The sequence below is a fragment of the Pangasianodon hypophthalmus genome, chromosome 25, assembly GCF_027358585.1.
Source record: "Pangasianodon hypophthalmus isolate fPanHyp1 chromosome 25, fPanHyp1.pri, whole genome shotgun sequence".
NCBI lineage: Eukaryota > Metazoa > Chordata > Actinopteri > Siluriformes > Pangasiidae > Pangasianodon > Pangasianodon hypophthalmus.
This window is the reverse complement of record NC_069734.1, coordinates 7,408,073-7,552,251: the sequence shown is the minus strand read 5'-3', so window position 1 is coordinate 7,552,251 and position 144,179 is coordinate 7,408,073. Positions and strand designations below refer to the sequence as shown.

The 144,179-nt window shown below is 39.5% G+C and overlaps 3 protein-coding genes and 1 long non-coding RNA gene across 8 annotated transcripts in view; 3 read left to right on the top strand and 1 right to left on the bottom strand.

The window, feature by feature from the left end:
- pias1a (protein inhibitor of activated STAT, 1a) overlaps nt 1-23,892 on the top strand; it is a 54,892-nt gene extending 31,000 nt beyond the window's left edge. For both annotated transcript variants that reach the window (XM_026937659.3, XM_053229426.1), the window contains 12 exons: nt 5,460-5,544; nt 6,283-6,330; nt 6,434-6,524; nt 6,705-6,839; nt 12,467-12,572; nt 15,683-15,756; nt 16,184-16,344; nt 16,768-16,898; nt 18,644-18,827; nt 19,216-19,355; nt 20,038-20,078; nt 20,185-23,892. In XM_026937659.3, the coding sequence (XP_026793460.1) occupies nt 5,460-5,544; nt 6,283-6,330; nt 6,434-6,524; nt 6,705-6,839; nt 12,467-12,572; nt 15,683-15,756; nt 16,184-16,344; nt 16,768-16,898; nt 18,644-18,827; nt 19,216-19,355; nt 20,038-20,078; nt 20,185-20,451 (1,463 nt within the window). In that variant the 3' untranslated portion in view covers nt 20,452-23,892. The remainder of the gene's footprint in view (nt 1-5,459; nt 5,545-6,282; nt 6,331-6,433; nt 6,525-6,704; nt 6,840-12,466; nt 12,573-15,682; nt 15,757-16,183; nt 16,345-16,767; nt 16,899-18,643; nt 18,828-19,215; nt 19,356-20,037; nt 20,079-20,184) is intronic.
- Nucleotides 23,893-26,945: 3,053 nt separating this feature from the next.
- On the top strand, nt 26,946-30,139 carry rxfp3.3a1 (relaxin family peptide receptor 3.3a1). The gene has a single exon (XM_026937693.3). The coding sequence runs from the start codon at nt 27,033-27,035 to the stop codon at nt 28,032-28,034; it is 1,002 nt and encodes a 333-aa protein (XP_026793494.1). The 5' UTR covers nt 26,946-27,032; the 3' UTR covers nt 28,035-30,139.
- A 7,868-nt stretch (nt 30,140-38,007) lies between these two features.
- On the top strand, nt 38,008-93,488 carry uacab (uveal autoantigen with coiled-coil domains and ankyrin repeats b). Of its 4 annotated transcripts, none has more exons than XM_026937558.3 (19): nt 38,008-38,260; nt 70,861-70,991; nt 74,730-74,818; nt 75,135-75,199; nt 78,084-78,141; nt 78,442-78,512; nt 79,421-79,527; nt 80,321-80,499; nt 81,951-81,988; nt 83,089-83,142; nt 83,258-83,365; nt 85,001-85,033; nt 85,161-85,247; nt 85,366-85,396; nt 85,525-85,574; nt 85,796-88,483; nt 88,663-88,815; nt 90,175-90,240; nt 90,826-93,488. In XM_026937558.3, the coding sequence occupies exons 1-19, from the start codon at nt 38,213-38,215 to the stop codon at nt 90,895-90,897; spliced, it is 4,128 nt and encodes a 1,375-aa protein (XP_026793359.3). In that variant the 5' UTR covers nt 38,008-38,212; the 3' UTR covers nt 90,898-93,488. The 4 variants fall into 4 exon arrangements, with proteins under 4 accessions (XP_026793359.3, XP_053085377.1, XP_026793360.3 ...); XM_053229402.1 differs by lacking the exon at nt 38,008-38,260 and adding an exon at nt 69,685-70,107; XM_026937559.3 differs by lacking the exon at nt 38,008-38,260 and adding an exon at nt 69,686-70,255.
- On the bottom strand, nt 63,042-69,379 carry LOC117596066 (uncharacterized). Its single transcript, XR_008300972.1, has 3 exons — nt 69,258-69,379; nt 65,883-65,955; nt 63,042-65,388 (listed from the first exon to the last, which is right to left on the bottom strand). It is a non-coding gene; the product is annotated as an uncharacterized LOC117596066 (long non-coding RNA).
- Nucleotides 93,489-144,179: the final 50,691 nt, after the last annotated feature.

The window sequence follows — 144,179 nt, the reverse complement described above, 5'->3', positions numbered from 1 at the left end:
GTGAAGGAGGTGTGTCCTCTGTACCTGTCAGTCTCAGTGAAGGAGGTGTGTCCTCTGTACCTGTCAGTCTCAGTGAAGGAGGTGCGTCCTCTGTATCTGTCAGTCTCAGTGAAGGAGGCGTGTCCTCTGTGCCTGAATCACATACATCTCACCTCTACATTCCTTATTGAATCAATGCTGTTTGAACTTAGATGCAAGAAGTTTAGATACAGCATCAACAAAAAAATATCTCAGATACACAACATGAAAGCAGTATTTTCACTGTGATAAATGATTTCATGTAGGGGTCTGTGTGTTATTAAAAGTGAAACTGTATAACTCATTGCATTCTAGATTAATGTTCCTTTTATTACAGAAAGATTTACAAACACACAGTCAGTCAGTCGCCTTGAACAATTTTCAGAAGTTGGTGTGTCTTGGGTTGGTTAACTACTAGATGTTCTTCATCACAGCCTACTCACACATGCACACACTGTGCCAAATAAACTACTGCTTTACTCTGCGCACACACACACACACACTGCTAAAACACACACACAGCAGCCTCTTATCAACCCAGCCACACATAATCTCTTTTCACATAAAAATAGTGATTAACTCTTACATCACAGGCTGAAATGTACCATGCCATCAACACACTGAACTCTGCAGCTAGAACACAACACACACACACACACAAAATTAAAAAGCCTCACAAACTGCTTATTTCCGCTGTTTGTACTGAATGCATTGAAATGATGCTCCGGACAACATGCAGTTCTGTGGTGAAGAAACACACACAGCAGCACAGAGCTAGGGGTTTTCATTGCTTTATATAGTTAATGATATGATGATAATGAGCTGAAATAAAGGCGAGTTTGTTGCTACCAGAGAACTGACACACACGTTATGAAGAGAAGAGACAAATGTGAGATGAGATAAAGAGGTACTTTTGTTCCTTTCAGACTCAGACTGAAACACATGCGGCCTTCGCTTCAACTCTGCATCCCATTGTAATAACACATCAGATGGCAGAGACGACATGGCTATTTTTAACTCCAGCTCAGGCAGAGAGAGACATAGTGCTCTCTCTCTCTCTCTCTCTCTCTCTCTCTCTCTCTGTGTTCCTCTTTGTTTTTCATCTGTATTTTCCATTTCTTCCAGTTTTGTTTTCATTCTTGTTCTTTCTTCTTTTCTCTTTCTCCCTCTAGTCTCTCCCTCTATATCCATCTGTATTTCTCTACTCATTTCTTCTTCCTCTCGCACTTCCTGTCTTCCCCTTTTCTCACTTCTCTGTTTCTCTCCTTCACATCTCTCCTTCCTCTCCCAACCCCTTTCTTACTCTCTCCCCCTCTATTCATTCTCCTCTCTTTTCATTTCTTTTCTTGTTCAGCCTCACGTCTGTCCCTTTCTTTTGCTGTTTTGCTCGTCTGTCACTTTTCTCTCTGTCATTTTCTGTCTGCCTACTTTTATCACCTGCCATATCTACTTTCTCTCTTTCAGTTTCTTGCTTACTCTGTCTCTCCCACTCTTTCTCACTCAATTCTGTTCAGCGCAGTTGAGTGTAAGAGCTTTATTGGCACGACTGTCTAACATATTATTGGAGAAAAGTTTGTAAACACCAATAACAGAATATAATTACAATAAGTACCAAAAATAATATCAGCAGGAATAACACTAACATTAGGAATTGGAGATAGGAATGATGTGAATGTCACTCGCTGTCTCTCAAGTGGTGGAATATTGCTACAGCAAGTGTTGATCTGTCTCTCTCTCTCTTTCTGTCTGTCTCTCTCCCACTCGCTCCCCCCCCCCCTCCTCCCTCCCTCCCTCCTTGAGAGAATGCACATCAGTGTAATTATGTGCTGTCGAGCCTCTTCTGCAGGTTCATTAATTGCACCCGTGACATATGACAAAGGGGCTACATAGAATGACAGGGAGGAGGGAGTAGGAGTGGGAAACATACTGTGCACACGTGTGTGTGGGCAAATGTATGTGTGTGTATGTGCACCTATTTTGCCCTTTCATTAGTAGGCCTTGGTGAATATGCGAATAGACAGTAATTGCCATCATAACAACACTTGGGAGACATGTAAGCTCTCTGTCTCTCTCTTTCTTCGTTACATACACATAGAAGTAAGATTTGTCAGTACCTTTCACTTTTGTCAAAAATGAGTTTTTTTTTTTTTTTTTTTTTGTGTGTGTCAAAAATTTTGTGTGAAAATATCAGGAGAGAGAGAGAGAGAGAGAGAGAGAGAGTGTGTGTGTCTATTATTTGGTATGCTGTGCACTGAAGCAGGTAAAGTACTGGTTTGTGTGTGTGTGTGTGTGTGTGTGAGTGAGAGAGAGAGAGATGAGATGGAGAGAGTAGCAGTTGCAGTAGATCTGTTTTTTTTTTAGACTGCTCTTGTCTACAGCAGCTTAGTGTGCACTGGAGGATTTAGTGTTAAACCAGCTCAGCTCTATGGTTATGTGGTTTATTTGTCACATAAACACAGAGCAGGGGTGTGTGTATCTGTGTGTGTGTGTGCACATGCATGCTCACATGTGCATTAGGTTACAGGTAGTAACTCTTCACGTTGGTCATTCTAACACTGATTTGTGTGTTTGGTTAGGGGCTGACTGTGTGTTGCCCTCCAGTGAAAGATACTGTGGTCACATGATCAGATTTCCAGGAAAGCTCAGCAGAGTTAGGAGAAAACAATCTGTCTGTCTGTCTGTCTTTCTGTCTATCTATCTCTATCTCTCTATCTCGCTCTCTCTGTCTCTGGGTTTGTCATTCTCATTTTCCTCACACGCACAGTTTCTCTCTCTATCGCCCTCCCATGCTCTTTTAACCAGTTGCACTCTCTCTTGTTCTTCCGTCTTTTCATCATCACATCTTTATTTCATCTCTCCTCCCCTCACCCATTCCTTTCTCACTCACTCACTCTTGTTCTCTTGCTTTCTCATATTCTCGTATTCATTTACAATTCAATTCAGATTAAGGTCATCGGCACGATAAAAGATATAGCCCCAGCTGAGATTATAAAGCTTGTTAATAATAAAGAACAGTAAGATAAAATTGGTAAAACTGTAAGAAAAAGACAACAAAAACAGAATAAATGGCAGCAACAAAAATATTTGTAATTCTAGCTATTACGGCTATGGCAGCTCCAGCAAAATTTGCATATTCTTTGATCATCTTGCATTGAATAAAGATTTAAAGTTTGATCATGATCAGACTAGATTGTATGGCATTAGTTAAGGAGATATGCAGCAAAACATAAAACCCTGTACTATAGGGCCACCAACAGTTCAGTCACGATCCATATGACTGTGTAGCGTCAGTGAGTGTAGGTGAATGTCAGTTGAGTGTCTACGAGTGTTACTGGAGTGTAAGGTTGTCAGTGAGTGTCAGAGTACCTGTGGAGTGTTGGGGTGTCAGTGGGGTGTCAGGTGTCAGTGGGTTGTCATTGGGCTGTCAGTGAGTGTCAGATGTGTCTGCTAGTGTTATTGAAGTGTAAGGGTGTCAGTGAGTGTTGGAGTGCCTGTGGAGTGTTGGGGTGTCAGTGGGGTGTCACTGAGTGTCTGTGAGAGTTAGTGAAGTTTAAGGGTGTCAGTGGGGGTCACTGAGTGTCTTTGAGTGTTGGTGAGGTGTTAGGGTGTCATTAAGGTGTTAGGTTTATAGTGAGTGTCACTGAGTGTGTGCGAGTGTTGATGAGGCGTTAGGGCGTTAGTGAGGTGTCAATGAGTGTCTTTGAGTGTTGGTGAGGTGTTAGGGTGTTACTGAGGTGTCCGTGTGTCAGTGAGTGAGATTGAATGCAAGTTTCGCTGAGTTTTAGTGAGTGGTATTGAGGTATCAGAGTGTCGGCAAGGCGTCAGCGTATTGTTTAGTATGGGTGAGTGAGTGTCGGTGAGCATTAGTGAAGGTTAATGTATACTATATGGACACCTGATAGTCATACCCTTATGTGATTCTTCCCCAAACTGTTACTACAAAGCTGGGAGCATACATTTGTTTAGAATGTCTTTGTATGGTGTAGCATTACAATTTCCCTTCACTGGACCTAAGGGGCCCAAACATGTTCCAGCATGACAATGCCCCTGTGCACAAAATGAGGTCCATGAAGACATGGTTTGCCAAGGTTGGAGTGGAAGAACTCAAGTGGCCTGCGCAGAGCCCTGACCTCACCTCCACTGAACACCTTGGGGATGCCAACTGTGCACCATTTGGAATGCCAGCTGCGCACCAGGCCTTCTTGCCTGACATCAGTGTCCACAAACCTTTGGTCATATAACTTAGTGTGTGTTGGTGTGTGACTGCACTTGAATAATGGCACAGCAGCTCAGTGAGGGAACTGTTTTCTTTGCTCAACGTCTGGCATTGCAGAGCTTTACAATGATACAAGCGTTGGTTGCTGTTTTTTAGCTGCTTCCAGAATTTGCTTGCCCTTTTTGTAGCTGCATGATTAATGGTTCACAACCTAATTTTTGCCCTGCATGCATTGTTTGTTGCATTTGTAAGCAACTTTAGGATGTATTAACAGAACATGCATTTTTTTTGGATGATTGTTCCGTTTGCCAAATTCTTCTTGGTAAGCAGACCTTACATAATAGTCATAGATCATAATAGTAAAGAGTAATTGGATTATTTCATTTAATAATTTTATCCAGACTCTAATAACAAGAATGTGCTGGCTTACGGCATGGAATACTCAGTGTGAAAGTTCTTGCTCTTCCATATTCTTCTGCACTCTCACTTTTGTCAATTCTGAGACATACTTTTGCTGAAGCTTATATGAATAATTAATCTCCAGTTCAAAGTAGGGCATGGAAAGATGACTCAGTATGGTTGTTCATAGAGTCCTTCAATATTGGCTTCTTTTTGATTCACACTTAGAATATTTAAACGTACAATATTTCTTCTCAAGTGAGCAGATGGAAAGTGATGGCTGTGTTTATACAAGAAAGGACTGGAACACTCCTACACCAATGCTTTTTAAATATGTCACAGTACAGAGCTTTTATTAATTATAGTTTAATAAGCATTTCAAGAGACAATAACAAATCCCAGACATGCGCAGCATTTGTCAGAGCTCTTCTGTTTGTTCTTTTCATCCTCAAACCAGTCTGATTCATAATGGACTTTGGCATGAGTTTTTCTGGAAGTGTATGTGCATACCTTTAAAGAGATTGTCTTTCCAGTATTGTTGTAAAGCATAGTTTTGGTTAGAAATGGGAAACATTTTAGTATATGGGATCAGTGGATTAGGTATTATATTATATTACAATGAACAGAGAATGTATCCGATACTAGATCTGTATTGTTCGCTGATGTTTATGATAAAGAAAATCAGCTGTTGCGAATAAAGCCAGTAGAACAATCCTTGTGCCACATATTTTTTTATGCACTCTTTTTCTTTTTACTGTTTCTTTATTTGATTTTAAAATGATTTCACTCAGATGATGATGTATCTCTGTCTCTTTCTCCTTCTCAGCTTCAGACAGCAGTCAGCGCTTTCAGGAAACGTGTTTTGCTTTTGCATTAACACCACAGCAAGTCCAGCAGATCAGCAGCTCTATGTAAGTTGCACATTAAAGCATAATTGTAATGGCTCGCTATGGTGAACACAGGTTTGTCTGAACATAAATGTGCTAAACTGGCTATAATGGTGCTTATCCTGTACTTTAAAAGTTGTATTTTTGTTAAATTGATTGCAGTATTTACATTTCTTTCTGTGAATGCATGGCCTCTGTTTTAAGGGTGATACAAACCAGAAATGCAACTACTAGAATTCTGACCGATTTACTTGCATTAATAAAATCAGTGTGCTCAGTGTAAATATGCGAATAGACAGTGTCAGTTTGAACTAACACTTAATTTCTCATAGCCTCCTGAGACCCAAACTATAATGTTGTGTGCTTTGTAATTTCATCTCATTGTTTTGGTTTAGTAGCTGACCACTGCGGAAATTAATCTTGAAAAAGGAGAAAATTTGGGAAAAGAGTAATACATAACTGCCTTCATACGAGGATCTTACGAGGATGTATACAAAGTGAATTGACAGAGAGAGTTGGGAGAATTTGTCATGTCCTCAGTGGGGTTTCAGGAATATACATAAAGCACTTGAAATTTTCTTGTATTGATCTATCAGATTTGGGAATTGTGGAATTGTGTAGCTAGTAGTTTAACATAAGCTTTTTTCAGTGATATTTTTTGTATAAGTCACATAACACTCCTCAGCAGACAGTCCTTATCTATTAATTCTGCTGGAATTGGAATATTACTAATAAAGATATTTTTGGGGTTTTGTTTTCAAGGGACATCTCGGGGACCAAATGTGACTTCACGGTACAAGTACAGTTAAGGTAAGTAACCTGCATTGTTTATATCAGGGACCTGATACAGAAGAATTTCAAGCAGTTGTAAGTTTTAGTGTCAAAAAAATTAATGAATGGCCTCTGTCCATAGGTTTTGCTTATCAGAAACCAGCTGTCCACAAGAAGACCACTTTCCTCCTAACCTCTGTGTAAAAGTCAATGGGAAACCATGCAACCTTCCGGTATGAAAAGAGAATAAAAATCCATGTAGTCACCAGTTAGGATGAGAAATAGATATATGACATTTATTAAATCAGATGAAATCAGTTAAGAAATAATTCTATGGTAAAAAAAATCATTTTACAGTGAAACAGTGTGTAGTTATGACACTCTTCATTCAGTCTTTGTGTGTTTGGCCTCAGGGGTACCTTCCTCCTACCAAAAATGGAGTTGAACCAAAGCGTCCCAGCAGACCCATCAACATTACCTCACTGGTCAGACTGTCCACCACTGTCCCCAACACCATTGTGGTGTCCTGGACATCAGAGATTGGGAGGGTAAGTCTTTAAATAAATTTAATTAGAGACTGTGCACTGTTCTGTAGAGACAGAGCGTTAGAGACTGTGCACTGTTCTGTAGAGACAGAGCGTTAGAGACTGTGCACTGTTCTGTAGAGACAGAGCGTTAGAGACTTTGCACTGTTCTGTAGAGACAGAGCGTTAGAGACTGCACTGTTCTGTAGAGACAGAGCGTTAGAGACTGTGCACTGTTCTGTAGAGACAGTGTGTTAGAGACTGTGCACTGTTCTGTAGAGACAGAGCGTTAGAGACTGTGCACTGTTCTGTAGAGACAGAGCGTTAGAGACTGTGCACTGTTCTGTAGAGACAGAGCGTTAGAGACTTTGCACTGTTCTGTAGAGACAGAGCGTTAGAGACTGCACTGTTCTGTAGAGACAGAGCGTTAGAGACTGTGCACTGTTCTGTAGAGACAGTGTGTTAGAGACTGTGCACTGTTCTGTAGAGACAGAGCGTTAGAGACTTTGCACTGTTCTGTAGAGACAGAGAGTTAGAGACTGTGCACTGTTCTGTAGAGACAGAGAGTTAGAGACTGTGCACTGTTCTGTAGAGACAGTGTGTTAGAGACTGTGCACTGTTCTGTAGAGACAGTGTGTTAGAGACTGTGCACTGTTCTGTAGAGACAGAGCGTTAGAGACTTTGCACTGTTCTGTAGAGACAGCGTGTTAGAGACTGTGCACTGTTCTGTAGAGACAGCGTGTTAGAGACTGTGCACTGTTCTGTAGAGACAGCGTGTTAGAGACTGTGCACTCTTCTGTAGTGACAGCGTGTTAGAGACTGTGCACTGTTCTGTAGAGACAGAGCGTTAGAGACTGTGCACTGTTCTGTAGAGACAGTGTGTTAGAGACTGTGCACTGTTCTGTAGAGACAGCGTGTTAGAGACTGTGCACTGTTCTGTAGAGACAGCGTGTTAGAGACTGTGCACTGTTCTGTAGAGACAGAGCGTTAGAGACTGTGCACTGTTCTGTAGAGACAGTGTGTTAGAGACTGTGCACTGTTCTGTAGAGACAGTGTGTTAGAGACTGTGCACTGTCCTGTAGAGACAGTGTGTTAGAGACTGTGCACTGTTCTGTAGAGACAGTGCGTTAGAGACTGTGCACTGTCCTGTAGAGACAGCGTGTTAGAGACTGTGCACTGTCCTGTAGAGACAGCGTGTTAGAGACTGTGCACTGTTCTTTAGAGACAGCGCGTTAGAGACTGTGCACTGTTCTGTAGAGACAGCGTGTTAGAGACTGTGCACTGTTCTGTAGAGACAGTGCGTTAGAGACTGTGCACTGTTCTGTAAAGACAGTGTGTTAGAGACTGTGCACTGTTCTGTAGAGACAGCGTGTTAGAGACTGTGCACTGTTCTGTAGAGACAGAGCGTTAGAGACTGTGCACTGTTCTGTAGAGACAGAGAGTTAGAGACTGTGCACTGTTCTGTAGAGACAGTGTGTTAGAGACTGTGCACTGTTCTGTAGAGACAGAGCGTTAGAGACTGTGCACTGTTCTGTAGAGACAGTGCGTTAGAGACTGTGCACTGTTCTGTAGAGACAGAGCGTTAGAGACTGTGCACTGTTCTGTAGAGACAGTGTGTTAGAGACTGTGCACTGTTCTGTAGAGACAGTGTGTTAGAGACTGTGCACTGTTCTGTAGAGACAGTGTGTTAGAGACTGTGCACTGTTCTGTAGAGACAGAGCGTTAGAGACTGTGCACTGTTCTGTAGAGACAGTGCGTTAGAGACTGTGCACTGTTCTGTAAAGACAGTGCGTTAGAGACTGTGCACTGTTCTGTAGAGACAGCGTGTTAGAGACTGTGCACTGTTCTGTAGAGACAGAGCGTTAGAGACTGTGCACTGTTCTGTAGAGACAGAGCGTTAGAGACTGTGCACTGTCCTGTAGAGACAGCGTGTTAGAGACTGTGCACTGTCCTGTAGAGACAGAGCGTTAGAGACTGTGCACTGTTCTGTAGAGACAGAGCGTTAGAGACTGTGCACTGTTCTGTAGAGACAGTGTGTTAGAGACTGTGCACTGTTCTGTAGAGACAGAGCGTTAGAGACTGTGCACTGTTCTGTAGAGACAGAGCGTTAGAGACTGTGCACTGTTCTGTAGAGACAGTGTGTTAGAGACTGTGCACTGTTCTGTAGAGACAGTGTGTTAGAGACTGTGCACTGTTCTGTAGAGACAGGGCGTTAGAGACTGTGCACTGTTCTGTAGAGACAGGGCGTTAGAGACTGTGCACTGTTCTGTAGAGACAGGGCGTTAGAGACTGTGCACTGTTCTGTAGAGACAGTGTGTTAGAGACTGTGCACTGTTCTGTAGAGACAGAGCGTTAGAGACTGTGCACTGTTCTGTAGAGACAGTGTGTTAGAGACTGTGCACTGTTCTGTAGAGACAGAGCGTTAGAGACTGTGCACTGTTCTGTAGAGACAGTGTGTTAGAGACTGTGCACTGTCCTGTAGAGACAGTGTGTTAGAGACTGTGCACTGTTCTGTAGAGACAGTGCGTTAGAGACTGTGCACTGTCCTGTAGAGACAGCGTGTTAGAGACTGTGCACTGTCCTGTAGAGACAGCGTGTTAGAGACTGTGCACTGTTCTTTAGAGACAGCGCGTTAGAGACTGTGCACTGTTCTGTAGAGACAGCGTGTTAGAGACTGTGCACTGTTCTGTAGAGACAGAGCGTTAGAGACTGTGCACTGTTCTGTAGAGACAGAGAGTTAGAGACTGTGCACTGTTCTGTAGAGACAGTGTGTTAGAGACTGTGCACTGTTCTGTAGAGACAGTGTGTTAGAGACTGTGCACTGTTCTGTAGAGACAGTGTGTTAGAGACTGTGCACTGTTCTGTAGAGACAGTGTGTTAGAGACTGTGCACTGTTCTGTAGAGACAGCGTGTTAGAGACTGTGCACTGTTCTGTAGAGACAGAGCGTTAGAGACTGTGCACTGTTCTGTAGAGACAGAGCGTTAGAGACTGTGCACTGTTCTGTAGAGACAGTGCGTTAGAGACTGTGCACTGTTCTGTAAAGACAGAGCGTTAGAGACTGTGCACTGTTCTGTAGAGACAGTGTGTTAGAGACTGTGCACTGTTCTGTAGAGACAGTGTGTTAGAGACTGTGCACTGTTCTGTAGAGACAGTGTGTTAGAGACTGTGCACTGTTCTGTAGAGACAGTGTGTTAGAGACTGTGCACTGTTCTGTAGAGACAGGGCGTTAGAGACTGTGCACTGTTCTGTAGAGACAGGGCGTTAGAGACTGTGCACTGTTCTGTAGAGACAGGGCGTTAGAGACTGTGCACTGTTCTGTAGAGACAGTGTGTTAGAGACTGTGCACTGTTCTGTAGAGACAGAGTGTTAGAGACTGTGCACTGTTCTGTAGAGACAGTGTGTTAGAGACTGTGCACTGTTCTGTAGAGACAGAGCGTTAGAGACTGTGCACTGTTCTGTAGAGACAGTGCGTTAGAGACTGTGCACTGTTCTGTAGAGACAGTGCGTTAGAGACTGTGCACTGTTCTGTAGAGACAGTGTGTTAGAGACTGTGCACTGTCCTGTAGAGACAGTGCGTTAGAGACTGTGCACTGTTCTGTAGAGACAGTGCGTTAGAGACTGTGCACTGTCCTGTAGAGACAGCGCGTTAGAGACTGTGCACTGTCCTGTAGAGACAGCGTGTTAGAGACTGTGCACTGTTCTGTAGAGACAGCGCGTTAGAGACTGTGCACTGTTCTGTAGAGACAGTGCGTTAGAGACTGTGCACTGTTCTGTAGAGACAGCGTGTTAGAGACTGTGCACTGTTCTGTAGAGACAGAGCGTTAGAGACTGTGCACTGTTCTGTAGAGACAGAGAGTTAGAGACTGTGCACTGTTCTGTAGAGACAGAGCGTTAGAGACTGTGCACTGTTCTGTAGAGACACTGAGAGTCTCTGTCTCTTACACTGTGCCTGGTGCAGGGTAAGTGTCTTGTAACCGCCTGTCTTGCAGCTGACATCATGTTCCTTAAATCTTTGCTAAGTGTAGTGAATTTCTTTTAGTTTTTTTTGCATTTTTTAAATCCCTATTGCACATTTCAGCATATTGCCACTATTCTGTTTTGCATTTAGATAATAAGACAGTGGCACAGGTGATGTTGGTTTGGCTCTGTACTCTAGCACATTATGTGAAATGAAGCAGTGACTGATTTTAAAGGCATGTATGGCCATGGTGCACTTATTTCAGAGACTAAAAGGTACTGGACTAACAGCTCTGAGGTTTGTATGCATGAGAGAGGACAAAAAATCTGTTAGTTGATTTGAGATGTAAAATGGTGCACCAAGAGTGAAGTGCTGTTTCATAAAATGAATTATTTAGCCCTTTTTCAGCAGCTAGGAAACAGCGTCTGTCTTTCTCTGTTCTTATAAAAAAAAGATCAGTTAGTTTCAGCACCACATTGCTGCGGAGCGAAACAAAGAATCGGTGGCTTTAGAAGCTGGGGTGGTGTTATTTTGTTGCCATGTAAAAAAAAATACATTTCCAAGACCACTATGTAAAAAAATGCATTTCATTATAGCCCCCAAAACAAAGGGGAACTAAAATAGCTCCATTACAGTTCTGGATGATGTCTGTGGCTTATAGACTTTAGGAAGGATGTTGTCCAATACAAAGGATGTGCAACCAGTTACTAAACATAACGTGTGTATTTAAGATTGGAATTTGTCCCCGCAATGGGTTAAAAAAACGCTGTGATTCTTATATTATACACTAAATGTTGATTTGAATCTTGCACTCTGTCTTGTCATTGTTCATTTCAAATACAAAGTGCTGTTGAGTAGCTTACAGACTGCACTGCAGATAAATTTCGTATCCACGTGCTGCATAGTTTTGTCATATACTGCCTCAGCCCAGCACACAGGCATAGAAATTTTTGTCTTCAAGTCATAACACGAAGACCAATTTCATCTGTAATGAATTCATTATTTGGCCCAGTATCAATAAATGCAAATGAAATTGAGAAAGTCCTCACGATTAGTCTTACTGCTTAGATTAGATATCTGCATTTCACACAGCTTCTCATCTGCTCCCTCATCGACCTGCTCGAACTCAAAGCATGACTGCGTTTTTGTAGAGAAGATACCCTTATCAGTGATGTTTATTACAGCATGTGTCTGAGCATGCATGTGACATTCCTTTAGTGTGAAATAATTCCTCAGATTTTTTTTTTCTCTTTAGCGTAAAGAGAATGTGAGACAAATTGTGTCCAAAATACCCCACTTTGACCTGTAGTGCCCTATATATGGTGTTAAAACAATTAGCTCATGCAGTAGTGTTTTGTATATCAGATAAGCAGGCATTTTGCATTTTTGATTTGGTGTCTTGTGAATTATGACTGTTGTGGTCATGGCCTTGCTGGTTACAAGATGACTGTAGCTGCTAAATTAGAGGCTTGTATAGATGATAGAAAAGAGAAATCTTCTCACTAGTCAGAACTCTGCACTGCTCATTGATAATATATAAAGGATGTACACAGAATTTTATTGTTTCAGTCCAGCACAGATCCCACCAAATGGCTTTATTCTGTATGTTTAAGGTTATGGACTGCTTTAACCATCATAATTAACACTGTGGGGACTTGGTCTTACATTTATAGTGCTGTGTGTGTTTCACAGAGTTACTCCATGGCTGTTTATCTGGTGAAGCAGCAGTCATCTACAGCGTTGTTACAGAGACTCCGTGCCAAGGGCATCAGAAACCCAGACCACTCCAGAGCACTCAGTAAGAAAACTCAGCCTTTACTCAACATGAATTAGAGAAGCAGTGCCCAAAGTCAGCCCTAGGGCATCTTCCATAGTTTGATGATTTTTGTGCTTCAAACCGGGTAATTAACTGGAAGGTGTAATCTGGTGTCTTTGAGCAGGAAAATCAATAAACTTTGCTGCATTGTGGCCCCTAATTACTGGGCAATGCTTCACTATAGCTAAAGCATTGCTGAATCAAGCAGTCAATACATATAAACAGGCCATCAGGCAGTGGCGTAACTGGCAGTGACACTCGTACCAGGACCTGTGGCCCCCTGATGTCTTCACTGGACCCCTTATATTTATTCATAAGTGAATTTAAACCTTTGACCACACCTAGCTATGAAGACAGCTTACAACTAAAAATGTTATCTATCAACCACTAGCCTACAACGACCTTCCAGAAAGAGCCATGACAGCTATTTATTTCTGACTTTTTTCCATGATGCAGACAAATCAGACAAATTCTTCAAAAAGTGTAAATTCTAAAAACTTAGATTGAAATGACACATTAACATCCTAGTGATGCTACAGCAATCTAAACTGCTCCAGCCATTGAACAAAAACCTGTTTGTTTAAAATTGTTCATGTGATGAATCTGGTCTTCGAATGAATGGTCTCATATATGAATGGAATATATCAATGTTGTCAACAAATAGTATATATTGGGGTGCATAAGGAACAAAACACGACAGGCATGCTGAGATAGAAATACAATTAACAACAACTGTTTATAACAGAATGGCATGTCGTGCTTTTTACCGGATTGCTGTTACTTTTAAAGCTGACGAAGTCTGTTAAACAAGTTAGGTCCTGTTAACACTTACGTTACAGCAGCTGTTTCCAGTCATTCCCTTACCAGCCTCTTTTTTTTCCCTTTGTTGAAGTTTATAAGATACAAAATGCATTTTAGCATGCAACTGCAAAGTCCTCTGTGTTGGAAACCTTAAAGTGACTGCTTTACCTCTTGACTGTTACAAAGTTGCTGGAGACTAAACATATCCTTACAAAAAAGTACCTTATCAATGATTATACATTATTATACATTATTATTATACATATTTCTTTGTTAAATAACACATTTTTTAAATTTGTAAAAATCTGTTTGGCTGTGTTTTTTTGTGGAGCATTCGCCGTACAAGTCCCTGTGAATTAGCAGTTACCGTGGAAACAATAATGTGCGATATAACAAGCACATTAATATAAAGCTGTGATTTGCCATTGCACTACCATCAGAGCTGTAACGTTACAGAAAATTAGTCAACACCTTCTGACCAATCATATTCAAGAATTCAGTGGCACTGTGATATAAATTTTCTTATGACATATCTGAAGTAAATTTATCAGCATTTACCCTGATTATGGTCTGCGTAAACAATTTGAACAGATTTGATATTTATCTTTGAAATGCTCAAATGGCCACATATTGAATGCAGCAGCCTATAAACCGTCCGAGCTGCCTTGTTAGTGCTAAAAGAATGCTTCTGTAATTGCCGCAGCAGGTTGTAAATCCTATACTAATTGCACCTGGGCTCTGGGTAGTTGTACACAATAGCATGCTCTTCTAATTTATTACCATGCGGCCATGAGACTCTGATAAATGATGTGTTAGCGAGATTCTGCTGTTGTAGCTGAGGATAGAAGTGTACGCTCAAGTATGGTCAACCCTGTCTAGCTCAAACTCTCATCTTGTCATTTATGTGCTTTTGGATATTGCTGACATTCAATTTTCATCACCCTTTTCATTTTGTTCTGAATCTATACTTACAGTCCTAAGTAGAATTATATACATTGTAGTGATAAGCACAAACGATCATTTTGAAACATTTCCTTTACCGAGAAACAAACGGTACAGAGGCAAACATGCCTAAATTCTTCTCCATGGTAATCACACATACACTGCAGATGGAAGAGATAAAGATTAGGCAAAAAAAAAAATCCCACTGGTACATTCTTTTAAACTGTTGCCTCCTAGGCATGGGCATTTCTTTTCAATTTTTATTCGAATAACCTTCAAAATCTTTAAACTGCCACACGCAAACACGAAACATGCATGACACAAAACATTAAGGCTTTATTCACTATGGTCCACTCAGTGGCACTGTACTATTCTATACTATAGTACTTTAAAGACGCCGTACATTCCACTTTAAACTTAGTTTCACAACACCCTCACGAGGCAGCGAGATAACTTACAGAATGCTTAGCTAGCTAAAAGGTTAGTTGGTTGCATACAGATGATGAACAAAAAAATTGTTTCACTCTTTCTCTCTCTCTCCTTCCAACTCTTTAGTTGGTTGGAATGAGAGAAAGAAAGAGGGAGGTGAGGTGGTTGGGTTGTCCTGCTTTGGATTTTATGCCTTGCAGCTGTAATTGAAGCTTAATCAAACCCAAATTTGACCTCGTTTGCCCCTTACCTTACAAAGCTTAAACTCGTACTGAGATGAACCACTGTACGAGATGGAACAAGAAGCATCTTAGTTTGTATAGGCATGAAGGAAAACACTTTTTGCAGCACTGAGTCCTTTATACATTAACTGTGACACTGGTCTTAAATTCAGTTTTCATAAATCTGAATCTGGAAAAATAAACTTTCAGGTTTGTAGTGCATGTGAACACATGCTAAGAAAATGGAAAAACACTCATAACCTGCAGGCACACACCTCATTACGGAGGCACAATTTTCCATACCTGGACTAGTCAAGCAACTTTTTTCATTGCTAAGTAGTAATACTCAAATGTGCCTAATTTAATGTTAAACTTTTTAAGAATCTCGAATATTCAAGAACATGGACTCAATGGACTCCCTATCTACTGGGCAGTCTTTTGAGTCTGGCTCCTCTTAAAGGTTTCTTCCATATGTCATTTCGGGAAATTCTTCCCTTGCCACTGTCTCCTCTGGTTGCTCATTAGGGATCTAAATCTCCATCTGTATTTCTTTAAAATTGCTTTAAAAATGTCTACTGTTAAAAGCACCATGCAAATAAAATTGAATTGAATATAATCCTTAATAACCACTTAGTTTTTTGCCACTGTTACATATATATCTTATTCTGATTCTTTTTCTTATACTTCTTTATTCTGCAGTCAAAGAAAAGCTAACAGCAGATCCTGACAGTGAAATTGCTACTACCAGTTTGCGGGTGTCGTTACTCTGCCCGGTAAGCGCGTGCACACACACACACTCATAAACACTGTGTTACACACCCTTCTAATAAGTACTTTACAAGTCCAGGCTTGCAGCATTATAGCCCAGAACTTTATCAGGCCTGCGGGTTTAAATTTCACACTGCTGTTTTGAAAAGCCTGGTTTGCCTTTAATTCAAAATAACATGCTGTTTGAAAATGTGAATAACTGAGCTCAGTAAACAATGTTCTATTCAGGCGAAACGTCTCGCATTAATCTTCATCTTTAATCACATCGATACTTCCCGATAGGGGTGTGTGTTTTGAGTGGAACTGATGTTTCCCTAGTAAAGTTTGTCTGCAAACGTGTGTGTGTGTGTGTGTGTATGTGTATGCATGCATGCACATCTTTATCTTTTTCCATGTGGGATGTGTGTTTTACGTCTATGTCTGTGTGTGCAGCTGGGGAAGATGCGGCTAATGATCCCGTGCAGATCATTGACGTGTACCCACCTGCAGTGCTTCGACGCCACACTCTACATCCAAATGAACGAGAAGAAGCCCACCTGGGTGTGTCCCGTCTGTGACAAGAAAGCACCATACGAACACCTTATCATCGACGGGTTCGTCTACTCACAACACCAACTCATCCAAACATTAATTATCAAGAATACACAACAATACCAGTATACCTCCAAAACCATATTTCTAATCTAAATCGGTCTCAATTCATCCCTGATTTATTATTACTTTATTTATTATTATTACGCTTATTTATTTCGTCATTTCCAAGCAATGACATGAATAAAATGATCAATCATAACAGAGAGGTGGAAACAAACAGCGCATCTTTGCATTGCCTTTTTTTTAATCTCTTTTATTATTTGTTTCTTCTGTGTAGATTATTTGTCACATTATATTAATTGTAATCCAGCAGTACGTTATTGACTACAACGGGAACAAAGTATAATAAACAGTCATAAAGCAAGAGTGGAAGAAATAGCAGCTTTTTATAACCTCTCTTAAATCTGTGTGTGTGTGTGTAGGTTGTTTATGGAGATCCTGAACAGCTGTGTAGACTGTGATGAGATTCAGTTTAAGGAAGATGGCAGTTGGGCCCCCATGAGGTCGAAAAAGGACGTGCAGGAGGTGTCTGCTTCATACAACGGTGTAGACGGTAACTTTGTCTTCTATTTCTGACATATTTATTATAGAATAATTGTGTACCCACAAATAAGACACAATAAATACAATAGTTAGTCTATTAGTCGAGTTAGTCTCAGAGAGAAAGGGGTTTGATAATAGAAGGTTATAATTAATGAATGAATTGCTTATAATTTTTTTCCCAATTCATTTTTGATTAATATCAGTTTTGATATATTACATTCCTTGATATTACTCTTGGCGGTGGAAGTTCAGCAGTTTGGGGTTCTCTGTTATTGACTGCGCGATTCAGCTGTAATTCCAGGACTTGAACTGATCAGCTCAGTGCTTGGATTGTGTTCAGCCTCACATCATCTGTTTCATAAACTCCATTATGTAAGAAGATATCAATTTTTGAAGCAGCATTAATTCATTTTCAGCATGCAGGTGAATTTGGAAGTGCACATTGTGCTTAAGGGTGCAGAAAGAAGGTTTGGTAGTTTTTCACTATTATTTAAAGGTATCTGTGTGAGGAATGTTAAGTTGCTGTTCAGAGATTCAGAGATTATCCAGTTTGAAAAAGGCTAAGAAATAAGTAAAATACTGTATTTGCTTCATTTATTTCAACATTGATATTTCACCACAAATAAATGACTTTTATCTCACCTTTTCCTGGATATACACTAAGCTGCCAATTCTGTACATCTGTCTGGTAGCTGAGTGTATATGGGGAAAAAAAATCACACACTGAGTTCCAGTTAAGTTGTTAGATGTGTATCCTAGCAGACAAATATTCACACCTGCTCATAGACGTAGTTTCTTTATTTTCACTATTTGCTGCTATTTGAGAATGACAACAAGACATTAACACTATGAAATAACACACATAAATTCATGCGCTAACTAAGAAATGTGTTCAAGAAATCAAAATTATTTAATTTTTAAAGCTATAGAAATAAATGTATACATGGGCAGTAACATTCACTATTTATATTTGTCTTAGAAGCAAATTTCAACCATAAGCCTTTAAGACAATGAAAATATATATTCATGGTGGTGTGTCTCTGATAAACTGGAAACTCACTGTGCATTTTAGTTTCGTCTCTATTTTAGCGCCTCTTTTTTTGTTTCCTCTCTTGTTAGTATGCTTTTGGTCTTTTTTTCAGAGCTGAATTAGTTTAGCCACCTTCAGAGAATATTGTACTACCATGGGTTATATTAGCTTTTGTCAGTTTCATTTTTTTTAAATTATCTGCCTCCTTTCTGTAATTCACCATGGTTAGGAATGTTAAAAGGAAATGAGCTTCAAGAATATGAGAATGTCAGCTCTGCTGAAATTAATTTAAAACTTTTTCTAATTACAGTTAAGGCTGTCTAACATTATAAATTGCCTGTCAGGGAACATGAAATAAGTTAGTCATCCACTGAAGCGCAAAAACATTTTCATTAAATATCACTTTCATTAAAGACCAATATTGGCTCAAACGTCTAAGAGAGCTCCAGGAATGAATAACAGAAATGTGTGTGTGTGTGCGCGCGTGTGTGAGAGAGAGAGAGAGAGAGAGTAGGTTATAATCATGAGTTAACTAGGCTGCTGATGGGCCTCAGTTCTTGATTAATTGGGCTGTTTCACAGGGCAGTAGAATTATTTATGTGTATTTGCATTTACGACTGAAAAAGAAATGCTTTTTTTTTTCTTTGCTTGTTACTGTGTTTTTATTATTGCGGATATTGTTTGTCCTCTTGCTCATCCTTTATTTTGTGTACCCCCTTTGGCAGGCGGGTGTCAGCCATCAGCACCCGAGCAGAAATCCAGCTCCCACACGAACGGCAGCGGCAGTAAGAAAGTGGAGGTGATCGATCTGACTCTGGACAGCTCATCTGAGGATGAGGAGGAGGAAGAACCGCCTGTAAAGAGAAACTGCCCCTCCCTCTCACCGGCATCACCACAGATGAACAAGGGGTGAGTTTTTTTTACGTTTGCGTTGTGTGTGTAATTTTAATTGGTGTAATACAAATTAATGGGTTTTATGCAAATCATGCAGATGTGCTTCCTACAGTAATTTATTTTTTAATCTAAAGTCTAATCCAACTGCATTTTAATAAAACAGGGAAAAGTGCTATTAATGTGATAGAAAATGTATTAAATCTACATTTTACCAGAGTGTAACTGGTTTGGGTTTCTAGTTTCCATTCTTATTTTGCTGTCTCATTTTTATTTGTTTGCAATTAACTGTGTGTGTGTGTGTGTGTGTGTGTGTGTGTGTGTGTGTGTGTGTGTATGTATGTGTGCGTATGTATGTGTGTGTGTGTGTGTGTGTGTGTGTGTGTGTGCGCGCACGTGTGCGTAGAGTGTTGAATTTGTGTACTCAGGCATCTCCTGCAAGTCGAACTCCCAGCATGCCACAAATGGAGACCAGCTACATCCCCCCTCCTCCACCGCTCATACAGGACTACCGCCACTACTATCCTACACCCAACGATCTGTCAGGTATACACACACACACACACACACACACGTATGAATAAAATTGGTATGGAAGTACGAATATACTAGGCCTGTCAGAACAGATTTCAGTGTCTGTATGTTGTATGTTTATAATATTTACTCATTTAAAGATGCAAAAATGAAATAGTCACATAGTGTATGTCTATTAAAAACATTTTCTCCACTGGCATTTTCTCATTAAATATAAAGAAAAATGTAATGGCATAAGAAGATGATGTTACATGGAAGTAGTTAAAAAGCTCTTTAGAAACACTTATTTTTGGCTGAATGTCAAAATATGTTCAGGTTCTGCAGATCGTTATGTTGTGCTTCTATGTAGTGAGTATGTGTATATATATATATATATATATATATATATGTATATAGTGAATAGGAAGCCACTTGAGAGTCGGTCAAATTATGGTCTTGACAGTTTTCATCTTTCATGCTTTATGCAGTAAGCACATAGTGTAGCTACTGCTAATGGTCACTCTGTTTATGGAGGTATAAAATAATTTTTAAAAATTCATATTTGAATGCATTTGAATTGTAAATATTTAATGTAATACAAATTAAAAGCCCTAGCTATGTATAGCCATTGCTCTATAGCTATGTCCCATAATACTGTCAATTGCATACATTACAAATGAGAAGAATCACGGTTTGATCTTTCTGTTTTTAACAGATTTGAACTTTTTCTCATTTTTACAAGGAGAGAATCATCAGGTACGATTGATCATTTTTCAAAAGATTGAATTAAAAATATAAATACTTCTGTGCCAAAAAAAAAGGGTTTGCTTTTTTCTTCCTCTAATCTCTCTCTGTCTCTCAGCACTATAACATGGTGATGGCAGCGGCGGCAGCCTCGGCGTCTGAGGATCACGACCTCCTGCTGAACCGTTTCCTGCCGTACAGCTCCTCTCAGCTCTTCCTGGACGCTCCTGGCACTCCGGTGAGTAGCAGCGGCAGTGCTGTTCACGCCGCTCTGAACGTCAACCGCAGCAACAGCAACAGCTCCAGCAGCAGCAGCCTTCCCACAATCCCCCGCTCCGGCTCGGACATCTACAGCTCCATCCCTGATATCATCTCGCTAGACTGATCCACACCCTCACGCTCCAAACAGACTCCATACATTTGGTTTTGGGAGAAAACAAAAACACGAAAGAAACCAGAAAAAAAGAAAGTGAGGTGTTTATTTGTTTTTCCTAAACGATGAACGTTTGCTATGTACAGAGAACAAATATATTTTCAGTTTTACTTTTTGTATATATAAACTCAGAAGACTTTTTTTCCTATTATGCGAATAACTAAGGTTTGGTTTTCTTCCATGGAAAAAAAAGACTTTTTTATTTCATCACAAATTGTTGTGTTGTTGTCCCCTTGATTATACTGTTATAATATTTTATATCTTTATGGTCTTTTGCTACATTATATTTAGTGTCATTTCTGAATCCACGTCGAAGGCGTTACCCTCCCACACAGGGACATCGCAGCGTGCTTGCCCGTCCCTCGTCCACATGGACGTTCCAGATGGACAGAGACATGCATCTCTAGTGCTGGCAGTGTTTTTCAGCTCGCAGATGGTTTTATAATACTTTTAAATTATATGAAGTATGTGAACTGTTAAGCATTTCTTTATCTTCAGGAATCTGCTGTCTCCTGCCATTGCTTTTTCTCTTCTTCTTAATTATATTACACTTATTTATAATTAAGAGCAGACACATTTTGCTCTGATTGTACTGTCATCTTTGTAGAATTTGTGCTAAATCACTTTTTTATATTTCAGACCACTTTTTTTGCACAATGCCAAAAGCGATGCCACAGAAAATCATTCTCCTTTCTTTCTTTCTTTCTTCCTTTCTTTCTTTCTGTGACTCAAACTGTATTTCACTGTTTCTTCCGTTTGTGTGTTTTTTGTTTTGTTTTGTTTTTTTGAGGTGAGTACGGAAGTGTGTGTCAACCCGAAAGACTTCTAGTGGTTGGAAAATTTGCCGTCTGTGTTTTGATCTGATGCAGCATTTCTCTATGTTACACACACAGTTGTGTGTGTGTTTGAGTGTGTGTGCGCGTGTGTGAGTGAGAGTTTGACTCAGAACTGCTCCTATCCTTGTGAGAAGCTTTATATACAGCTTTATAATAAACAACTCTAGTACTTAGAGTTCTGCTCAGTACTCTAATTGATGCCTCCTCGCCACTTTGATCCTAGTCCTTCAGCTCGTGACCTGGGAATTGATCAAATTTCATAGAGATGAAATATATCCGATAGTAGGTTCTTGGATAGATTTCATCCCAGAGCACAGAAGCCTCCTACTCACCATAGTTAGGCTAAAATTGAGAAATCAATTTAACCTTTGTTGTTCAGAAATGTAGCTAGATAAGCTAGCTAATTAACCAGTACAGTCGGAAGATAGAAACAGCAACAGTGTTGTTATGGTTAAATTTTGTGCATCTTGTGAGCTGCTTTTCTCATATCAACAACAACAAGAAAAAAAAAACACCTAGCGTGAAAGCAGCCTACGCTGTGCTGGAATTTACACAAGACGTGCAGATGATGCAAGTCAGGTGACTGTGCAAGCATGGTGATCTACACCTGCAGTGTCGTATTTTATGTTAAATCGGTGTGTAATGATACTTTTTTGTTCATATGTAGACCTGTTACACCCAGTGGCAAGTGACAGCTGTGCAACAAGTCATCAGTAATGAATATTGCTTTAAAATGATGCTTTAGTGAGCAAAAATGTCTAATTTGGCAAACAAACAAACCATTTGACTTCTATGTCCTCGCATCTCTTCCTCTCATCCCTTTCCATTCTTTAGATAGAGGAGTTAAGAAAAGGAGAGGAAGAAGTTAGATAATAACCTACAAGATACAACGGAGCCTTTTTAAACACTAAAATGGCTCGATCTTAGCAGGTGAGAGAGAAAAGGTCTATTTCATAGACAGCCCCAGCATATGAGATGACGGCCTTGTGGCTTGAATGCGCATGACCTTTTACTCTACGGCTCAACACTTCCTGTGTTGGTAAAGAACAATATATTTATTTTAAGAGTTATTTAAATTAAGAAAGGTTGAAGATGAAGGTTTAAAGTACCTCATTTTGCTTGAGATCATTCGGGATATATAAAGCTGTGTGTGTGTGTGTGCGTGTGTGTGTGTGTGTGTGTGTGGGCTTGCACAGTGCTTGGTGTTGCTTGAGATCTTGTCCCAACACCTAATTGCATTTCTGGCTGAGATAATTATGATAGGCTTGTGTTCTCGATATTCAGCCTTCATAGTGTGACTGATCTTTTTCATAATGGTCCATATTTCCATCACCTGCTAAATGATTTCTCTACTTTTTAGTGCATAAATTATCTTCAGTATTTTCAGTTGTTTTATCATGCTGTAACCTCATGAAACAGTGTTTCATTCAGTTGATTGCTCAATATCGTAGACAACAAATACCTTTTGGCACTGATTATCTCTCTCTGTCACTCAGCTGCCTAATTTTAACAAAGATGGCATTGTATAGGAGAGAAGGTGTTCAGAACACGGTTTAACGTGTAATGTCATGACTGACCTACATTTTAATAGTCCCGATTGTTCCATTTATGTGGGAGAATTGATTCTCTTGTGTAAAACGCTGGATTAGCTCATACAAATATAAGCTTTATTATGTTACAGTCAAACTGACGATTGCAACCTCTTGTGCTTTCAACTCCTGCAGTTATGTTCTAGTTTTTCTTTGAATAACATGCTCTCTGACAGTGTTAAAGACTGAATGTCTGGTCATATTTGCTCAATAACTGTTGCTTTGGATCACGCCTCCACCATCAAACCAAAATAAGTCGATAATTTTTTTTTTTGGTCCCTTTTCAGTTCACAGTAAGTCAATAAATACATCAACAGCATCAACATGGTCACTCCATTTTGAACTGAATCTTTCAATCCATTTGAACTGAACTTTTCTGCTTCCTTTCTCTGCATGTATGGTTGATATTATTAATTACAAAGCGTATAAAAGCTGATTTGCTCGATAATACCAACAAAATCTCAACCTATTGTTCATCAACTTGATGTCAGTGTTTTGTAATGATTGACAAAGGGAAGTATTTTGTGTGTATGTGTGGGTGTGTGCGATTTTATTTGATGTAGGGGTAATTGTGTGAACAAGATTGATATGTATTTGTATTCTGGCCCTGGAACATCACATCAAAGCTATTTCTATATTTTTTCAAATGCAAAAAAAACTGTGCTATAAAGTAGACATTGTGTCTGAGTCAGATTTTATTTTATTTTATTATTTTTCATTTCATATAAGCTGACATCTGCGCTCACTGCCTTAAACTTCACTTCCTCTGTCTGTGGCATGTCCGATAAGAGAAACAGCTTTTTAAGGAGATGTGGAAGAAATATTGTATAGTAGAACAATGTCAGTTTGTATAAAGTACTAAGGGAAAAAATATTTATTACCTGCATTGGAAGAAATTGTTTACTTAATAAATGTTACCTGTTTATTTAGGGACGTTTAGATGTAATAAATACATTGAGTTAAACTTTTGAATGCCTTTTTTTCTTTATTTCAGATAAATTAAAAAAAGATATGACTGAATAAAAAAAGATATGACTGACTCATTAGCCTCATTAAACATAAAGCTACAGTGTATGAGCCTTTTTATTGATCATTCATCTACACTATTGGTTTGAGGCTGTAAAAAGTGGCCGTAGTTCTCGAATAAGCCTTGCCATTGAAGTAATGGCTTGTAATTCTTATAGGCCACTATTGTACCTTTAAAAGAGTTTTAAAAGAAACAATTCAGGTGAAATGTTCACTCTACTTTGACTCTGCTTTGTTATTGACAACCAATATTACAGTTTAATAGCCTTTTTTCTGAGACTATATATTTAGACAAGATAGATTTCCATTCATTTAACGGAATATTTTGAACTTTATACACAATAAAAGTAAACTATTCCTGAAAACTACACAGTGCAACAGAAACCATACCACGAAGGCCTGTTTCGTGCCCTCTGAGCAAATATTTGCACAAGGTTTACACCACAAAATATGAGCATCCAGTTCACTGGGGCCTCTCAATAGTTTGATAACTTCAAACTATGAAACTGTCAAGAGGCCTCAATGAATTAAATTGAAAAAATATTCACTGCTGTCCAGTTTAAACTAAGTGTCAATTCCCAAATGTTCCAAAATTTCCATTTTATTCTGTAATTGGCTTGTGGAATATCTGCTGATATAAAGAAGAAGAGATAAAGCTGTGGAGAGAACGATGGCAGACACGTATGATAAACCTGAGGCCTGGCTTGTTTTTGTGCATGGATTAATGAGTTAGTAACCTGTAGCACAGTGAATTAACCTGTTCATGCACATGAAAATATAATAGACTCTGAGGCTTCTGTACCATTCTCATTAAACTGTCAATGACAAGCAGTTCTCTATATACACTATATGACCAAAAGTTTGCGCACACGTGACCACTGCACCCATATATGCTTGTTGAACATCTTGTTCCACTCGATTTGCTCGCTTTGTACGTAAGGGCTTTGTCATGCTGGAACAGATTTGGTCCTCTTAGTTCTAGTGAAGGGAAATTCTAATGCTGCAGTATACAGAGACATCCTATACAATTCTGTGCTTCCAATTTTGTGGTAACAGTTTGGGGAAGAGCCACACATGGGTGTGATGGTCAGGTGTTCACGTACAGTACTTCTGGCCATATAGTGTATCTGCCCTTCCAGGCAAACGAGAGCACACAGGTATTTGACTTAATCCAGATATAATAATTCATTTGTCAGGTAGGTTCAAAGAATTGAATTAGACTGTGTGGAATTAGAACAATTAACAAATCAGGGTTACTTGGATACTGCATTCATTAAGTGTTGTATGAAGAACAGAACCCAGTGAGCCGATGCTAAATCATGTGATTTATAACTAAACTATGGTCTGAACAGAGCACAGCTGGACTCCCTGGTAGATTATTCTGGGGAAAAAATGTTTAATTCTTAGGACTCAGTTGCAAAGAGGTTCCTAGTAGTAAATGGTTTCTTTTCTGTGTGACCCTGTTGCTAATGCTAGTGTAACAGCAGGTGGCAGTAAACACCATGTTTTGTTTTGTGGCTCTCTGACTCCTAACATGAAATTCTTCCACAAGATTATTATGGCTGTAAAGATGAAAGTGTCTTTTTGTCTTTTTTAGAAAAAATAATGAAGTGCAGATTTTAGCTTTTGAGTCAACATCTCCATTCATTTAATTTATGCTCCATTTTGATTTTAATGTTCTTAGAAAAGTATTTCTAACCTGAGCAGCTCTTGAATATTTATTAGAATACACTGTTAATAGACAATTTCAACATTATTATTGGTAACTGTATAGTTAAGCATCCTTAGGCTTAAGGACAAGAATGGTGACAAGGCTGAAAACACCTTTAGACCAACTTGCAGTGAAAGTGTGAACTTTATAACACAAGAAGGAGAGATTACTAATTACAGATGCACGTGTAAGTATAAAATGTAAACTCAACACCATTTCACCAAAGAAACTGCAACAGTACTATAAAGAAAACTGTAGGCCAAAAGTAAAATCTTGGTAGTAAGTGTTATATTTTTTTAATCGACCTGTATTTTAACCAGTGTTTCAATTCTGACCAACTTTTTAAACACTTCTATTGATGGATGCTTTGGAAATCTTTTGAAATTTAGTTGCTTTGGTTTACAACACTTCTTGTGTCTTCACTCAGAGCCCTTTAGAAGAAACCAGAAAGGACACCAAAGAGCGAAAGATTCAATATATTTTTTTTAATGCTTCACAACGATACTAGTGGTGATTGAGTTTGGTACAGCTCAACAATCAACAATAAACTAAGCAATAAGTGCATGACAAGTGCAAGAAATGTGCATTAATTCTGAGTCAGCTGGTGCAAATTTAGCAGAACAGCATGCAAACAAATGAAATGACAAAAAAGATGTTGCTTAGCTGTATGCCTTTTATGTACACTGGGGATAACCCTAGATTGCTGCCCTAAAAAAGTCATTAGGACTAAGCTGGTCATCCCACTGTCCTGGCTACACCCCTGCAGCTGCCTCTTTACTCAGTGCCTCTGCAGTTTTCTGAGGAAGTGGAGAAGTTGGCCTTCTTGATGAGAGTGAAAACAACCAAAGGCCAAAGATATTTTAACGAACTACACTTTCCCAGGGCGATGGGGCATAAGGTATAAGGTATAAGGTACAAGCACAAGCCTATGGCTTACAGACTAATGACGTGGTAGTGATTCACAAAAGAATCGGAACCGATTCACAAACGAATCACAACTTTTATGAATAAAAAAGGCTCCTGCATTAAACTACTAGCCTCATACAAATGATGACTCTAGGTGTGTGGCAGACAAAATCACCTCGGGGACATAAGCCTTCAGACAGCCTTCAATATTTCCATAAGGCGCGTGCCTGAATGCGTTTTGGCACCGGGCAGTCAGCTGCTTCATGTCGTGAAGTTTACTGATGAGCTCCACTGATTCTGATGTAGACGTCCATCACCACTGACATCTACCAATCAGGGTGGTCGAGGGGCGGGGTTTTAAGATAACCCGCGCGGCACGGTACAGGCGCGCGCCATAAGCTTTACGCGCAGTTACGCATCACGTGCCCTGCCAAGCGCGCGCGCCTAGTCGTACATGCAGGTGCTATGGGGAACATCGAAGTGATAACGAACAGCGACGCGACAGAGGATTTGTTTCAGAGCGTCATAGCGAACAGATCCATAAGTTTTGGGAGTCTGGAGGACATCGACGTGTCTGCTGACGGCAGTCCGCTCCTGCGCTGCTTTATCTCCGTTACCTACGCGGTGGTGTGCGCCGCGGGGCTGGTGGGCAACCTGTTTGTGCTCGTGTTTATCCGGGCGAAACAAGCGCGCAGGAAATCTGAGACCAACGTCTTCGTGCTCCATCTGGCCGTGACGGATTTCCAGTTCGCGCTCACGCTGCCGTTCTGGGCTGCAGACGCGGCGCTGGACTTCAGCTGGCCGTTTGGAGACGTCATGTGCAAGCTCGTGCTTTCGGCCACGGTGATGAACATGTACGCAGGTGTGTTCTTTCTCACTGCCATGAGCGTCGCGCGCTACAGGTGCATGGCGTCCGCTCTGAAAGAGCGCGCCGGCGGGCGAGGCGCGCGCACCTCTGTCAGACTCGTAGCAGCCGTGTTGTGGCTGCTGGCCACCGCTGCCACCGCGCCCACGTCCATCTTCTCCACGGTTAACGAGGTGGCCGGAGAAAAGCTCTGCCTTTTACGCTTTCCGAACGGGCAGCGCTGGTTAGCCGTGTATCACCTGCAGAAAATCCTGCTCGCCTTTGTGATACCCATGGCCATCGTCTCCATCAGCTACCTGCTGCTGCTGAGGCTCGTGCGCCGCCGCAGCTTGAAGTCCAGAGCGCGCGTCACGCGCTCGGTCGCCGTGGTGGTCTTGTCCTTCTTCCTCTGCTGGATGCCCAATCACGCCGTGACGCTGTGGGGAGTCCTGGTGAAGCTGAACGCCGCGCGCTGGGACAAGGCCTACTACGTGGTGCACACCTACGTGTTCCCGCTCACGGTGTGCCTGGCTCACGCGAACAGCTGCTTAAACCCGGTTATTTACTGCCTCACGCGCAGGGAGTTCAGGCGGAAGCTGAGAGACTTTTTTCTCCGGGTTTGAACGCGCGCGCTCTGCTTGCGCTCCTCGTACGCACAAACGTCTGTTTCTGTCTCTAACCTACACGTGATCGTAGCTGTTGTTGCTTTCGGAGGCGCAGAACAAAAGAAAAAAGAAAAAAAAAGAAAACATCAGCAGATTCAAAAGAAACACGTGTTTTCCGCCAGCTGAGTGAACACGTTTTATTGTGCGTAATGATGTGTACAATGTTTATTGTTCTGAAAACACTCTGAAAGTAAGACAATCTCTCTCTCCTGTCGTCTCTGTGCAGTTACCAAGCCGTGTGTGTGTGTGTGTGTGTGTGTGTGCATACAGTGGGGTCCAAAAGTCTGACACTACATTGATTTTTTTTTATTTAAGAAAATGGAAATAAACATTATTTGGAAATAAACAGGCGATTTTAAAAATTTTAAATATTTTGAAACAAATGTTAATATATAAATATATAAATATTATATCAAATTAAATTTAATATATATTATTTATATATAGATATTATATATCTAAAAATATAAATATTAATATTCAATCTTCTGCACTATTCCTAGCTCCCTATTTTAAATGTATGTAAATGTGTGAGATTGAGCATGTACAAATGCTTTGTACAAAAGGTCAGATTTTCCTCATGCCTAATCTCTTCTACTGAAGCATGTGTTCAGATGACACTCTGTTTGATTTGATCCGAAATGGATCATAAGGTTTTGCACAAACTTGTGGAGTCCATGCAAGCTCGAGTGCTCAGTCATTACAGCAAAAAGAGGATGTACAAAATACGAAGAAACTCTGAAATTCATGTAAATATTTCAAAGAGTCTACTTTTCACTCAGGTTGGTGCCAGTACTATAATTTGTAATGAAAATTGTTGTGTTAAATTACAAAAGAATGCAAAATAGAAGTTTTTTTTCACATTTTTGGATGCATTCTCAGACTTTTGGACCCCAAAAGAAAAATCAAACCTTGAACAGAATTTAAACAAACAAACAAAAAAAATCAATCTAGTGACCTAAGGGTTTGTTCCTCTGATGGAACCAAAGTTATTAAAATTAATATTTAATATGTATTTACTTTTAATTAACTTTTCAAGCAAAGCTTTAAAGGTGCATCGGTGGTCATTACGGTCCGATTCAGTACCTTAAATTATTTTTAAACATATAAAGATACATACTAAAGTTACAAAAGATGTACCCTTGATGGCACACGGAAAACAAGGACAAGGAAAGCTACAGTTTGGTGCCTTTATTTCTGAGAATGTCAAGAAGCTAGACCCGGTAACCATCCAAAGAACCGCTGAGGAACTTCTTATCTTATTTTGAAAGAGAAGCTCAAGGAGAACGGGAGAACTTGGAAACCTGTGAAGACTGGACAATGTACTTTCTTGTTGCTGGAACAAACATAGTCACGAGAATGAGCCATGTCTAAAAATATAATCCTTTTAAACATCAAGCACATCTGTATTACACTGTATGGTTCAGTATGTGGTGTTTTATCTTTCGCTCAAATGAGCACTGTGGCAGAAATACCGAGAAATCAGAAGAGCCATTACGAGCAGTTCCATTACCTGCGCCATTCTTCTAGTCTATACATGTACATTTCTCAGTCACCTCTGTGCTATTCAAATAAATAAACCCCGAATCACGTGTGGGGTATAAACAGAAGTATATAAAAAGTGGACTATTATATAAGACAGCCTGTTAAACTTTATCAGGCTGTGCAGCTGATAATATTTTCAGTGACCATGGTGGATCGAATTGTGTTTCATTTACACTGCTAAGGACCAGAAGGTTGTGAATCTAAATAATAAAAAAAATCACAGTAACCCTTGACTATGTTATGATTGTATTCTGCCTTGTCTGCCTGAAGAACACACTCAGTGTATATTTTCCATCTCCTGTCTAAGGAAATTGGCATGTTTCACTGAATGCTATTTTACTGTGCGGTTGCACAGAAATTGACTATGGCATCTAATATAAAACCTGACATCAGAAAGAAACAAGTGTATAAATAAAAATCTAGTGACTGTTGCAAACAGACTGACAGGAAAAAATGTTGTTTTCCTCTGTTTGTTTTCTTTGTTCTCCCTAAAGATTGTAGCATTTCAGCTATAAATAAAGATGTCATGTCCTCTATTAGTTTCCTGCCTGCTGTTGGTCTCTCCCTGATCCTGCCTCACTCTGAGATCATCATCATTCATTCATCATCAGTAAGAGCTTTATATTGGTCACGTGGATCTGGAGCACTGGGTACGAGGGAGGGAGACACCTCGACTGGGACGCCAATCCATCAAAGGCACCAAGCTCACACACACACACACACACACACACATTCACACATTCATTCACACCTAGGGGCAACTTTGTACAGCCAGAGCACTTACTGGCATGATTTTTTTTTGAGAAAGAATAAGAGGAGAACGTGTGAATGAATCCACAGACAGTAACCCAAGCTCAGGCTTGAACCGAGGAGCGTTCTCATCTTCCTGCTGGGAAGCAGACACTGAGTCATAGCAGGCCATACAGAGGCTGTAAAAATATAGCTTGTTTATTTAGACAAAAACCATGGCCTTTGGTTTGAGTCATCATCAAAAAGTTTTAGTCTAGAGTTAAGTCTGAAATTACCACTGCTAGTACATCTGCTCATAAGGGCTGCTAATACAACAATTATATTCTCAGCTTTTTAGGATCTTTAGCTAACATATTGGAATGGTTTAAATACTTATTTATGATAATATACAATGGATATTAAACATTTCTCATTTGAAATAATGAAGAGTGGAGTCTTACGGGTAAGAGAGCAACGAAGAGGAAAAAAACCACCTCCGTCTTCCCTTCATTCATTAAACTTCAGGAAGCGCATCGTAAGCCTATTACAGGAACACTGTGCAAGACAGGAATACACCGTGGACGAGACACAAATCCATCACACCTCCATCTTCCTGTGCATTACGAGTCTCACAACTCCAGGGTCCTTAGTTCAATCCTGAGCTTGGTTTTATTGTCTGTGCATGTTCTTCCCATCTTCTTATGGATTTCCTTAGGGTTCTCTGGATTTGTTTGAGTTAGGGTTCATCTGGATTTAGTAAAGGTTCTCTGGATTAGTTTGACTGACTGGCTGCACTAGAATGCACTTAGGTGTAGGTGTGTGTGCATGGTGCCCTGTGATGAACTAGCATCTCATCTAGGGTGTATTCCCACCTCTTATCCAGTATTCCCAGGAGAGGATCTGGATCCACCACAATCCTGACCATGATAAAGCTATTACTGAAGAGGAATGAATGAATGAATGAATGAATGAATGAATGAAAGGCTCTTCCTAATGGCTCCCAAAATAACCTCAGTGTGCTCCTCATCTGCCTTCCTTAAACGATTTCTTCATGAGAGTGCCATTACTTGCGCAATCTTTTTTTTTAATATAAAGTGATATTTAATAACCATGCATCTGTTCATAAGTTTCTTTGCTGTAATGCAACACAATGTAGTATTCATGAGACTCAAATATTTCCCCTATATGCCAGCTATCAGCTTCTTCTTCATGTATGTATGTCAAGGATGAATACTAATTTGATGACATTTTCCCAAATGCAGCTTAAAATGATGCATAATTTAAAATTAGTCCACATGGCCTAAATAATTTAGAGCGAAGTTAGTGCAAAAGTTTTGGCACTCTATCAATCAGTACTTACCTTACCACCCTCTTAGGCAGAAATCACAGACTTCAAACGTAGCCCTCTTAATCCAACCCATCCTTCCTTTTTTTTCAGAATGCATCTTATTCAGTGCTAATCTTAACTCATCTTGTGTGCACTGTGTACTTAAGAGCAACTGGGAAGTGTGAAGTCTACTAAACTTCAAAAACGTCAATATTTTGTTTGTAATAGTTCATCTAAACTCTTTTCGTCTATATTTTTCCACTGATTGTGTGTTATCATCACTTCTAGAAAGAATCCAGTCTTTCTGATAACATTACAATACTTCCTATGTAATCACCATCCACCCGAACCCAGACCATAACAGATTCACACCCATTGCTTAACAGTTTCCAAGATCTTCCATTCTTCAAAATGCTTCTCATTTTTTTCACCAAACAATAGAGTTCTGAACAATAAAGAGTTCAGTTTTTAAACTGTCAGTGTCAGTGGACTGGTGCACTACTTCTATCATAACAGCTATCTTTGGTCTTCCCGATATTGTAATGACTTCAACAGTTTCCATAATATCCCTTGCTTAATGACATTACAGACAGTGAAAATTGCAAAAAGGAAGCAATGACATATCTTCTGATCTTCTTTTATAGCCTGTATCTACTTTGCAAAAGTTAATTTTGTTTGATCAAATTAATTATTAGTCAGCTGCTTAGATGTGGTTTGTGTTGCTGCGTTACATCTTCAGGGTCTCTGATTTGATCCTGAGCTGGGATTGCGGTCTGTGTGGAGTTTCATGTGTTCGCTTCATGTTCTTGTGGGTTTCCTCTGGGTTGTGTGGTTTCCTTCTGCCTCTCAGAGACATGCCAGTAGGTGGATTAGCTACACTAAATTTCCCTTAGGTGTGAATCTGGCATACTAGCATCTCATGCCAAGTTTTCCCAGGATAGGCTCCAGATCCTCTGGTTACTGAAGATGAATGAATGGATGAATTTTTAGAGGAGCCTCTGGCTATTGATTGGAAGCACAACCCCAAGACATGTTTGAACAGTCAGAGAACTTATTAAGCTTGGCAAGTGTCTTTACCATTGATTAGACTTGAGTTAAAGAAATGCTCCAGGGTTCAACTTAATTTCATCTATCTAAAGCTTATAGGTGATTACTCTAGGCATCATGCTAATCCCTGTAGTGAGAAACAAATCAATAAACTGTTTGCTCTAAACTCATTTATAATGGAAGCTTAATGACAGTTCTTGAACTCTGTCAATAAAATGCTTAAAATACATGACTATATAATACAAATTCACAATGACAGCCATTACACTCTAACAATAAATGTTTTAGGATCCTGCAGACGTAACAGAAGACTTACCAAAGTGGTTCTCATGTAATCTCATCCCATTTCCAGTAAAAATTAATTCTAGTTTCTTTCCTAAAGACTTCTGTCTGAAATCTCAGCTGACATGACCACAGTTAAGCATAAACACAAATGAAAAGGAAAGCACAACTTTTACAGATATATTGCTAAATATACAAACTTCCTTAAGACTTACACTATAAAAGGAGTTTGTCTTAGCTGTTAAATTCAATTCATATTGAAAATTAATACCAAAAAGCTCTATAACTCAATATGCTATAAGCGATATCTCACCACGCCTGTGTAAAAACTGGGCTTTATCTTTCATTTACTTTATTACAGATTTTGAGGATAATCAAAACGCTTGCGTGGATCTCAGGGCTTGTGACAAGATTATCTGATCCTCTCCATCACTTCTTAATCAAAATCTCACCATCCAAGTCTGAAACTTTTTATCCTGGTGACCATCCAAGACCTGTGATCATCCAACATTTTGTTGACCTTTAAACATTATGCATGATTTTAGGAAAACAAGTGAATGAGAGCTTTGCAAGATCATTTCTTGTGTGTGGGTTTCTTCTTCTTTTTTGTTAGGAATTTCTGTTTAATTTTTGATTTTGTGATACTGTCATTAAATGTCACCAAACGAATGTATGGTAGAGTCTTCCTCATACTGTAAAATGCTAAGAGGCTGACCCATGCATTTGATTTCACATCTGGACTACTGCATACACTTGTGTACTCTACTGCATGAAAAAAATGTTTCATCTATCACCCTTCATAAGAGGTCTTTGGTTTTTCACTCCGTGTGAGCCCTTAAAAGTTCACTGCAGAAAGCAACAGGGTTTTTCTGTTACAGATAGTCCAGAACCCGTAAGTACAGAAAAGTCTAGATAGCACTGGTGCCATAAAAAAATCACACTTTATATACTGTTTATTAATTTAGGAGCTATTTGGGGTGGAGACTTTAAACTGTATCTTGTCAAAGAGATCCATGGCTTAACGGTAAACAAAAAAACATGATTGGATTTTCACTCGTATCTTCACAGTTTATCAAAAATATTTTGTTGTTATTTTGTTTGGATTATAAACCAACACTCCTCAAAGGACTGAATTTTTATTTATTTACTGTTTGATTTTCAAGAACCCAACCCCCTTTTTTTCTCCCCAATTGATCACCTGTCAATTCCCACCCACCAGCCAGCTCTTCCCATTATACAACAGACACCGAGTGGGGATGATAAAGGCTAACACTTGCCTCCTCTGAGACACGTGAATCCAGCCATTTGCATCTTTTCGAACAGCTGCTGATGCTGCGTCACATGGCAGCTTGACACATTCAGAGGAAAGTGCTATCCGCCCTCTTCCACATACATATGCCATCACTCCCACCAAGACAGCACAGCCAGTTTTTCTCCCTTGACTCCTGGCTGCAAACAGGACCCTTTGACTTCTCATTACATTTAGTTATTCTATTCCAGCACCAATCAGAAATCTGGTTATTCAGCAACAGCTTTGTGTGAGTCACCCACAGTTGTAAACCATATGGTTTCTTCAAATTTCCATCTCAACAGTTGTAAGGCATTAGACTATACTATATATCCACAACATGCTGCACCTTGTTCAGAACACTGCAGTCAGATGAAATGAGACACCATCTGTTTTTGCATCTGTTTTTTTAAGCACATTCACAGAAAGCCAAACAGGCTGTGTTCCAAATAATGATGGCTAATTCAACATTCTAAGGATGAAGTATGAAATTCATATTTAATAGGCACCTACCATTACTGGTTTTCAAATTAACCTTTTTTATATAGTGTTATGTATAATATTATTAAATATATTTAATATATTTTATTAATTATTCCCACTCCTGTGTTCGGGAAATTGGCTCAGGATTTACCTGCACCAAGGATAAAGCGGTTACTGAAGCATAATGAATGAAAGAATATTTAATTAATTCACCTTTAATCCCTTTGAAATGATTCTTGATGATCCTTTCTTTATATTCTTTTACTTTTATACCTTACATATTTTTGGCTATATGCTGTTGTATTTACAGAGCATATGCACTTTTTTTTTTTTTTTTTTTTTTTACAAACTATATAACACCTTTAAGCTGTTTTTTTTAATGTAAAATTGTTGTAAAAATAAATGTATTCTTGTTTTTGTTCTTGTTCTTCTTCTTCTTATTGTTATCATCATCATCATCATCACACTGGCCCAGGACCTGGCATCAGGGGAATCGATTACAACTGTCTGTCAGGTTCCCATTAAAGTTATGATGTCATTTTAGTTATTTAAAATAAATGACACCCCTGGGACACATTTGAAAGATGTTGGCTATTAAACATCTGATACACTCTCAGGCAAAAATATGCTATAAATGCTTAATCTAATTAACAAGTAATGATATCATTGCTTCTCCAGCAATGGCTGAAATTAGACTAATTTTTCTAACATAGTGAAGGTCTATTTCTTATAGTATAGTCCATACGTAATTGTACAGTGAATGTTTTTGGTCTTTTGTCTCTGTACTCAAACACATGAGATTTGAAGATGAATATGTGTTTAAAGGGCAGAATGCAAGCTGTATAAGGTTATTTCAGTTGTACACTTGGTACACTCTCAGTAAAAAATGTTTAAGCTCTGGTTTTCAGTGGACAAAAAGCTGAAAACCAGAGCTGAAAACCATCAGTGGGATGGTGCTCTCAAGGCTTTTTCTTCTTTTCTTTAGATTTAAGGTAATGTGATGCAACTGGGCCTTAAGGACTACTTTTGTAGAGACCATCCAAGAGGACACATGAATATTACCCATAATGTCATCTTTTTACTGACTGTATTGAGAACATTTTACTAACAAATTGAGAACATTTAACTTCTGGTCTTAAAACTGCTTTAGGAATATTTTATGGATTGTTGTATGTCATTGAATTTTCCACTACGGCTAAGATGAAGCTTGCATGAAATCAAAATTAGAAATGGAGCCGGATGACGAGCACATAAGATAGAATAAAAGATAATAATGAAGACCAGTGAGGGGGTGATGGCACAGCTTACTCATCATGTACAGTAGATGAATATAAAATAAACTAAAGTACAGGCAAGATAGCAGAAATGAACCAGACAACATTGCTTCTCTTTACACAGTGAAAGGTTATGTGTATGTTCTACGACTGGGTTCAATAATCCATATAATGTCTCATATAATGAAAAATTATCATGCAATCATGCTTCACAAAAAGTTCACCTGAATATTCTGGTAAACCTTCATCCCATTTGTCCAACAGTCAAGCTACTTTTATGCTAATTTGTGAGACAACAGCTACAGGCTCAAACAACAAACAATTTTGTCAGCTGTTCATCCTTAAGGAGTCTTCAGTTGTTCTTTAGCTGTTGCTGAACATAACATCATAGTAAAGTTGACCGTCTCCAAGTCATTTAAAGTACAAACCAAAATACAGTAATCAAAATACTGTATTGACCACGTGAATTTTTGCTGCTAACTAGTATGTTACATGTTTACATTTACAGCATTTATTATTATATTGCAATATCTTTTTGCACTTTATTCCACTTTATTTTAGTCCTATGTAGGGCTTTGTAGTCTTATTTAGTTCTGCCTAGTCTCATGTAGTTTTGCGTTGTTTTATGTAGCACCAGGGTCCTGGAGGAGCGTATGGTTGAAATGACAATAAAGCCACTTGACTTGAAAAAGAAGCAACAAAATGTCACAATTCCACTAAAGTTTATTCAGTTTTTACAGAACCTACAGAGTGAGTATACACAGGATGTGTTTTGTCTATTTCTAGAAAAACTAAAAGTTTGCTTTGCTCGGGAGCTCTGCTAAGTGCTCTGCTACGCCTCACTGGACTGGGGGAAATCATTTAACCCCTCATTTGTTCTCAATAAAGCCAGAAGAGGGCAACAGATCTCCTGTGGGCATGTGAGCACCAGAAGCGTCTACTCATGCTGAGTGTGTGGAGTGTGTTTGGCTGCTATATGTTTGGGACTTGTCATGTTCTGAGAGCAAGACATAGCATATTGACCTGTAATTTCACTGGTGTTAACTGTAAGATGTCCCTTATTAAGATAAAAAAAAAAAAGAGTGCTGTAGAAAGTGTTAATGGGTGTGATTGAGAAAGTGAAAGTTCTTCATGTGGGATAATTGTAAAGCTTTTTCAGTTAAGTGAAAAAGCTTGCATTCTCCCATGATTTCTGAATGAAAAAATGTTCCTCTATTTTACAATTTACAATACAAATTACAAAAAAATGACAAAATGTTTTAAAGAACATGGTGTATAGTGCTGCAAGACAAGACATTTGAACTGATGACTGATATAATTTTTTACTATTAATATCTTAATTGTGTGTGTGATTGTGCCCTGGGATGGGTTGGCACCCTGTCCAGGGTGTCCCCTGCCTTGTGCCCTGGGTTCCTGGGATAGACTCCAGGCTCCCCATGACCGTGTGTAGGATAAGCGGTATGGAAAATGGATGGATCTTGTACACTGACCCTTTTTAATAAATGTAGGTACTTCTATTAAGTACATGTCTTGTCTCTAAATTGCATTTCTTTGTCTTCTTCATTTGTCCTAAGGGTATTCAGAGTTCCCCACACACCTGTAGCTGCCAGTTTCTCAGGTAAAGTGGAGATAGTCTACCGTTTGTTATTATTTTAATCAGTAACAGCTCCTTATAACGTAATAGTTTAGCATTTTGTTAGACTGATACACTGCTACATATCAGATTAGGCAGGAATTTGTGCTTTTTCACTGTGCTCTCCTCTAACAGCCTCGTGTGGAAACACATCGCCGTTTGAGTCAACAAGTCCCGCCCATTCCCAGGTACAGGTGACGTAATCAGAGGCAGGTTATAAAGCCACAACTCTACACTACACCGAAACAGACAAGGAAGTCCCGCCCTGACTTGTTTCTGATTGGCTACAGTTTGTCTGATTCCTCTCTCCCATTGGCTCAGCGATGTGCCCGTCGCGTTATTGGTCCTCGCGCTTAACGCGTCAGGTGAAAAATCCCAGTTTCTTGTTTGAAGCGGTTTTGGACTAAAGGAGCTGTGTGCCGTGAGAGCTGAGCTTATTCCTGAGTTTGACTGAAAGTTTGACTGAACTCTACACCGAGTTCTTTACCTGTAACTGAACTTTTATTCAGCCACAGAGACAGAGCGACCATGAAGAGCCTGAAGTACCGCCTGAAGAAGCACGAAGTCACTATCACAGTGAGTAAAAGTTGGGTGGGTTTGTGAAGTTTCCGTGTCCAGGCTGCTCTATATGATTAGGTGTGTGTGTGCGCGCGCGTGCGTGTGTGCGTGCGTGTGTGCGTGAGAGAGGTGGTTTCTTTGCTTTATAGCTGAGGTTTCAGCTCCAGCTGCAGGGACAGAGTGTTGGAGTTGAGGGTTTAGTTTAAGTGTTTGAGAATATTCTCTTAAACATCCGCCTTGTGGACATGATGAGCCCATTACACTGCTTATTATATTGATCATGTATTTATTCCACTGATCATGTATTTATTATTCTGCTCAGGTGTTTATTCCTCTGCTCAGGTGTTTATTCCTCTGATCAGGTGTTTATTATACTGCTCAGGTGTTTATTCTACTGATCATGTATTTATTATTTTGATCAGGTGTTTATTCCACTGATCCATGCCTTGTTGCTTTTGTTGCTTCTTCATTGTTTCAGCATGTTATAGCTTCACACTGTGTTTTAAAAATGACAAAAACAAACAGCAAAAACAACTGATTTCACAATAAATATTTTCCTGTTGTTTTGTCATATTCTTATAAACACTTTTGCATTGGAACTTTTTTAAACATTTATTTATTATACAAATAAGGCTTCAACTAATTAACCCTGCTGGAAAAAAAACAATAGAAACCATCACAGAAATTCTAATGGTTTCCACTCCAAATACCATTACAAACCATCAGCTAACCATTAAATCCATTACCATTACTCCATTACTGGTCCTTAATGGTATCCACTAGACATAACATGCCATCAACAGAAGGCAACAGATTACCAGTAGATACCCACAGGGAGCAGCAGAGTCTCCATTAAAACCAGTACAATTCCCATTATAACCATTAAAACCATTACAAATTCTATGAGGGTTTCTGCTGTTTTTTTTTTTTTTAAGCATGGAAATATCCATACTTTTGCATACTTAATTAAAACCAAAACTCTAGTCTTCAATAAACAAGCAAAAGACTTGAAAGAAAGAATAGTTAGTTGGAATATCAGTTCTCCATTGTTTAATAAAAAAAAAAAAAAAAGAAAGCAATATTATGAAAAAAAAAATTCTGCTGTTTGAGTGTGAAGTTTAATGTATATCCAACAATAATCAACATTTTAGTAATTTCTTCTATGCTTCTACTTAGGGACAGGAAAGAACCTGTAAAATTTCATGCATCCAGGTCAACTAGAAAGTGAGACATATCCAAAAATTTGAAAAATGATTGACGTGACAAATTGTCATTTCTACCTGTAGCGTCTTGTCTTAATTAACTGACTGTTTTTGGCCCTGAAACTTTCTTTCATCTTCCAGGCACTCATATTTCAAACGTTTTAACCAGCACTTGGTATTTTGTTGCGCTTTCATGATTCACAGTGAATCTCGCAGTGCAAAAGTTAGCATCCCCATAGAGTTTGAATGAAAACATACCTCTCTTTATGTTAAAAATGAAATGGTTGTATACAAAGACAAACAAAGACATCGATCCAAAACGTATGGCAAAATAATAAGCAAATAAATTTATTGTCCCAACCATTTCAGTTTCCACATATGATTTTAAGAAGGCAGTGTATGACATCAGTGAAGTGAAGTGAAGTGACTTGTGACCCATACTCGGAATTTGCGCTCTGCATTTAACCCATCCAAGTGCACACACACAGTAGTGAACACACATACACATCTGGCTGAGTTATAAGAAAAGAAAAGAATTGTGGGTGTATGATATTACAGCATATCTATGTCACAGAACTCTTGAGCTGATATCATTTTGGTATATTTTTTTAAATGATTCATATCTTGAAGCAGGGGGTAGCATTGCTACTTCACAGTTCCAGGCTCCTCAGTTATTTCTTGAGCTTGGATTACTGTCTGAGTTTCCCATGTTCTCCGTGTGTCTGTGCAGGTTTGCTCTGGGTCCTTCAGTGTCCTCCTCTGCCCAAAAGCATGCTGGTAGATGGATTGGACCTGAGGTGTGAATGTGTGTGTGCATGGTGCCCCTAGATTCCTGATGTTCTGCAACACTGACCAAGACAAACTTTTGTGTATATTAAAGATGAGTGAATGAATAACATCTTGACCCACTTATTGGGCGACTTGGCTACTTCTGGTAATTAAAAAAAAAAAATCTGTGAAACCTAAAAAAAATGAAACCCCTGCTAATATGTTGGTATAAAATGCATATCTTTATTTGCATGAAGATATTTGCATTCACCTGCAGCTGACTGTGAGAAGCTTGTTTACTGTCTGTTAGTTAAGCGGAAGAAGCACTTTGTTTAAAATTGTACAGGTTTTCCCAGGAATTCTGGCATGAAATTATTTACACAGAATGATAATGAAAATTACTTAACATGTATGAGGGAAACCAGTTCTTCCACTCCTGAGAGCACGGTTGGGGAATATGCCTATGCGAATGACACGGAAGAACAAGAGCAGTGTTTGAGACTCATACACAGCTCATGGCCGCGCAGGCTTGGTGCTTGTGCTCCTCTTCAATTTACATGTGAAAGAAAGCCGGAGCCGATCTTTGTGTTCGGGACAGAAGGCCACTTACTGAAAGGCCCTTTGTCGGGGTTGTGCTTTGAATGGGGGTGAAAAAGCTCTCCCAAGCCACAGAGAGCCACAGTGGTGTATAATGCCAGCTTTCTCACTCTTTCTCAACCTTCTGGGATTTACCCAGCATGCAGCACTTCTTCTTAAAAAGTGCTGTCTTGTGGTTTTGGAAGATGATTTCTCACCACAGTTGCTGGGAAATGGCAAATAAGCCATCATGTGTCCTGAATGCACACACAACTTAAACTACCTGTGAAAAGTTGATGTGTTTTGCAAAATTATACTTTGAACCCATGCTGGTGACAAAGCAGAGGAACCATTGGATAAGCAGCAGGCTGTACACAGAGTAATTTTGGATGCAGGTGTGTGTCTGTGTGATTGCTTTGTTGGTGGTGGCGAATTGTTGAGTGATTGTTGTTGAGCTGGAAAATATAATCTCCAGCTATGCTACATTACATCTGTATACAACAATCATTTCCCAAAAGCATTGTGTTGCTAATTCCTCTGCTGTAATGACACACTGCATGGGTTTAGCACATATTTTCAGTTACTTATTCTGCAGTTTACTAGTATTACATGACATGGAAAGTTCAAAGCTACAGCCAGTTCAGTACTATACCGTTCAATGCTTTCAGGTCCTTATTTAAATAAGCTAACACCGTAGCCCTGTCAGGGTGGGATTAGTCTCCCTGGGTGACGTCTCTCATAACTTTGGACCATGTTTCCTAACTCTCATGTCTAGATGACGATTAATTTAATATAGGAGGGATGAGTTTATTCCAGGTTGTTTTGTCTACAAACTTGGATGATTGCATCACATGTGGTATTACGATCATGTTTGTTTATGTGGCAGCGTCCAATGTTAGATGATTAAGGAACTTAATAATTAAGAAACTAACTGCTCATTGTTTTATTTCTCAGAAACTAAACATCGCATGATATCGTGGCGTATATGAATTATACCTGTATCTGACATTATAATAGCCCCTTTAATCAGTCTCTGGGATCGTGCTCTTCTGATTAGATTTCATTTTCTTTTTCTTTCTAATGGTCTCCCAAGGTCAGTAGTACTGAGACAGTTATACAACCCATACCAAGGACATTATTCGGACTCTTCCGAAGCATAGTAGTGGTGTGTTAGCTAGATCTATCATAGCGAGCCAGGCGAGCTATAAATGGGGTTTATGGCTGTATTTACTATATGAGAGTGACTAAAACTGATGTGTTGCTAGTGGAACTGTGCACTGTATGGATCACAAATACTGTTTACCAAATGTCACTTATTCTCTTTATACTGATACCTGCATTTTTACTGTTTCATAAAACCCCACAAAGGCTTCTTGGCTGATAAGCATCTAATACTGTATTAGGTGATTATACGACAATATGTTGTGGATGCAGTGATTGACTATTAAGGTTGGTGACCCATTTTATATAAAGGGTATGTTACTGAAGTTATAATTGTGAATAGTTGTAAGGTAAGGGATATTTCATAGTTAGCCTATAGAGACCCTTGAGTGAGACACGTCAATCTAACGTCAACCACACCTCCTGTTTGCAAAAAAGCATAGTGGGTGACTGTAGTGATTAACAGCAAGCCCGATTTTTTTATTTTTTTTTTATCTGAAATGTCTTAAAACCTTTTCTAGCAACAGAGGATGGTTGTGGTTACAGGCAATTGGGAGGGAAAAAGTCTGAGGGACTCCATCGTTGCAGTGCGCGTTTCATCTCAGATAAGAAACTATCATAGCAGTGAAGCTGGCTTGCTAACTAAGAATTTAAAAGGCTTAGAATTGAACAGGCTTAATATGCCTAGTTTATATTAGTTTAGCAAGCCTTTGCAGGTCTCCTGAAATCTACATCAATAAACTAGCTACATTTACATTTATGGCATTTGGCAGACGCTCTTATCCAGAGCGACTTACAATAGCTAATGTGTAACGCTTTTACTGAGGAGTTACCTATTATGGTCATGTTTAGCTAGCTAAATTTGTTCAGCTAACAGATGACTATGGTGTCTGATTGGACAGCATCTCGGCTGTAACTGTAAATCATTACATCTTGAATGTTCCCACAAACAACAAAGTTGTAAGCATCAAGTGACGTGTATGTCTTCGATTTTTTTTTTCTTTTTTTTTTTCTAGTATAAACCCTTAGTAAGTCTTAGTTTATCCGGATATAATCCGTAATAATAAGTGGATAACATTTTAACTAATGTCAGTCTGATTCCTATATAAAATTCTTGATAGATTCTTCAGTCAGATGAAGACCAAGTAGCGTCAGGTTGCTAGGCTGCTTAGGTCTTTCTACACCCAGGTTGCGCACGCATCTCTTTGTTTACAAGCACTAAAGGTGTCTATATGATGGAGAGCTTTTGTGTACTCAGTGAAACTCTCTTCAGTAAACCCCAACTGGCCTGTAAGAATAATATTTTGCTCAATGAAAGCTTAACTTGTTTGTTTTTTTTTTAATCTAAATTATTGAGGATACACAGTCCAGCGTATGGATTTGGACATGATCTTGCTCTGCATCTAGTTGCGGCTTTATGAGAAGGGATTTCCGAGTAGTGAGTTGTAATCCCTGGTGTTTATGGATTAGTGTATATTCAGCATTGTACTCATATCACGGAAGAGAGGCTACTGAGTAAACAACAGCTGCTCTAACTTTTTTCCTGTGTGTTGGATGTGCTGTATGAATCCATCATACTGTATGAGAGTGTTTCTTATTACGAAAAAAGGTCGTCTTTTGGTTCAAATCACGATTTTAGTTTGTGGTTTGCTGTTCGGGTGTTCTACAACAGCAGTTCTGAGAGCAGTGCCATCTGCAAGGCAGATTATAGGTGTATATTAATACTGTTGTTCTAATATACTATAGTTTCTACAGAAACCGATCATTCACAAGGACTTCTATGGGCGGATGCTCCACATAAGCTATGTCTAATAAACTGACTTAAAAATCATGTTCTTTAGCAAAGAAAAATAATTATTGTTGATATGGTGAAAGTTCTCTTTTTATGGAAGGAGTCTCCAGTGTCAGCGCTTTGTAACAGTCAGTAAGTTTTTGGCCACGGGAGAGTCTTCAGGACTGTTGATTTTCCACGTTCCAGTTTCTCTGTAACATGACAAGCTGCATTTTTTCCCCCTCATGGATAATAAACAACATTAAAATAACTATAAATGGTTAAAAAAAGCATGTTGTGGTGAATTAGCAATTATTGACAAATTGCTGTGGTATAAGAGGAATACAACACTTAGGAATGTGATGATATAGGAAAGTAATCAGCTTTGGGGTGGTAAGAGTAATGCCCCTTCACAGTGTGCTGCATTACACCATCCGAGGAATGGATTGATTATTTTTCAGTAACATCACACCCCGCCATGTTTTATTCCTTACACATTTAACTTATATCAAGCATGCATGAAGGTTTTCCATCATCAAAGTTTGAACAGTAGTAACTGAAGGAGACTGGATGTGTGTCTGCACATACAAGATCAGGTGTTTGTACATGAATCCTCCTGTACTTATGGATGGTGGGGACAGTCTGACACCCGCAGTGTCCAGAGCAGAAGAGGCTGCTATTGCTAAGACCCCTATCATTTAACACTACAGAACTGAACTAGGTTATTCCCTGAGCAGAATTTCCCTGTGCCCCAGTGAGTGCTGATTCAGCTTTCAGCAAGCACAGAACTTATTATGATAATATGATAATCTCTGAACCATCGCCAGGCCTTTTATTCATCTGTTTTTAAAACCGGCCCCTCAGTGTGATATGTAATATTTCAGCATTCCAATGTCAGATAGAGATTCAAGAGCGAGTTTTGAGTCCGAGCAGGTCTCCCGTGAGAGCAGTTGAGCTCAGAACATATTTCACATCATATCTGAGAGGCTTGCTTCAGTGTGATCAGTGACAGCTCAACAAAGTTATGTGTTTTTCAGTGAGTAAACCATAAAGTGTGATTTATGTAATGCTTGTCACTCTCCTGCCTTCCCAATCACATTGAGAAATCTGTACACAAGGACACTTACAAATCACTAACTGAATAGCCGTTAAGTATTTTTTACTGAGGTGTACATTTTTAATCCAGCTGTGAAACCACGACTTGGTCATTACATTATGTGAACTGAAACACAAACTGTGGGTTGAGAAAGAAAAGGCTCACAGGCTCATATATGCATTAGAAATTGCAGGGCCATTCTCATATTGTTTAAAGTCAAGTCAAGTCAAGTCAACTGGCTTTTATTATCATTTCAAACATATACAGCTGGTACAGTACACAGTGAAACAAAACAACGCTCCTCCAGGGCCATGGTGCTACATAAAGCAAAGCAAAACTACCTGAGACTACACAAAACTAACGAAAGACTACACAGACCTAAACAGGATTATCTAAAGTGCACGTGTGTAAACATGTGCAAACAGAGCAAGACAAGTACAAATGTCCTAAACAGGACAATAGGCACAGTAAGGGACAGTGCAGCGCTGACTAGTACACAGTTCTGGTGTGGCTAAAGTGGACAGAGTGCCATATGTAACAGTGCAGAAAAATATAACAATATAATATTAAAATGCTGTAAATGTAAACATAAAATACTTGGGTTAGGGTTTTAAAAATTAATGCCTTAAAGGAATATTATGTAATACTAACTTTTTATCCTAACATCTATCCACTACATATGTAACATGTATGTGATTACCCCAATTAAGAGTTTTAACACATTTCCTTGTACTGAGAAAGAGACAAAATACACAACTGGAAACTCACTTATAATGGAAAGACAGTTCCAAATCACCAATCACAATCACATGAATTACAAGAATCAAGCAAAATAAAAGAATCACGCGAAATACGCAAATTACTTTGCATTGCGAAATGCATGAGAGGGTTATACAAATACGCTTCACATAAAGAAGTTTGTTGACTTCAGTTATAATTGGGTTTTGAGTAAACAGGGTATCACTTCTTTTCTCAGAACCGGGGAAATGTTGAAATACTTTTCTGTGCTACATGCTACAGAATGCTGCAAAAGTGGTATATTGAGATTATATTTAAATTTTTTTTAAACACTATGGATTAAAGTTAAGTGCTTTAGTTACTTTACATGCTTTTTTCCCTCTCCTTGCTACATGTCCTAATTGGAGGCATTTATTCTAGTCCAACATTGCATGAAGGCAGCCTGTGTCTAGCTGTTTGAGCTTAAAACTGTTTTCATAGAATAAAACAGGATCATTGTTCTTCAGCATTGTTTTCAGCTGTTTTGTATTTGTCAGCAAGCATGCAATAGGGCTTAATGGGCCAAACATTTTATATTTCCACACTGGGACTTGATAGCTAGTGGTGGGTGTTCTGAGTCTGGCAGAGGTTTACAGTGTGTTAATGGGCTACAGAAATCTGAAGAATTATGCTTAGCTTGTGAATTTCTTTATAAAGACATGAATTATGAGCTTCAAGTATGACCTTCATTGTGCCATCATAGTAGAACACTGACTGGGAAAGAGATTTAGATCGGTTAAAAATTAGTAATGGAGATTTTAGAGTAATTTTGTAGTGGAGAGCTCAAACACTCGTTGATCATTCATGGATTAAAATACTTGCAGGATGCAAGTGTTTTAATCAGCGGTTCTGCATTTATGCCTTTATTTAGATACCTTTTCCTGAAAGTGATACCATCGTAATTTGGCAACTCTTGGATTTTTGCCTTCGGATGTGTCACTGTTTTTACAATTCAGACAGCAGTAATCAACTTGACGGCTCTTTTCCCCATTGCTTATTTTGTTTTGATGTTTAAAAGACACGCTTGTTAAGAAAGTGGCAGGTATAAGTATGTCCTTAAGTGACACTGACTGACAGTTTACACCCATTATCTACATTATTACAGAGATTAAAGTATTGGCACTCTTAAACACTCATAGGCACTGCACCATTACCACTGGACAAGAAAAGACTAATCTTGGCATTCATCTAAGTTTTTCTTTTAGTCAGGCAAAAAGAAAAAATACTTAATATGATGATGAAATAGATGATTATCTGAGTGCTTGTGCCCATTACTAACCCCCCCCCCCCCCCAAAAAAAAAGAAAAAAAAACACACTATCTGTGGCAGTGGCAGAAAATTGAGTAGCTGTGTAGACTAGAAAACTGTGTGAATCATCTATCACTGATTTCTTGAGAGTAATGTTGGAGTGAAAAAGCTTCTCTCCCTGGCCGAGTGAGTGTGTGCGAGTGTGTGTCTCTCTGTAAAGCCTGGCGTTGAGTACTGCGGCCCCAGAGTGTTGGAATCTGCTAATGTGGAGAGAAGGTTATCTTAGATTGAATAAGGGCCTGGAGATTATAAGCAGTGGGAGTGTGATTGAGGTGAAGTCCTTCCCATGGCTACAGGGCTGGAACTCATAATTCCATCATCACAACATTACAGAACATGCGATTATATTTTCCACACGGCCCTTAAACTGACTCAAACATCTAACATGCAAACTTGAAACTGTTTCAAGCCACAACTCATTTATGCTATGCTCTTATATGCTCTTATGTATAAAATTATTTCTAGCTTTGTATTTTTTTTGGTAGATTTTGAATTCTGCTAATGAAATTTGCTTTAAAAAATAAGTAGTTAAAGTAGTCTGAGTGTTTGTGTGCTAGTTTAGCTTATTTGGAAGTTTGGAATTGGGGTTGAGTAAGAGTGAGCAGTCTGTCTGTGCCAGCTCCAGATAACCTGAAACTGGTTTTACTAGGAACTGAATGTGCTCACAATGCCAGCTTTAGATTGCATTATTTTTGTGATTGTAATGCAAACACAAAAATAAAACACAGGGTGTGACAGATATTCTTGGTCTTTTTCTTTACCATGGACCTGGGACAAGCAGATTTTGTAGTAATGTTTAAACTTGCACTTCATAGTGATATGATCTTCAGAGATCTGATCCCTGGTCCACAGAGAGCATTCCTGTACAATGACACGCCATTCATCCAAATAGCATTGTTCTGGTCTGATTAAGTGTTAGTACCGCAAGGAAATAATAATAAAAAAAGCAAACGGATGAATCTAATGCCTACCATTTTGCAAACCTGCATGCACAAAAGTGGCATATTGAATTGTGCAACTGATCCATGGCTTGGAAGGAATTCTATGTGAAGGCCAGCCGGTAGATATAAGCTCTTCCACAAGCCCAGAATCGGTCCTAATTGTGGACTCCTATTTTCTGACCTCGTGTGTATGTGTTCTTGTGGACACCAGACCATCACACCCATATGTGCTTGTTGAACATCCCATTCCAGATTCAGTGCCCCACCTCCACTCTTCTGGGAAGGCTTTCTACTAGGCTTTTCTACTTTTGGAGCATGGCTGTCAGTATTTGTGATCATTCAGCCACAAGAACATTAGTGAGGTCAGGCACTGATGTCAGGCGAGGAGGCCTGGGGTGCAGTTGGTGTTCCAGTTCATCCCTAAGTGTTCAGTGGGGATGAGGTCAGGGTTCTGTACAGGCCACTCTAGTTCTTCCACTCCAACCTCGGCAAACCGTGTCTTCATGGAGCTCACTTTGTGCACAGGGGCACTGTGATGCTGGAACATGTTTGGGCCATTTAGTTCCAGTGAAAGGGAAATTGTAATGCTACAGCATATAAAGACATTCTATACAATGTGCTTCCAGCTTTCAAAAAAAAATTGAATTTTGAAATGGAAAATGTGTAGGAACCCTGTTTGTGGCAACAGTTTGGGGAGGAACTACATATGTGTGTGATGGTCAGCTGTCCACAAACTTTGGCCATATGGTGTAGATTGTATACTTGGTATTGGATGGATACCTGCCTACTTGTTAGAAGAATGAAAATCATAGTGACCTGCTTTCAAACTTTAGTCTGCTACATTGATGCTCTGTCATATTTTTAGCCTTAGAAAATATCAGGATCAACCACAATTAAAAGCCCTCTGTAGAGAGTCTTTAAGGGTTAAGTTAATGGTATTTTGCCCAGGGACAGTTTTCTGCTGTCTGTCTACAAGCACAACAGAGATAACGTAGTCTGAGCACTGAGTGTAGGAGTGTGATATGTGATTTAGAGACAGCCTTGACTAGCAGGTCTGAAGAATATGCTCCTAAGCAGCTCTCAAACATGCAATTTGCAATCGCAAAGCATAGTGGATGGCTGTAAAGATGAATGTAATTTGCTGAAGATGATATTTAAAATATACCATTTATTTGTCCTTGTAAGGTGACACTTAAAGAGGGGAAAAATTGTTCTGATTAGAATCATTCGAAGTAATGTCTTTTTTTTTTTTTTAAGAGAGAAAGGCACTCTTGATGGCTGCACGTGGTGTCCAAAAAGCTTTTTTTAAATGGTGCTTCTGACTAAATGAATGCTAACACACTAATGCACTTTGGCCTGCCATCTTCATGCTGTGTTCTAATAAAGGCACTTGGCTGAAATCTCTCCCAAATGGTACATGGCATTTAGAGTTTTTAAAATTCCTCTAAGAGAGGCTTTACTTATATTTAATTAGAAAACATAACCCCATTTTTAAATTGGAGACAGTATAATATTTAGGTTATAGTCTTGATTTGCTTATAGATTGAACTGCTCCTGAACAGGTAAACATTTTTCTGGTTCACAGCAGATATACACCAGGACAGAGGAATGCTCTGATACGGTTACCAGATGTTCCACTGGTCTAATAGGCCTGTAGCTTTATCTATTCCCCTGCATAACTCGGTTTCACTCCCTCACTCCTCCTCTGTCCTAAGAACCCGATCCCTGCATTCCTTCATCCTTTTCTCACTCTGTCCCGCCTTCCCATGTTCCTCCTCCCTCTAGGCCAGCCTGAGGACAAAGCATCAGCTCCGTCTGCACCTCGCATATCAGCTCATCTTACACAGCTAACACATGCACTGAAAATGTCTCTCCGGCCGAGAGAAAGGTCACGTTCAGCATTGTGTTTGTTTGCCGCCTTAAAATGACTCGAGACTGTCTGATGTAGAATCCGTTTGTGTGTTTTGATGTGTGTGTGTTTGGAACGTAAAAAGTTAATGTCCTGATGTCATATTCCAAAGTAATGTTATAAATACACTACTGATATTGCTGTATGTTCATTTTAGCACCAGTGGAAAATAAAACTAGGTGATATAACGATGTAATAATGTCATTGTGATAAATATCACTTTATTATACTTACAGTAACAAGTAGCTGATTTTACTTTGAATAGGAATTTGTATACTTTTGCTTTCCTCTCTTTCTTCCTGCCAATTTTGTTTGTAGTCAGAAAAATATCTGACATAATTATTCGCACATTTTTCCAATGTGGCTGTACTGTTTTGAGAGACATTTTGATGACTAACTTACATATTGTGTCATCCACCCCTGGTAGTGATGTTCAAATGACTATTTTTTTGCTTTCTATACCATTTTCTTGAACACATTTTGAATGCTTGTCCTGGCAACAATGAAACTTTTATTTTTCGGTCTGTAAAGCCATTCTCCACTGCTTGCCCACACACATCCTGACTGACACACGCACACAGACACAGACACACACACCTTCATATGACCATGACTCATAGTGCCATCACTTCAGTAGCTCCAGTCTCTTCTATTTGTCTGTGGTCTGCATGTTTTGTGCATGTTTCATTACACTGTATGACATCTGCCATGACATGAGTTTATGTGTCATTCTGTGCTACTATATTACTGTTATCAGTCATTATCATGATAGCTGTCATAAGGTTGTTGTTATGGCAACATATGGCACATGCTAAGGCGTTATGGCGTTATGGCATTTAGTCACAGTGGTTGTCTTGAAGTATATAAGTACAATGTGCACTCTGACTGCATAAGAAATGCCTTTTAAAAGGTTCTAGTTTTTATATCAGATGTTATTGCTGTGTGTGATGGCACTTCACACACTTTTAGTGTGAGTGGTGTGTTCACACTGAGAAGTTCATTGAGATGTAGTGCATGTAACAGTGGCAGCTTCTCCATATACTGTATATACAGTATATCAGCCATTCAGCAAATGTTAATCTTTATAAAGTCCTCATTCATATACAGTCAGGTCCATAAGTATTTGGACAGTGACACAATTTTTATAATTTTGCCACTGTACACCACCACCAAAATCGAAAATTGCCTCATCCCGCACAAATCAATTTCGGCCAGCACAGCATACAACGTGCTTCTGAAACATTTTTAGATGTGAGTGTGGCTTGCATCAACTGCAGGACACAGGCCTTGATTTTTAACCTGCATTCAGAGCACCGTCAAGCCAGAAAGCGGAGTGCGTGTATACAGTGGCTCGCAGTAACACTTTGGATGGCTATGCTACAGATCTGTTGTGAAGTTTGGACGTTGTGGAAAATGTTGGCCAGCAGTGTATTATAGGCTATTTTGGTATTATTTTTTACAAGTTCATGTGGGCCAAATGAAACAAGGCTGCAGGCCTTTTGTTTGACACATGCTATAATGCTTCCTTTTGATTAACTTAACTTTTTGGACTATTAAGTAAGCATGCTTCGAGGCAGTTAACTTCCCACTCTCAAAATTTGTGCTCTGTATGCTGCTACCTCTGGTGCTGCCACCAAGTGTGCAAGAAGAGATAGAGCTCATAATGGGTGTTAAGCAGAAATATCGGAGTACAACTCAGAGAAGCAAAATTCATCTCATCAGTGTTTTGTATCGTGATGGGAACTGCAACAAGCACTAATGGAGGAAATAGCAAATAATTGCATTCAAATCTAACTGATTTCCACAAACAGAGATAAAGTGTAAGTGCAGAAAGTCTATGATGTACAGAACCATTTATATTATAAAATGTATTTTAAAGATTAGGAAAGGAAAGAAATGCATGTGCACGAAGGAGACCATGTTTTCCACGCAAAATGGCCTGCCTGGCAGTGGTTATTATTGTCATCCTACTCCACCAGAATCTGTGGTTACGAGCCACTGCTGGCACTTAACACCCAGGAATACCTGCTTGAAGTGAGAAGTGTGTAACGGAAAGGACGGAGCCACCACAGGGTGCTGCAGCTTTGATAAAAGGCTGCTGCAGTAAACGAGAACACCACTACATCATAGCTATATAGTTTGTGTGGAAATACTGCACTAGCTAAGCGCCACCAGGGAAACCATAGCAGCAAGCCATACTTGAGTTAGGAATACCCGCTAACAACCAACACAGAGTGACAGGAAATTGCTGACAATTTCGCTATTGCAGCCCTCATGACAATTGCCAGTAATAGTAACTTGGACGGGACATAAGCCGTCATAGCATGTAGCACATTTGTACATCATGGCTAGATCAACCTGATGACAGGATTCATCCTACCTCTCTTAACCTCTCTTAACCTTATGTACTCTTGCATACTTTTCTTTTTTTCTTTTCTTTTCCTTTCCTTTTTTTAAAAAAAATTGAGTCTGTTTTATTCTCTGAATAGCTTTTTTCAGTTGCGATTAAGAGAGCAGACCGATCTTTGACAGGCTGTGTGCGCTTCATGCGGGTGAAATAGTTTTAATAATAAGAGCATTGCGGTCTGTAATATTGAAGCAGAGCTGTGAAGTGATTTGAATGAAAGCTTTACAAGTGCCTCCAATGCACTACATATTTCAAATCTTTTTGAAGTTTTTTTTCTTTGGTGCACTTAGATTGATATTCAAGTAGTGTGTTAAGGTGTGAAAAATCACTTTTGATGTCTTTAACTGCTACCATTGCCAGGAATGCCTTTAGCTTTAATAGAATTCAATAAAATCTGTGGCAACGTTTTACCAATTGTTATGCTGTAAGTGATGAATGTTGATAGTGTAGATTGTCTTGTAGTTATGCTGGGTAAATAACTAGCAGGTTAATGGGTGTGTGTCCATGTATTGGTCCTGTGGATCTAGGAATGCTCTGATCCAATTTTTTAGTGGAAAACATCTCAGGTATTGCTGGAGGTATTTGTGTCCTATATTTGTGTTTAAGCTCTGTATTATGCTGGTTGAAATGCAGCCTCAGTATTTGATCATGTATACACAAATGTGTGACAAGAGTATGTGAGTAGCACATCTTTTATATGCAATATAATAAATACGTATTTAATTAATAGTTGTTAATATTTATTCATATAATTAATTTGTTGCCAAACACATTTATGATGAAACACAGTCTTTGTCTAACTTTATTTTGTTGAGAGAGTGAGTGCTTTCTTCAGCCTATGGCAGTAAAACAGAATTACAGTTTCGTTTCGGGGCTTTTAGGTTAAACGTGATTCCGTCAGACGCATAGTTGTAATTTCACTCTTTTGATTGTTCAGTTGAAGATCAAACTCCCCTCAAGAGATGAGTTTATAATTCAACTGGATTACATTGCAGAGCATGATTCTGTGAAATGAAAGTTGTGGTGCTATGCAGGAAAATATTTAACTCTTGTAAGATTCTCTTACTTATTTGTAAGAAGAAAAATTGCAATAAATGGTGTCTGTAATATGGAAGTCTAGCTTTTTAATCCACTGGAGCAGGATTCTGGAGCAGCCTGCTCAGCAGTGTTGGTACTGCGTTAGAGTACAGTGCTTATCAGTGAATTAGCTTCTGTTCTGTGCTCTGTGGTGTAAGCACATGTTTTATCATACAAAGAGAAATAAATGATCCACTCAAAGATTTAGTGCATTGGTAGAAACTTAAGGGCATTGGGAGACTACTGGGTATGTGACTATATATTTGTACTGTAATCCTGAAATCTAAAATGTCACTTCTTCACTTATTAAATGGGACTTTTGGACCAGGATTTGGACTGCAACAGTGATTTTTTTTGATTAAATATCAAAATTGAACCTTTTGTTAAATTTTTAGCTTCATGGTGATTTTTGTTATGGAATATACTTCTAGTGCATTTACCCACTTCAAATTTACACACATGATGTCTTTTGACTTTGTGCTTAAAAATATGAACAAAAAAGTATTCATCAGCATAAACAAAGAAATTGATATGGGGAAAAAAAAGTATTCGGACACTGTGTAAAGGTAAAGTGTATATATATATGTGTGTGTATGTATGTATGTATGTATGAATCAAGTTCTACATATAAATGCTGCAGAAAATGTTCTTGGGCATCTCAGGGACAACACTGTTAAACAACTCTGGAATGGAAAATGCTACAGTGCCATAGCAAAACCCTAAACATCCCTGTCAATACAACTGGTTCGAGAATCTACAGATTCTTGGAACTGCAACTAATCATCCCCGGGCAGATGTGCCACGCAAGATTTCACAGCACGCTCTCAGACTAATGATAAAGAAGGTAAGAGAGAAGCCAGCGGTCACTCGGAAATAGATGCAGGATAACCTGAAAGCAGCAGCATAACAGTGAAATAGCGTTTAAACAGAGAGCAATAAGGGAATGAACTGCACCACAGTCATCTCTGTTGCTAAACCCCATGCAAAACTCTGCTAAAGGAAAAAAAAGAAGCACAGAGATGCACATCTAAAATGTGCACACAAGCATTTAGATAAACCAAAACACTTTTGGAACAAAAGGTGAAAAAATAGAACGCTTTGGTAAAAAAAAAAAATTAGCTTGTCATGTTTTGAGAAAGCAGGGTTGTGCGTGTGATCCCAAGAACACAACACCCACAGTGACGTACGGAGGTGCATCATGACATACGACTGCAGACTGTACTGGGGCATTATACATCGTCAAAGGAAACATTGAACAAGACCACAACCCCAAACTACACAAACAGAATAACTCCAGACTGGTTTCTGAAAAAGAAAGTGAAGGTGATGGCGTGGCCTAGCCAATTTCCTGACTTTATTTGTGGAGGCTTTTGAAATTGCTATTCCATCAGAGAGACCCTAGGGATTTGAAGACAATTTGCCAAGAGGAATGGGTCAAAACTGAATCACAGTCTTTGTTTATTTTATGACTACATGCTTTTTTCTTCATGCTTGTGCATGCATGACACACGTGAGACCAAAGACATTATGTGTATAAATTTGAAGTGGATATATGGACTGGAGGTATATTAAATAACAACTCTAGCTCTTTTCAGATGATGTGCAGGTGTGTGTGGGTGTGTGTGTGTGGGTGTGTGTGTGTGGGTGTGTGTGTGTGGGTGTGTGTGTGTGGGTGTGTGTGTGTGGGTGTGTGTGGGTGTGTGTGGGTGTGTGTGTGTGTGTGTGGGTGTGTGTGGGTGGGTGTGTGTGGGTGTGTGTGTGTGGGTGTGTGTGGGTGTGTGTGTGTGGGTGTGTGTGTGTGGGTGTGTGTGGGTGTGTGTGGGTGTGTGTGTGTGGGTGTGTGTGTGTGGGTGTGTGTGGGTGTGTGTGGGTGTGTGTGGGTGTGTGTGGGTGTGTGTGGGTGTGTGTGGGTGTGTGTGTGTGGGTGTGTGTGTGTTCGTGTTCTGCCACATTTCAGCAAGTCTGTCGCCTCCAGCGTGTGTATGAGAGAGAAAATGTTTGTACATGCATGTTCTTTCTTGTGAACATTGTGTATGAACTTATGTGTGTGTATTGCAGTGGAGAAGTTTGTAGTGAGGCTTGTATGTGTGTCTATCCTGTGTGCCTTTTAGTGGACAGGGATTAGTGCCTGTGGGGTGTCCTACAGCAGTGTCTGGGCATCTGGTGGGGCTCCAGCTTATCTGTGTGCTGATGCCACACACACACACACACACAGAGCTTTCCACCACAAAGAGAGAGACAATAACAACATTCTGCTGATCCTGACGATCTTGACAGTGTGTTAACAGCTGACATACTAAATAGTTTTCTCTGCATCATTTGTTCTTTGAATGTCCTTTGCACTATTTGAGGAAGTACAGATTATTTATTATTGAATATGTTGAACAAAAATCTAAAAAAAAGTTGAGAAAAAATGTAAAATTTTTAAATGCTCAGATTTCTATGAATAAAACCTGATGTCATAGGGAGAATTGCACATTAAATTTTCTTTCTTTTTCTTATTTTACATTCTAATTTTATAGTCCTTTACAGTCCCAAGGGCTCAATGTGAGATAAGTAAAATTACTTATTAGTAAATACTAATAAATACTCAAATAAAACTAATTCTGATGGTGATGTTGATGCAGGGTTGGCGTTAATGCTGCCCTCTAGAGGAGATTTGAGGTACAACATTAGTTCTAAAAGCAAGATTTAGATTTTAATCCCAGAAGAGATTTTTAACATGAGACAGACTGGATGTGTAAAGAGGAGTAAATAACACCAGAAGAAATAAACAGGGAATGGTGGGCAGATGCAGTATCGTCTGACAAGTCTGAACAAGTCCTTATGATCATGACTAACCGTAGAAGAATCACATCATCATAGTCTGACCAGGGCTTGTTTGTTTTATCGTGTCTGACTTTGTCTGATTCTGTCATTGTTACTAGCACCATATCGTACACCTGGTGTTATGCCTGGTGTATTTTAACATGCACTGTCTCAATCCTACATCATACACTAGCTTCAAAAGCAATACTGATTTTACATGAATTGTGTGGTAAAATATCAGAATAATTCTGTATGGAAATGTATATAAATGTACATGCCACAAACTACATTATCACTTCCATGTAATTCCACAAATTGGGTGCCATTTTAGCCATTGGAACTAAACTAAACTGTTTATAATCAGTTTCAGATTTCAGCCCTTCAGAATGTGCTAACTTTTCTTTTTAACAGTATTTTTTTCCTGCCATTGCTACATTCTGCTGAGAGTAACAAATACGAGTTATTATTTTAAGCACAGGATTAGCAAATACACAAAACATTGTTAACTGAAGGACATTAAAGACATTCCAGTGATTTACATAAACTTCATTTTCTAATTAATAATTTACTTTCAACATATAATTTATGAAACAGAGCTGTACTTTCAAAGTCATCTCGTCAGTCAATATCACACTGTTACTGACAATAAAGAAAAAGGAACGAGAACTTCAGATGATCCAGCTTTCTGTTGAATTTATGATTGACGTGGAATATTACAATATTTCATGGGGTGAATATGTGTTCAGGTAACAGTGTTGATTTGATGTGGGAGATTAACATGTAATTTTTCATAAGTAGAAGATGATTCATGGCAAAGAACACTTCAAGCATGAGTTGTTATATTGATTCACCCATTAATGCAAAAAAATAAGATTTATTTTAATGATTATTAAAATAAAGTATATATTAAAATATTAAATGTTTTTAGTTATTTATCTGAGATATACTCGTAGGCTGTTGTGATGAACACATTATGTATGTTTAAAATATCTTTTACTTTATGTAAATATTTATAAATTTAATAGCAGTGGGGCAGAGTGAAATCCCCCATTATGTGCTAAGGGAGAACGTGATTCCAGCGTGTGTGTGTGTGTGTGTGTGTGTGTGTGTGTGCGCGCGCGCGCACCTGGATATTGTGTCTGTGTGTGCGCGTCTGTGTGTATGTACACCAATCAGCCATAACATTACAACCGCTGACAGGTCAAGTGAATAACATTGATTATCTCGTTACGATGGCATCTGTCAAGGGGGTGGGATATATTAGCATATTAGGCAGCAAGTGAACAGTGAGTTCTCGAAGTTGATGTGTTGGAAGCAGGAAAAATGGGCAAGTGTAAAAATCTGAGCGACTTTGTGAAGGGCCAAATTGTGGTGGCTAGATGACTGGGTCAGAGCATCTACAAAACAGCAGGTCTTGTGGGGTGTTCCCGGTATGCAGTGGTTAGTACCTACCAAAAGTGCTCCTGGCCTTCATGTGGATGCTACTCTGACATGTACCACCTACTTAAACATTGTTGCAGACCAAGTACACCCCTTCATGGCAACAGTATTCCCTAATGGACGTGACCTCTTTCAGCAGGATAATGCGCCCTCCCACACTGCAAAAATTGTTCAGGAATGGTCTGAGGAGTACGACAAAGAGTTCAAGATGTCGACTTGGTGTCCAAATTCCCCAGATCTCACTCTGATTGAGTTTCTGTGGGACGCACTGGACCAACAAGTCTGCTCCATGGAGACCCCATTTCACTACTTACAGGACTTAAAGGATCTGCTGCTAAGGTCTTGGTGCCAAATACCACAGCACACCTTCAGAGGTCATGTGGAGTCCATGTGTCGACGGGTCACAGCTGTTTCGGCAGCACAAGGGGGACCTACGTGATATTTTTTTAATGTTATGGCTGAATGTATGGCTCAGTGAGTCGTGTTATACAGTGTCAGAATTCACATGTCTGTTTAAAATACTGAATAATTTAACCCAGGTTAAGGAGAGTGTGATGATTTAGTCTTGAGTTTAGCCCAGTGCTAAACTGGTACCTGTTAGCTTCCCTTAGCTGTTAGCAGTGTTAGCCTTGGAGCACCAGTGAAAAGCTAATAAAATAAACCTCTGACCCCAAATATGTCACTGCTCATTATTTACATTTAGAGTACAGGAAAATGATTGCATTTAATTTTGGCCTGAATTGCTTTTAAATGTCTGTTTTAGTCGAACATTTCCAGCACTTTGCCTCTTCTATAGCATCATTATTAAGAATAAAGTCTACCTCTCGGTTTGTTTGTTTTAATGTGTTTGTTTCTTTAGCACTTCACTCTAGTGTTAAATGTCCATTCGAGCATGTCATTAATAAGATTCCGCCTCTGTGGTGAATTTACCGACTCGTGGGAAGCAGTGACCTTGGTCATGTAAATATTGTTTTATCATCAGCACATTCCTGCATTTCTGTGGGCGGTTTGACAATCGAATGTTTTAAATTGCTTTACTTATTACATACATTTATCATTTTCAGTTTGATTTTAAAATCCAGTTTACTCATTTATAATGAAATTCACTGATAGTTATGCTTATTATTGCCCAAACAATAATCCATTTCTTTGCCCAGTGCTCTTTGAAAAGGTTAATGTGCTTATGGTCTTTTGTTTATTGCAGTAATGTAGAATAAAGATGGTTTATAACTCAGTCATCTTGTAGCTCTATCATTATCCTTCACTCTACTTTTTCATATTTATTGTCTTATGTCTTTCTTTCTCTACATTTGTCCTGTCTCTGGCTCTCTCTTTTAATTTTCTCTTATTCCGTCATTCACTTTTACTCTTTACCACCTCTTTTTGGCAGTTTATATCTGTCTGTCTCTTGCTGGCTATCCTTTTTTCTTTGTCTTTGTCATTTTCCTTTTTGTTTTTTTTTTTCCTTGACTTTTTTTTCTTTTAGTTTCTTTTTTCCCCTCACTTTTTTCTTTTCATTTTCTTTTTTTGTCTTTCTTCTTATAGTTTTTTTGTTGTCATTTTTGGTCTTTCTTCTTATTTTTGTTGCTGTCTTGTTTTTCTTTCCATTTTTATTTTTTTTCTGTTTGAATTTTCTTTTGTACACTCTTGGGTCTCTGCCTCTCTGTCTCTCTGTGTCTGTGTCTCTCTCTCTCTCTCTCCCTCTCCCTCCCTCCCTCAGTATTTTTCTTTTTCATTTTCATGCTTGCCCATTCAGTCACTATCATCTTGTCATCTTCCTCTCTTTCACTTGGTATATTCCTAACTCTTAACTGTCATTCCCTGTAATTCTCTCCCAATCTGTCTGTACTAATGTTACTAAGTAATCACTCCTTTGTCTGTGTCCTGCGACACACTTCTCACTCTTACTGTAGAGTGGAGACAGTAAATGTGTGTAAGCGAGTTCTCTTGTTCTCTAGCTTTTCAGCTTCATGCCAGGATAAGCAGGCTCGGGAGCATGTGAGGTCGCCCAGCGTCATCCCCGGCATCCAAAAAATTCTCTGTCACGGCCAGTTTGAAAACCAATTTCTCGTTTCTTTCACTAATCTTACTGCCGGTTTTTGATCGCACACATGACAGAGTACCTTTGTGATAAGTCACAGGGTGGATTATTCTTTGTAGCATCTTTCATCTGGAGAGGTTTAGAATTTAAAGAACAAAGCCAGAGTCTCATTACATTATAGCTCTCAGTAGTGGAATGTGCTCAGTCCTGTCCGCACTCACTGGTGGACTTCATCAGTACAGAGTGTACTGATTATTGTCCTTTCCCACTGCTTTCAGTCGTCTATCCCCTGATGATTAAAGTAAGATATAAGGCCGGGCTTTCACAAAAAAAAAAAATGCATCTCAGTCTCTGAAAAAGTTGGTGGGAGAATGAGTGTGTTTAGAGTTTCGTGCTCTGCACGGCACTTACGATGTCCTCAGTATTAATGATGTTGGCCCAGCTGGCACTGATAGCCAGTGGATGACGAAGTGTACTGATAAGCCACCACCCACAATGGACTCCCTTTGTTCTCCAGTGTGTGTATAGATGCTTAATATGACAAAATGCAAAGCTCTTTATGGTTTGTCTTTATGGTTTGTTTTTTTTGATCAGGCAGTTTATGGACTGGGAGAGAATGAGAATCTCAGAATTGCTTATTCATGACTTATGCTGCATTTAACTTACCTTAGAAGTGACAAGTCAGCTGTCAGAATTGACATTTTCAGCATTCATGCACTTGAGCTGCAAAGTGGGGAAAAAAATCATGGATGTGTCCATTTACGTCTTTTATCCAAAGAACCATTGAGGAGGTCTTGAGTGTAGTTTTGTATTTAGATTTACTAAATATACTGTGAAAGTGCTACTAGAATTCAGGTGCTGTTTCACTGGAGCTTAGATTTATAATGTAAAAAATAGTAGGTCTGGTGACACATTGTTACAGCAGGTAGCATTGCTGTTTCACAGCTCCAGGGTCCCTGGTCCAGGGTTTCCTCTGGGTTCTCTGGTTTCCTTCCACCTCCTAAAAATGTCAGCAGATGGATTGGTGATGCTAAATTGCGCCTAGGTGTGAATGAGTGTATGAATGTGTGTGCACATGTTGCCCTAAGAGGAACTGGCATCCCATCAAGGATGTTTTCTCGCTTCACGCCTGGTGTTCCTAGAATAGGATCTGGATCCCCTACGGATCTCCCTGGAACCCCTGGTCTGGTTGTGGTCAGTGAAAAATCCAGGATCTGGGACTGTAGTGGCGACTGGGAAAGCTGATCCTTCTTATTATAACTCGACTGCCGGAAATGAGGGAAAATAGCAGGGGAACACTCTGGTCCCTGGGTCAAAGGTCAGACCATTTTGATGCTGTAGAACAGCTGTCTAGACTTTGGAAAGCTCTGTGAGTGTACATACTTTCCAGAAAGCAGGAGGTGATAGGTCAGCTTGGTTTCTCCCCAAGGAGGCTGGGTAAAAGCGACGTTAATGGGCACTTCTTCACTAATGGATATTTGAGTCTCTTTTGGGGAGGCAGAGTTTTAGTGAACAAGACAGGAACTATCCAGGGAGTCTGTAACTGGAGACTTGTTGCCCTAGTTTTCTTTAGGTTTGGATGAGGCAACAGCTAACAAAGCTCAAATCGTTATTTAATCATTCTTGATTGTTCTTGACACTTGGGGCTTAATAATAGGTGATGGCAATTCTTCAGTACCGGACGTCATTCTTCACTTTAGTTAATTAGTTAATTATCAAGTTTAGGAGGGGTGTCTGTGTGTGTGTGTGTGTGTGTGTGTGTGTGTGTGTGTGTGTGTGTGTGTGTGTGAGAGAGAGAGACAGAGAGAGCAGCAAATGATCACTAGTGTGCTGAACTTGGACCGGCACTGAGCTCTCATGATTACATAATGGAAGCAACTTGGAGGCCTCTTATGCATGGTAAGTGTATTCATGTTGCCACGGCAGCAGTGTGCCTTGTTTTGTTGCGCCGATCATTGAGGTCAGTCACTGGAGAGGGCATATAGCCTGTAGCTGTCTCTTTACAGCTAGTTTACATACTGACACGGGCCTCCTGCGGCTGCTCTCGGCCTTTCTTTAGCATACCAACAAGCAGGCGTCTGGGTGCACACTTGCCTAAGATCATCAGCAGGCATAACCTAAGAGTGGGGGAGAGACTGTTGGACAGGGGGTCTAATTAAAGCACCCATTTAGCCAGCAGCATAACGACAGGCTGTATAGCTATCTGCCTGCCTGGAATTAGTTCTCAATTACTGTGGTAGAGTCACTAATCAGAGGTTAGGCCTCGGTCATTGCTGTGTAATCAAGAGCTGTGTATTAATGAATAACCCACAATTGTTATGCTGCAACTGTTGACACTACAGAGGGATTAGTAGCAATCGGCTAGAGCGGGTTAGAACTTGTAAGTTTGTTTTCTGTGGTATACAAAGGGGTTCACTGGCATGTTAATCGAATAAAGTACTTGACAACATTGGTTTCTGAATGTCAATGATATGTTTAAATAAATTGCTAGAATGACATGATTGGGCCTCATTCAGCAAGCTGGATACGAACAGATTTATTTGTATATCATTTGTGGGAGCATTTGCACGTGACATTTAGTATTCATGAAAATATCGTAATTTTAGAAGAACAGTCATATCCTACTTGAGCGATTAAGAATGTGCAGGAAGACTACCTAATGTAAACCTTGACTGATGGGCTTCAGATGGCACCATATAAAAGCAGAGCGGGCTGCGATGTCTGTGTATAAGTTGGTTCCGTTTTCCACGGCATTTTATTAGAAGCAGCACTAAGTTACCGATAAGTGACCGATCTGGTATGTCTCAAGGTGCAGTGTGTATACTCATATGAGGTGATGTATAATGAGGCGATGTATATTGACCATGACCTGCATTTCATGTTGTTTTATTCAATTGGAAAGCAGTGAATCAAAACCATGTGCTGTTTATTTTTAGCCCCTCTCAGCCTGGAGTAGTGACCTGGATATTTCATTCTCTTTTAGCTCTTATTGCGTACCTCTTTTGTTCCCTTGCTTGAATGACTAAGTTAAGTTGAGTTGCATTGAGTTTAGTTCTAATGCAAATGGACAGAGAACAGTGATGTTTTCCCCCCTCTGGGATGTTTTTTTTTCTTCATAAGCAGAGAAAATTAAGGATACAAGTTTATGTAATGAAGTGAAGGCCACATTGATGTTGTTTTCATTTTTTTTAAAAGCAGCTATATGTAATTTACAATGAGGAGAATATCTTCCGCCTTCCCCTCTGTGTGTATACACAGTTTCCAGGACACACATTAAAACTAGTCATATTCTAAATGGTCTGATATAATATACAATATTATATAATATATGTTATGTTCTGATATAATATATAATAATATATATTATATATTATATAATATGTATAAAAATGTTCTGATATAATATATAATATAATATATGATATAACTAAATTCTGAAGATGTAAAAGAATACAATACCCAAAGTGCTCAGCTGTGTTTTTTTTTTTTTGGGGGGGGGTTAATTTAAGGAAGAGTGTCAAAACAGCAGCGTGGTGGAGATTTTTGATGTTTGTTCATTCATTCCTCTTAAGTGTCATTCCTCTTTAAGGTCGGCATCATGGTGCCTGTTTATGTTGCTTTTGTTAATTTCAAATTAGTTTTTCCTTAATTTCATCATCTGTCCAGACAGTGCAAGAGTTTCCTCCGTGGCCATATTTTTGTTTAGATTTATGCGCTTATAATGCTGAAACCATTTGCATTTTGTTTTTATATATAGACCAACATTTCCTCCTGTACCTTTCAGTGAAATTTAGTCGTCCCCCCCAGGCTTTTCTATTCAGTTTTTTATTTGCATTTTAAAAGCATAAAAGAGCTAGATGGGGAAAACCTTCTAATAGATTTCTTTAGACAGGATGAGATGGACATGAGCGATAATCTTATCAAAGCTGTTCTTATGTAGCTACTTTGCAACATTTGAGCAAAAAGTAGTCATTTTATTGGGTTAAATTATGAATTTGTTTTTGGGAATTGGGTAATATGATGGCCATCCTCATTATAGTGATACCTCAGTGACAATTCATGATGGATGTCGAATCAGTGGTAGGGTATATCCTTATTGATCTAAGAGTCACATTCAAGGCCTCTCAAGTCTATTAGCTTATAAATAGTGCAAAAACAACCACCACACACAGTTGCTCTTGACATAGTCACATGATTGACGGCTCATTTAGGTGTTAAGTTTGTGTGTGAAGTTTATTTAGGTGAGAAAGCAGGTTTTTTGGGCTCAGGTGCACTTTGGTGGGGATCTCCCCAGGTGACATTGTGTAGTGTGTGAGCCTTGTCCATGATTGCTCGTGTAGCGTGAACACTACCATGTCTGCAAAATAAGTTTGCAAGTGACAACAGCAGGACAGCAATTCTGAGATTTTAAAGGTTGTGTAGTGTTCACTTGGCTTTAGTTTATTATTTCTCAGCAGCTCCTTTTTGTCACTGCGAAACTGAATGTGTTTTTCCAGTTTTTGTTTCTGTTTGTTGTCAAACTCTTGGCTTGTGAGTAGTGGTGGGGTTTTTTGGATTCTCCCCCCTCCACTTGTGCATTTGTGGGCTTCCATCTTTGGCTGTTCCTGCGCTAGACTGACTCCCTGCTGTTTTTTTGTGAGCTGTGAACCATCTCCTATTGGAAGGGAAAGCATGAGATGAGTAATCTGGAGAAACAAACACCATGGTGTATAAACACAAGCTAATGAGCTCCTGTTTGAACCTGTTTTATAACCGCTGGTGATGTTTGTGTGCGTCAGTGTGGCACAGAGAGCTGTGATCTCTTGCAGAGAGATGATCTCAGGCCATATCTCATAATCATGATGTGTAATTCATGGCTGTCACCTTATACCCTCAAGGCAAGTGATGGGTCTCGGCCTTTGTGCCAGTAGAAACAATTGATCATTGACCCTTCCTCTGATGGTTTTGTTTTTCTGCACTTGTCTTAAATGTTCTCAGGTACACAGTATAGGCTCTTAAAATGCTGTTCACTTGACATTGATATGTGGAGAGTAGTTAAGGGGAGGGGATGTAGTTCTGGTTTGGAAGGTGTTGAAATCAAGTATAGCATGTAGAAGGACCCAGACTGCCTAGCAGCCAAGGACTGACATGGACACATTTAGAAACTGGATATGATTAGCTCAATATCTGTCACTAGTGAGCAAACCTGCTTCTGCTGATTGCCAGGGATGTTATGGCTTGAACTTTTCACTGTATGATCACTTAGTCTGGAAAATATGACAGAATTAATCATCCATTTAAAAAAAAAAACACAAGCCAGTTTTGACAGCTAAGGGAAAAAAATGATTTCAAAATCATTATGAACATGCTAGGAGTGACAGCAGAGGTAGCAATGTGTTTAAAACAGTAGAGGATTACACAGCAAAAGGGTTTTCTGTGCAGTGCGTGTCGCCTGCACGGAGACTGCTGTAGTATGATTTCAGTCCGGAGGGAGTAGAGATGGATGGGGTTGCAAAAACTTTAGGGGAGTTGCAGCCAGACACAAAAGGGATGAGAAACTCTGCAATAAAGACCTCAATCAGTTTAAAAAAAAAAAAGCAGGTAAATTGTAATTAATGGAAATGCATTTTGAAGAAAGTCAGCGTTGAGGTAAACGTTCAGTCATACACCATGACTAACCGTGACACTGCAACTACTTTACTGACCTCACAAACATTTCAGTTTAAACCATTCACACAGGAAGCAGCAAATCTCTCTCTGCTCCTCCTGTTTCGTTCTGCTTCCGGTACGAAAGGTCAGAATTCCCACTCCACAAAACATGTTTGTACAGCAAGTGGAAATTGTTCATGTCGCTCACAGGGTAACCTCTACTGCTTGTTCATAGACTGCAGAAAAATAGTAACTCATATTTATAATTCAGTCAGTCAGAGCTGCATCTGAGGTAACCTAGCTAGTTACTACTCTCATCATTTATAGCTTTGCGAATGGATCTGTATATAAACAGAAATATAAGCGCTTTTACATGCTAGCTATGTAACATGTTGTTGCATGCTTGACGGTGATGTAAATGCTTTCTGATGCACATCATGTTCTTATTTCCTGCTTCTTTCTCAACCATGTTTGCTGGCTATAGGAGTTTTTGTGTCAGGCCCACGTGTGATGCTTTCTCGTGGTCAAGCTGCGCTGGCTATCACTCTAACTGCATGACTTTGCTCCCCTGCCGGTGTTGCATTGAAAAAGGTGCTACAAAATGCACTAAAAGGTTGTTAAAGGTACTACAATTATTGCTTTTATCACTGCATGCATTAACATTTGTACATTTATATATAGACATCTGTGCATGTTCACTAAAACTCTCTTACACTCAGCTGGTCCTTACCTGTTATCCATGTTGTCGAAAAGTACACAATAATCGTCTTCTCTAAGAGCTCTTCTGTGAAGAGCTGAGTCATCTGTGAAATGGACAAAGATGAGGAAGAAAGGGAACTGCATTACCCAAGGACACTTGTGCGTAGCATTTGCTTCAGTATTTATTGTATGGTTGGAGGTTTTATAACGAAACATCTCTGCTGTAGGCCTATTTTTTACTCTATTGTTCATACACCTGAAGTGCTACATGTGTCCAAAGCTCACGTTTTTGGTTAGTTTTCAGAATCCCATGCCCTGTGCTGCTGGATCCCCAGTATACTGACACACCTGTTAATCCTTGTTCTATACTCTAAGAATATAATCATTACACCAAATAAAATTATATCCATATTATGTTTACTGTGTATAATTGTCATAGGTATATTTGCCGTTATGGGCGTAGTAACGAATTAAGCACAACGAGGTGCTTAATAATAATCAGCAACATGGTGGTTTGATCATCTCGAAGTTGATTTTTTTCCAATAACAGCATGTCCTGAAGTGTTTTATTCCTCTTATACTACAGCAATTCCCAAACGGTAACAATTTTTTTATTTACTAAAGAAATACCATGTCCCATAACAGATATAAGCAGTGGATCCCTCATCAGCCTCTCTTTTCCTCTCTCTCTTGGAATGTGCAAAGCCCCGTGTCTTGAAGACTCTTATTTCAGAAACCTTACAAAGCTCTGACACTGGTGACTCCTTCCATAAATGTTAAATACATTTACAGAAAGCTACACTGTTGTTTTTGTTGTTCTTCTTTCGGCTGCTCCCGTTAGGGGTCGCCGCAGCGGATCATTGGTCCGCATATTTGGTTTGGCACAGTTTTTACACCGGATGCCCTTCCTGACGCAGCCCTCCCCAGTTTTATCCGGGCTTGGGACCGGCACTGAGAGCGCACTGTCCTGTGCAATCCCCGTGGCTGGGGTCCAGAAAGCTACACTAATCAACAATTATACATTTTCTTTAAAAGTAACATTTTAAGATTTGTTTCCTATTAGTGTTGTGGTATGTCTGCAATACAGATTCTGTGAATGAGTTGTTACTATAGAAAAAACATTAGAACGACCACGTTTAATATAAGCATGTGCTTTGAAAACAGCTGGCAGTATTGTCAGTTTCTGTTACAGAAAATTAATCAATACCCTCTGACCAGAATTTCACACTGTGCTACAGTGGCGGTGCTTTACATTTGCACATAGTGATCTACGGCTTGTGTGCGGCTGCTTGGGCATGGAAACCCAGCTCCCGAACAACAGTTCTTGTGCTGATGTTGCTTTCAGAGGCAGATTGGAACTCTAGTGAGTGATGCAACAGAGGATAGGTGATTTTTATATGCTAAATGCTTCAGTATTCAGCTGCCCCGTTGCGAGTTTTCATTGTCTACCGCTTCAAGGCTGAACTGTTGCTGTTCCTAGACTTTTCCATTTCTCAATAATAGCAATTACAGTTGACCAGGGCAGATTGACCAGGGCAAAATTTCGTGAACTGACTTGTGGCAAAGATGACATCCTATGACAACGTCACTTTAAAACTGACTGAGCTCTAAGATGGCATCCTATGACAACATCACTTTAAAACTTACTGAGCTCTTCAGTACGACCCATTCTACCGCTGCTGTCTGTCTATAGAGTTTGCATGGCTATGTGCTTGATTTTATGCACCTGTTAGCAATGGGTGTGGCTGAAACACTTCAACCCAATCATTAGGATGGGTGTCCACATACTTTTGGCCATATAGTGTAGCTAGTTTTACTAACATTCTCCAGTAGCAACAATCAAGCAGCATGAGAATGTGTGATTATATGAGAATTGAGAATGAGAATTCTCATGAGAACTCATGAGAATGAGAATTTAATTAAATTATTGACCAGGTAGCAAAATAGCACTGATGAACACTGTATTTAATTTCCGTAACATGCAAATTTGATTTTTTGATTAGTCAAATTAAATCTAAGTATGTGTCCGCTTCTGTTCTCTGCTTGGAAACGAGACAAATGAATCCAAGAGGCTACTGGCTACTAATGAAACAAAATTGTTTACAAGAGCAAATCTTTTCCTGGGCAGCTCTTTATTAGCTCTTGTTGTTAGAACGTACACGCTCAGCAAAAGTACAGGGTTCTTCATATGTGAGTTTAAGCTTTTTAACAGGTGTCAGCTGTTTTTATTAGACTCAATAAGATCTTGTGTTGCTGTGTCTTCTCAGTGTGGGCTTTTTGTGATGTTGAACATTGCTAAGAATAGGAGCGCAGTCAATACTGAAAGAACTTTTTTTAAAACTCTCTGTCTATGGATAACAATAGCAGGTAAATTATGGCATCTTTGTGAGACAACTGGTACTAAATAAATGGCTATGAAATGCCTGTTTAGTGCTCCTTGTATCATTAATGCTTTGAAACTACAGTATATGGGTCAAGTCAAATGCAGCAAAGGCATGACAGTGGAATAATGATGATTTTAAGGTCGACTGGTTCTATTAATGAGTTTCAGACTGCACACTGAGAATGAATAGCTGATGTGTGTGTGTGTGTGTGTGTGTGTGTGTGTGTGTGTGGCATTTGGGGGGATGCCTTCCCCATTTTAAATCTTTCTATGGCTGAATGTCTGTTGTCTGAGGTAATATCCTTTTAAGCTTACATTCTTCCTTTTTTTAAATGTTCTTGTAACCTCGGATGGAGTTCTTATGCTTTAGTGCACTTTGTTTTTATGTGTTAATGAAAGAGCAGGTTTAGCAGTTATTGATCACGCAAGGTGCACTATGCATATTCTTACATAAATGAAAATGTTTACTGCAGTGGTTGTTCCCAAACGACTGGGATATCAGTCATCATGTCTGTGGTTTAATATGGTTGTCTGTCACACATTTAAAGTGACATTGAGTGAATAGGCTGTAAACACCTCTAAGCCATCATTCATTGCCCTTTCAGCAAGACAAAACAAAAATACATACTCCGACACACGCACATACATGCATGTGTGTATTTATGTGAGCAAATATATGCATGTGTCCATTTCTGTTCCTTTGTCTCCATGTTGCAGAGCAGGTTAGAAAGTAACCCTCTCCCCTCCCTCCCCTTTCCACTGACCCCCTCATATGGCTCGTTCAGTGTGTGAAGAGATTCTCACATGTTTTCTGAAGATTACTGCCACTCAGTCGGCTCCACTCCGACTCGGAAGGGGGTGTGTGTAACACGACCCCCCCCCCCCCCCCCCTCCACTGATGCAGCGTGTAAATTAAATGCGCCCCCCTCCCCTTCTCACGGCCTCCCCCGTATGTTTTTCACAGCCTCCTAATTTGAAAGATGACGTCTTCTGTTTGAAATAGATTTTATATGCCGTGTTTACCATGAAGGTGCAGAGAGAGATGGAGATGAGAGGGCTTTGCAGATTCCCAGACAGCCGATTGTAAAAAGGCCGACACCTAATCCTGCTACTGTGCGTCTGGATCAGCAGCTCTGCCATCACTCGGAGCAAGTTCGCGAGAGGTGTAGACCACTCGCTTCAGGGTGCCATCCAATAGAGTGGTTTAGATCCAAACTTGTAATCTGTCATAGGTTAATATTTCTAGCACTGTGCGCGTGTGTGTATGTGTGTGTGGGCTTCCTCCTGCTTGGCTGGCCTCCGTCTTGACTCTCCGCCACCGTTGCGGTTACTCATGGGCCGAGCATGTCAGGATAGGTTATTCTTAGCACATGTTCCCCAATCAGTCATTGGAGGAAGGTTTGGGGGGGCAAAAAAAAGGTAACCAGTCAGAAAGCCCATCTGCACAATGTTTACCAGGATATTTTCGACCCTGAAGAGATCACATATTTACCGCCAAGAGCTGCACGACCTTGTCATTTAGCGCAGAGAGAAAGACCGAGCACTCAGGAAGAAGAGTCACTGTCTACAGGGAAAAGAGGGACGACCTGAATTTAGCCTGAAAAAGCAACAGATCCGGACAGAAGGAGTGAGACTTGTGCTCAGAGGAGGAGCTGCTGTCCCAGGGCTGGCCCCTGCTCTGCAGCAGCTCCGTGCACAGGCGTGTGCGAGTGTGTTTGTGTGTATGTGAGGACGTGATGAGAGCACGGGGAGAGGCTGAGGCTCGGGGAGGAGCGAGCAGAATCGGCCGAAGACTCTTAGGTCTCGGTGAGGCGCAGGCAGCCTGCTGGAGCACAGGACTCGATTAAACGGGACAAAACCCACACACTCGCTGGTAGAGTGTATTTTCCCTCCGACAGGGCAAAGTAGGGGGGGCAACTTTGGTCATTTGTTTTTATATCTCTATCTCCTGAGCAGCTGCGTAAAGGACCAGCATCACTGGCACCATGAGTCGATGGCTTAAGTGCACCTCCATGTACTTCGTAGGTATCAAATGGACACAAGGAAGGTTGTACTTCTGGAACAAAATGTGTTTAAGATATAGACCAGTTATTTAAATCTTGCTTCTAATAGTTTGAAACTTTACTGGGAAATGTGTGTGTGTGTGTGTGTGTTTGCACACATGCTTGCGTGTATGTATGTGGTTTTTGGACTGACCTACTAAGAGAGAGTGACTTATGACTTTCTCCACAGCAGCTAGGAATCCTGGAATGTTCCTGGAGAATGCAGTGTTGATTCGAAGTGATATTTTGAGCCTCGGGATTTCATGTTTTAACTTGTTGTCCAGTCGCATTCTTGCGCTCAATTTAATTTTGCAATTGTTTTTTTTCGTCTCATAACGCTTTTGAAATGAGAATATTTTCCATGGAGAAAAGTGCTATTAAAGAACTGGTATAGCTCCATTCCTCAGAGCGCAAATTTACTTTTCATTCATGACAGCTATTCACAAAGAGAACCAGTCGCTTTCACTCATCTAACAATTCGAGCCATGCTGACAGTCTCTAATGCACTGCAGACTTCTTTAGGTGTTTTATTTAAAAGTATTAAGCTGAGATAATAGTGCTGACCTCTTTTTCCTGTTTTGCAGAACACCGACTGGAATAAGTATGATGACAGGCTGATGAAGGCGGTTGAAAGAGGAGAGGTGGACAAGGTGTCAGCTGTCCTCAGTAAGAAAGGCATCATCCCCACCAAACTAGACGTAGAGGGCCGCTCTGCGTAAGTGCACACGCACACACACACACACACACACACACACACACACACACACACACACACACACACACATGATAAGCCATTTCGACAAAGTCAACAAAGAGTTTTAATTAGTTCCGTTTAAGTGTCAGAGGTTAATAATGGCTTCATGGAGGATTTGAATCTCCGGCCCTGTGTCTGTCTTATTGCATTATCCTGATATCCTGTTAATCATAAATGCAAAGCCTTAGATTGCTCTTTCACTTAAAAGAGCAAAGCCAATAAACTCTCATCCTTCCTAAAAGTTATGCTTAGAGGCTGAATCCAAACTGAGTGTGCTGCGTGTTTACGCAGCAGCATATGGGAGTAATTATAATCTATTCAAAATGACTGGTATTTACAGAATCCTCACTGGTCTGTGTTTGTGTCTAATCTGGGCCGAGGCTTTCTGTGCCCAACCAGAGGACGCAGATCTGTCTAGAGTTGTTGCTGTGGAGCAGGGCCACTCAACCAGAAACATGTATACAGCAAAGAAGTGAAGCAAAAGCCAGCAGAGACACATGGATTGTAAACGAATACTAGATGCGAAAGGAAAATACTTGTGTTTATACACTTTTAGTAAGGAGTCAGGAACTGGCTTTTTATTATGGTCAAATGCTCTTTAATACTTATTTATTCCACTGTGAATCCCACTGGCAGTAAAACTAGGATAGAGGGTTCCAGCTTTTAGCTTATTTTAATGCCAGCTTTGTTTTGCTTTGCGATCGTAACCATAAGATGTTTCCACCCCGGGCGTATTTCTATCCGTGTGTGAGATTCTTCCTGTGAGCCGGCATAGAGAAGGGGTCTGGAGTTGTAATAAGGCTCTGGAATTTCTCAGGCCTAAATCAAGTGTGTTCAGCACCACCGAGTCGCCAGGGTGGCGAGGCAGCGTAATAGAGCTGGAGGTAACAAACACTGACTGATATATGAAGCATGCTCGTCAGCAGCAACCTGCCCCATGGAGGAGCATGGAGACCTTCCCGTTACGTGGGAGGTCAAGTGCTGCGAGAGCGTGCAGGGTCACATGTTTTTGGGGCTTTTAGATGTGAAGGATTCCACTGCTCATACTGTATATAGAATGGCCACACACTGATTTTCTGTTTGTGTTGTTTCAGCTTGGCGTAAGTGTATGATGGACACAGCGGCTGTGGAGACCACAGGGAGGGTGCACTGTAGTCCAGCTGCAGTTGTGGGTCATGAATTTAGATCGGATTATACGTGCAGTGTTTTTCTTTAATAAAAATGTGTTTTGCCAGGCCCACAGGGATACCCTTAGTTGTGTGTGTGTGTGTGTGTGTGTGTGTGTGTGTGTGCGCGTGTGTATGAGAGGTGAGCTGAGGTGAGGTGCACATCTGTAGAGAAAGTGATTATCATTGCTAATCCACGATTAACCAACTGTAGCTGTAACTGTTGCTGTAGATTATTTTTGGAAACCTGGCACATGATGCTTTTTTTTTAAAAAATGTAATTGTTAGTTCAGATGGAAGTTTTATACAGACAATGTAAAGGCAACGCTACAAAAGCACGTTGAACATCAACATTACTCTGAGATATGTTGGTGAATTAGAAAGAAGAGACTCTGTGTGGCTAAAATGACACTTTAGTTGAACTTATTGACCACTAACCAAACTTCCTGGCTTCTGCTATATTGAGAAGATTTGGAGATTTCTTTTCTGTTTCTCTGAGTTTTACTCTCTGTGTGAAAGTTAATGATATAGTGTGTACTGACTGACATATCTGGGGCTGTAATGTGCATGTTCACAGGGTCATGTTCATACTTCTGGGGGGTCTCTTAAGCTCCACCATGTACACGCGCACACACACACACACACACACACACACACACACACACACACACACACACACACACACACATCATTTCAGTGTCTCTAAAAATGTCACGCATCCAGCGGAGGCATGGAAGGAGCTGGAGCCAAGCTAGAATGACATGTCTGGGTTCTGAACAGCCCTCTCTTCTCTTTGCCTGTCAACAGCGTGGCAGCTCTAACAGTGGAATAATGTACAAGTCCTGCATGCAGCAGGTCATAGTGCTTTTCCGGCCTCCCTAGCCATGGTTTACCACAATGAAGGGTTGTCTTTTTTTGAGATTTTACCAGAAAGCTGGGAGGTCTTGGAGATGGAGTGCACTTGTAGTGTTGTGTTATACTTTTTGTGTTTTTTTTTTATCATGTAAAAAAAAAAAAAAAGAAACCAAATGCAGGTGTTGTGCTGGATGTTTAAAGAAAGGCGCACTCTGTTCTTTTTGTCAGGACACGGGGCAGCTGTCTTTCTGTAGTTTGAGTGATTCAGTGCTTTGTTCGTACTGGTTTCCACAGTTATAGTTTTTGCAATAGAATATCCAAGGCATGATGACTTTTCTGAGCATTGCAGATTATGATCAGCGACCTCATCACATCAGCTGACCACATGACGGTAACGATACCCAAAAAATCATTCCTCTTCGTTATGTGACAACAATAGCCCCTGAATAACATGATGTAACCGTAAGCCAGGGAGCAGACAGCATGTCACTCGGGTTTCATGTTATGTTGGGGTGGAATCTACACTTATCTGCAGGGTTTGCATCCAGACCTGCAGGTCAAGGCTGTGGCATACCCAGAGTTCTTCTCAACACAGCTTTTAATAACAGTTCCCGAAGTCATGTGGCAGCTTGTGTGTGACTTCCCACACCTCTGAGCACTCCAACAGATATGCCCTATGTCCAGCTTGAGCCTGCTCAGCACTCTGAAGCCGGTGTTGACTGTTATGAAGGCTTAAGTATGAATAGTATGCTATAACAATGAGCTGCTGTGGACATAATTGGGATGCTTTAATAGCTTCTCAGCCTTCACATTGCTGTACATAATGTGCCATGCATTTATGCCAGGGCAATCAGAATTCTGAGTCTAAATCTGGCATAGCTTTAAAGGTGGGGTGAGCGATGTCAAATAAAAATGTGGTGTAATAATTGCCAAAGTTCTTGTTACATTACAGCAATAAAATACCTCTGAGGGAAAAAAAAACACTCCCTATAAATGGAAATTAAAAACAACTTATGCTTTTATTCCCATATATGACCACCATCAGCCAGTCAGTCAGCACAAGAAGGTTCAGATTGCCTGTCCCATCAATTTCCTCCCTCTCTTGTATAAGCATAGCATTCAGATATTCTAATCTAAGGAGGGATGGCATTTATATGGATTTGGGGAGAAAGATGAAAAAAAGTGCATATTTTTTCCCCATACAGTGTTGATGCATACGGTATGTGTTAAGAGGGTGAGGATTGAGGATTGAGTTTCCCATCATCCTCTGTGAATGCTGATGTAGCCAGTTACAGCAGGCATCAATTTTCACACTACATTGCGTACTTTATCACTCTTTCAGTCCAGCGTCTCCTGTCACCCTCTCTCATATGCTCTCTCTACCATTTCTTGCAATTGGATATTGCCGTATTGAAATTCTGTGCTTTTACCTTGATTTACCTATGGGTTCTCTCTCACTTTTTTCTCTCTTTCTCTCTGTCTTTCTTTCTCTCTCTCTATCTGTCTGTCTGTCTGTGTCTCTCTCTCTCTCTCTCTCTCTTTTTGTCTTTGACTCTCTTTCTCCCTCTCTGTCTCTTTCTCTCTATCTCTCTGCATCTCTTTCTGTCTCTGTGTGTGTCCCTCTCTCTATCCCTCTCGCTCTCTCTCTCTCTCTTTCTCTCTATCTCTATCTCTGCAGTTTTCATCTTGCTGCCACTAGAGGACATTTGGACTGCCTTAGTGTCATCCTCGGTCATGGTGTTGATGTCACAGCCAGTGATGCCACAGGTATTAAATTCTTTTTTTTGGGGCGCTATTATTAATGTGCACTTATAGTAAGCGCTTCAACAGGTAGAGAATAGGATTTATTCATAAAACTATTTAACATTACCAGTCAAATGATATGCAAGGAAATGTGCCCTGAAAGATTATGTAAATTAACTAGAAATGCAAAAACTGTGGAGATGCTTAAAAGGCACGTTCAGCACTCGTCCCTTTTTTTGTTTATCAGTTTCAATTATCTAAGATTATTTTTTAAAGAAAGTTATTGATTACCGTGTTGCGTTTTGAGTCTGAATGGCAATCAGTGTTTTTATCTTTACAGGAAAAAATGCCTTACACTTAGCAGCCCGGAATGGACAGGCGTTGTGTGTACAGAAGCTTCTACAGGTAATGTGTCTTTACTGTCACTTCTTTATCTGTACGCCAGGTTTTTGTGTAGTGAAAGAAGCTGTTTGTGTGGTTTGTCCTGTCCCGAACAGGAAAATGGTGGGAAATGGTGGCACATGTCAATCAGGGCCTCTCTGTCAGCTTCAAAAAGAATGCGTAGGTTCATTCTGTAAAATTTATTATATATTATAAAGTAACAGAACCACAAAGGACAATCTAAAGTGCATAATGGATGTCCTTTGTCATCATGTGTGCAGAGACAATCCAATTGTTGTTTTTCTAATGATGGATTTTCTGAAAGATCTATTCTCAGGCCTGTCATGTCACAATCGCACATCAGTTTAATATCCTGACATCTGATAATTACACTGCAGAGGTTTGAAGAACTGACGTGAAGAATTGATTGGTTCAGAAAGGCAAAGTGTCAGAAATAGACTTTTTCATTTCATATTGTCACCATGTAATGGCAATTTTTCTAGAGTGGGAAATTCAAGATTGAGTAACTGTCACTTTTTATCATGACCAAATCACTGTTTTTATACGCTATATTTACATCTTAAAACATTTGTTTACTTTAACAAAAGTAAAAGCTTTTATGGCTAAATTTCAAGACACAACAGTGGTTACTATTATTACTCAGTGATTAATTTATGTTTTAGCCTTGATTTGACCCCTCCAGCCCACCTTGTTGTCAGTGTGACCTTTTCTACTCATCTACCTAATGTGTATGCTAAAAGCCCTCAAGAACTCTAGGGTGTTTAGAGTGTTGACAGGGCATATCTCTAGTCTACCCTCCCCGCTGTATTCCTGTGCCGTCATCATAGAGGCCTGCGTAACCTGACCCGCTGCTTTCAGCCCACCTCCAGCAGCTCGCACTACCCAGGGTGCAGTTAACAGCTCAATCATGTGACCACGCTGCCCATTTGGGAAGCTGTTGCTGGAGAGAGAAGGAAGGAGTGAGGAAATGATTCGGATAGTATTATAGTGAGTCAGGATGTCCAAACAAGCTTAAAATTGGCCAGTAGAAAGAAAGGAACAGCGTGAGAATGAGCATGATTTGGGATTTGAGCTCTGGGACTGAATGTTCAGCTAAACAGTGCCAGTGCCATAGCAACACTTTCCTGTACTTGACCTGCAGGTGACCATTAAAGGTGGCCAAAATATTAATCATTAGGTCTGACAAAGTTATAGGCCTGCAGTGGAGTTAACATATACGGGTCAAAACTAGCCATGTAAAACCTGTGTTAAGCTCCAAAGTCATGTCTATACCTGTCAAATGTAGGTCATATTTCCAAAATAAGGCCATGTGATGAATTTTTTTAAATGATTTTCCCCTGATTTTCTCCTTCGTTTAGTCTTGGCCAATTCCCACACACCAGTTAGGTCTCCACTATAATACAACAGCTACCAATCTGGTAGGATGAAGGCTGTCAAGTTCTTCCTCCAAGACGCGTGAAAACAGCCAACCACAACTTTTTAAGCTGCTGCTCATGTTGCGTCACAGGGCAACGTAACACACTTGGAGGGAAGCGCAGTCCGCCCCCTTCCGTTTGCATGAGCTCACTGACGTCCATGATTCATGAGGAGAGAGGGAGTATGCCACCCCTCCCACCCTGAGAGCTCGGCCACTTTTACTCTCTTGGTCTCCTGGCCATGGAGAGCTGTAGCATTGCCGGGATTCGAACTCGTGATGATCTGAAGATATCGTAACCTCTTGCACCACTTGGGAGCCATGTGATGCATTTTTAACAAAATCATAGTTTTCTTAAACAATGTTCAATCAAGATCGTAAAATGACCTTGCAATATCTTATTTCTACACCATTCCACCTGGTAGCTTTAGAACACTTTAATCACAGCCCACATACATATGTAATAAACTATTTGACTTGCCAGTCCTTGATATAACTAATAAGTAATCTAAGGTATACCATCAACCCAACCCTGAACATGTACATTAAAAAAATCTACCCGTGGCAAATGTATCCCAACTCCATGGAAGTAATCTACACCTGGCAACCCTGTATGCAGCATGCCTTATTTATATGGTGGCCATTAAATGCAAAATACTTTAACAAATAAAGAATGTAACAGCAAAAACAAAACAGCAAAGCCAAAAACACCACAACAAAGGTGAAAACGCAACAGCAAAATCGCTGATTGGCTACAGCATGCGTCAGTCTGAGAGACCACAGAAAACCGAGAGCTGGAGAATGTTTACAGTAAGAGGAAATATGAGCCTAAATGAATCTACTGATGCTTTTTTCATGCCTATTTTTATCAGTAGCATTCATATGGTGTTGTTTTAGATATGCTGTCAACTTTGCATGGCATTAATACGAGTATGCAAATACTGAAAACCTGCCTAAAGGAATGCTAAAGAACTACTCCTCACTATAATAACACAAATAACTTCAAAATTAAAACTGTTTCATCTGGGATAACTAGATAAAGTGGCAAAGCCTGAAAAAGTGCAATTCTGTTAAGTTGTGAGTCACACTGTGTCCAATCAGCAACGTACAAGTGATGTTCAGTAAGGACCTACCTCTTCCATCTTGTGTTAATGCTGAAATGCTTTTGATTTTGCTGTTATGTTTTCACATTTGCTTTTGGGATTTCTGTTTTGCTGTTGCGGTTTTGGTTTGTTAATGACAAAAATATTGCACACAAAAAAGTATGTGCAGTTATTTAACTTTTTTTAATGGATCTTTATAATGATAGTACAGACAATGATAGAAGGCAAATTAGAGACATCCTGGATGATCTTCACAAAAGTAATCACTTTTTTGTTTTGTGTGTGCGTGTGCATTGCATTGTATGTATTGTATGTATGTCAATGGGAATGCTGTACAAAGCCTGTAAAATCAATGTGTTTTGTGTTGCAGCATAACTGTCCTGTTGGAAACGTGGACCTGCAGGGAAGAACAGCCCTGCATGATGCTGGTGAATAACATTTAATGTTTTTTGTTCCTCAGAGATCTTTTGTCTTGCTGACCTTTTCCTCTCTCTCACAGTGTTGTGGTGGACATAGTGACATTCTGCAGTGCCAAAGCGAACTCAGAGTAATGAAAAGCTCATAGGATAGCAGAACAAGTTAAACCTACAGTTCATACTTTATCACCTTGTAATGAATTAGAGTGTTAGGAAGATTGTGCAGGATATGATCAGGGTGTATGGATGACAGCTCCAGTTTTTATTTATTTTGCGTCCATCCATCATGTCTCTGTCATTTCCTATCTGCAGTCATGGCCGGCTGCACCTCCAGTGTTAAGCTGTTGTGTGACAGTGGGGCTTCAGTCAACGCTAGTGACTTTGTAAGTATCAAATTGTGTCAATTTTTCCCCTTTACTCTACATATAGTTGAGCCAAGACAGCTCTGTTTGCTTAGAGGGTAATGTAGCTAACCAGTACATAAGTATACATAAGTCTTACCATTATGCTTCATGTTGTTGTTTACATTTATATTATTTGGCAGACATCCTTATCTACACATCTTTATAAACACATCAGGCAAGCAAAAGAATACTATCAAGCAAAAACCCTGTAAGAGATTTTGTGAAATAGCTTGGGTACTTTGTATTTTTAATTTAAGTTCAAAGTGGAACCATTAAAATGAAGTGAAGTGACGTGTGGCCAAGTATGGTGACCCATACTCGGAATTTGTGCTCTGCATTTCAAATACAGCTGTGCCTTTAATCTTTGGGAAGTAGGGCAGAAAAGGCTGAATTTTACCAAACTCCACTAAGAAAAAAAGCTACCAGTTGTCAAACATGGCTAGGTTTGAGTGCATGGTGCTCTGAGATGAACAGATTTCTTTAAAATTGAAGTCGGCTACTGAATCCTCATGGCAACTTGGCCACACTAGGCTGAGTGCTAGGACTGAGCATGGGAAATGTACATGATGGTGTTTGAGTGCTTGTGATGTGGTTTTATTATATTGTTGATTCTGTTTAAAGGCTTTTCTGCACTACAGGTATAATGTTACAGCTGTGGCTTTATGTAGAATGTGCTTAGTAATTGTTCATTCATTTCATTAATTGTAATGAAAAGTGCATTGATTCTTGAATAAAGTGAAAAGCTGAAGATTTGCAGAGCCTATATTACTTCTGTGTGATGACTTTTCCAGAGGCTCAGTTTGTAATTCAGATTATAGTTACTCTTGAGGCTGAAAAGTGCTGTTGATGAATGACTTTCTGTGCCATTTTTATCTTTTTGTTTGTAGGACGGGAGAACTCCACTGGTGCTGGCCACTCAGATGTGTCATCCCCGTATCTGTCAGCTCCTGCTGGACCGAGGAGCTGACATCCGAGTGCGCGACAAGCAGAACAAGTAAAGAAATCTTATCATCATGTCCTCACTTAGGCCTGTGTTCAGGATTCAATAGAGATGCAAGAAAAGTTATTCATATACATGTGCTATTCCTATTCATGTACTCATTTATGATTGCTTAACTTAATGGAGTGCTTAACTTCAACTTAACTTTATCTTGAATTCTTAACTTCTGGATTGTAAAATTACTTCTGTGCAGTTCCGACCTCCCAGGATGCTGGGTTTTTCTTGTAGTGCTCTCGGAAATGAGTTTTTCAATTGCTTTAAAACAAGCACTTGTTTTTAAAACTAAAAAAAAAAAAATTAAATCTAGACTCAAAAGGCAGATCACAGTTAATGGGTGAAATATGTGTAAATTAAGACAAATAATTAATTTATTAAAGAAAACAATTAAGAAAAATAGATTAAGATTAATTAACATAATAGCCCAGTATAATGACAGAATGTTGAAGATGATTGCCTTAAGTAGTCTTAGTCCTTTAATTTTCTTTTTCTGTCAATTATAAAGATAAATTTACTTCTTTCTAGATGCTAAAAATTAGCAAAATAATCTGCAAACAGAACAAGACTAAGCTTAAAATGAGAAAAGAATCTCTAGAAATGGGTTTAATAATCATAACATTTGGTTTATTGTACTCTTACAGTAGGATATACCAGATAAATTTGACTATCATCAAGCTATTTCCACTTGCTAAGATGTCATTCTTTGCAGTGCTGAGCACTGTTTAAGTGTGTAGTTAATGCTGAGTTCAGAATACTGATGTGTTAATACAAATGCAATGTGCTCTTGTAGAACCGCCTTGATCCTGGGATGTGAATTTGCCTGTAAGGACGCTGTAGAGGTTTTGTTGAAGAGCGGAGCTGATATCACTGCTGTGGACAGCTCCGGCCATGACAGCTATCACTATGCCCGACTCAGCAAAAACCCAGAGCTCATCAGCCTTATCAAGAGCTATCTGGATAATATGAAAGGTAAAATCACCTCATAGAGCACTGGTCTAAAATCACCTCATAGAGCACTGGTTAATTTGTGAACAGCAAGCAGAAGCTTTGAAAAGCAACAGCTCAGAACTGCAGGATTTTGTAGTATTCTAGGATCCACATCTGCAAGCATTCTTTCATTAGTATATAAGTGATTGAATGGCAAGGAAAGATGTCTTCAAATTGCACTTTTTTCTACAGCGTGCTAATGGTACACCTGAAGATCATCTTACTGAGGTGCCAACATTTATGCTTTAGATATAGCATTTGACCTCTTGCTACGGTGGTACAGGAGACACCTGAAAACTAAACTTCAGCTTTTTCAGATAAAACAGCTGTCAGACCAACCAAGTAAAACCAAGTAATGAGTGAAATCACTACTACTACTACTACTAATAATAATAATAAAGGAAATAATGATAATAGTTCAAAAAATAACTAATAAAAAGCCACAGGGTGAAAGGACAAGGTACATGAAAGACTCGCATTTGCTTCTGGTAGCTTACTTTCATTTTGCACCGATTTGATGAAGGTGACCTGTGAATTCACAAGCCCCTGTCTTGTGAGCCAGTAGAAAACACTAGGCAGTGGCTGTGGTATGTTTTGGTTTGGTTTTATACTGTCTCTTGGTACACTGTCTTGTCTTTGCCTGCTAGATTTTACTTGTCAGCAATGTTGGCACCTCTGGTTTTACATTAATCTGATTTACAAAATGTTTTTCTTGAAAAGTAATAGAAATTTGTCCTTGCTGCAGTACAAAACAGAGACGTAGGAGGGCAAAGTTGCTGATGTGTAAAAATGGGGAAAATTATATGTATGTGCGAGTGTGTGCGAGTGTGTGCGAGTGTGTGCGAGTGTGTGCGAGTGTGTGCGAGTGTGTGCGAGTGTGTGCGAGTGTGTGCGAGTGTGTGCGAGTGTGTGCGAGTGTGTGCGAGTGTGTGCGAGTGTGTGTGTATCTTGGTCAGTGTAGCATTACAGTGCCCTGATAGGAGTAATAGAAATGACAGTATTAAGAGCTGAAATGAAGGGTGGAGTAAGGAAAAAAAGTAAGGCTTTTAAAAAGAGGACTGTGGATGGAAGAAGGAGGGAAAGTAAATGAGGATGTGGTGTGGTGTTGTGTAGTGTTAGTGAAACAGCAGGGACTCTTCTAGGAAAGTGAGTTGTACAGCCAGGTGTGCACAGCATGGAGCAGATACATTATGGTTTTGGGTGTGGGTGTGTGTGGGTGTGTGTATGTGTTTGTTACGTTGCTTATGTAAGTCAGTTTTTTTTAAAAATCTCTTTAGAAAAGGTCCTCATTATGACTGTGTAGATAATCACAGATCACAGATTTTCTTTGCGAACTCTTGTCTGAATTGAGCTCTGATGAATGTAATCTGTCATTTTGTACAGCGTGAGCTATGAAGCTAATATTTTAACACTTCCTTAATCTGTATTCACAGCAAAAGAAGCTAGCAGGGTGGAACTGAAGAAGAGACAGGTACTGCAGTATTGTCTGATGTACACTACACACTGGTGTTTCATTTATCACAAAACAATATCACTGATAAGGTGGAGATGAAATCATTATTCACATTTTTATTGATTATTTAGATGGTTTTGTACTCTGAGCTGATTACTGTGGATTTAAAAGGTGTGATAAATGAGGAAGTCAGAACAGGAAGAAAATATGTGCCACCAACATTGAGCCAATCAGGACAGGTCATAAAGCAGCCATTCTATAGCTTCTAACCTGCATTTATTTGAATCAGTTAACTTTAGCAAACTTCTGCCAAAACTACTGAGTGTACTTTTAATAAGAGGGACGTGAGGAAAGCAGGTCTATTTATTGTAGTCAGTGTTTATCCATTCACATGTTTATGCACTTTTTTTTCCCCAGTTTTTAACACAGTGTTGAGACTAGTTTATAAATTATCTCTCACAGTTCTTATAGTTTATATTTGATTTATTATTATTCTTCAGATTATCATTCGCTAGCACACGGTGGGCTCGTCGCCGCGGTCCGGGTTCGATTCCCGGTCAGGGAACAGACCCCAGGCTTTGGAGGGTTGCACTAGCCAGTGCTCTCTCAGTGCCAGTCCCAAGCCCAGAAACAGGGAGGGTTGTGTCAGGAAGGGCATCCGGCGTAAAACTTGTGCCGGAATTAAAATGTGTGTACGGGTGATCTGCTGTGGCGACCCTGAACGGGAGCAGCTGCAAAAGGGGGAAAAAAATAGTCGCAAATCCTGAGCTGGGAGCTTTGTTTTGATGTTTTGTTTTAATTGTAAAGCTTAGATTAGATCTAAAGCCTGGAGTGATGGAGTTGTGCAACAAAACAACCTTAACTGATACTGGAATAAGCACGGCGGTGTTGACTGGTGGTCTGTTGTATAGCTTGACTTTACTGCCACCTGCTGTTGGAGACAGGAAGTGCAGTGTGTTAGGACTTTAATAACTCACCATCGGTTATGATATTATAAAGCAGTTAGGACAGCAGTGTTTATTTTTTAGCCTCAGGAGATGTATGTTTCAGTATGATCAGTGTTGGTAGTGGTTTCCACCTAGCTCAGCTGAGTTTCTCTTCCTCTCTTGTGTCTACAGCTGTCTGTGGATGTGACCCCTGAGACATCACCTAACAGGGATCAGATTATTCATGTAAGAGGAACTGACTGCATTTATCTGTGGAGTTAAAGCTTTTGGTTTGCAGTATTCCGTCAGAAATATTTATCCAGTAGGCTACATTTTCTGTGCTTTTGTGTTTATTTTTCAGGATCTTGAGAAGCAGAATGAGAGCCAGCAGGAGACTCTGAGGAAGTATCATCAGGAACAGAGGGCTCTACTGGACAAAGTCAGTATGCTGCAACAGCAGCTCAGTCAGGTATATACACACACACACACACACACACACAAACCTGCAGAGGTGTTTAGCTGTAGTATTTTCAAGTTCTGTCCCTGTGCAATGCCGATACAAGAGACACCTGAAAACACTTTTCTGCTTTTTCAGCTAAAACAGTGGTTAGACCAAACCCAAATAAAATTTGCCTGGTGGAACAGGCAATTTACTGAAGATAAAAATTAAGACACGGGCTGTAAAATACACACATTTGCTTTTAGTGGCAGTTACTTTTACTTAGCATGAGATTTATCTGGGTGAACTTTGACCTGTGAATCCATGAACCTCATTTTTGTGAACTAGTATAAAACAAGGACAGAACGCTGTGGTCTCTTTGGTCAGTAAAAGTGCAGGCTAGAATGTATTCTGGCCTTTTTCAGTGATTCAAATTGTTTGGCTCAGTTCACCAATAAGTTTTCGAACACTCGTGCACTGTTTGGACAGACAAAGAAAAAAAAGTTATTTGATTTAATTAAAGAAGGTAACACGAAACGTCATTGACCCTGACTGGGATAAAGCACTTAGTGAAGATAAATGAATTCATGCTAATGGAAAGCTCTGATGTTGAAAAGAGGTTTCACTGGAAGCTTTTTGATTAAATTACACCGCAAGAATAATACGTTGCCTTCAAAAAAAAAAAAAGAAAGAAAGAAAAAAAAAGTACATATGAGTAGGCTCCCAGCGTTTACTGAAAAGCATCATCTAAAACAGCTGACTCATTTGCAAATAGCACATCACTAATAGAGCATGCTATTTATCATGAATCCTGGTAGCATACGTCCACCGACATATGCCAGGTTTTTTTTTTTGTGATTAAAATTCTCTCTGCCTTCTAGGATTTTCTTGTTAGCATTCCTGAGCCTATGTATGTTTTAACAAATTTGATCATGCTTTATAATGTCCGTATGCGCCTTATCTTTGCTTATACCGCAGTGCACTTGAATTCTTGAATCTGATTGGTCAGGAGGTGTGGATTAATTTTATGTAACTGCATGTTTCTGGCAGTAGTTCTGGCTTTAATATAAGTTTATATTAGTAGTTTGTATAGTAATCGCTCATACACAGGGCCAGTATGGCAGACAGTCTACATTATCTAAGCCTAAAAATAAACAGATTTTTATAAAAAAAAACGTTGTTTAACAAAGAAAAACGTATCATTGATGTGGTGAAGAGTTCTGTTAGTAGATGCTTGTTTAACATTTACGGAAGGAATCTCGGGTGTCCGTGCTTTCTGACAGTCAGTAAGTTTCCCAACACGGCATAAAAAGAGAAGTTGGTGAGGGAGCAACTGCTTATAACTGCTATGACGTAAGCAATGGCAGGAACGAACTTTTCTCGTGGACGTACCAAAATATTAAATGTAACTATAAACAGTTAAAAATTGAGATGCTTTGTTCCTTAATAAAATAAAAAAAATTATAAACATTGGAAAAATCACTGCGGTAAAAGCTTCGCATTGGGCAAGCTCACTGTGAATTATTTTTGTATAACTGCACGGTCTGTCTTGTGTTATTCCCTACATGAACTTTTCTCAATGCATCCATCGGAAATTGATCTGTAATCTAATGTGCACTGCTGTAATTACAGCTCGTGATTCATTTCATTTTATCCCCATTACAGGAGAAGTCGATGGTGGAGGACATTCACAAAGAGGTAATGTACATTTCTTCAGTGATTTTCTACAGCTCTTTTAACAGCACGTCTCCCGACCACCTTTTTAATGCTTTAACATGAAAGATGACTGACTTCCTCTCACTTTCTGTCCTGTTGCTGTAATCAGAGGGAGCAACTGAAGCGCATGCTGTCTGCCAGAGAGAAAGAGACTACAGCTACAGAGACTGTGAAGGTTCAGCTCCGGAGCCATCTGGTGAGTGTCTAGACAGGGCAAATAATAATGAAACACCATGCAGCATCATGGGGCCTGTGTTCTAACCACATTGACAAGATGACTCTAATTAATACATTTGCATGATTTTATTTTGCAGGGAGATTACTCAGGCCAGTCTGTGATTAAAGGTGAGTTAGTAATGCGACTTAAAGGCCTAGGCTTCCTGCTAAGTTTGAGAAATATCTGGAATGCATTCATATGAACTAATCTGACTCTCTAAATGAGATTTGGTGTGGAAATTTTTTTTTCTGTGCAGGGAAAGATACTATTCTTGTCAGACAAGCTCAGAGTCTGGATTCAGCTCAGGTAAAATATTCTTTTCCCCCTGATTTGTGGTGTTGTTTATTGCACATTTTCTAATTCCCATTATTTTTCATTGCAGTTTTTTTATGTAAGCAGATACTTATTAATATTAAGAGAAAACTTCTCTATTGGTGTAATAAAGCATGAATATGTATTTAGATTATGGAGGACACATCCTGCTGAGCTGCTGGATTAATTTTGACATCTGCACTTTCTGATTGCAGGTTTTGCAGCCTTCTGTTCCATCTCGCTCTGTATCCCGACCCTTAGAGCTCTCTCACCCAGTGATTGCAGCCCCTAATGAGGTGGAGACGTTACGTCAGGAGCTAAGGTCCACCCGTAAGCAGCAGGAGGCTGCACAGGAAGAAGTAGGACGCCTCCAGGTGGCACTTGCACGAAAGACCAAGGAGTGTGAAGAACTGGTTCAGAGTCGAGACGCCACCAAACGAGAAGCAGATCAGCAGATTCAGGAGCTAGAGGGGGCATTGGGAGACGTCCAAAAGAGGATGCTGGACTCCGAAGCTAAGGTCAAGCAGCTGCAGGCACATGTGATCACAGTAAAGGAGCATCTTGGCAACCAAATGTTAGACGACCTCAAAGCTCAGCTCAATGAGGTGAAGGTTAAATATGAAGGTGCGTCAGCTGAAGTCGGCCGGGTCAGGAATCATTTGAAGCAGAGTGAGAAAGCTCTGGAGGAATATAAAAAGAGTGAAGCTCTCTTGGCTGAAGAGGTCGAGAAGCTGACAGCTGAGCTTAATGCAATGAAAGAAGAGCGTGATGAGATGGCTGAGACTCTCGTAGAAATGGAGGCTCGTGTTAAAGAAACAGAGAAACGCCTGGTCACCATGGTGCCTGGAGAGAAGTTCGACAACATGAAGAACCTTCTGACTAATGCGGTGGATGAAAAGGAGAGGCAGCTGGTGGAGCTGCGGGAGGATTACGATCGTGTTCTAGAGGAGGTGGCTGAGCTCCACAGGGAGGTGGACCACAGGGACACTATCCCCCTTCAGGAGCATGAGAGACTCAGAGTCACTCTTGAGGAACAGAGTGATATCCTGAAGAAAAAACTGGCAGATGTCACTTCTAAATGTCAGTCGCTGATCTGCGAGGTTGAGGATGGTGAAGATGAGAGGGAGCTGCTTAGAGAAGAGCTGCACGAGCTCAGCAAGAACCTCCAGACACAGTTTGTTCCTGTTGAGACTCATGAGGGATTGAAGAACGCTCTGAATCTTGCTATGGAGGAGCTTAAGGACCAGCTTGATGAGACAAATGAGAGGAGAAATCATGCTGAGGAGCAGTTGAGGAGGCTCCAGGAGGAGAAGGCCTCTCTGGCTGAAAACATGAGCAGCCTGAAGAGCACTCACATACCCAACGAAAGGTATGAAAGTGAGGTTGCTGCACTTTTGGCCCATAAAGCAGGGATGGAAAAGGATCTAGAGAATCTCCAGAGGAAGTACAAAGATAAAGAGAAGGAACTTGAGGTTATGGCAACTGAGAACATTGCACTGAAACAGAACTTAGAGGGAGAGTTTGTTAAAAGAGAAATGTATGAGAAAGTGCAGAAAGAGTTACATGAAGCTTTGGAGAAAGCTAAGGCTGAAATTCACAAATTAGAGGAAGATGGAAAAGTTAAAGAGGATGAGTTGAAGAAGGTGAAAGAGGGAAGCGCTATGTTAAAAGAAAATCTACAGGAGAAATTAGAAAAGGACTATATCAGCATTGTTGACCATGAGGCAATAAAAAGCCAGCTAAACAGTGCTTTAGCTGAAGCAGAAGGAAGTGCCAAAGAGGCCTTTTCCAAATATGAGTCTATTCAAGAAGGTACTTTAAAACTTCACAAAGAAATTGAAGCCCAGAAGAAAGAGCTGGACACTATTCATGAAGCCATTCAATCTAAATTTGTGCCAGTGAGTGTTCTGGAGGAAAAAGAAAAGGCCTTCAATGCCACTGTGAAGGATCTAAGAGAGGAGCTAGCAAAAATGGAGGAGAAATACAAAAGTGCAAAGACTGATGTGGAACTTGAGAGACAAGACAAAGAGACTGTGAAATTAGAGATGGAATCTGTGCAGAAGAGACTGGAGGCTAACCTGTTCTCCAGTGAAAAATACAGAGAAATAGAAGATGACTATAAAGGCCAGATGGAGAACTTGAGTCTAAAGTTAGTGGAACTGGAACAGCAGTACATGGAGGTAACTGTTCAGAGAGCTGAACTGGAGGAACAGAACTCGCTCTGCAATACTGAAATGAAGAACCTCCAACAGCGTCTAGAAAATGAGTATGTTCATCTTGAGCAGTTTGAGGCCATGAGGTGCTCGCTGACCTGCAGTTTGCAGGAGGCACAGGCCGAGTGCAAGAGCCTCAATGAGGCCTACGATTTGGAGGTCCACCGCATCCAAGACCTGGAGAAAGAGCTGCAGAGCCACAGAACTGATGCTGATCTACTGGTTCAACACAGCCATGCCAGAGAGGCCCTGGAGCAAGAAGTGGCCAAGCTCCGTTTGGCCCTGAGGGAAGAAGAGGAGACCAGTGCCCAGAGGGCTGAGGACGTAGCCACTCTGCAGACAGAGCTCCTTAGGGCAACACATGCCTTGGATGATCTTCGCAGCCATGAAGGTCAGTTGTGTGAGCTCAAAGCTGAGAAGCAGAGGCTGGAAGAGGAGGTAGGGGAGCTCAGTGATCGGCTCTTGGGTTTAGAAGAGCAGTGCGAGGAACTATACCAGGAAGCAGCCCAGGCCAAAGAAGGCGAGAATAGAGCAAGGATGGAGACGGAGGCCCTGCAGACCAAGAGCACCTCAATTGAGAAAGAGATCCAAGATCTGAAAGAGAGATACGATGACTCGTTGAGCACCATCGGTGACCTCCAGAAAAGGATCCAGACTTCCTCAGAACAGACTGAGGCCAAAGACAAAAGGGTGAAGATTATAATGTTCTTTTTGAATTGTCATGTAAACATTTGGACTAATACATGTCTGGATTCTTGCAGAACATTATCTGGTGTATGTAACAGAATGTCTTACCAATGAACATGCTCTTGAAACCTTTGTTTGTCAGCTAATTATATGTTTTAAGTTAGTGAATCTGTGTGTTTCAGATTACAGAGCTGCTGGCAGATGTAGAGAGGTTGAAACAGGCTCTCAATGGCCTGTCCCAGCTGGCTTACACTGGCAACACTCCCAACAAGAGACATGCTCAACACATTGACACACTCCAGGCGCAGGTCAAGAGCCTCCAGCAGCAGCTGGCTGTAAGTAGCACTTTCAGCTAAACGCTTCCAGTGCATCTACAAACATGGGGCACATTACAGTAGGATTCAGTAATTAAACATGATTTAGTTTGGCATAAAACGATAGTATTTAGTTACAGTGGAAATAAATATGCCAGTCAATACTGATTAGACTAAATTGGCCCAACCAAGCAACAATTGTAGAACAGTGGAACATGCAAAGCATCAGAGATGTGTTACTGTTTTCCTTCACCGTTATCTAAATAAACCTCTATTTTTGCCTGTTATGGGTCTACATTTTCCACTACCTGGTGTCTCTGTTGTCCAATTGACAAACTTCTTGTGGGTAATGTCTTCTGTGTTGTGTATAAAATAGTGTTATATGTCCTGTACACTGCAGCATGGTATACTATATGGTATACTATATACAACTCCTTGTATTAGCATTTAGTATATTATGTAATCTGGCTAGCAGGCAATCCCCAAAATGTGACACAAAATGTGTTAAAAATTTTGTCAAACATGACACAAGGAGGTGGTGATGAAAGGTTTTAAAGACTTTGAAACATGGGTGCAAAGTAATTACCATGAATATAGTACTCGAGCATGAATAGCTCATTTTCTGTTCTGTATTAAACTGTCACAGTCACTAAAGACCATTCTGTTTTTTCAAGAACAACTGAGGAAAATATCGATAGTGCACCTGTAGCAGTGTACCCTGTTTCTCAGTCAATTCCAGAAACTTTTCTGCTTATAAACAGTAATCAGTTCATGAATAAGTATACAAAAATTAACCATAAATTCACACAGTCAGGGAGAAAATATGCCTTTTTTTCGGCCAGCCCACTTGGTGCTCCGGCAAAAATAAAATGTTAATGAAATTCTCATATTTATGACCAAATCCATGTTTTATTATGTGCCTGAATGAGTCACTGGGGTGAAACTGGGCCAGAGAGGGACTGCCCGAATCTCAGGAGAAATTGGATTACACAAAAAAAACCTCACTGAAGCTGTTTCCCAACTTTATTACTTTTGGTTTTGTATTTTATTGAGTTTGATCCATTTGATCCACACAACATTCTTTTTCATAAAAGTGGATGTTCTGTGGATGGATTTAACTGTGGTTTAGATTCACTGTGGCTAGTGAGACTGAGTGAGAGAGAACACGTAAGTGAGGCCTTCTGCCACTCTGAGCTCATAAGACATGAGGCTAATAGAGTTACAATAACACAAACTCTGACTGTCTGACTCACTCTCGCAGTCGCACACTCGCTGGGAAAATTGCAACCACTATTTACGGTTGAGACACATTCACAAGAGACATCTGTTCCTCCTTACTCACAACCTCCCTGCTGATCTGTTCTTTCTTCGCTGTCACAGGATGCTGAGAGGCAACACAGAGAGGTGGTTTCAATTTATCGAACTCATCTTCTCAGTGCTGCACAGGTACGTCTCTCTCCACATAGGGGAAATCTGTCTAATCTGTCTCGGGTTATTTGTAAGGTGGTGTGGAGAAACCCATTGGATAATGCTGTGGCTGGAAAACAAGAAAACAGCCAAAAATGATGAAAAATCTGGTTTAAATATAGTTTTACATCTCTACTTTAAGGCCTTCTGCAAAGATCATGGTGGTTAAAGAGCTGGTAAACAAATGTGGTGGTATAAAACAGCCAGATGTCTTTGATTTAAAAAAAAAAAAAAAAACATGAAAAAAAATAGTATAGATCATGTGTTAGTGTCTTTCAGTGGATTTGGAATGGAATCTTAAAAATGTCACGTTTGATGATAACCAGAATAAATGCTAAAATGCTAAAATATGCTAAATTGCTATAATGTTATTTCTGGTTGCAAAAAACATGTAGTTTTCATAGCATGTCAAAATTTGACCATGTGAAGAGTTTTCCCAGGCCGCCACTCATTTGAAGTCTCATATAGCAGCATACAAATGCTAAACCATGCCTCCGGCTTAAAAAGTGGCTGAAACCAGATTTGCTCAGACTGTAACAGTATCAACTTGCTTGTGTTTTGCAGGGTCACATGGATGAAGACGTTCAGGCAGCGTTGCTGCAGATTATCCGAATGAGGCAGCAGTTTGTGTGTTAAACCTGGCCTAGAGACACACTCTGACTCAAATCCACTTTAGCCACTGAAGGTGTGCAGTTAGAAAACAAGGATCAGTCAAAAAGCATCAAAGATATTAGAAATCTCACTAATCACAGATCGGGATAAGTATCATAGGTCTTAGGAGTAGCATTTGCAGGACTGATTGAAAGAACTACAGTACTTTACTCCTGCGTACTATAATCAGTGAATAGGTGAATAGGAGAAAAAAGGTAGTAAACTGTAGGGTTCTTTGTCACTGGGGTGATGCACTTTTTTACCTTTATCTTTTACCTGGAAAGCTGCAAGTGTACCTTTAAATTATAACCCTTGAAGCTAATTAATGGTACAAGAGTGGTCTTTAATAACAGCCTTCTATTTTAAGTTATTTTTAAAGGTATCATACATTCATGTTACTGCGTAAAAGATACTGCCAGTACAAAAGTTGTAGAAGAAGAAGACTTGGAATGAAGAGTTTACTACTTTTTTTTCTGAGTGTTCTTCCTGATGGTTATAAATATAATGTTTAAGAAATGTCTAGGAGGAATAATTGAGTGGTTCGATATTTGGTGTTGAAGGTTTGCTTTGGAAACACAATGGAAAGGCCCAGGGGAGGAAAAAGAATCCGTTTCTGAAACCTACTTCCTGCAGTGTGTGTCCCCCAAGCTGCAGTGCATTGAGGGATTTATTCTACTTATTCTACACTATGTTTTCAGATTTATGAAACTCAGTATCCTTTCCTTCTATATACATATAGAGAGAGCTACATTTTTAGATATCTTTTTATAGAAAACTGGTTAGGGAGCAGGTCTCCTACTCTTTCTTTCTTTTTTTTTTTTTGTTTTTGTCAGGCACAAAATGTAAGATCCAAGTGATTTGACCCATGCTCAAAAGGAGCCGTAATTTAGATTAGACTTGATCACGTTTAGCTCACTGATGATGTGGTAGCCAGCTGTGCGTTCATGGATTTGAGTCAGCGAGTGTTACTGGTGCTGGGTGACACAGGACACAGCCTGGATATCTGCTCCTGTTGCCTGGATGATGCTGCCCTCTTGTGGTGTGACTTGGCTGGCCAAGTTTTGATGACATAAATAGCTCTTTGTGGTTCGTTTTATTGTATAGCTGCAGATGTGATGCATTTGCGATAATTTTTTTTTCTTGGTGCTTCCAAAATCTGATATTTTTTATCAGGGCTTTGTACTACTTTTGATTAATGGTCACCATGTTTATGGTAATACTATTCAGCAGGACTGGACTAGAATGACACTATACCTATTCATTGTACTTTTTCATTGTATTAATGTCTTTTCCCCTCTTCTGAAATAGTACAGTGCATTTAGAAGCCACTAGCTGACCTTTAGCTGTAGCACTGACATTAACAAAACATAACGACAGCAAGTTTATTAGCACATATTAACTGCGCTCCTATGCTAATTGGCTATGCTGATAATTTATTGCATAAAAAGGGCTACTGATTTTTACTAACTTATATAAACTGAGGTTTTTAGTTCTGTATAGACAATGCCAAATCTTACAGGATGTGCCTAATCATCTAAATTCTACTATTTGATCTTCAGGTAGCTTGCTTTCTTGTTTTTTTTTTTTCAAAATTATATTCTTTTTTGCTTTTTTTGTTTTATTTTAAACAATAGTTTTAAGCAATTCTAACATAAATAAAAGTGCCTGCTTTAGACTAAAATGTCTCAGTGTGTTAATTCAGTGGGTTGCCCATCAGGAGAAGTGTAGAAAATTTTCTTTCTTTTCTAATTTTTTTTTTAATCCCATCCTTGCAGACCCCCTTGACCAAGTCCATCTGCACATAAACTTAGTTAGCTCCATTTCCCAAAATATAAACAAATTAATAATTTAAACCACCGTGACCCTGACCACAATAAAGTAGTTACTGAGGGTGAATGAATGAATGAATGTAGTGAATGTGTTGTGCTGCACGAGCCCCCAGTATGCTCCCATGCCTTTATTCGTCCCATGAGCATAACCAAGTATAATATTAGGTATAAATAAATTTCACTTTTGGGATGCGGGATGATTAGTAGTGTAAGCAGTTAATATAAGCAAAATGGGGATTTTAGTGTAGTCTATATTATTTATTATTATAATGATCATTTATGACATTACTGAAATTTATACACATGATAATGTTGAGGAAACTTATCTGTGCAGGTCACCAAAGCTGTGCAAAGCAAGGGCTTGTAGGAGCCTGGATCATTCTGACTTGTATTTTCCACTCCTCAGCTGTCCAGTTTTGATTGTGCCCAAAGCAAATGCAGGTTTTTTTTTTTTTACCCCAACGTTGGTGCGAGGTCTGCTTTGTATGTGGTTCTCACCTGTATCTTTCTTAGACGTGCTGAGCCACAAGCAGTGTTTGTGTTTTGGAAGATGTTTGAAAGATGCCAGAACTGACAAATGTTGACCTAGTGCCAACTTTGTTCTGTAATCAAATTTGCTAAGGTTGCTTTTGCCTTTCAGGGCTCAACTGAACCCTAACCGTTGCTAGACATGCTCGCCTGCTTGATTTATTCCACATTTTGGAATGTACATTTTGTGGGATTGTACCTAATAAACTGGCAACTTGGCATAGTAGTTCCGTATTAGTTTTTCAGCCTAGATTTATTTTAGATTAAATTCTTTGCTTTGAGTTGCTGTGCCATTTCCTTTTTTGTTATTATTATTTTTTTCTGTGCTCTACCTAACATTTAATAGTTTACTCAGCACACACAGGATACATACACACTGTGCAGTTAAGAGTAAAGATTCAATTATGATGACTATGAGGGTGACACAGTTGCCTCCTCACAGCTCCAGAGTTCCTGGTTCGATCCTGAGCTCCTGAGTTTGATGTATCTGTGCATGTTCTCTGTGTCTGTGTGGGTTTCCTTTGGGTTCTCAAGGTTCCTCCCACCTCCCAGAACATGCTGTGGGTTGATTGGCTACCCTAATTTACCCATAGTTGTGAAGGTGTGTGTGAATGTGTGTGTGAACGTGCTGCGATGGATGTCCAGTGTTCCCGGGATAGGCTCTGGCTCCACCGCAGCCCTGACCAGGAATAAACAGACTCTGTGAAACTAGGTATAATATTTATGTCAGTCGTTTGGTAGAAACTAAATTAATTGAAAGCCAACAGAATTATTTTAATAAGAAGGAATAAGAGTAATCCAGGGTTCAGATCCCCCGCTGGATGTCCTCAGCCTCCAGTTTGAAATCCACTAATCAAATCATGCTTTTTGTCCATACGCCACTCTCTCATTTCATTTTACTTCATGTTTGTCAGTGCATGTGGTTTTACTTTAAACACAATCACGGCAGGAATGACAGGGGGCTCTTTGGCATGAAGGCTCCTCTTTTATCTCGTAGCTTGCATTGATTTATACTTTTGTGTTTCCCTGGAAGGTTTGGTATCCCAGAAATACCTATAAACCTGATGTGGAGTCTTACCGGAGAGACAATATTGAGCTTCCTTTAAAAGGATTTAGACTTTTTTTTGAAGTCACGGGAAATGTGGATGCCTGTTGGGTGATATAATATCAGTCTTATCTGCTCTGTTTTGCTTTGTTGTTCTCTGGCTTGTCATTAGCTCAGATATGGAAATATTATTTTTTAATTCAATGTTTTGTCATCTTCTTCAGCTTGTTTAGCGGTTGTGCTCTGAAACAGTCCATATGTTTCGAGAATGTTATCAGCTGTAACATGTGGCTCTGTTTGGGAAGGAGGACATTCCAGCGCTTTGAACTAAAATCCTTTGAGTGTATTTGAGCTTTAACCTCATGCTTTATACTTTCTAATGAATCCAACATTTCTCTTGTATTTGGTTGCTTAAGGAAGTGAGAGAGCGGTTTCAGATCGCAGCCTCTTTCTCCTCCCTCTGTTTTTTCTCTTCACCGTGTTTTTTTTTTTTATGGCTGTGTTATTTGTGGCCTATGTGGTATAAGCTGTTCACAGCAATTATTGCAAATACAATTCAATCTGTTTGGAGATTTCCCTTTAATCTTATTTCCAGACCATAAGCAGAACCAGAGACACACAAATATACACACACACTATGTCTCTCTCTCTCTCTCTTACTCACTCATTCACTCACACACCCCCTCTGTTTCTCTCTCTCTCTCTCTCACATCCTTTCTCTCCATTGCTTTCTCTCTCTTACACATCCTCTCTCGCTCTCTCTCTCACACGCTCTCTCCCTCACTTTCCCTTCTCTCTCTCTCACACTCTCGTTCTCTGTGCTCATTAATCATTGCTGTAAGGATCACAGTGTAGGCCTGCTGGTTAACGGCTCCCCTGGCGGTCGTGGTAAGGGAGGGGGGCATCGTCCTGTTCATGCGCCTTTGATGCGCTTAGTTGCTTCAGTTACTCTGTAGTGTGTCTGTGCTGTGATTCATAGCAGGGCTGCAGCTTATTAGCCTCACTGTGTCTGCAGATCCATCCACGTCATACAAATCCTAGCTGCTTTTTGTTCTGTAATGTTTTGACTTTCTGCTCATGTCTTGTTATCTCTTGCTTTTTTTCTCTCCCCTATAATTCTGTTTATATTTTAGATTCTGTTTTTTTGTATACCCCAATGTATAATGCTTAATAAACAATTAATCATTTTAGGCATAACAATTTCTGACTTTTTTTTAAGTTGTTTTGAGAACCGTTTTTGCATTACATTTAATCGTTCCTACAAAACTTTTAACATTCCTACAATGTTGCTGCAAATGTTTTAGTTGGAGGAACGTTAAGGTTATCTTTTTTAATCTGTTTATAGTTTATGTATTATGCATTTTTCATCTAACTGGAAACACTTGGAATGATTGTTTTAATAACATAATGAACCGTTTTTATAGCAGATGTTTCTAGAATGTTGCAGGAATGTTATTTTTGCAATGTTCCAATCTAAATTTCCTAAAACCTGTATAATATGTATTGAATGTTCTAAAGCCATTCTCTCTTATGTGGGTTTAGGTTTTGCCTTTACGTTTATAATGACGTGGAGGGGGTGGTTGGTGGTAGAGGGGCTAGAGTTTTAATCATGGTACATTTTTACACCATGTTACGATGAGATATATAAATGCTTGCATTTTGGTGTCTCTCTGTCTCTTGTGCTCCCTCCATTAACGCTCTAAGGTCGGTTAAAAGGTTTGCCATCATCTCTGCTTCCTCTTTGGGCTTGTGCTGTCTGCGTCTGGGTTCTTAATGGACTATTAGCCAGCCAGTGAGCACTGTACAGTCCAGAGCATGCTGTCCTCTCTCTCTCATTAGTCCCCTCCAAGCTGATCCCTGTGCTCACTCTCCCCTTTAATGTTTTTGCAGACTTCCCAACACTTTGTTGCCCCTATAAAGTTCATTTATAGCATAATGGCACTCTGGAGGACACATGGACCTGATTTGGGCTGGATGGATTCAACATGTCTCCCGCTCTGATCCTCCCTGATCCTGGCCTGACCCTGCCACTCCAACACCTGGGAGGAGGGAGGAATAGAGGAGGAGGGATGTGGAGAAAAAGGGCTGGAGAGAGACAGACAGAAAGGCCCTTTCATTTGTTAGGATTTATTGGTTGGCCATGGGAGAGGTCCATTACTGCAGCCAAACCCTCAGCACTGCTGGTATCAGGAGATCTGCTTTTATGTGCCAGCAAAGAACCGCAGAGCTGTGTTCGCCTCACCAGCACTGCATCCTGCGAAACCGTTTGTTGTTTTAAACCGTCCCAGATCTACCCTTATAACTTACACTTTAAATTGCGCCAATAAGCAGCTGGAACACGTGCTTAAATAAACGTAACCGGCGCTTGGTTCAGCGTTCTGATTAGAACACACAGGTTTAAGAATCTGAAGCTGTCAACGCTGATTCGAAACAGGCCTTTTTAACCGCACAGTAATTACACTAGAGGAGGTTAACATGACACACCATCTTTTCCCTGAAACGCAATAAGGACATTATACGCTGCACGCTAAATGGTTTCATCTGAGCCCACTGTTTTTCTTCTTCCCTCATTAGCTCTTGGTTAACCACTAATGCCCAGTGTATCTGCTCGCTCCCCCCTTGTTCTTCTTCTCACTCAAGGACTTAGCAAAACCATATGCGGCTCTTTTCCCTCCAAGCCCAACTTCTTAATAATCCCAAAGCCAGAACGGAAAATGGGCCGCATTTCCCATGTCTGCTCTGGGCTGAGAGCATGGGGCCGTGTCCGCGGTTTAGCAGAATAAGCTTGCCGAATCACTGACCGGGTGTTTGGAATTGGTGCAGAAACCAGTGTTGGCTTTTCATCGTCTTAAAGAGGCAGGCTTTGCCTGTGGTGGCCTGGTTTTCAGCTCTGTGGAGAAGGTCTGTGGTTCTTTACAGGCTTGTTAAGAGGGGAACCGCAGGCACAAAGGTTGGAAGTGCAGGAGATCTGTGACTCCTGCTCCGTACTTTCTCGCTTTCTTTCTCTATGTGGCCATATTTTAAATCTGATAAAGTGCTTTGTGGTCCATAAGCATCTATGTCTACATGAGTGATCTGTCAATCTGGTTCATCACTGTTTTCTTTCAAAGTGAAAAGTTTTTCATCACTTTCTGTTCATTTCTTATGAAATCATACTCTCCTGTAATTAGATTTTATTGTATACACTTACAGGAAAGTCGAAAGAACTTCACGTGAAATTTACACGTTTTTTAGACACTTCACATGGTATGTTTCACTCTTTTGATTAAGAATGAACAGAAAATACAAATTCATTTTATTAGAATGCTTACCAGAAAGGTATACATGACATCAGATATGAAGAAAGACAACATTCATTAATGTGAATGTCAACAATGCATTTACAGTGTTAGTTCATTCTTCCTTAGTAACTGACTGGTCAGGGTCACAGTGATTTACTAGTTGTTTTTTTTAAAGAAAAGCACACACACAGAGGTTTAGACCACACCCACTTTGTGTTTAAATACAAATACCGAAATATTTGTGGTACTAAACTGATACAGATAGTGTCATTGTGTTACACTCCTATTTCACATGTAGTGCGTGTTTTATTTCCATATGATTTTTACATGATTCGTTTACTTTCAGTGATTTTCTCACGTGTATAATTGTTTTTCACGTGATCACATATTGTTTACATCATGTCACGTGTTTACAGGGCGTAACATAGTGAAATACACATTCACATTCGTTTTTCACCTGATCACCTTACTCACATAATCACATGGAAAACTTATGATCATATAAAATGTAAAACGATCTTCTGTAATACTTTTTTCTCTGACTATACAACACACAAATAAAATGAAGCTTTATTTAGGAGCATAAATATGAATTAAGTAGCACAATCCATAATTCATCTTCAGTAAGCAGTTTATCCTGGTCAGAGTTAAGGTGGATCCGGAGCCCATCCCAGGAACACTGGGGATGGGGTGCCGGTTCATGGCAGGGCACCATGCACACTCACATTCACACCTAGGGGCAATTTAGAGTCACCAGTCCACCTACCAGAATGTTTTTGGAGGTGAAAGGATGTTGTAGAACCCAGAGGAAACCCTTGTGGACAGTGAGGGAACATATAAAACTCTGGACCGTAAGACTGTAGACCGTAACCTGAGCTCAGGCTCAAATCCTAGAGCTGTCAGGCAGCAAACGATTCCAATATTCCATATTTAATTCCCAATACTGACATAAACAAGTTAATGCACCTCCAAGTTAAACTCTGTGGATGACCATAATGGTTCCAAGTAGTTATTTAAAAAAAATAAATAAATAATGCCTGTTTTCACTGAGAGACTCAAAAGTTCCTTTATTCCAAAGTCAATATGTGGTTCACAGCAATTAAAGTAAATACAGCTCAAATCACTATTACCTCTTGTTTTTAAAACTACACAGTGGCTTTTCTGTCATAATTTCCTACATCATAAAAAGCCTAGTAGCTCTTTCTCCTCCATTATTGCTGTTTTGACTTCTTTTTTTTTTTTTTTTTTTTTAAATTTTTAGCTCACTTTATTTACACATTCACTTCACTCCTACTCATTCACATCCACTTCACAGCTAAGCTGTTCTTTTGATTAAGTGTTCCCCCACATACGACCTGATGTGTTTACTTCCTAATAACGCTTCCAGCAGGAAGTCGGCTGCCGGGCCAAGGTGCGATGGTGAAGGTGTTGAAGATGTTTAATGTTCCTGAACGTTTCCCTCTCAGCAGAACCGAGCAGAAGGTCTTAGTTTACTCATTATTCCCCTGGTTCTCGACCAGAGTGCTTTAGGTGAACTTGGAGTGGTGTGACTGCTGATCATTAGCCTGGAGAAAGTGCATGTGTTACATGGGGCCGCTGTCCCACAGTCCAATTATTGACATGAAAGCTTTTTTTCTGTTCTTTGGAAGGAATTCACAAGATGTAAACAGGTTGTAAAGTAGGGGAACCTACATCCGTATATTTATTCCTAAAATCCTAGCACATTTGGTAATCCTTAGCGAGGAGTCCTTAAAATAATCAAGAACAGTTTGGAGGATGAAAACAGAGCTAGATACAAACCATGTGCCTTGGATCTCACACCAAATTTAAGATTGGTCTACTAAATTTGGTTTATATTATTATGGTTATTTAACTGCTAGGATAAATTATTCAAATTCCGAAGAATTTTTTAAATTTGTATGAAATTTTTGTACTGGCTGTCTTTCCGAGAAACAAAAGGAGAAATATTTTAAATTAAATTACACCTTAAATAGAGGACCATTTTTGATATTGTACTGCCAGTGTAAATGTCCAGGCATTCTGTGCTGAATTTTAATTAAATTACCTTCTCCTTTTCCCTCTCAATCATTAAGCAATGCACAGGGTTTTCTCCTTCTAATGTTGCTTTAAATCTCTCTAATCTCACCTCTTTTATCCGGAGCTCTCCCCTGTTAGCATGGCTGTGATTGCTGCGTGATTGCTGTCTGCCTTTGATTGTTCCTTTAAGCCTTAAATTTGTCTTTGAGTCGTAATGCAAATGCCTTGATTAGATGTTTCTGGATGGTTCCCTGTGCGAGGTGCTGGGTTCCTGCGGGGAATGGTGCCTGGCAGACTTGGCTCGACAGATCTGATTTGCTTTTACAGCTGAGCTGAAGGTCTGCAGGACGCACCGGTGAGTCCACACTTTCATGTCTCGACTTCAGAGAGACTCAGTCACAACCTTTCAAATCTGGCTTCAATAGATGGCAAAGGGAAATATTTATGAGTGATCTGCACAACAAATATCCAGGTGAGTACTAAGCATGAGCCAAAGCTTCCAGAGACAGAGATATCACTGCTGTAATATCCACTGAGGGTGGATGTGCTGTATAAATCCATCCGGTCTGTAAGGGTACCTACTATGCATAAAATACAGTGCCAAAATTTATAAGCAGGGTCAAAACATACGGTCATACATCAAGACCTATGCTTTGGTTATTGATACAAGTGTACATATTGATATTTTTATAATTCTTGATTGATAATGCAATATACAGTTTTGTGCAAAAGTTTGCACGCACATTAGGCCAAAAGGACAAAGGAACTACCAACTAGGCATTTAGTGTAATGGGATGACAGATGCTCCTTCATGATCACACGTAGTAATGGCTAAATAGTACAAATAGTGCATATTAAGATATTAATAATGAATAAATATTACAAATAATATTTTTCATAATATATTATAAACTAATATAAAAATATTAGTTCAAAAGTTTGAATCTCCCTTTCTGAAAGTAATTAATATTATTTTAAAATTTGTAATAACTTCTCTAACAATAATAATCATAACAGTAATAATAACAATAATTCAAATGATTATTCTCACTCCTTCTGAAGAAGAAAGCTGCTTCTTTTTTCACATCCTGTGAGCAGCTTTTCAATCCTGTCAGTTTGCATTTTTACCTTCATGGATTTCTTTGTAGAAATTAGATACACAATCATTTTCCCCCATGTTTGTACCCAGGAACTAGGGAGTGGGGTGTTCAAACTTTTGCATTCTAGAGTTATGAGGTGATATAAAAAAAACTGTTGATGTCTTGGGAAATGTTCCACCTCGGATGTCAGGTAAATGGATGGCGTTGCAAGATTCTAATTTTACACCCCTCCCTGCGCTCAGCCACTAGCCCCCTCTAATTACCATGCTAACACACTCCATTAGATATTCACCATCTACTGCCTCATTAGCTTCTGCACGCTAATAGCGAAAGAGATGCCAGTGAAATGGGCTGTAATCTGCATAGCTAGCCAAGCTGAAGCACTGCCTGGGGCACGTCTGCACTTCAGAATGGATCTGATTGGAGAAGCATGACCCTGGCTTTTATATAAGCTATTTAAGGGCACAAACTTGCCGGGGTCATTAGTGTGCTTTGGAATGAAGTCGTGATATTTCACTCTCACCCTGCAGAGGGAGTGCTTGCATTGTGAAATTTCCATGACCACACTGGATGCAAGAGATTAGTGTCATGTATGAAGTGTGAGCCATTCTTCCTACTTCCTTGTTGAGACCCAAGTGACATCACAAGCATATGCATCTTGTTATATACAGTTGATGAAATCTTACTCATCCATCTGATGATGAGTGAATATGGACTTGGCACTTATCTGAAGGAAACCATGAAAGCATTCTGGGAGAAATCTCTGTGATCTCACCAGAAGACTTTGACTTCAGCTGTCTCTCTCTCTCAGTATAACAATTGACTATTTTGGCCCTGTCTCTCTGTTTACTCAGGTGAAATGGACTGTCATCAAATATTTGTGATTTAGCGCTCTGTTTTTGTTGGCTTTGCCACTGCCAAGCATTGAAGCAATGCTTCACAGGCAGCACAAGTCGAAATCACACTTTAGAGATATTTACCCAGCCGCTGCAGCTGTGACGTCTGCTGGAATCGTTGTGGCGGATCCTGGGCTGACGTTTCCATCGGAGGCAGACCGCCAGTCCTGATTATAAGAGTAAACATGGCAAGGTATGACTGGCTGCTAGGTGGAGTTGCCCTTTGATGTCAGAACTAATCATTGTTCAATTATTCTACCCGAGCAAACTGCTCCAATGATAGCAATGGCAACGTGTCTAAAAGGAAATGAGTATTAAAAGAAAAATTGCAGCCTGAAACACATTAAATATGTTTCTAATCAAATATTTGTGACGTGTTTATTGATTTTGGTGATAATTTGTATTTTTGTTATTCTGGTGTGTGTGTATGGGGGGGTGGTTTTGTTGGTGTTGGTGTTGGTGCTGGTTGGGGTTCACTGCCAGGAGAAGACATTTCAGTAATCTCAAACATAAGTGCTAATGTTCAGAATTTGCTGTTAACTCCTAAAAACAAATGAGCAAGAGCTTTTTATTGTCACTCGCCATTTTTCCATGACATTAATTAATTTCCAACCATCCAACATACAAGTAGCATTGCAGCAAACTCTGAACTCAAAGATACAGAATGCAATGCAGCTATATAATACAGTTGATCTGAGTTACAGCAGACACTGCACGGCTAGTTAGCAACTTATGAGATGACAAGCAAGATGATGTTCATCAAGGATGGTGGTGTTAGCATGAAAGTTGAAGATTAGTAACCTTATGTTTGAGCAGAGTGTACAGATGAGGAGATGAAAACTCTGCTGTATCACTCAATCAACAGAGACTTGATGTAGGAAAACATTAGTCAGGGTAAAAAAAAAAAAAAAAAAAAATGAAAATGGACCAACCAAGTTTAATATTGATTATACATACTGATATGCGAGTCCTTCAGGGTGGATTTTTTTTCATTTAAGGATTCAGAAGCTGCCTATTTAGGCAGTGGTGTTAACACGGAGTGCTGATTCTCTTGCCAGATGTTTGATCTCGGCACTGTTACAAAATATTTTATGAAGGCAGTTTTCATTTGCAAGGGAGAGCGCATTTCAACTCCAAAGATCTTACCGTTCAGCTGTAATGGCTGCACCAAGGAAAATAGAGTACATAGACTAAAATCTTTACAGTGATTTTTCTTACATGGAAAAATAAAAGATTCGCAATACTAATTTAATATACTCCATAACATCTATGTATTTCTAGTCCTCATGCTTTAGTAATTCTCCACATGTCCAGACTGAGCTCTTATTGTATCTGATCACAACACTCAAGAGTGTAGTTAGATGTGGGCCAGGAGAAAGCAGTCATTTAAAGAGATGAAGACCAAGCCAGAGGCCTCCATTTGGCTCTGATCAGGCTCCATCTGAATCCCCGTTCCTGTGGCTTTGGACTCCACTCTGACAGGTAGAGCTCCCATGACTAAAGTACACTGGAGGCCTTGCCTTTCTTCCCCGAGCAGAACGAGAGCGAGTATCAAACGGCATCTAGGCCCCTTTGTGGAGCGCAAGACATAAATTATTTGGTTCTGGCAGATGTTCCGCGATCGAAATCTGCATGAATCGAGAGCCATTGGCAGTGTGTCCCACAACTTATTAGTTTTCATGATGCATGCTGGAGCAGCTCAGATCCTGGCAGATTTACACTGATTGTAAATCAGAGCCTGTCGTCATCTCAGCCACTTTGGTAGAGATTATTTCACTCCGCTAATAAAGCAACTCCGGCTCAGCTTTACAAATGCCTGCAGGTTAACAACCTTGGCAGCTATGTGATCTCAGCACTCTGTCTCACACTTCGCGCAACTCAAAGGGCTGGGAAAGGAGCAGAAACCCCAACCATAATGGAGCCTGAAATGGATCCCATGTGGTTGTTAGATCTGAGCCCACCTGACTTTTCCATGCTCAAGTGTCAAATGTTTAGGGTTTCAGAGCTCATTTGTTTCCCTTTTGATGGCAGTGTGTACTGGTGCTTTTCAAGGATACACTAATTTTCTTCTTTAGCCAAAGAGTTCGCATATTTTCACTTTTAAAATGATGCAATTATTAAGCAGCAAGTGTTTCTGGGAATCGTGAGCGGTTCCCATCAAATACCGAGTGATTACAGTGATGATTAAGAGTAGGCGACTTTAAATAGTCATTTTTGAGGGCATTGTAAGTGAGATACAAATAGTTCTCTATACACGGCCTTCGTGGTGATGAGTAAAAGATAGAGGACAGCGCAGTCAGTGTGTGGTTTCCTTTCATGATTCGAATAACTGACAAATAACGCTGTCAATTGCCCAACAGTGATCGTATGAGCTGTCCTGCTGGACTATTACACAGCACTGTTCTCATTCCTCGCCCTTTTACTTTCCTTTTTCATTATTTAGCATTGCTTCATGTGAAGAGCTGTTTGTTATACTGAATTTCTTCATATAATAACAATAATGTCTTGAGTGGTGGTTTCAGGGCTCGTCATTGTTTTGTGGGTGATATTATATGAAGTTGCTATTCTGACCCTTGGATCAGGGTTTATTACAGCGATCCAATGGATGATTTGTTCTTACAAACCACAAAGCCAGAGTTTTCTCACAGCCTGAGTATACACGATCCACTACAGCCCCCGAGAGAATGATTGCAACTCTTTTCTCTCACACACACTGCTGACGGTTCTCCATTCCTTCTTTCGGGAGTCTCGTTCCTTCCCTAAGGGATTTTGCACATGACTCAGTAAGCGGTTTGTGTGGTGGGGAATTACACATTTTAAAAAAGGTTGAATATGAGTAATTAGCATTCTAGAGAGTACTGAAAGACTTCTACTGTCCAGATTTTATAGTAACGGTCCCGGAATTGGGGGTACAAGGCATCATGTATCGTGGTGGTTTTGATGTTGACAATAGTAGGGTGACAATATGCTGGGTGGCCTGGAGGTCTTTGATGGGGTTTTGGCTGAATTCCTCTTCTCCCTGTTGTGCACTATTTTGTTTATAACATACAGTAAGAGATTCCCTTTAAGGTTTTTTAGTAACGTTGTTAACCTTGGACTCGATTTTTGTACACAATCTTAGAGAGAAAGGGTTCCTCAGGGGTTCTTTGGATGGTTGCTGGTTATAGTTTTCTAAAGAGGCACTGGTGCTTCAGCAGTTAGGGCTCTGCAGTACTGACCAGAAGGTTGTCACTTCAATTCCTGGCACCACAATGTTGAGCCCTTGAGCCTGTTGGAAGTCGATTTGGATAAAAGTGTCTTCCAAATGAATATATATGTAACTGTACTTATGTGTTGTTCAGGGTTCTGCATAAAACCCTTCAGGGTTCCCCCAGAAGGACAAACCAAAGAACTGTTTTTTTTCTCCTCTGAATGCAGGTTTATCTTGAAGTACTATCAGTTTTTTTTATTTGTGAATAATAGCAAACAGAGGCAAAGCAAAACCTTACATTTGTTAGGAATTTTGGGCAATTGGCGTTTCAGATTGTTGCATAATACAAACATAAACCACTTTGATGAAGACAGGCTGAGTGCTGTCAAACTAATTTGAGGCATGCTAAATTCATTACTAGCAGACTGAGCTCATCAGACACAGTAGATCATAATTCTGCTGCTTGGAATGTTCTCTGAACCTTTCATTTTCTTTTTTTGCTTTCAGCATTTTTGTCGTTCAACAACAAACACGCTAAATATGTTTTCTTTAAGCTACCCTCTGCAATTCTCTGTAAAGATTGTAATCTAGAGCATTTCCTCATGTTGTCGACATGTCATATGCACCCAATTCAGTAAGCACAGTCCTCATAGGTCCTGTTTCCCTCTTTCCTGTGCCTTTTTCTTGGAGTTCTTCCACAAGCAACCAGTCTGAGAGTGGGTCTGAGAGTGGCCCAAGGTGGGCTGTCAAATTCACGCCTGGAGGAAAGCCAGAGGAAGAACAGTGCTAGCTTGAGTCTCTCACAAGCACTACAGACGCTGAACAACACTCTCGGGTTTAGCTGCCATCCATAAATACTAAAACTTTTTTTTTTTTGTCATTAAAGATTTACAGCCACAAAAGAGGTCTGTTGTCGCTTAAGGGACCTGAGTGAGCGGCTTCAGGGCCCCTTTTTCTGGGTGACTGAGGAATGATGAGACTGTGGGAAAGGGAGACTAATTATGGAGAAGGAGTTGAGACGTTGAGTTGAGAATTTAGGGAAGACAAACTTTGCAGATTTTTCAGAGATATTAAGAGGGTGAAGAGGGCATGTTGCCAGGAAAGTGTGGTTAGGGTTTTTCTGGTGGAGTGGAGGGGATTTTTACACCATCATGCCATTGTTTTACTTGAATTTTGGCTGTAAATTGTCCTTCTGCTTTTGGATTGAAGATTAAAAAAAAAACCCAAACTTAAATAGAGGGACATTCACGGTGTAATGTCCCTTACTTCCAGTGTTGTCACGATTTTTTTTTTTTTTTTTTAAACTCTGTGAGGTTTTGACTAGTGAGTCAGTTCCAGTTGCAGAACACATCATATTAAACTACCTTATCACAGAGAATTTCACAACCAGACCTTCCCTGAGGCATAACTGTGACCACAGTGCTGCTTCTTTTTCTTTCTGCCTGTTAGTTTCATGATCTCACATCTTTTATAGTGGAGAATGAAAGGACCTGTCTCTCATTTCTTTCAGTCTCTAGGAACTAACTTCCTTATTTTTTAGTAGCCCTGAGAGTGAAGGCCACAGTAACCATCCTAATTGCAGCAGCTTTATTTCTGCTTTACAAAACCACACTCACCCTTGCTATCTGTTACACTTATCATAACTGCTAAGCCGATGTTATGTGCTAAACCACACTAGTCCTATTTTGTGGACACCCTTTTGTGCTGTTAATGTTTCCTGGAATCGATGCGCTAGAAAGTAATCAACTATCAGTGGACCAGTGTGATTGTGAGGCGAGCAGCGTTGGGCAGCTAGGCCTTGTTTATGGTGTGGTTTGTAAGTAGCCGTGGTGTGTGTGTGTGTGTGTGTGTTGAAATGGCAGGGACAATTAAAGATGGCCCCTGCGGCCCAAGCCGCCTGATTTAATGCAGTGGGTTGCGTGGGTGAATTGACTGACCCCCATCTCAGTCTGGCTCCCCAAGGGCTGCTAACACTGACAGGAAATGTGTGTTTGAAGAGAGAAACTGTGTGTTTGTGTGTGTGTTTGTGTGTGTGTTTGTGTTTGTGTGTGTGTGAGAGAGAGAGAGAGAGAGAGAGACAAATAGATAAAGTTGTCTGTAAGCAAGCCACAGAGGTTTTTGGTTTATGTGGGAGATATTCTTTAAACATGGCCCCCACCTCCCCAGTCCACAAGCTTCAACCCTTCCATCATAAGATCCTCAGTGGGGGGGAAAAAGAGAAGAAAAACAGGAAGGCTCACGTCCTTCATTTCCCATTCTTTCAACAGATTGCTTCTTTTTCCCATGGCTTTGAATAGAGATGAAACAGGGCTTTCGCGTTAGACTGTACGAACCATACAAACATGTAGCCTTAGGGTGAATCCCGTCGCAATATTACAATATGGAAAGGACTGCTTTGATGTGCATGTCTCCGTGAGATGAGAGACGGGGGAGCAATAAAAACAGGACCAGTGGCGATGCTTTTGATGTCAACACAGAGGAATTATCAAGAAACAATTTTCCCTGGTCTTAGGCCAAGACTTGAGGTTGCACTGAGATCCTATCTGTCTCAGACCACATTTAATGAAACAGATTTGTCACTGTAATAAATGTGAATATTGGACAGTATCAGAGAAAAATTGCTCTCTGTGGTGAGTGGTGGGAAAAAAAAAACTTTGTATTAAAATGTAATTTGTCAGTCAGCACTCTGAAAGTGTGAAAATATGAATAGACATTCCACCCTATTAAAGGCTATTAGTGGAATAGTCACTGGCTTGTATTACACATGCTGATTTGGACAAACATTTGTTCACATACTGAACATCAGTATTATTCATTCATTGCACATTATTGCACGTTAGTATGTCCACGTACAGCTTCCATCTCAACTTATAAAACATCATACTGCCTTTCCTTGTGGTGGCTAAGTTGTGGTCTACCAATTACTAACAACACATCTTGAAATACAGTATATCTATATTTGTATTTAAAGGCCCTTCAGCTGTAGGAAAGTACCTCAGGGATCAGATGGTGGCCCTTAGCACTTGTCCAATTCAGGCAACTATGCACAGTTTATCTTTACAACATTACAGGCTTTAGTCTAAATAATACAACAGACTGTGAGTTATTATATTAGGGATGAGGAGTAGGATTCAGAAATGTTTTATTTACTTGTGGCATGGTAGATCTTGTAAGAATTATAATACAACAAGATTATTTTCCACACTACAGCATAGAGGGATACAAAGGTACACATACAAATGGACTTCACCTCCATCTTCCTTATGGGGATTTTGAACTGAGGATACAATTAGTACAATCATGTCCTAAATGTGAAATGCATTTGTTATAGAATGTGATTGGTTTTCATATTAAATTTCAAGCTGCAGTTATGTTCAGGAAGCATATGTGTTCCTGGTTTAATCTTTAGCTCAGGTTACTGTCAGTGTGGAGTTTCCCATGATCTCACTGTGTCTGTTTGGGTTTTCCCTGGGTTCTCTAGTTTCACCCACCTCCCAAAAACGTGATTGGTGACTCTAAATTGTCACTAGGTGTGAATGAATATGCAAAATATCTCTGTGCATGATGCCCTGTGATGGACTGGCATCCCATCCAGAGTGTATTTCCATCTTATAACTATGGCATACAGGTCTACATTAAAGCAGCTTTGGGTAAAGTATGCTTCTACATTTTGAGTGACTACATGACTATAAAGATAAAATAAGGTTATCACCTAAACATTCCATACTGATTAGCAGAGGGGGACTAAATCTGGAATGTTCAACAATCACATATGGATGTGATTGGTCAGGTAGACACAACCTTTTGGCAATATAATGTACATTGTTTTGTAACTACATTCATTGTAGTTACAATTTTTAAAAATATATTTTAAAAAATGAATTACTGAGGGCAACATGGTGGTTCAATGGGTAGTGTTGCTGCTTCACAGTTCCAGCATCCCTGGTTTGAGCCCAAGCTCCTGAGTTCTCCCTGTGTTCACAAGTATATCCCCTCACCTCCTAAAAACATGCTGGCAGGTGGATCATTTCTGGGATAGGCTCCAGATCCACTGCAATCCTGACCAGGGTAAAGTGGTTACTGAAGACCGTTGAATTTATAACTGAATAATAAGCTGGGACTTCAAAATACAAAATACACCTCATCCAAAGCTGCATAACACTATATTTGGGGGATAAAAACAGACATGCAGAATTCTTTCTGTCTTGTGCTCAAAAATATTTCACACATCTCCAGTATATATTACATTGTATGTCCTTGTTACAATAGTCACACCAGCCTGTTGCAGCCTTCAATGTTTCATAATTGTAACACTGGACAGGCTTTTCATTTTTGCTAAATTCTGCATGAACCATTTGCGATCTTGCAATCAAAAATTTGCAATCAAACTTGATGGGGTTAATGATGGTAGACATGTGTACATTACTGATACTGAAATCACTCAGCATTTGATCACTGTGTAATTGAGTAAAAAAAAAAAAAAAAAAAGAAGAGTCAGTACAACCATGCAGATCTACTTATTGAAACAGTTGGGTTCCTCCCATAGGCTCCTCACTCAGCTTATGAAACTGCCATTCCTTTCCAGCTCTTGACAGGAACAGTAAAGTTGAGTAGTGATTACTATGGCATAGAATTTATCCAGCATGGACCTTTTCCCTGCCCTTTCGTCTCAGCTCTCTGCTTAGCCTTGCTCAAAAATATGGGGGGGTTGGTGGGGTGGGGTTGGGGGGTTGGTGGGGTGGGGTTGAGGGGGGTCACCCTCCTTGTCTACTCTCTCTCACTCGCTCCATCCCCAGGAAGCTCATTATCCTGTTAACACTACATTTATCTGACAAGACAAAAGTGAGCGGGTGACCCAGCCACCATTAAAGATTAATAGAAAGGCATAAAAAAGGGACAGCGGGATAAAAAAACATGCCTTAACCAGGCTTTTCCTTTTAAAAGTTTGAGATGGGTCTGACAGGATTATTAATCAGACGAGAGGAAAGATCAGACCTCTGTTCCAGCTCCTTCATTTAAAGTCTTTAGTTAGCATGGCTGGAGAGGAGGCCTGGGTCAGGAGGGCTGGCACTAATTGGTTCTACAGGGCTTTGAATAACAATGAGTCCAATTATGAAATCACTCCGAGACACACCGAGAGAGAGAGAGAGAGAGAGAGAGAGTGGTAGAGGAGCAGTGCTTGTAAATTCAGTGTAGTATTCGAGATGATGTGAGGCTGGAAACCTATGGAGAGGAAGCAAAAAATACTAAAGTTGGTGTAGAGTGAGAGAGTGAGAGACTGAGAGAGTGAGAGAGTGAGAAAGAGAGATGGAGCCAACTTATCTCTACTTCCTTCCCTCCCTCTGTGTGTGGCTATTAATAAAGTGTATAAATCATTGGTGGTATAAATTTTAATAACAGGTTGGTGAAAAACACTGAATGTCTCTGAAGATAGCTCCAGCTCATTTTAAATTCCATTTGCATTAAAGACTCACATAAAACAGCAAGATTTGAGCTTTTCTTTTTTATCTCATGTTCATTTATTAATAATGATTCGTTTTTTATTCCCTGTCTGACTCTGACACAAGCGCTTTAGAATCTAAATCAGAGCTTCTTCATAACAAATGCTCTCTGTTTTACTTCCTGCTACTTTCTCTCTCTGTGTGTGTGTGTGTGTGTGTGTGTATGTGTGTGTATGTGTGTGCTTTTAATGTGCATGTGGGAATCTGTACCTACTGATGTGGGTGTGTTTCATGTTATGATCTGATGGCTATGCCTCTGTATTTGTAGGATCTTGTCTGAAAATATCAAGTCCTTTTGATGTAAAATGTAAGTAGTGCCCTTTTGGCATGTAAAAGCTGTAAATTAATTGTCTAGTAAATTAACACAGCCTATTGTTTTCAAATTACAGCCATTCAATAATGGCCTGGCAGTGCCGTTTCCCGTTTTCCTAATAAGCTAATGTTAATTTAAGCTCCTTAATTACCTAATTAATTGTGCCATTCTGATTGCACTCGTTGCTGTTTGCTTTGCTGAGGCATGAACCTGCTCTATTTGTCTGTTTGAAGACTGAGGCGTTTCGCTGAATAATTCATAGCACGCTCTGCCAACAGACAGCATCGCCATTTAAATTATGAACAGATTCGTGAAATGCTAACCCTCTCTGACTGCCTGCAGCTACACGGAGAGGGAGAGAGAGAGAAATGAATTTCTCAAAGCGTACTACTTCACCTTTAATGAAAGGGGGATAGGGTGGAGGAATGGAGGAATGGTGATGGTTCAGGGGTTTAATGTGTATTATTAGACAGTGCATAGTGAGGCTGGACCCTTCCTCTATTTCCAGTAGTCCAGCTCAGTGCACGTGTGTGTGAGTGTGTATAGTTTTCTTTTCTGGGTTCTTCAGTTGCTCATTTAAAAGCTCACTCTAAAGAATCCGGAGCAGTGCTTTCAGAAGGATGGAGTGAGGGAGGACAGAGAAAGAGAGATGCAGGGACTGGGGAGGGGTTGGGAGAGTGTTTGAACATGGAGAGCAAGTCTTCTTCAGCAGCTTCATAGAGGACTGAATATCAATCAGGGAGTCGTGCTCTCCATGCCAGGTGTGTCCGGAGTCCACCAGATTAATAGGGAAAGACAGACAGACAGATGGTGTGAGAGGGAGAAAGCGAGTAGGGAGCATCTCGATGGACTGTTGTTTGTTCAGGATGCAGTGGGAGTTTGCTCCCGGCCTTCCAGGCTTTGCTTTCGTTCTCTTTTTGTGAATCTTCCCTTTATCTCTCTACACTTTATTTACTTTTGCTGCAATGTCCTAACTAGCAGTCAATCCTTTGCTTGTTATAAAGGGTGTATGTGTGTGTGTGTGTGTGTGTGTGTGTGTGTGTGTATATAATTTTTTTTTGTCTGTATCCTATCCTTGAGATTTGGCAGATTGTGCATTCTGAGATGCTTTTCTGCTCACCATGGTTGTAAAGAGTGGTTATTTGAGTTAGTGTAGCCTTTCTTGTGAGCTCAAACCAGTCTGGCCATTCTCCTCTGACCTCTCTCAACAACAAGGCCTTTCCTCCCACAGAACTCCCAAATACTGGATGTTTTTTTTTGTTTGTTTTTTTTCCCTCACTATTCTGTGTAAACCCTAGAAGACTGTTCCATGTGAAAATCCCAGGAGCTTAGCAGTTTCTGAAATACTGAAACCAGCCCATCTGGCACCTAGAATTATTCTTCTACCAAAGTCACTGAGATCACATTTTTCCCCCATTCTGATGTTTGACATGAACATTAACTGCAGCTCTTGAACTTGTATCTGCATGATTTTTTGCATTGCGCTGCTGCCTAATGATTGGATGATTGCAGGAATGTACAGGCGTTTCTAAATAAAGTGTTCATGAACATACAGTGTATATATACACTACATGCACTATTATCTCTTTAGTCACTTAAGTAAGATTTTACCACTAAAACAACAAAAAAGTTGTATCCCTGAACGTGACAAACGTGAACTTCTATTCCACTTCCCTTGAAAGTCTTTTTCATGTCTCCAGCTGTTTGTTTAGTATTTTTGCAAATCTCTCTGGCAGTTTCTTTCTTATTTTAATTCTGCCATTTCTTTATGTCTTTGGGTCTGTTTCTTCCATTTCTGAATGATGGTTTTCACTGCTGTTAATGGTGTCCCATAAAAGGTTGATATATTGTTACACCCTTTTCAAGCTCTCTGAAAGATATTTCATATTTTGTTTTAGGTTCTGTAATAGCTTTTTACCCAATCTCTTATATAAGACTCAGATGAAAGTAAAGTTGTTTTGACTGATTTATATTATTTCGCACGTTAAAGAAGCACATTCAAATACATTAATTAAAGCCTGTTGATGGAGATGCAAACTCTTGAGCTTGCTTAGACTGAAGTGCTGTGCTATTTAGGATATGTTCTAACTATTGTAACTATTATAACAATAGTAAAACACGAGACAAGAGGAAAAAAAACCACGGAATTTGGATTTGTAGATAAATTGTTAAATAGTACATTTTACATTTTGGCTCCCAGAAACTAAGCACACTTCTCCAAGCAACCCTCTGTGTATTATTTTGTGTGTGTATCTCTGTGTGATCTCTATTTTGGTGTTATTTCTGCTAATATATTTAGAGATTCTTAAACATCTTCATCATCTCCTTACTGACAAACAACCATACAAGCAGACAGACTTTCTTTTTCTCTTAAATCCTACACTGCATTCCACCATTCCACCCTTTGTAGTGACACCACATGCTAGCTATGCTAATGTGCGGCCCAATTTGCATAATTAGAGAGAGAAATGGTGTTATTATTAAGAGAAAACGCCTGAGTGAGGTTATTATAACTCTCGTAGCAGGGAGCTGCAACTGCACCCACTCAAATGAGCCTGTCTGCCTCCTCCTTCACTCAGCAGCCCACATTCATCATAATTAATTACCCACGATACATCTTAATGATATTTACTTTTCTTTAATATAATTATTTGTGCTTTTTTTTCAGAAAGGAATGTGTACACTTGTGAAGTGGGCCTGTTTGCAAAGGGAAATAGTGAAACTGAGGGCCTGTTATTTGGATTATTACAGGAGTTTTTTTTTTTTTTTTTTTTAATATGCTGGAGGTGCATCATTAGTTTTATTCCCTAAGTGTGTTTGTGTTTAATAAGGCTTCATCTCTCTAACTGCACAGCACACATTAGGGAGAGATTCAGCAGAAGCTGCTATTATTCTTCTCCTCGTTTAGAGAGCAGATAACAACCATACTAGAGACTAGCAGAAGCCAATACCTGCTAATGAGGCGAATAGGACCCAAGAGTTAGTCCACTGGGCAGAAAGCAGTGTGATCTCGGCTGACTCATCGTCAGTTGTTCATGTGTTGTGACACTAAATAAACACTGTATGCTGGTTTAATGCTGGAATTCAGTCAGAACTGCAATAATTGGGCTACGTACCTCATTTGAGGATATGAGACTGGTACCTTAAGGGTTTAGTTTTTAAATATTTTTATTCTGAGGGCTATTGGAGTAAGTATACACCAGACATGGCAGGAAAGATAATTATGTAGGAGAAGAGATACCATATTTAATTTGCTTATTGTAAATACATACTGTATATGAGCATAATTCCAGGACTCGACTGTGATTTGCAACTTCACGCTATTGTGACAGTTTTCGTAATAGATCAGATTTTTTATTTAAGTGATATCGCACGAGCAAGAGTGCTCTTGCTCAAGTGATATTGCTTTTATACAACAGTTCTATAAACAAGAAATTAATATCAAATAAGTGACATTTCTGACACAATATGGCAGAATGTTGTTTATTTTTGCCCTGCTAGCGGAAATAGTTCCTGAAAAAGCCACACTCGCTTTATAGCAAGTTGGCTAGCTTGCTAGCTAGCTCACAATGATTTGTGCATTCTTCCAGTAAAATTGGCTCCCCTTCTTCCTTTCCTTCATCTGATGAGCTTTCATATTTTAAGTTAAAAGCTATGTTCCTGAAAAGTATTGTTTGTCATGTCCTCTGATGATGTCGCTAACACTACTGTAGTAACTGTTTCAAACTAGGAAGTGGAACTTTGTGGCGAACACAGATGAACGGAGTAGTACACACAGTTAAACTTCCCAGTGCGGTTATAGGAAAAATAGGCACTCTTGGAACACCACTCAACCAATCAAATTAGTGGACCAGAACTAACTATTGTAAAGGGTGTCCCAAAAGTCTCCATACATAGGGGACTATGTATGCCAGCACCCCGTCGGTTGTGCCTTCGTCAGTGGATGTTCATGGACGTCCACTTCCAGTCTTTTTGAATTTTGAATCAGTTTGGCAACAGTTTTGTGTGTGATGTGCTTGCCATGTTTCCTGTTAAAGTCCATCAATGATTTCAGTGCGGTCTTCTTTTGTCGAAGGCATTCTTAAAGGCTATCTAAAATAATAAAGGCTATCTAAAATAATAAAAAAAAAAAAATAAAATATATATATATATATATATATATATATATATATATATATATAAAAACCATGTATGAAAAATTTTGGAAGACATTTTGCTATCAAGTAATAGATGCTTATACTCATAAAATTAATGCCACAATTACCACAAGTGACTCAAAATGTTTGCCTCTACAGTATATTTTCTGACAGTATGACATAATGTTGTCTTTAAAAATTACCAAAATAACATTGCATGCTAAAAAAACTTTAGTGAGCCTGATTTTCTTTCCTTCAACCTTACTTATTTTTCTTTTTATAAAAAAAGTTTGAATTGTTCCATAAAGTCTAATGCTGTCTCAGTCTAACGCTGTCATCTGTAGACAGGGTATGGTCATTTCTGAATACAATTTGCATGATGCTAATCAGTGGTCATAAGTTTACTTAGATTAGCTGCATTAGCATTGTAACCCAAACTCAAACTAATGTCCAGTGCAACAGGTTGCAGTTTAATAACCTTAATTTCCTTGTCATATCTTTATAGAACGGATAGCACCTTCTTAGGGAAAAATCGCACCTTTGACACGTGATCATAGGTTTTTCATATTCATGCGAGTTAGACGAGTAATGTATCAGCAATACATGTGAAGGAGCAACCTGTTTATGCACTGAAATTGCATAGGTGATGCAAATAATATATCATCACATTAAAAATAAACATATGAAAATAAATTAATCATGTGAAAATAAATATGGGTAACAATTTCATAAGAAAATAAGTGAATAGCGTGTAAAAACAATCACGTGAAAAAATGGATTATGTATAAGAAATTACATATGAAGCTACATAAATTGTGTAAAAAAATACATGAACATATTGCATGTGAAGTTTGTGTGCTTTTTCAGTAAGGGCCATAGATTTACTCATTAAAGTCATTAAAAACTTGGCTGACTTTATTCATTTTGCCATTACTAGTATGATCATGGGTGGTGTGACCCTGCGCACAGCATGTGGGGAGACGGAGAGAATCTGGGTGGATCTAGAAGCATATTTTAATGAGTCTCTTTGGGAGCAGCACTTTCTTGCCTCTCTTTTTCATTGTGGGTATCCGCACGCTGCACTCCTCTACATCACTGTCAGGTGGTTTCCCTTCATAGGGGTTTGGCTCATAAGTCGTAACTGTGTCTATGTTGTCAGCACTCTCTCTCTCTCTCCCACTCTTTCTCTCTCTCTCCGTTACACACTCCCACACCTAACTGAACAGAATGATATGACAATTTGTCATATTTGTCTTCGGGTTCGTCATAACGCTGACACACACTCTGTTCCATCTGGATATTAGGAATGAAATACAGATGTGGGCTGCGCTTTTTTTCTTTCTTGCAATTCTGACAGTCATTACTGCATTATTCATGATTGCATTAATGTCTTGAGATAACATCACCATGGCACACCCCGTACTGTCTCTCTATTCTCTCCCCCCCCTCCTCCTCCCTCTGTCTTTTTTTTTTTCCATTCGAGCCTCTTGGGAAAACTTTATTATGCTGTGGTCTGACAGTGAAGTATACAGATAAAAGATAATTGCCTGGCTTGACTCCTCTATTGATATGAAAATGGGATCTAAATTATTCACTGTGGTTTAAAGGTTAGTTGAAGGTTATTACTGTAGAGGCAGGGGCAAAAAAAAAAAAAAACACTGGGTGTGTGCGTGAGTATGTATGAGGTTACACACATCTGAAAGAGTAATTTGCAGCACATACAGCTCTGCCGTCTCCTGAACAAACTGGATGTCTCCTCTGGGATCTGGACAACGGGAAGTCAATTATTTACAGGCAAATTAAAGCTGACATCTCCACAGCAGAAACACAGTTAGTGCTGCCTGCGATAGACTGCTGTTTGTGCTTTCATCCGGCGCCGTAGGACGTACAGGATACCCCCTGTCCCTGTCTATAAAAGGCCTGTTAGCAAAAGAGTTAATGCTATTTGCTGGAAGCACAGTGATCTGTGTTGAAAAAAAATTTTAACATCCCTGACGCTCCTGACATGGTTGGTTGTTACAAACCATTTCGTTACTGGAATGGAACCGATTTCTCTCTTTTGTGATTGAAAATTTCAGAACAGTTTGGCTTCTTGATGGTAAAAAACCAGGGCTAGTGGGACGAGAAAATTGATTACAGATACAAGGACTGCAGTGTTTTGGGTTTTGGCAGTCATCACTGAATTTATAAGAAAAAATAAAATGCATGTAAATTCCTTTTTTTTTTTTTTTATAAAAATTTTTCACCTAGGTGAGGATGTGTTCCCTTTCGAGTCTGGTTCCTCTCAAGGTTTCTTCCTCATGTTGTCTCAGGGAGTTTTTCCTTGTCACTGTTGCCTCTGGCTTGCTCATTAGGTCTGAATTTTCTAAATTTAAAATATATATCTGGATTGGATTATTTATTTCTGTAAAGCTGCTTTGTGACAATGTCCATTGCGAGTAAAACTGAATTGAAATGTATCACTGGAGAACATTCCCAATTAGACAAACCATTAATGCTAGCATTTGTACAAGTAAAAACATTGCAGCAATGTTGTAGGAATGTTCCAGCACCATGAAAGATCTTACATATTGCTTAGAATTATTCAGCACAGACTTTAAACTGCATCTTGTCGCAGAGATCCATGGGTTCATGGGAAAAAAAACACAACCACAAAACCACTTGTAGCTACTGAGTGGATATTTTATTTTTTCATTCTAAAGCAGCACTAAAAATGAGTATTTTTTTTTTTTTTTATCTAGGCGGCAGTTCAGAACACTTATCACATTTATCACACACTTATCACAGCATCTTTTTCAACTAACAAGGTGCTGATGCTGGAGCCACAGAATTTAGGTGACCATTTTATGCACAGTGGAAAACCTGTAACCACTGTGGAGGCTTTTACAAGGTTTAGCTATATATCTTGTGAGCAAGTTGTGCTAATTTGCTAAGTTACATCCTCTTTAAGAACATATTTTTGAATCCTAACTGAAATCTTTTGTGTGTAAACAGCTCAAGACAATAGATGCATGCTCGAAGTCAAATATATCAAATATGTCAATGTATATCAATGATTGGACAAAATTACCACAGCTATGTGTTTTGCTACTTTTAACTATTTACTGAGTGTGTAGATGTTCTAAACGGTCTGATTCACAGTCAATGTTTTTTTCCCCCTTGTTTTTTTCCCCTCATTAATAACTACTGTATGTTGGTGACTGTATTACAATATTTTGCTAGCCATTAAAATAACCTGACTGGCCCAAATTGTTGGCAGGTTACGGAAACAAATTTAACATCCCTGACGCTCCTCACATGGTTGGTTGTTACAAACCATTTGGGTGCTGGAATGGAACCAATTTCTCTCTTTTGTGACTGAAAATTTCAGAACAGTTTGGTTTCTTGATGGTAAAAAACCAGGGCTAGTGAGATGAGAAAATTGATTACAGATACAAGGGCGATGAAGTGGAGATAGACTGGCTTGGAGGAAGGTATTTCAGGTGTAGTCTTACTAAACTGTTAACTAAATCAGTATAACTGTGCTTATAGTTCTTTGTAAGCATTTTATAAACTCTAATAGTGCTCCATAAAGCTCTAATACCATGCTAGAAGCAATTCGTTGATAACTCCTTATCATGTTATTGTGTGTCACAGAGAGAGAGTACTTTAAAATGCCATGCGATGTACTGCACAGCCTTTAGAATTAATAATGACCAGTGTATAATTATAAAAACATCTCTAATATGAGATTAATTACAAAACACATACAGACACATTATTGTAGTTTGAACATTTGAATATCATAATTAAAAAAGACATTACAAAAAATTAAGGGTGATTGTTTTAAAACATCATTTTTGTAATTAATCTGAAAGTGCTTCCATACTACATTAAGGAAATGCTGTTAACAAATAATATTTATATTCACTTAACTTGAAGCATTCAATTATGACATTTTAAATGTTTATAATTATTCCTGAGTCTCTGACCTCAGGTTATATTTGTTACTTTTGGAATAATTAGTTTTGTTTTTTCCCCCAAACATTTAATGTTGTCACATTACAGTACAGTACATCTTATAATATAGTTAATAGTTAATTAATCATGCTGCTGTGTGTGTAGGAGGTCTAATACAGAAACAGATCAATCAACTGTAAGGCTAATATTGCTAAACATGAATAACACTACTCGCTTTCACTTCATGTTAGCATGTAAATTTGTTATTCAGTGGCTAAATTTATACCTTGTGTAACGTGGGTGGTGTTTAAGTACTAATGAGTCCTTTGTGTAGACAGCAGCCATGTAGAAAGACGTATAGATGATGTGTGTGTCTGTGTGTGTGTGTGTGTGTGTGTGTTTGTGTAGGAACACTGGTGTATTGAGTGGTGCAGCAGGCTGTGCACTCAGATGATTGGCGCACCGGGGGACTTGGGGAAATTACCTGGCTGCTTGTTGTTGTTGTCTGCTCTATGAACAGACCTGCTGTTAACAGCATGGGGCTGCGTGCATTCCCCGACATATTAGCGCCACAAACTCCACGCCTGTTCCATGGTAAAGAGCACATTCACCATGCTCTCTGCTCTGAATTCTCACCATGAGTTCAGTTCCAGCACACGCCCACACTGAGTGCTTTGTATAGCTCTCTGGAACATGGGGGGAAAAACGCACTGCACCATATTGCCCACCTATATCGATTATTTTGCAATGTAGATGTAGAGAATGTAGGCTATGAGGCACAGTGATAGTTGCTGTTCGTACATTGGAAATGAGATGGAGGTGTGCTCAGTGATAAAAATAGATGGCTGATGATAAAAGATATAACAGTATTGCTTCGGTCTCATGACAAAACTGACCCAATGTCCTATCAGAACTAGCAGAAAAAGTTTAATGGTTTATTAAACCACTCCAAAGCCAAACTCTCCCAAACCCTGTAGCATTTTACTGTACAGGAAGCCAATGTCATAAAATGCTTTTCAATTGTCAAAAATAAAGAATAGCCATAAGAATAAATAGCCCCATTTACTGACCACAATAAGCACATTTATAGTCATTTTTATTTCATATGCTCTTACTAGTTACAATATCTATTTCCACTTAATGCACCTGTTAATTTACCACATGTTACTCATAACCACAGCCCACAGACATAAGAGTATGCAATTATAATTTGCATTTAAAACAAACAAACAAGAACAATGACAATACAATTAAACAACCTTCAACCTGTGGTAACCCCACAGACCTGGCAACCCTTAGAATGAGGAACCCAGAGACACAGAACTATAAATAAAGCATTAGAGATTTTATAGACTTGCGGACTTTGGGATTTTGGGTAATGACTAAGTGCAGTTATCAGCCATCCAGACACTGGCTCAAGCCTTTTGGGATATTCACAGCAGTAGGATAATAATTCTTGTGTTTGTGTCAGAATGAAACATACACTCTCCTCTCTATCTCCTTCTGTTGTATCTTTTGTCTTTTAAGTGATTGATTTATATAAAAGTAATAATCTCTTAAAAAGACAAAATTCTTATAAACATATTTCAGATCATATTAGCTATTCACCACCTCTGAACGTCTTGAACATTTACCACCTCTGAAGCCCCTTAACTCCCAGGAGTGTCTGTGGAGCCGCACTTATATTTCTCAGTCTTATAACTACATATTTTACTAGTTACAATGTATTTACTAAATAATTCATACTAGTTCCTACATTATAGGCTATACACTGAATAACCTAATAATAAGCTGAAATTTTATGGGTTGAATCAATATAAGCACTGTTTACACTCTCTACAATCCCCCACTCCACCTCCACCTTCAACTGTTCTAAAATCCGACATGTTACACATGTAAAACATGTTATGAGTTCTGTTTTGTGTCTTCTTGAAAGACGTGTCTAAACGTATTGATTCAGATATTGTATACTTGTCTTGGAAAAGAAGGTGGGGGAGGGGGATAACACTTACCCCAACAAAGAAGTGTCAGAGACGTCAACGTGTCCCAGGAAGCAGCTTGGATCTAAGCTATCCTTCTCCTCAGGTGTACTGTAAAGTATCTGCTGAGGCTTGCGAGCTGTCAGACACCATCAGGCCTGTTTAGTTGCTCCTCTCCCTCATTCTCCTTTGTAGCGCTTCACATCAGAACCACTCACTTGTCCTTTTCCCTCAAATCTGCAACTCCACTATCACACCCTATCCTTTCCCCAGCATTCAATAATTCATCCTTCCTCCACACCAAGTGTATTTGTTTTTATTTAAAATTCAGAGACGTCTTGTCCGCTAACACTCCCCTCCATCCCTGGGGGAGACGTGCAATAGGCTGATGGCTTGTATCGATCACTTGCAGCTAATCATTCCACACCGCTTCCACTGGGAGCAGCCCAGAACCATTTTCCTTCTCCTTTTTCTTTAATTAGTGCTAGGACCCTGTGGGCGCTAATCTATGAGTCCTACTCTGATATTCCTCTGATGTGTGCCGCTTTGATTTCTCTGACCCTACAAGGAGTGCTGGGATCCTGGGATGCTCTCTGAATCTTAATGTAGTCTGTGTGTGAATGTGAGAGAAGCTTGAAGAAAATTAGCCAGGGATGATAAGAGAAATGATTAAATTTGGTCTCTACGTTTATCCTCCTTTTAATCATGAGTCTACTGCTCATTTAGTTGAGTTTTAGGTCATGTGATTCCTTCATGATTCAGGAAGTATAACTGATAATTAGCACAAAACAAAATGTCTAACGCTGTCAGTATTACATTTTAAACATACATCTGTCTATATTCTTAGGATTCCTCTGTGAATAGCTCTTTACGTCCCTACAGATGGAAAATATTTTCTAAGAGTGCCTGTGTGATTACTGTGGACAATAATTTCCTGTGAAAAGAACAGAAAATCTGTTTATTGTAAAATACAAAGATTTCATGAAATCTTTGGACAAAGGTATTTTTAAAGTACGTAGGCATAATGCATTTTTGTAGTTATGTGTTTCCGGTGTGGATTTTGTGGTTGATCTACAGTCACCTATATACACTCTTCCTAATACAGTCTTAGGATTTGCTGAATATATGAAATATTCCTATTCAACTGTATTGTAACTATGGCATTCTTTCTGAATCTATGCACTATATAGAATGAGAAAATGCCACTTCAGACAGGCAACTGCTGCTGTTACGGTGTAATACATTCTTCTTTCAGCTGTGCATAAAAAAAGATGGATGTGAAGGATGAAAGCAGAGATCAGAGACTATATATCTGATCAGCTCCATTCAGCTTCAAAACTTGTTAAAGGATCTATTCTGCACAATTTTTGGAACAATGGTGATAAATATGTTGCTAGCCTTGAACGAAACTTGCTGACATTCATCACGGTGTTTTCTTCTGGTGTTCCGGAAGCTGCTAAAGTATTGTTAAAAAAATATTATGGTGTAACAACAGCACATATGCACAGAGCAGATGGTAGCATGGAGCATTTGCATGCAAAATGTTTAGACGGAATAATTAACCACAAGGACATAAGGTACTCTGCAAGAACTATATATGCACACACCTTTCTTCCACATACCCCAAATGTTGTCAAGTAGCTGTCAGCTTAGCATTGTGCAAATTATGTATAAATTATCACACTCTTCTCAGAATGCATACTTTGGCTCAGTAATAGCATTTTTACATAAATAGTTTCATAAAATAGCTGAATAAGCCTGTAACTTAACATATACAAATCAAAATGGAAGAATGGAATCCATTGTACCTCCTTCCTTCAAGGTGGCTGTGTCTATGCTATGTTCTTTTTGTCAGTTTTATATACATAACATTGTGTCAGAAGCTACACAAAAAAGTCTGTTCAAGATTTCGTAACTACACAGCATGGTCTGGTCATTTAGATATCCTGGTAGTACAATGCTAAATGGCTATCTTAAATGAGTATCCATGTGTAGACTCTAATACACACCCTTGAGACATTTCTAATTAGGCATAGTTTATGATTACATGCAGAGATTTGCTGAAATATCCAGTAAAGTTAGCTTATACTAGCTTCCTATCTAGAATGATTGCACTACAGTAATGATTATTAACATTATTTAATATGACTTAACTAGCCTCTCAGAAATAGCCTCTGGTCTGACTACCTTAGCTATCTAACTTTAGCCATGAAGATTTTTGGTGTACTATATAAATATGACTTTAGCCCCCTCAGTAATCCTGTACAGTTAACTTATGCTAGCCAGCAGTATAGCTTTAGCTCTGAGATCTAACTTATGCTAGCCAGCAGTATAGCTTTAGCTCTGCGATGAAACATGTATAGGATTTTAGTTATATCAAACATTCTGTCAGGTTAGCTTGCTAGCTAGCAGTGAAGATTTTGAACTTTTAGTAAGAGTTAAAATTCCTCTCAGAAATCCTGTCAGATTATCTTGTGTTATGTAGCTTTAGCAGTGAATGTAAACATTCATGTAAATGTTTTAAAAAGCTTGTCAGAAATTCTGTCAGGTTACATTAGCTCACTTTAGCTTGCTGAGTAGGAGTAAACATTATAGTAAGAGTTAAAATTTCACTCAGAAAGCCAGTCAGATTAGCTCATGCTAGCTGGCTGACTACTAGAACATGTAAAATACATGTACACACATGAATGCCAAGAACTTCCTTTTTCTTGACGTCTAGATAGATTCAAAGAGACACTTTCAGTGGTCTGTGAAATGCGGACAGACATATGTGGAAACATTTTACTCTGTAAGGGAGAAATTGTCCAAACTGTTTGTTTGAAAATGCCTCACTGGATTTTTCATGGTGATGAAAACCAGGACACTTCTACAAGACAACAAAACAGCTCATATCACTAAAGTGGACTGAGTCTGGGAGATGATCCAAAACCAAAGAGTACTGGAAGCTGTTAACAAGTCAGCAACTCCGCATCTGTGGAAATTCCCATCAACAGCACATGCAGTCGGAACTCCCTGGAAGCTCATTAAGAGCTGCAGGTCCATGCTGTTAAAGGATCAGGGGTGGATATGTCCAATAGCAAAGAGAGAGTGCTATTGGACAGAATGCTGAGAATCAGCCCATCTGAGAGTAATGCTTCCCTGTAGCCCGGTACACTTAATGCCCACTCAGCGTCTTGGTGAGCTAGACACCACTATCGAGCGTGTTTATTGTAGCCTGCACTCTCCTCGTTTGAAACGATATAGGCTGACTGTTCCTATTGATTTTGGTGGAACGCTCTCCTCGGAGCCTGCCTGCTATATTAAGCAATCATTCGTCCTGCTGATGACAAAGCGTCTTCCCAAGGCAGTGGCCGGAGCTCTAATAGGCTGGATATTATTCATGTTAATTGATTGGGTGACAGTGGAAGGCTGAGGAGAGGAGAAATTATGGCCCTTCTGAGAGAAAATCAACACAAGTGGCAGTAATTAGAGACGAGAGAAACTAGCTTTAATTGAAAAACCTTCAGTCTGAAGAAACAAGGGGAGATGGGGGGTAATAAAGGACTGCTTTTTCACAGCAATTAAAAGGTGCCAAATCCCATTGAAATTACAGAATTTGGTCTAATCTGTGTGTGTGTGTGTGTGCGTGCGTGCGTGTGTGTGTGCAGTGTGTGTTTGTTTTCCTATGTAACAATTGTGTACTCTGAGCACTCCTGGGTCCACAAAGGAAATTTTTCAAGATGTATTTGATTAAGCAGAAGAGCACTGACTTCTGGACTGCTTTTCACATCATCTCCTCTGAATCTTAGTCCTGCCAAACACCAATAAATCACCTCACAACGGAGGAAAAGTGCACATCTGGGGCCCATAAAGGACGCTGTAGTCACGCATGTTTGGATATTCAAGCTTCTTGTATTGCTGGTTGATTAGGGGATGCATGATAACCATTCAGATGCCAGATAATGGGAGAAGAGACCGAAGAGATGTAGAGATTTGATATTCCTGCCATTAGGAAAGAAAGTGATTGCTAATCCTTCATGTTCTTCTCCACCTGGCTGAGTTTGTGCGTGAATCTGATTGGGTGTGCATCTTCCAGCTTTTGAGGCCACGTAAGTGTTTAACTCATTTCGAGAGCTTCTCCTAAGTAGTCAGCAGTGTCAATGTCCCATTTCACCATTTCTTGTGTGCAGAATTTTTTGCGTTATACCACAGCACTGTTGAGTTCTGATGTTGATTAATTTTTTAACAGTAAAAAAATTGTTAGCATGAGCAAATTGCTGTCATATAAGAGGAATAAAACATAATATAATCTAATATTACGTCATATAATACAAACAACTTATTAAAGATGCAATTTGTAATTTTTAAAGTCATCCTAGACCTTTAATAATCCTTTCATTTCAATCATACCTTAAAGATTCAGTGATTAATTTTCAGCCATGTGATAGATTCTTCATTTCAGGTTTCCGTTTACATTTTTCTGGCCCAGAAATGAGCTCAACCCCTTAATACGCAACTCTCTAGACGTAATAGTTTCTACTGACGGGGCAGGCTGGTTGGGGAGGATGGGTATAACATGTCAATTTGTCAGTGTTTGCATTGCAATTGTGATTTGCCCAGAAGTCAGCAGAGGGCTTAATGACAAACTGTTGCTTTAGTTTTGCTTAAGAAACTGCTTTTTGTTGTCTACATATAGCAATGTATTAGTACATAATTATTCACATCCCCTATGAGTTGGGTATGTTGCTTTTTAAATTGTTTAATGTTTAATGAGATTAGCAGATTCTCAGAATTTGAGTCCTTAATCTTCCCTCAGGAAAAGCAGTCAGAATAAGGGAAGCTTGTCTAAACATTAGGCTTCAGCCCTCTCAGTGGCTGCATTAACTGCTTGTCCAGTGGGAGAAATGATTTGGCTGTAGGAGCCTGAGAACTATTATGCATGTGTCATTTGTGGTCTTTACTGATTTTTGGCATGAGCCAAGCAGAAAATCCCATTTACGCTCAACACCCTGCTCAGGCACCAGATTATGCAAGTGTCAGAGTGCAGCCTGGTAGAGAGCTAATTTGCTAATGGATAGTTAGCATTGTTTGCTTTGTATGAAGGCTCATTATGGATAGCTGTTAAGAGTGAGAGAGTCTGATTCCTTCAAAGACATTACAGGTTGGCCTCTTGCTTGCAGTAGCAACCTTGTAGATGTGACCCACTGCAAGGTCATACATTTGCCTGGTGGAGGTCTTTTGCTCATGCTGTGCGAAGGGTTAAGAGGATCTGTTGCAATTCTCTCCTTTTAAGACACATTTCGTCCTTTTTCACAGCTGAGTGGTGCTGAGTGGTACCCCTGCTCCACGTTTAACGGCACGGATCATTTACATAGACACAGAGCTAATTTTCATAATGTTTTCTTTATTATCAGAGGGAGAAATTAACCCAGGAATATATTTACATACCAGGCGCGAACGGTAACAGCTGGCTAATTGCCTGTTAGATGATTAATAAGCTTACAGAGATGCTAATGAATGGAATACTCAGTGTTTCAAAGGTGCTCTGGTGGTGCGCTTGTTTTGGCAGCTTAATTACGAAGATAATTATGTACTTGTTGCATCTGCTCTCAAGCAACCATCAAATATCAAGGAATATGAAGTTCAATTCAATCTTTAAGAGCTAATGAAGCTGAAGTGTTGACACTTGCAGTTGCTCATAGGAATACAAGACTGTGGGTTATATCTCAATTTTTGTCTACGCAATTCTTTGGATTCTTCGTGCTGGGGGGAAAAGTGTGTTGATTCTCTCTACTGACTGAAGCAATAAGTTAGAAAACTCATTTTCTGGATTGTTGCTCACCTTCAACTGTTTATTTTTGGCTGTTGACTCAAGTGATTCAATCATCATAGTTTAGTCTTTGGACTGACAAGATAGCATGAACAAGGTCTTGTTGAAACCAGGACAGTTGTTTAGCTAATTGTGCCCATGATTCAGTGGACATGTGTTTACCTAGCTACTGTAACAAAAGAATGAATTTACTTTGTGTGTCCTCATGCAATATTGAACATGGTAGAAGCCAACAAAGCACTTTAGGGACTCTCTAAGACACAAATCAAGGCATGTGTGTAAGATGTGTGTGTGTGGCGGGGTGTTCTTAAGCTATTTTGTAGTTATGATCTTATTATAGAAGTGGGATTTTCAGTATGTTTAGTTATAGGGTATAGGGATTTACATGCATACAGTATTTCAATTCACAGGACTCGATTCATAGAAAAAGTTACTAGTGTTGGGGCAGGGTTATTGTTCATATCTGGTATCGGCTTGGACATATCTGTACTTATCAGTGGCTGCATCTTTGTGTTGACACAGAAACATCTAGCAGATTTCCTTGTTTGAATAATGCAGAAATCCCCTCCTGATTACACATCTTGGAGGTGGAAATAAATTCTAAAGGGTTACAACTGCTTGGGAGGTGAATACTTGTGACTCCAATTTGCATAGTGGACTGCCTAGTGTGATAAGGATTCTCATATTATTGGGTGACATAATGCATGCTGTGTAATGTAGTGATCAAACAGTGAAAGACGTAGACATTTTAAAGATGTGAAATTGTAATTTCTGCCAACACACTGATTTTGAGAGAAGAATATGAGAGGACCTACCCCCCAACACACACACACAGCCCACCATCTCTCTGTGTGTCTAATTTGGTGGTATCTTGCTGATGCAGCCTCTCTCTAATGTGTTGCTGACAGTAACTGCTGTTAACGAGTGTTTGGATTCATGTCCTAATTCATTAATTCTGGAGCTAGCCAAAGTCAGCAGGTCTATAAAATGTTAAAAATTACCTTCAAGAATCATCAAGGATTTTTACAAGCATGTAATATAACTTAGGACCGGTTCTAAAAACAAGCTTGTGTGAAATATTTACAGTTTATTTAACTCAGTATGAGCAGACCGTGTTCCTGCTTCCATATGTGTAATAAAAACCCAGCCTTGGAAGCAGCACATATTTTACATAAGAAGCTCCACTCCATCTGCAATGGAAATGTCGTGTTAAATTTATCTATGCTGTCTGAGCATATGCACGCTGACTTTCACACATACACGCGCCCATGAAGGTTTAATGTGTACAACAGCACCAGCGCAGCCAGGAGGAGTGTGTATCCATCTTTGTTTGCACAGCTAGCTGCTATTTTATTCATCTATTTATTCAACCAACAGCTTACGCCTGTCATATCTCCCAGGCCGCTCTTTAGGAGACAGCGTGTGCATTTGAACGCTGTTCTACTGCAGTGAGTGTGTAATGCGATGCAGGCGAAGTGTTGCGTCTCTAAATTTAACCCAGAGGGCATGCCAGCCAGTTTGTAAAGAGCCTTTGTGGAAGTGTGTAGGCGCAGAGCTTCTGTCCTCTTGCATCATTTCACCCCCTCCAACTGCCATGGATGTTGTATTCATATTTGCACTTAAGGAGATTAGAACATAAGATGACTGAGGGGTTTGTGTTAGTTTGTGGCATTTTCAGTAACACTTCTTATGAAGCTTGTAGTCATAATGCATTATAAATGCATTTATAATTAATGTTATACGGCATTTTTACAAAATTTTCTTCACCTGTGATGAAATGCCATACTGCCTGGTTTAGTGTTATATACTTTTATAAATGCTGTAAAGTACATTTTAAACATTAGAAGGTCAAAAATACAATTTGAGAAAACAAAGGTGTGTGTTATTATGCATTATGCAGTATAATACAGAAACTATACTACAGCCAGGGTTATGTAAGGAAAAAAGCATGACAGGGTGTGCTGTTGCAGGAACATCACCCCAAGGTTGATTATTTCCCAATAACCGCACATCACAAAGTATTTTATTTCTCTTATACAGTAGCAGTTTATGTTGTTTATCATCCACAAAACAGCTTGATTCCTGGTACCACCTATGTTATAGCAGCTATAAACAGTTATTCCATCACCAGCCTCTGTTTGCTTCTCTTTCCCGAAGTTAATAAGACAAAACTGCAGCTTGTCATGTTACTGAGAGTCCTCTTGTGTTACAAAGCTCTGACACTGGAGACTTCTTCCATACGCTCCACCATATCAACTAACTACATATTTTAAAAAAAGTTTATTGTTAGACTTAGATTATCTGGTACATTCACCATACAAGTTGTTACTATAGAAACAATAATATATTAGAATAAGCACATTAATGTAATTCTGTGATTTGAATTATAGCCAGAACTACTGTCAGCTGCTGCTATAGAAAATTAATAAACACCTTCTGACAAATCAGAATCGACAACTCAGCAGTGCTGTGGTAGAAAGTGTATTACTTACTAACATTATTGACTACAATGTTTTAATGAACATATTATAATATGTTATGTAACTATATCTATTTATGAGCCTTTGTACAGGTTTATGCCAGGTATTACAAGTTATTGTGTATTCTATATTTTATAAATGCATTCATGAAGCATTAGGACAACAAGATTTATGTAAGATTCAAAGCTGTATTTGAGTTATGTAAATGTAAATGAGTTATGTTCGACGCTATTGTCATGTAGTGTTTAAGTAATTAAGGGGAAAAATGACCAAATAAGATTTGTCTTAACATGTTCTAGTGTTTTCACATTTTAGTATAATATTTTACTTTAATATTTGGTTGATAAGCACTAAAATCTATTTAAAAACCCTGTGAAAATGTAGGTTCCAAAGTGGCTGCCATATGCTAATGCCCACTGCTGACACTGGTGGGTGATTTTATATACTGTATATTATACATATGGTAATGTTATTGAGGTAAATAAAGATACTGGATTATTAGTTCTGGAAAGACAAGGATTGCAACATGTTTGTTTAAAGTATAATTACAGTATAGTGTTCCGAGTAAGAATATTTTGCATATCGAATTAACAGTACTTTCTTAGAGTAATATGAAAATAACCTATCTTTAATATGTAATATATAATTTAATCACATGATCACTTGGATGCCATGAGAAATGTGTCCTCCCAAACTGATGTCCCCACATAGCTGAAGCATCAGCACAAATCTAAATACAGCGATTCAATTCTGTATTAGGTAATAAATAGGCAATCTAGTCCTTCCCTTTTAGGCCATATTTAATTCCTTTAATGCTGGTGTGTGTGTGTGTGTGTGTGTGTGTGTGTGTGTGTGAGAGAGAGAGAGAGAGAGAGAGAGAGAGAGAGAGAGAGAGAAAGTGAGAGAGACTCTCTTTGATTGCTTAATGAGCTCAATGCCCCTTGAGCTAGAGTGTTGTAATTCTCATTAGCCTTCATTAGGGAGCAGCAAAATCACCTTCTTAATCAAACTGGCTCTGCTCAAATGTGCTGCGTGTACAAGTCAGTAATACCCTAGCACACACTGAGCAGTCTCATAAAACAAACTCATCCGTGAAGCTCAGCAGAAACTCCAAAGGATGACCTTTTAAGCAGGAGCCACTGCTTTGTGAAGCGTCTACCCGTCCTTTTTTTAATGAATAACTCTTGTGCTAACATGACACGAAACGTGGCAATGCTAAATTGCACAAACATTACTGCAAGTCATAAAACTATGCAACTCGTCTCATGTTTGCTCCTGCTTGGCAACCAAGTTTGTATAATGTAATGTAAGGTGTCAGTTTTCCATCCTGAATTAGTGACAGCTGGCTGTAGACTGAAAGCACCATAGATGAGAAGCCTATCTGTACTGATTAGTAAAGACTCTCCGTATTAGAGACAGAGATAACAGCACTGAGCTGAAAGCTCTTGGCCCTGGCACAGCCTGATGGCCTTAAGCCGAACTGATTGGTAACATTTTCAATCTTAATTACTGGGAGGATGAGTGGTCTTTGGCACTCTGCAGTAATTACAGATCAATCTGACTAAACTGCTTCTGGCTGCAGGGTAGGATGGGAATGTGCTGTACCAGGATCAAATCACTGTAACCACTGAGCTAATCTGGGTGATCATGGGTTGATCTCAGATCTCTACTTGACAGAGAATGGTATCATAATATTCATCCATCAATAGTACTATATTTCAGTCTTTTAGATCCATGGTCCTGGAGTAGCAAAGCTGTGCATACTGTATTTTCCTTGCTTTAACACACCTAATACATACATATACTAATCAGCTGATTATATACAAGCCTTCCTGAATCAACAAGGAAAGTGCACAAGTACCCTAAGAAAGGTTGCTGTCAGGTGTGTGTGTGCGTGTCAGCATACATGCATGTCATTTCTACACGTTCCTCTGAAAAAAAAAAAAAATCAGGTCAGTGAAGTGTCATCATGTCTCTGGGAGGCTCATTGAACCACAAACAATATATAGCAGATAATAGTGTGTACTAGGCACTCAACCTAGGCTGAGTGGTGACAGAGGACAATTACATCTCTAGCTCAGATTAGTTTCAGGATGGCCAAGATGTCGCCAAGCATCCATTACTTCGATTCAGCACTCAGCCCGTGCCCCTGACCTTGTAAGTACTGTGTCAATCAGAGTAGAAGAGGACACAGCAAAGAAATATCACAGACACAGACAGGGAAGAGCCTAGAGCCTTTTTGTTTTGTGAGGGAAATCAAATATACGTTCTAGATTTGAATAAATAAGTAGCATATTTTCTATACGGTTTTGCAAATATTACACATACTTTTAATACTTACACCTATCCAGTATTATTTTAGTGATTTGAGTGGGATGAAATCAGTATTATACTCAAAACAGTCTCAGTTACGACAAGACCATGATACATACCAACTGCATCAAGAGTTTTAACAGTCAAAACCATGGCTAAATAATACAGATCCAACACCAAGACCACTTAGTGTTAAAAAGTGTTTTGGAAGAGCATAGCTATTTTGGAGAATATGTACACTACATTGTGAAAAAAGAGATTAGCTAAAATTAGCTAGCATTGTGGAAAAAAACAAGTAAGCTAAAGTTAGATAGCTAGCACTAGACATGTTGCTAGCTTAAACCAATATAAATTAATGTTAGCTAGTTTTGTTAGCTATTTATCTATGTGCTGATGGCTCTAGAACAGATATGCTAGTTAGCTAGAAGTAAGCTAAACACATCTGATTGCAAAATTGAGTATATTATTGTAGGCAAGACAGAAATCAAAATAACTAGTTTGCTAGATAGGAAAGACAAGTTTGCCTTAGTCTTATTGTTAGCCAGTTGGCTGGGTCTGTCACACACACACTCACAAAAAAAAAAAAGAAAAAAAAAAAAAAGAAAGAAAATTCAAATGCTAATCATTGTAGGACTACTGATTTGAGATGTCAAGTTAGTTTGAGACAAGTTGGCCTTGAGGCAGATCTCAAGAACTCTAACCCTGGACCTTATTAATGAGCCAAATTGAGGGGATTAAGGGTATTTTACATCATAATATTTATAACTAATGTCACAAACACTTTTGCCACAAAGACAGTTTTGAATCTGTTGTTTATTTTATGAAAAATTATCAATTTATTTTTCAAGATCATAGATCATGAATATATGATCTTGTTACACTCTTACTGTTCTTCTCTGTAGTCACATATGTGCTTTAAGATTAAGGTTTTTTCTGATTTGAAAACCTTTTTCATATTCGATCCACATGTCCACAACTTCCATATCTCCATTTCTCATGATTACTGAAGGTCACACTTGGAAGAAGTCATGTCGTCTCCATAACTTTGGGATGTTAAGACCTGGCTGAGGTAAGTGAGAGCAGATTTTAGCCTACTATAAAGCTCAGATCTGCTCTGTGTGCCTTTAGAGCTAATTCTAATATGGTCCTGGTGCAGTATGTTTTTTTTCCATCTAAAAGCTTCCTTTACAGTCAGAGACGTGTTAGCCTTCATCTTAGTGTCTGGCCTTTTTGTCTGACCTGGACTGATTCATCTGTCAGAACTCTGCTAGCTGATTTTTACTGCTGTCCCTTCAAAGGTGAGATACTGGTCTGTTTGGGAAATGGTGAGAAATATTTTTGGAGAGCAGCCATTTTTCCATAAAGTATTACAGCATAACCTTTATGTCTCTTAAATCTCTGAATGTGTCTCTGGATAGCCAGTTAAAGTGATTGTTCTGTTCCTTTGGGTGAATGTACATATAAAATCCAGGCTAAGATCAGGAAGCAGGAAACTACAGCTGGACCAGTAGATGTCTTTTTTGCTTCAGTGGAACTTTTTTTTCAGTGTCAAAACTCAGTTTAAGACATCATTAGGTGTGATATTTGGAGGTTAATGTCTCTCCTGAAGGCTGAAATTTCTGTGTCGCTGTCATTTGGCTTTACTGCCTGATAGGCTCTGCCTCATTGGTTATAGTAATTCTGCCAGCGTTTCAATTGCTTTTCAAAGTGAGATGTTCAGGATGAAGAGGAATAAGACAAAAGACAATGAATGTGAAGTGAAAGTGTGCCTATAATCTAAGGGCTAGTTGATCTGCTAAAGATTAAACCTAGTTGGGGTCTAAATTCAATTAAGAGTGTAGAATCCTCATTTAGAGAATAATTAATCTGCATCATCACACTCACCGAGCTAGATTTATAAGGGGTTCTCTCATCCTTTCAGCCTTTTAGCAATGGCGTCACACACACTCTCACACACATACACGCACACACATACAGTATGTATATATATATATATATATATATATATATATATATATATATATATATATATATATATATACACACACACACATCACATATATATACACACAGACACAAGGATGAAAGGATGATGAGTGGATGAAGGTATTCTTTGGAAAACAACCATTTCTCATTCTGTAGTCCAATCACACACAAACAGGGAAATGGACAGGCTGTGTCTGAAACCTGGAAAATAATGGAAAACCTGCTCTTTCAGTTTACCTATTCTGTGTGTGTGTGTGTGTGTGTGTGTCTTTTTCTGCCCAGGGCATGAAAGGTAGACAGCTTGGATGTCTTCTGATAAAATACCTCTAGAAAATGGATAAAGCTATAAACAAACTTGCTGCAATATCCTGCGTTATAAATATATAATTTCCATCTTTGATGACAGGCAAGCCCCTGGGGAATCCATGGTAAATGGCTTGGCAAGCTGTGATATTTGTGCATAAAATTCCTGTTGAATAATTAAAGCATCTTCTCTGACATCTGACTTCACTATGGCAGTTTCCAGGTAGCTGAGAATTCAGCACAGGACTCCTGGTGGTGGTTCTCATATGGCTTTTAACAGAGCTTTTAGGAAATGTAAGGATTCATTTGTGTATGTTTCAGTAACTGGGTGATTCCACGATTGGGGTGTAATTTGTGTCCCACTCATATTGCATTTACAAATATGTACATAAAATAAGTTAAAAGACATTATAAACATGTGTAAAATGGCCTTCACAACAATCTACTGTATGTACTTGTTCCGTATAAACATATTAAACAGTAGTAAAACATATCAAATCTACAGCACTGAAGAAACAGCATTTTTACCGGTCCCAGCCCACTATCACTACACTTAAATAATAATGAAATATAATCAATAAATTACTTCAAAATAGTACTATTTATGAATTAAATAGTGAATCTGTTTAGCACAGCATGCTTGAAACATGACATAGGTTCCATTATGGGTTACGGAAAATGTACATTTTAATGTCCCATAACATTCACTCAGCCCTGTTACCTGAACACATTCAAATCTATGAAATATATGGACTATTCCACAAGTCAACAGGTTGATTCATCATCCAAATTTCCTGAAGATGCTGGGAAGAAGAAAAGTAAATTCTCTCATTCTTTTTTTCATTAGTTTTAATGAAATTCTGATATTGACTGATGAGGTCACTTTGAAACCACAACCCTGTTACTCAAATTATAGATAGAAAATAAGTGATTAATTTAAAAAAATTCACAATAACTTTCACATTTTCACAGTAATTTAAATTACCATGGATGATAGTTGGATAGGTTTTATGTATTTGCTAATTCTGTGCTACAAAAAAAAATCCCTGTTATTTTCAAACCTGTTACTCATTTAAGTGATTTAATTAATGTGGCCACTGTTAGTAATGAAACCTTGTAAAAACACAAACTGTAACCTGATATTGGCTAACACATTTTTTTAATGGATACATGATGAAAACTTAAAAAAAAAAAAAAAGTTACAAGGGATAAATGGTACCACAATCATCCAACTAATTCCTAATTCTTCATTAGATGTTTTGTAAGTCAAAATGTTTTGGAGGCCTGGTGCTGATAAACCAGCAGTTGCTGTCAGCTTGAGGCTAATGCATGTAAAACAGCACCTCGGTCAGCTTTATATTCCAAATCCATTTTGAGTACTTTTTTAAACAGTATTCTGTCTTACGGTTATAGCCAAAGGTTAAGCTGAGCTGAGCTTCTCATCCTTAAGTCCAAACCTCACACTGTTGGAGCTAAGGTCTGCCTCCCTGAAGTATACATTATTAAATTTAATTCTCACAGTAATAATATTTAGTATGAGTGTATACAGTATATTAGAGATTCCATGTAAAAAACAGTCAATTAACCAATGATAAGTCAATTAACACTTACGCTAGCTATGGTCCCACTTATCATGTTGCTAGAAGTTTAATGAATACCCATGCGGCTCCCTATCCTCCAGATCCCGGTGATGTCACAGCCATCTGTGGCCAGGAACCAAGGGCACGAAATTTTGGAAGCTCTCTGGGTGGGAAGGATGGCATTATTCTCTCCCCTGTCAATCACAGCGACACTAGCCAATCGTGGGTGTCTGTGAGGTCATGTATGTGGAAGATGGGAGATAGCGCTTTCTTCTGAGTGTGTTACGCTGCCCTGTTATGCAGCATGAGCAGCAGTTTGTAAAGATGCAGTTGGCTGGCTTCACATGTCTTAGAGGAAGCACGTGTTAGCATTTATCCTCCCCAGCTAGTATTTTCTGCTAGGGGAGTAGTCGTATGATGGGTGGCTAGTGGGTGTTTATTGGAAATGACCAAAATGGACAGAAAATGGTGAAACAAAGTATATTCCAGTGTTTTTAATGCTTCTGTCACATGTGTAATTACTACAGTATATATATGATTTCTACACATTTCACTGTATTGAGAAAAGAATGGAAAGTTACGGGGCAGGTGTCAACTGAACATCTGCCCTTAGATTTCCATTATTAGTGGGTTTCGAATAAATAGATTTTCTGTTCTCTTCTCAGTACAGGCAAACATTTTGAAATTATTGTTTGTGGTATTTGCACATACAATACAAATGTTGTATATAGAGATAGCATTTCAAATTCTGGACAATTCCTTTAAGTGCTGATTTACTATTAATGTCCTGAAATGGATGTTGCTGATGCAGTTATTATACAAGGTAATAGGATTAAACTGCGCTAAACGCATCACATTAGCAAGCTAAAAAGCAGATAACACATTTACAATATGCCACAAAAGCCACTGTAGGACAACCATACAATATAATACTAATTGCATTTTGGTATTTGTATAAGATTCGCAATACTACATTACTAATTCATGAGATGCAATTTGAGAAATGTGCCTCTGTGTCCATAATTCTGAAGCACACTACTCAATCACAGATTTTTCACTTAAGTATGCTCACAGTTTCCAGTGGATTGAGAGCTCAGTTCATTTCATTCAGTCTAATCTTTCTGGAGTCAGTGAGGTAGAAAGGAGTGAAATGAAAGAGTGCCGAGTGAAAAGAGAGAGAGAGAGAGAGCATCCATATTCATTAAATACAAAGCTCTCACACTTTGCTTCTCTGACAGCCTGGTAATGCATGCTTAATGATGGCAGGTACTAATGATGTAGCTAGCTGTAGAGGGAAATGATCTTGAGAGAGATGTTGTTATTGTCTCGTCCTCCTCTTGGTCCTGGTCTATTGATCCGTGTTGCCGTGGTTGCAGTGAAAGCTGTCTTATCTCTTGTGCATCTGAGAAGCAAAGGCCATCACACCTTTTTTTTCCCCTAGTGCCATCAATGATCACAGAGATGACCATCATTAAAGTCTCACAGGGTCTGAGAGCAGGACAAGAGGCCCTCCTGGTTAGCTGTCTGAAGAGGTGAAAAAGACAAGCCCATTACCTACAGCTACAAAGGAAAAAGAGCAAGCCATATCCTAAACAGTGCTGATGGATTGAACATGTACACGAATGTCTCTGACCATTATTTCAAATGCATTTTTTGTCTGAATGTCTGGAGGAGTGTGGAATAAACAGCTAAAAGCAAATGCAGCACACACAATGAGTGGATTTGCGATTTGTGTTCTAACAAACATATTTACACTGAACTAATTTTTAAAAGCACAATGTTCTCCCCATATTGGCATGGGTTTTTTCTTCAGGTTGTCAGATTTCCTCCCATATCTCAAAACCATGCCAGTAGCTATTGGTTGGCTATTCTAAATTGCCCCTAGGTGTGGGTGAATGTGCCACTGTGTATGTGATGGACAAGAGTTCCATCCAGGGTTTATCCCCACCTCATTCCTGTATTCTGAGGATAGGCTCTGGATCCACTGTGACCCTGATCAGGGTAAAGTGCTTACTGAAGATGAATGAATTTTATTTTAAAGCTACATGTAGTAATTTGTGAGAGTTAATGACTTTTTAAAAACATTTGACTGCCAATGCCAATTTTGCACTTTAAAATTTGATTTATCATTTAATACTGTATGTACTTGCTTTTCCCATGGAAAAATACATAATAACAAAGGTAAGTGTGGAAGGATATTACAATCTTCTGTTTTTTTTTTTTTTGTTAATAATATTTTTATATTATTTCAAGGAAATGATTATATGAATTAAACATAACATATTGATTTTCCACTCAACCACTTGGAGAAACTAATTGGCTCAACATCTAACAGTGCCAAGTAGCTTGAAATGTTCTGCATGATGGAGTGATCCAAGATCCTCTACAAGTGTTTTCTAATCTTGTTAGACATTACAGGAAGAGGCTCAGTGCTGTGATTCACTCCAAGGAAGGTTTCACCATTGTGGTGTGCCAGTAATTCTGGAACCAGTGTTTCACAGGGGGGAAAAACATGCTTTGCTTTTGTTTGTATATTTTGAAAGATATTTTCCCAAGGGTGTCAATAATTCTACAGTTATATAGTATCATAGGATAGTATAGTATCATATAGTATATTATATTCAATTTAGATTCATTTTCAATGACTTCTAAATCCAGATTCCCAGTGGACATGATATACAATCTTTGTTGCATGATTATTGCTAAACTAATATTTGTATAGGTCCAGTTTCATAAAATTCCTTGTTTACAAAGGCATGGATAAGTAAATAACATGACTGAATGTTGTAAACAGTTAGCTTTTAATGCTTAACCGTTTGCAATTAGTTTATGGCTATGCATAAGACAACTTGGTTTATTTTGTTTTTTAGCAGTAATTCATGTTGCTAATTTGGATTAGTGCCACAGACTCTAAACAGATGGAGCATACAGAGTAAAAGCATACATTTGTCTGTTTTGATATTTTCTTTTGAAACAAGCCATGTTGTCACTTCATTAATCAGACCAGAGTCAGTAAATAAAAAGAAAAATCTATGAAAGTCTGTGAAAACTCTCTCCTTTCTGACTAATGTCTCTAACAAAGGATTTGCTACAGACGCCAGGCTGGTTTCGAAATCTAAAATCACTGAACTGCAACCAGATTTTTCATGCTTTGAACAGCTCTGCTACAATATTTTTCAGTTCGGTCTGCTAAAATACTTTGTTGGCTCTGTATCCACACTGCACTCCACCAGTTCACGACCCTGTAACCTATTCCCTAATATATGCTGTATTCGACTATAGGTCATAACTCGTAATTTTGTAATTTCCAAACTTCGATTAGAAAAACCCAAAGAAACGGTTTTTTGCCTCAACTCGGAATTCCTACTTAGGAATTCGGGATGGTCTACTCAACTCTGAGTTCAGTGTGTGATGTCAAAACCAACATGGCCGTGCACAGTATCAGCAGTAAACAAAGTAGCACTTCTTACCTTTAAATGACTCATGCTGCAGTGTACATACAAGTGTTTGCTTTAGATGAATCAACAGTAGCTTGTTAAAACTATAACACTGACTCTTAAATCTAGGTCACTGTTTGAGGAGGAAAATATACATCAGTCATATACATCAAGCTGTACTGTCTTGTGCTGTCTGCACATGTTTGCACTTGTGCACTTTATGTATAAATTATGTAGTCCGTTGTAGTTCTGTGTTGTTCTGCGTTTGTCTTGTGTAGCCCCTTGGTCCTGGAGAAACGTTGTTTCGTTTCACTATGTACTTGTATATTGTTGAAATGACAATAAACTCCACTTGACTTGACTTGATGCTGACTAGCTTGTTGCTAACAAATGAGGAACATGGAGGTGTCCATAGTGTCCATAGCTTCAATGCACGGACCTGTGACCCCCAAACCTCCCCCCCGAGGTAAGTCAAATGCAGAATAACTCTTCAATTGGCATGGAAAGGGTGGATACATTGTCCATAATGGTCAAGAGCTTGACCCCTGTATCCTTCCTCTGACAGCACTTTCAGGGGGTTTAGCCTTTAATAGCAGTGATTCTACTAAATGTTTGTTGATAATGACTCTGAGTACTCTCAGTGCTGTTCCATTCCCACTGATCTGTATTACGGCTGTTTATGAATATGCAGCATTTGCTACTTAATGCACCTGAGGTACTTTAACCCACACTGGGTTACTTTAGTAATTAATCACCTAATTACTGAGAGTGGTTTTCTCGTCAAGCAGGACGCAATAATGGTGATGACAATAAACAGCGGAGCAGAGAGGATATAATGGCACTGTTAAAAAAAACATCAACAACAACAGGAAGAGGAGGGGGAGCGAGTCAGCACTTGGCCTGCAGCGAAACAGAGGTTTTTTGTTCCCACGCTGATAATCAAGCATTTATTCCATAAACAATAAGGCAACCAGCATGGGATTAGCCTAACAATGGCTCATTACGAGTGCATGAGCTGATTTTTTTTCCCTCAATAATGCTTTTCTTCAAGGAAACGAAGGAATGCAGTGAGTAAGGCAAAAGAAGGAGGAGAAGGAGGAGGGAAGGCAAAAAAACACTTATTAATTTGCAAGAAATGAAATTAGCGTTCGGCAGCATGATCGTCGAGTTCTAATTTTACAGGGGGCCCTATGAATTGGTACGCTTGCGGGAAATGGAGATTTGTCACACTCCACTTGGCCACCTCCCCAGAAAGAGAAGGCTTGATGAGCTATTGCTGCTGCTAGGGAGAGAGAGAAAGGGGGTGGGGGTGGGGGTGGGGGGTAGGACTGTACCTCCTGTCTTCTCATCCCCTCTCATTTTCTTTCTCACTGCTAAACACACACTGCAGAAAGTAAGAAATAACAGTGTGAGGAAGACGTAGAGGAAAAGTGAGAGGAAGGAAAGTGACTTGGTACTCACATTACTCATAAGAATATAAACACAGCATGACATCAGCTGGAAAACTCCAGCATTTGTGATGAGTGTAAGATCGCAATGGTGTAAAGGCGATGCTCAGGTGTCAAAGGTCACGACTGCTGTGAAATACCACAGAGATAAACAAGGTCATCACCTTTTCTCTGACCAGAGAAAAACAGACAGCTCTATGCAAAGTAATGCTCTTATGATCTTATGCAAAGTAATCAGTGTTATTTCTCTCTCACGCTTGCTCTTTTTTATCTCTCTGTAGTCTCTCTTTCTATCTCTCTATCTATTATGCAAAATAATAACTGTTTTCTCTCTGTGTGTTTGCTCTCTCCCTCTCTCTCTTCCAGCTACTTTTCTTTATGCACTGATTATGTGAATGATGATGTGGGTTGAGGAGAAGAGTTGAGGGAATTAAAAACCCAAAGCCCTCACTTGACCAAATTTTTTTAGCCAAATCTTCATATTAATTTTTATCATTTCTTATTTTTTTCAAAGGATCATAGCGTGTGGTGCACCTAAGTGTGTGATCAGATGCATATGGTGTGTGCTGGTTGATTGGATTTGTGGTATGTTGGACAGTGGACTGAGTGAGTGTGGACTCAGTGGGATTAACAGGGATTACAGGGTGATGGAGTGAGTGCATGGCTGCTTGGATGATTCTGGATTAGAGAGATTATGTTAGAACGGCAAGCTAGAGCTGACAGTTGAGACTTCCACAGGTGTGAACTCCGACTCCAGGCTGATCAGACGCTCTGGACTTTGTGCTCCGTGTTATCCCTGCTTCTTCTCTGGAGCTCCAGCTCTTCCATCTTTTGCATCACTATGCATCAGTAGGCAGGGGCAAACTAGTTTTATTTGTCTCATTTGCTGTCTCTTTGGATGAAAAGGGTTCTTCAAGGAGTTTTTTATATTTAAGTGTTCTTCATAAGAGTGCTCTACATCCACCAACCAATTAACCTATAAGGGTTTTGGATTTAACCTTTTTTAAGTGTAAAAGAGGCGTTTTTGTACACTGATGACTAACTGATCGTCATTGAAGAAATGTTGCCCAAAATGTGGAGCAGAAATCCATCAACAAACTCTGAGAAGACGAGCAGTGATTTACTGACTTCTCGAATTCTGACAAATTCCGTCTTTTCTGCTAGAATTATTCCTGCATCCTGCACAGGGACTGGACAATTGGACAGAAATCAGATTGTGGAAAATAGAGACAAGTATTAAACTAATTAAAGATATTTGTCAGAAAATGAATACGAAAAAGATATCACATCTATGATGCTTCTCAAGCTCCATTGTCCTGCTATTGTCACTATGGTGATGTGAACTTCTTAAATGTCCAGCAGTCTGTGGTCCTAGTCTAGTTTTGTACTAGTCTATAGTTAGTACACTTGGTTTGAACCATTTAACTCAACAACAGAGGGTTTCCATTTGAGCTTGAAGCTTGAATTGTTAACTATACAAGGAACATAAATCGCACGTACACAGTAATCACAATGTCATTAACATGGTCAGTAAGGGAACACTCTAGTTATACAATTTACACTTCTGTACAACAATAAACTTACTCTGTATGTATTTAAAAGCTACCAGGCCAGTTTGGTTATTTTGGGTTATTTTCTCTGGCTGCTGGAAAGATATTTCCATTGCTTGTGCATTATTAAGAATGCAGCCATATTCTGTGTAACATGTGAGTTTTCCTGTGTGTGTGTGTGTGTGTGTGTGTGTAAACATGACCTCTGACCTCTTTCAGAAGCTCTCAGGAAGCTATCAGGAAGATGCACCTGTGTGGGCAAAACACGATTCGACTGTTTTGTCAACGTTACGGGCTTTCGACACTGTTGATGGAGGCCACCTTCTCCCGGAGCATGGAGACAAACTAACAGATGCAGATGAAATGCTATTTCAGCCCAAAAAGACACACGGTTTTCCAGGCGAAAATTAAGACGGAGTGTAAACACGGCTTTTAACCTTCCATTAGCTGGCAATGAGGTGTGTTTGTGTAGGCAAAACATCAGACGTCTGTTTCGTCAATGTTACGGAGGAGTTGCTTTGTTGACGGAGGCCTCCTTCTGTCACAGCGTGGCTCTCAGACTGACTGTGAGATGCTTTTACAGGCCAAAAATATGAAAAGAAACTGGGTGTAGTCCAGAACGAGGTTCAGTGTGTATTCAGATGTCTTAACCTAAATTTTGCAAAAGATAAATGAGAGACTGCGATTTGTCCATTTTTTTCATCATCTTGTTTAGTAAATCACAATAGACACAGTTCCATCTAGCACCCATATTGATTCTTAGGTTCGTCGTTCTGGAAGAACCCTTAAGGATTCTATGTAGAACCCAACAATCAAGAATTTCCCTTTCAGACAAAGCTCCAAATAGACACTTAAATGAAAGCTCCACCCTGAAACACATTAAATACGTTTATATACAAGTATTTGTGATGTGTTTAGCAATTCTGGTGGTTGTTTCTGTATTTTCTTTATTCTCATGTGAAGTTAGCAGTTACCTGCCATGCTGATGTTACATGGTTACACTGATAGTGCAGTTACAGTGATGTTTCATATGAGGAAAAAAAGTGGAGGCAGCATATGTTGGACTCAGAGATCCAGAATTCAGTGCTGCTATATGACTCAGTGGAGTTACAGCAGATACCGGGCTCAGCTAGCTAGCGATCTATGAGATGATGTGTGTGATGGCATTGATGGTAGCATTAGCATGAAATCTGAGAGTGTACAGATGGAATTGAGAGAGCTGGACAGACTAAATGAATGCTGCTTTGCTCTTTTTAGGTAGAGATGAAGCAAAAGCTAAATCCTACCGGCCCCTTTATCATCAGACAGTCAAATGGCATTGTGGGGAATGTAGGAAATTGTTTACCACAGAACAAACATATTCAATAATAGACTAAATACATCTTAGATGCCATTGAAGGCTGCATGACTGTAAAGATTAATATGCAAGTCGTTCAGGAGGGATTTTCCTTCTGAGTTTGTAGTGATTTAATCCAGTATCCAGTAAAATACAGAGCTACAGATGATAACTGCTAATATTCAGGGTTTTTTTTTTTTTTTTTTTGCCACTTGTGTGTTAACATGGTCATGGGCAGCTGCATTGTTCTCCTTTCACTCTCCTGCTTCTTTAAAGCGCCTCAGTCTAGCTATGTCTAGACCGCCAGATAGTCAGATACACTAATAGAAGTTCCCTTAGAAAGGAGAAGTGGTGTGAAAGTCATGTAGCCAGCAGAAATAATGAGGCTAACAAAACCATTTCCGTTTTGTTCAGAACAGTCTCACCCTCATTACACACACACACACACACACACACACGCACGCACGCATATTAGTGTCTTGCTCTACACTGTCATCTTCATCTTCGTTTTTTTAATGTCTTTCTCACGTGTGACAGTTTAGCCGTGTACCTATTTTTAGGGTTGTTTTCCCCCCTTGTGCGTGAATGTGGTGGAGTGTTTATGTGCGCACGTGCAGATGCATGTGTGAGAGCACGAGTGTATCTGTGTGTGTGTGTGTGTGTATGTGTGCGAGAATGTTATCTCAAAGGTTCAGCTGTGGCTTGCTGCAGTGCATTATATGTGCTGAGTGAGTGAGAGAAACGTTTGCTCTTGTGAAACCTCATTGACCAAAAACCACATGCTATTTCTTCAGAAGCGCAGCCTCTGCCTCACCACACCTCTCTCTCTCGCTCTCTCTCTCTTTCTTTTTTCTTTCTCTGTAACTTTTATGCCTCTAGAAAATAGAAAAACAGTCTTCACATCATCACACTCTTACTCCCTTTTGCATTATATCTTATACTCAACTTAATTGTAGCAGGTAATTGTGAGAATCTTAGTGGAAAATGTTTTTTTTTTTTTTTTTTTTAACACAGACCCCCTTTGAATGTTTGTGTAATCACTGACAAGTTTAAAGGTCATTTTTCAGAGTTGCGAGAATGTTTCCTCACATGCTGGTTGCTTCGTTGTTGTGGTCTGCTTTCAGTTCTCTGTTTATCATCATGCTGTTTTTTTTTTCCATCCTTTTCCTTTTTTTTTTTCCCCTGACGCTTTCTCGTAAATTTCAGTGCGGATGATCTGCTGGCCTGCGTTGTCATGGCAACTGAGAGGAT

What these genes read in the sequence shown, in the direction of transcription:
- rxfp3.3a1 (XM_026937693.3), top strand. Translation starts at nt 27,033, where the DNA reads ATGGGGAACATCGAAGTGATAACGAACAGCGACGCGACAGAGGATTTG.
- uacab (XM_026937558.3), top strand. Translation starts at nt 38,213, where the DNA reads ATGAAGAGCCTGAAGTACCGCCTGAAGAAGCACGAAGTCACTATCACA. An exon ending in GTGCGCGACAAGCAGAACAA is followed by an intron (nt 79,528 to 80,320) that starts GTAAAGAAATCT and finishes GTGCTCTTGTAG; the next exon opens with AACCGCCTTGATCCTGGGAT. An exon ending in ACAGGGATCAGATTATTCAT is followed by an intron (nt 83,143 to 83,257) that starts GTAAGAGGAACT and finishes TTTATTTTTCAG; the next exon opens with GATCTTGAGAAGCAGAATGA.